This window comes from Phyllobates terribilis, unplaced genomic scaffold (genome assembly GCF_046119375.1).
Source record: "Phyllobates terribilis strain yellow unplaced genomic scaffold, ASM4611937v1 Scaffold_3__8_contigs__length_932513732, whole genome shotgun sequence".
Lineage (NCBI taxonomy): Eukaryota > Metazoa > Chordata > Amphibia > Anura > Dendrobatidae > Phyllobates > Phyllobates terribilis.
This window is the reverse complement of record NW_027362763.1, coordinates 467078030-467199609: the sequence shown is the minus strand read 5'-3', so window position 1 is coordinate 467199609 and position 121580 is coordinate 467078030. Positions and strand designations below refer to the sequence as shown.

General features: G+C 43.7%; 1 protein-coding gene across 1 annotated transcript; it reads left to right on the top strand.

Moving 5' to 3' along the window:
* The first annotated feature begins 34403 nt into the window (after positions 1-34403).
* Positions 34404-119793, top strand: SEC63 (SEC63 homolog, protein translocation regulator). The gene is made up of 21 exons (XM_073675806.1): positions 34404-34691; positions 47129-47228; positions 54163-54277; positions 55535-55647; positions 58000-58061; positions 58253-58311; positions 59084-59134; positions 63455-63563; positions 64437-64531; positions 64629-64761; positions 64847-64939; positions 70912-71066; positions 74579-74726; positions 75540-75622; positions 75796-75855; positions 78511-78681; positions 81280-81429; positions 94666-94767; positions 99030-99128; positions 109861-109965; positions 119373-119793. The coding sequence occupies exons 1-21, from the start codon at positions 34568-34570 to the stop codon at positions 119511-119513; spliced, it is 2268 nt and encodes a 755-aa protein (XP_073531907.1). The 5' UTR covers positions 34404-34567; the 3' UTR covers positions 119514-119793.
* Positions 119794-121580: the final 1787 nt, after the last annotated feature.

Below are 121580 nucleotides of genomic sequence, written 5' to 3'. Positions count from 1 at the left end.
AGACTTCATGCCAGAAGTTTTGAGCGCTGGGGTCCAGGTGATGAGACCCTGACTGCTTGCTATATCACCAAGGAGCAGAAGTGCTTACCTGAGCACAATGCCCCTGTATTTCCATTTGTCTCTCCTTGGGGAGTAGAGAGAGCAGCTTTAGTATTTCATAGAAATCTGAAAACTGTAAAATTCATACAACACTCTCTTAGGGCAGCCAAACAGACATGAGTGCTGTTTTGACATGTAGACCTCCATCTATGACATGCTGAATTGTCAGGAGTTTATTTCCTAAAGATCCGTTTTAGGAAGCCATTAGGTTAATTGTGCAGTATGTGATGATTGAATATGAGCAGAACATATTGCTCGATACACTTCAGAACTCTTCCGACTCTAACTGCAGTCACATCATCAGTAAATATCAATGACCCAGTTCCATTGGTAGCCGTACATGCTCATTCCATATCCTTGCCTCCGGACTGATTTGCTATGCTTCTAATCACGAGCCTTGCTTTCCTTTATGTTCTTCTCTTCCCATCATTAAGGTACAAATTAGTCTTGGTTTCATGTGACCATAGAATCTAGTTCCAGAACTAGGTATCTTTTTTTTTTTTTTAGATATTTTCTACTAAATTTTAATTTGGCTTTTCTATATTAGAGTGGTATTAATTTGCATCTTGAGATAATCCCAGGTCACAAATTACATTTATGAAGACTTCTCATGATTGTATACTTCACAATGTGTCCACCTTCTTGAGCATGTTCTTGAATTGACTTGATGTTGAGGTTTTTTTTCATTACTAGGGGATCCTGCAATCAGCCACTTTAGTTGTCTTCTGTGCCCTTCCAGGCGTTTTGGTGTCGCTGAGCTTTTTATCTTTGAGGTATTAGTCTGTTCACACATGTTGGTTTGAACTCCATTCAAGTATTTGTGGTGCTCAATTTAGAAGTTTTACCAGTGCCTATTGCCATTGGGTGACTTATTGCTGTGATTATCTTATACCCATCAAAATGCCATAATTTTGCATTTCCCATAATGAACAGATCTGATCACATCAATGGATGCAGAAAGTACAAACTCCAAGTTGGCACGCTGTGTAAAATAATATAAAGAAAACAAGAATGCAATGATGTGAAAATCTTACAGCTATATTTTATTCAAAACATAATGTGGAACACAGACCAGAAGTTGTAAGTTAGACATTTTTTCACTTCATTTGAAAAGGTGAACTTAGTCATAGTTACCATGTTCAGTAATCATCAGAACGGATCCAGCGTCAATCCGTTGACACAACTTTTTTGTCCACCTGAAAAAAACTGATTTCAACTGGATCCTTTTTTTTAACATTGTAGTCTGTGGAAAATGGATCCATTAAATAGAAATCTGTTTTTCTCCCATTTAGAAAGGATCAGTTTTTTGCTTACTGGAGGTAGAAAAATAAATATTTAACATATACTACTGGACATGTGAAATTTCAAGTAATCATCTATTTGAAACAGTAAGCGAAAAACGGATCTTTTTCAAATAGGAGAAAAACAGATGGCCAATTAACAGATCTGTTTTCCATAGACTTCAATGTTAAAAAATAGATCCAGTTGAAATCCGTTTTTTTCAGGCATACAACGGATTCCTGCTGGATCCATTCTGATGATTACTGGACATGTGAACATAGTCTTATTTATAAATTGTCAGCAACAAATCTAAAGATAAGATGGGACAGGACCATGTCTACCACTGTGGAGCATCCCCTCTTCTTTTTAAAACAGTCTGTAAACGTCTGGGAAGTGAGATGGCTAATTCCTGGAGTTTTGGGAGAGGAATGTTATTCCATTCTTGTCTGATGTAGAATTCTTGCTGCTCAACAGTTCTGGGTCGTCTTTGCCGGATTTTTCATTTCCTAATGCACCAAATGTTTTCTATTCGTGGCGGCCAGTTCATCACAAACTCTTCTTCTGAGAAGTTATGTTGTTGTGATGGATGCAGTATGTGCAGCTGAAATATGCAAGGTACTTCCCTGAAATAGACATTGTCTGGATGGGAGCATATGTTCCAAAACCTCTATATAATGCTCAGCATTGATGGTGCCTTTCCAGATATGAAAGCTGCCCATGCCCTTGGCACTAATGCACCCCCATACCATCAGAGGTGCAGGCTTTCGCACTGATAATGAGGCTGGATGGTCCCTCTCAAGTCCACAGGACGTGGCGTTTTGTGGTTTTCATAAAAAATGTTAGACTTTTGTTTCGTCTGACCATAGAACAGTTTTTCATTTTGCCTTTACTCATTTTAAATGAGCTTTGGCCCAGAGAAGACTGCAAGGTTTCTAAATTGTGTTGATCTATGGTTTCTTCTGTGCATGATAGAGCTTTCACTTAATTTGCTGTGTAATCCACAAATGCATGTTCACAGACCATGATATCTGAAAGTATTTGAGCCCATTTAGTGATCTGCACGACTGAATCATGCCTGTTTTTAAGCAGTGCCACCTGAGGGCCCGTAAATCACAAGCATCCAATACTGATCGTCGGCCTTGTCCCTTGTGCACATGGATTTCTCCAAAATCTCTGAATCTTTTCATATTATGTGCTGTAAGTGGTAGAATAGTCAGTCTTGGCAATTTTATGTTGTGGAACATTTTTCTGAAATTGTTTCACAACTTTTAGATTCAGTCGTTCAGATTGGTACATTTCTGACCATCTTTGCTCCTGAGAGACTCTGCCTTTCTAAGATGCTCTTTTTATGCACAGTCATGTAACTAACTTGAGTATTGACCCTCCAAGCTGCCGTTAATTTTGTCAACATTCACCTTCTGATGTGTTCTATTTTCTGTTGTAAATAAAATATGGCTATAAAAGATTTCCAAATCATTGTATTCTTGTTTTTTTTTACATTTTATACAGCACCCTACTAACTATAGGGTTTCTGGTTTTCACTTTTTTTTCATGTTCAGTTATAAGATAATACATTTATTCTTCATGCATTTTTATCTTCATCTCATAGTTTAGAAAAGTCAAAAATTCTTCAAAGGTTACTTGTTTGAGAAACCTTTTTATTAAAAATTTAGTTTGAAAAGTAAAAAAAAAATCATACCATTCATCCGTTGGCAAGAGCCTTCTCCTCCAGCTATTGCTGTTTGGCCAGCCCGTCTCTCTATCAGAAGGATATTATGAAAAGTGGGTTTCATAGAGGTTAGATGGAGCATAAGTGCCTTGCTTGTTACTTTGATTAGTACAAGTGATGGCTACCCATGGATTCCAAATTTGATTCATTTTGTACTGTGAGCTCTTTGCCTAGTTAAGCTTGGGCTGATTGACACTGAAGAGCTTTGGCTGGAACAAAGACATAAGTCATGTAGCAAAGGTTTTGACATGTGATCTTAAAGAGTTGATGTCACTAACAGCTGACCTATCATAAGACCAACGAAAGATGCCAGAGAGAGTCTTATTTCTGAGTTTCTAGTAGGCAGCTCGCTGCTATTTTCTGCTTGGAAACAGACTAACTCACATAATGGATTGATTTTGTAATCTCTTATAATACCATAAGCTTCTGATCCAGAGACTTTGACCCCTAACAGGTATAATAACCCTTTTATTTAGTCGTATAGGGTCTTTTGCTATAGTGTAAAGATGGGACTTTTTTCACTTTTGTGATAGTCCCAAGGGTCGCCTTAGAGAACGCCTGCCATGAAAACAGATTTTTGTACCTAGCATTTGAATATGTTATGCCAAATACCTTGTGCATTAGGTGTGCTTTATTACTTAAATAACTATTTTAAGATGGGTGCTCATGGTGAATGTTTACTAGAGGTTACACACTATAATCCCCCCCAAAGTGTATTTTCATACACGGTGCCGCCTCAGTTCTTAAAGTGTGCCTGTCAGCAGAATTGTGCTCAGTAACCCACATACACTGTCAGGGCACCACTACACTGATTAACATGATACCTTGGTTGATGAAATCCATCCTGTGGTTCTTGTGTAATCTTTACTTTCAGTTTGGAGATAGTGATATGCTCGTGCTCCGGGGTGGCCTGTAGGGGGCGCACTATCTGGTGCTCTGATTACATATTCATCTGTATGCTCTAATGCTCACTGATCATTCACTGACACAAAGGAAAGTGCACTGGACTGCGGAGTATCGCCCACAGTGCAGTGAGAATCATATTTGTAGATTTTATCAGTCATTTTTCTAGACAATTGGGGTATGATTATTCTTAGGGCAAGCTGCCCCACATAGCGATGTTCTTAGTTTGGCATGTTATTTTTATCTGACAGACTCCCTTTAAATGCCAAAGTTGCCAACTTATTGGAGAATGCAAGTTGGATTTTTTTTTTAGTGGGTTACTCAGATGACGCCTAGATACATAGAATATTTAGCCAAGGTATAGTTATATGAGAATACACTATTAAAGGATTTTCTTCAATGGAGTAAGAAATGGCATCCATTTGTTCTACATATTGGTTGGATTTTGAGGTTGGACGTCTCTCATGGATCAAAAAATTGTTGTATCCTAGCAGTATACTTCAACAGAATATTATCTGAATACACCTTTTAAGATGTAAAATAAATAGAAAAACAAACTTGGGTAGATATATAAAATACACACACTTGGAATAATTGACATTTATCAACTTAATTATGGGGCTTGGAGAACACTGAAAAAAATTACTTTCCTTCAGTTAAGGCACAATTTCATTTCATAGTCCTTTTACGGGTCGTGATTTCCAGAACAACTGCTGTCTCCTCACCTGAACTCAACAGCCTTGTAGGTATATATGAAGCTGTTGAGTTTGGGCTCCAGTGTATAAGAACGATATAGCTGAACTAGAGCGGGTGCATGAAAGAGCGACCAAGGTTATTAAGGGAATGGATCGACTGCAATAACAAGATAGGTTATCAAACTTGGGGTTATTCAGTTTGGAAAAATTAAGGCTCAGGGGTGATCTTATTACAATGTACAAACATATGAATGGACAGTACAGAGATCTCTCTAATGATCTTTCTTCACTTAGGCCTGCAACGGTGACCAGGAGGCATCCTCTACGGCCAGAGGAAAGAACATTCAATCATAATCACAGATGATTCCTTACTGTAAGAGCAGTGAGACTATAGGACATGATAAAGGGTTTAAATGAAGGCTAAGTCTAAAATACACCTGGTTCTTAATAGTGTAATAACATTTACATGGAATCCTGTAAGCAGATCTTGTTGACAAAATAAGGATAATGGGATCCAATATTCAGGTGACATGGTTAATTAATCCTATTCTCAATGACCCTGAATGGTAATGAAACCCCATAGAAGAACAACCAGAGGCTGGCATGTGTCAAGTACTAGGCTCTTTCATGGAGCAGGTCAACAATTCGGTCTTGCAGGTGTCCCTTTTGCACTACCGAAAAGAATAAAGTGCGTAAACCCAGAACATTATTAACATGCTACAGTACTAGTAACAATAGTATTAACCATGTCACTTAATCGGCTTGGTCACCTAAATACTTCTGGTGCCATTTTTTTTCACAAATTTAAGTGTCTTCTAACTAGTTTTGTACCTTTTTTTTTTATTCCGGTCCATGCTGGACCATAAAGATATTCTGATAACATTTTTTATATGGTGTCTAAAATGGTAAAAAGTGTTAAAAAAATATTCTACATGATGTAAAATTGTGAATGTGTCTGTTGTTATCTATCTGCAACCTATATCATATCAAGTATGACCACAGCCTTTCACGACAACGGACACACTATTCTTAGGACTGGTAATAGTCCCCAATTTATGGCCCTCTATGATCAGTCATTTATGGCACATCCTTTTGGTATGCTACACATGCAAAACCCAAAAAAGGTTTGTTAAGATGTTTTTTTTTTGCTCTGTAACTGATCTAAGCAAATTCAAGAATTGATGGCGACAATTTTCCTAACTTGTTTCAAACTGGTAAACTTCATTCAAATAATAATGAATGAAGAATAATGCAGGCTTATGCACTTTGCCATCTATCCCATAGAAATCAGCCATCGTAATTAAAAAAAAATACAAATTGCAAAATTACAAGTGTAAAGCTAAACCAGAAAGAGATCTATAGGCTCCGAGAAAGGGAAAATAATATAGGCTTGACACAGAAACTGGAAATGTCAATTAAATCAATTGTTTAGTTAGTCCACATTTTCAGTCTACTAGTCAGACTTTCATATAATCTTCTAGTGCCCCCTGCTGTCTACAATGACAAATTGGTTGAAAACACATTAATTTGCAAATAGCTGACATTACTGTGTTTCTTTCTCCCTGCAGTGGCAATTTTCTATGAGGGCACTTTATTATGGGTTGTTTATGTCTATAAGAAACTAGTGTCATTTTTTTGGGAGGGAACGTTATATCTAGCATGTGAATCTGGTTGTTCACCTTTGAGAGCAATTTGTTTTTTTCTTAAATGCATCCAATTGGGGTTAAAAATCATTTCTGCTATTGTGTTTTTGTTGAAAATTTTGTGTAGTTTGCCTCCTTTAGCCGCTGTATTACACTGTCTATTGCTGGCTGCAGAATGAGGTATCCACTTTATCTTTATTTTAACAGATGTTTTTGAGGTCAATTACAATTATACACTGCTCAAAAAAATAAAGGGAACACTCAAATAACACATCCTAGATCTGAATGAATGAAATATTCTCATTGAATACTTTGTTCTGTACAAAGTTGAATGTGCTGACAACAAAATCACACAAAAATCATCAATGGAAATCAAATTTATTAACCAATGGAGGCCTGGATTTGGAGTCACCCCCAAAATTAAAGTGGAAAAACACACTACAGGCTGATCCAACCATGATGTAATGTCCTTAAAACAAGTCAAAATGAGGCTCAGTATTGTGTGTGGCCTCCACGTGCCTGTATGACCTCCCTACAATGCCTGGGCATGCTCCTGATGAGGTTGCGGATTGTCTCCTGTGGGATCATCTCCCAGACCTGGACTAAAGCATCCGCCAACTCCTGGACAGTCTGTGGTGCAACGTTAGGTATTTGGATGGAGCGAGACATGATGTCCCAGATGTGCTCAATCGGAGTCAGGTCTGGGGAACGGGCGGGCCAGTCCATAGCTTCAATCCCTTCATCTTGCAGGAACTGCTGACACACTCCAGCCACATGAGGTCTGGCATTGTCCTGCATTAGGAGGAACCCAGGGCCAACCACACCAGCATATGGTCTCACAAGGGCTCTGAGGATCTCATCTCGGTACCTAATGGCAGTCAGGCTACCTTTGGCGAGCACATGGAGGGCTGTGCGGCCCTCCAAAGAAATGCCACTCCACACCATTACTGACCCACTGCCAAAAACCAGTCATGGTGAAGGATGTTGCAGGCAGCAGATCACTCTCCACGGCGTCTCCAGACTCTGTCACGTCTGTCACATGTGCTCAGTGTGAACTTGTTTTCATCTGGGAAGAGCACAGGGCGCCAGTGACGACTTTGGCAATCCTGGTGTTCTGTGGCAAATGCCAAGCGTCCTGCACGATGTTGGGCTGTGAGCACAACCCCCCATCTGTGGACGTCGGGCCCTCATACCACCCTCATGGAGTCTGTTTCTAACCATTTGTGCAGACACATGCACATTTGTGGCCTGCTGGAGGTCATTTTGCAGGGCTCTGGCAGTGCTCCTCCTTGCACAAAGGCAGAGGTAGCGGTCCTGCTGCTGGGTTGTTGCCCTCCTACGGCCCCCTCCACGTCTCCTGGTGTACTGGCCTGTCTCCTGGTAGCGCCTCCAGCCTCTGGACACTACACTGACAGACACAGCAAACCTTCTTGCCACAGCTCGCATTGATGTGCCATCCTGGATGAGCTGCACTACCTGAGCAACTTATGTGGGTTGTAGAGTCCGTCTCATGCTACCACGAGTGTGAAAGCACAACCAACATTCAAAAGTGACCAAAATATCAGCCAGAAAGCATTGGTACTGAGATGTGGTCTGTGGTCCCCACCAGCAGCACCACTCCTTTATTGAGGGTGTCCTGATAATTGCCAATAATTTCCATCTATTGTCTATTCCATTTGCACAACAGCATGTGAAATTGATTGTCAATCAGTGTTGCTTCCTAAGTGGACAGTTTGATTTCACAGAAGTTTGATTTACTTGGAGTTATATTCTGTTGTTTAAGTGTTCCCTTTATTTTTTTGAGCAGTGTATACTGTAGGTATGACAGGTTCTCCTCCTGCTCTAGTAAGCAGTTTTCCTCGCAGACCTCCAGTCCGTGCAGTGGATGCTAGTGATGGAGGAGCATGTGACTAGACCTGTGCATCAGTCTCCTCCAATAGAAAAGCCTTTTTCTCATGTGAAGTTTTCAATTGGACTAGACTGATGGACAGGTCGGGTCACATGCTCCTCCACCACTAGCAGCCATTGTATGGACTGGAGATCTGTGCTGTGAGGAAAGCTGTGCTAACAAGAGCAGGAGGAGAACCTGTCATACCTATATAATAAGCGCCACAATCATGTCCTCACACACTTACAGACCAAGGTATGTTATCATCCTCAGTGACATCACGCCACTGCTTTCAAAGCCTACCATGATCTAGAACAAGACAATAATGGAAGCTGGAATGGAGTTCTGTTCTCTTCAGCGATGAGTCCTGCTTTTGTCTTGGAAGAAGTGATAACTGGAGATTGGTCTGGAGAATGGATGAGCAACACCATCAAGGGGCCTTCAGTCCTGGGATTATGGTATAAGGTGGTAAAATGTACAGTAGTCAGACCACTCTAGTCTTCATTCCAGGTACACTAACAGCTCAACATTTCACTGATTTGGTCATGAAACCAGTGGTATAGTCATTTATCCAAAGTGTCCCAAGAGTCATTTTTCAACATGACAACACCAGTCTGCAAGTTGCTCTCGCTACTGTAAGCAGTCTGCAGTATCTTCATGTCTCCCATTGAGCACATCGTTACTGGACGGCAATTACTAACGGAGCTGCCAGCAGCGGAGCTTGATGATTTGCCCAAGTGCATTCAATGTGGTAGAACATTCCTCAGACAACCATTAATAATCTTATTTATAGCAGCCAATATGTGCAAGTGCAGGGATTTATGGCAAATTGCGCTCATAATCGATACTGAATAGATCGAGATGTTTTGAAAATTTTGTTTCCATAGTTTGATCAATTGCATATCATTAACATCTCTATCGATCCTGTGATTTTCGGAATTCCAAAACTTCTCCTTATTGGTGGTGCAATTTCAATGTTGAGGAGTGTATACTTATACGTATGAACACATGGACAAAATTGTTGGTACCCTTCGGTTAAGGCTCATTCATAAGACCGTATTTTCTTTTCAAGTTCTGTCCGTAAGAAGAACGGACCGCATATGGACTACACTAAAACCAATGTTATGCAGATAAACAATTTTTTTATTCACTGATCAAATCTGCATGTGAAAAAATTTGCAGCGTGCACTAGTTTCCCCCGTGTGTCGGATGAGACTCACCCATTCAAGCCTATGGGTGTGCAAAAAATTAATTAATTAATGATTAATAGCTACTGCTGTACAAAACGGATTGTGCACGGATGACAAGTGAGAAAAAAATTTTCCGAGTTTTCTGGATGAAACTGATGTTTTTTTACATGGTCATGTCAACCTTATCATGAGAGCCATATAGCTTCCAGGAGTCCTTGTTCTTCTGTATGCTGAAGATAGTTTTTAATGACATTGGTACGTTTGGAATTGTTGTCCTGTTGCAGAATACATTTTGTGTCATAAGCCTCCCTGATGGTATTGTGTAATGGATACCGTAAGTATCTGCCTGTATTTCTTAGCATTTTGGTCACCATTAATAATCAGATATTTGACAATTAGGACATGTAGCCACTATGTACAAAAAATATGCCAACGGCACCACATTTTAATAAAAATAACAATAAGAAACTGTTGATGCTTTTGTGAAATACACTAAAATACACAAAGTATAATCTAGATAATATGTCCAGCCGGTATTGCAAAACAGTTTTGGATGTTCGTAGTAAAAGAAATTGCTAAATGCATGAAATACATTTCTAGTGCAAAACAAATATAATAGAGCAGCTACATACATACCCAAGTACAAAGCCCCCTACCCATCCAGGTGTTACCAATTAAACAGTTTATGAAAGTAAGTTAGGTGGAATGTGGCCTATGGGACCACCATTGCTTCCGGGAATGGTCCTAAATGGTTTCCAGAAACAGCTAGACAAGGGCATCTAATTCCCAAGGTCATCTATAGCACGGACATTCCCAGGTTTTCGATCTGAGTGAGTTACATTCAAATATGACAGGAATTATCAAGTTATTTAATGGGCTGTCTAATCTGGATGAATGAAGCTGCCATAGGCCTACTTCACATGTCAGTGTCTCCAGTATGTGTGGTGACAGTTTTCACACGTATTAGAGATACTTACACACATAGGCCCATTTAAATCCATGAGGCTGCGCACATGTCCGTGTGACCCACACGGTAGCATGGACGTCAATATGTCCCGCACACATGCACACGGATGACATAAAATATGTCATTCGTGTGCAATCCGTGTGACACGTACCATAATAGAATGCAGAATAGAAATGACAGATGTTTAGGTGCTAGATATGCAAAGATAGAGAATAGATAGATATCCGTGAGATATATAATTAGTGAAGTGCGTATGTAGTTTACTGTACTTGTATTTAGCTAAAAAATAAATAAATAATAAATGAAAAAATGGCGTGGGGTCCCCCTTAGTTTTAATAACCATCTAAGGGAAAGCAGAAAGCTGTAAACTGGTCTTATTAGTCTGGGAAGGGCCCAATAACCATGGAGCTTCTCAGCCTATTAACCCCTTAAGGACCAGAGCTTTTTCCGTTTTTGCTTTTTCATTTTTGCTCCCCTTGTTCCCAGAGCCATAGCGTTTTTATTTTTTGGTCAATATGGCCATGTGAGGGCTTATTTTTTGCGGGACGAGTTGTACTTTTCAACGCCATTACTAGTTTTACCATATTGTGTACGGGAAAACGGGAAAAAAATTCCAAGTGAGGTAAAATTGCAAAAAAAGTGCAATACCACAGTTGTTTTTTTTTTTTTTACCACGTTCACTGAATGCTAAAACTGACCTGCCATTCTTATTCTACAGGTCATTACGAGTTCATAGACACCAAACATGTATAGGTTCTTTTATATTTAAGTGGTGAAAAAAAAATCCAAAATTTGGTTAAAAAAAAAAAAAAAAATAGTGCCATTTTCCGAGACCAGTAGCGTCTCCATTTTTCGTGATCTGGGGCTGGGTGAAAGCTTATTTTTTTGCGCGCCGGGCTGACGTTTTTATTGATAACATTTTGGGGTAGATCCGATGTTTTGATCGCCCGTTATTGCATTTTATTGCGGCGACCAAAAAACGTAATTCTGGCGTTTAGAATTTTTTTCTCGTTACGCCGTTTACCAATCGGATTAATTCTTTTTTTATATTGATAGATCGGGCGATTCTGAATGCGGCGATACCAAATATGTCTATGTAGGGTTTTTTTTTTTTATATTTTATTTTGAAAGGGGGGTGATTTAAACTTTTATATTTTTTAAATTTTTTTTATATTTTTAAAAACTTTTTTTTTTCACTTACTGCATGCTTCAATAGTCTGCATAGGAGACTAGAAGCAGCAGTTGTCTGATCGGCTCTGCTACATACAGGGGACCAGCAGATCCCCTGCATGCAGCAGAAATGGTCCTGTGCTATGAGCGCCGACCACTAGGTGGTGCTCATAGCGACCAGATCATGACAACCACAGGCGTCTGCTGCAGACCCTGGGTTGTTATGCCCACCCATTGGTGACCCGCGATCACGTGACGGGGTCGCCGATGGGCGGGGCTTATGACGCGCTACCCGGAAGCGCGTGTTAAATGCCGCTGTCGGAGATTGACAGCGGCATTTAACTGGTTAACAGCTGCGGGTGGATCGCGATTCCACCCGGGGCTGTTGCAGGCACATGTCAGCTGTAAGAATCAGCTGACATGTGCTCGGTTCAGTGCGGGCTCAGCGCAGCAGCCCTCACTGAACGGGGGGAACGCAAATGTGCATACTAATACGGCATGGGTTGTAAAGGGGTTAATATCAGCTCACAGCTGTTTATTAGACTGGTAAGGGGCCAATATCCATAGACCTTCCCAGCCTATTAATATCAACCTCCAGCTGTCTGCTTAGCCTTTGCTGGTTATTAAAAAAAGGGGGGACCCCACGTAATTTTTTTTAGGGTTCCCACCTTTATTGTAATTTTTTTAAATTTCTCTCCTCTTAGAGTCATATTCATAAACTAACAAGAAATCTGGAAAATAAATATGTTTTTGCTCTTTTTTTTTTTTTTTTTTTTACAGATTCCAGATGGCCCAGTACCTTCCATATAAAAGACCACTCTTCAACGCTGATGGTCTTTATTAAGTGACAATAGCCCATCCCATTCTAAAACCATCTATATAAATTACATATATTCACCCAAGGAAACCTGTTTGTTTTGGGTGTACAATAGAAGATATGACCTGGCTAACCCCATTTTGCCAGAAAATAAAATTAACCCCTTCAACCCCGAGCCAGTTTTCACCTCCTTGACACGGCCAAATTTTCCAATTCTAACAATCGTCACTTTATGAGGTCTTGTGTGAATCTGGACAGCAAGTGCACTGCACACTGTTAGGATTCAGCATTCTGCAGTAACATAGAGCGGCAGCAGACTTATCAGAAGACTAGATAACCTCTTTAATATAGTCCTAAAGGCAGCAGAGAGGAGAGAGTGATGGGTGAGCTATCTCCTGCACTGGGACAGTGTGCACATAATGAAGCTATGTCTTCAGACATCGCTAGCTCTGGGCAAGCTAGTGCTGTCAATCAGCAAAGAATGAGGTGATGGCATGCTAGTGGGTGGAACATTGCACTAAGGCAGGGGTGGAGAAACTTTTTTCTGCCAAGGGCCATTTGGATATTTATATCATCCTTCGGAGGCCATACAAATTGTATGCTAACTCCACCTACAAAGTAAGTCCTGGTGCTGGCACTGGTGTCAGGACATAATCTTTCATTGCACGCACCTCAGTGCTCAGTAGTGACCACTGCATGCGAGTGCTCACAGAGCAAGAAGAAATTAATGGGCTGGTGGCCAGCAAAATACAGCTGCCGGCCCAAGCACTACGGTCCCCAGGAATCTGACTGAGGTTCTGCACCCCTACAATAAGGCATTTAGCCATACCAAGAGGGCAGAGAACCCTAATTTACTTATTGGGGGGGAAATGTAAGAATGTACAGTATTTGAAAACTATATAAAAAAATGTTTTTGTTCCTTCATTCCCTATAAAGCTATGTGGTTAGTATGAAGTATAAATTTTAGTTGACACTTTATTTAACCCCTTACTTATTGTCAGTAATAGTACTTCCCTGGGCCCTGGACCTATTGGACCAGGTACGTACTACTACGCACAATGTGATCAAGCCTGCACAGAAGCTGTGCGGGGCGATCGCCGCCGGGTGTCAGCTGATTCTCACAGCTGACACCCGGTACTACTATATGGGCCAGGAGCGGTCCCGCACCGCTCCCGGCACATTAACCCCAGAAATGCTGTGATCGAAGTCGATCGCAGCATTCCGGGAGCAAGAGGAGGTAAGCGCGCCCCTCTTACCTTATTTCCGGGGTCTGGCGCTGTGTCTTTTGGGTCCCGGTCGTTGCTATAGTGACCCGATGTCGTCATGACGACATCCGGGTTAACTGGCATCAGGAAGTTACTTTGATCGAAGTAATTTATGCCTGTGCAGAGCTGACAGGCTGCATAGCATAGAGATACTGCTGCATCTCTATGCTGAGCAAGCGATCAGCCTGCCAAAAATGAAAGTCCCATAGTGGGACAAAGTGTAAAAGTAAAAAAAAGTGTTAGAAAGTGAAAAAAAAAAATAAAAAAAAATAGTAAAAATATAAAAAAACAACAACAAAATAACCCAAAACAAATACAAATATACTGTACCCAGAAATATTATTATTAAAAAAACAAAACAATAAAAGTACACGTACAGTTATATGAAAAAGTTTGGCCACCCCTATTAATCTTAAGCTTAATGTTTTATAAAAATTGGTGTTTTTGCAACAGCTATTTCAGTTTGATATATGTAATAACTGTTGGACACAGTAATGTTTCTGCCTTGAAATGAGGTTTATTGTACTAACAGAAAATGTGCAATCTGCATTCAAACAAAATTTGACAGGTGCATAAGTATGGGCACCCTTATCATTTTCTTGTTTTAAATACTCCTACCTACTTTTTACTGTCTTACTAAAGCACTTTTTTTGGTTTTGTAACCTCATTGAGCTTTGAACTTCATAGCCAGGTGTATGCAATCATGAGAAAAGCTACTTAAAGTGGCCACTTGCAAGTTGTTCTCCTGTTTGAATCTCCTCTGAAGAGTGGCATCATGGGCTCCTCAAAACAACTGTCAAATGATCTGAAAACAAAGATTATTTAACATAGTTGTTCAGGGGAAGGATACAAAAAGCTGTCTCAGAGATTTAACCTGTCAGTTTCCACTGTGAGGAACATAGTAAGGAAATGGAAGAACACAGGGACAGTTCTTGTTAAGGCCAGAAGTGGCAGGCCAAGAAAAACATCAGAAAGGCAGAGAAGAAGAATGGTGAGATCAGTCAAGGACAATCCTCAGACCACCTCCAGAGAGCTGCAGCATCAACTTGTTGCAGATGGTGTCACTGTGCATCGGTCAGCTATACAACGCACTTTGCACAAGGAGAATCTGTATGGGAGAGTGATGTGAAAGAAGCCGTTTCTGCAAGCACGCCACAAACAGAGTCGGCTGAAGTATGCAAAAGCACATTTGGAGAAGCCAATTTCTTTTTGGAAGAAGGTCCTGTGGACTGATGAAACCAAGATTGAGTTGTTTGGTCATACAAAAAGGCGTTATGCATGGCGGCAAAAAAACACAGCATTCCCAGAAAAACACTTGCTACCCACAGTAAAATTTGGTGGAGGTTCCATCATGCTTTGGGGCTGTGTGGCCAATACCGGCACCAGGGATCTTGTTAAAGTTGAGGGACGCATGGATTCCACTCAGTATCAGCAGATTCTTGACAATAATGTTCAAGAATCAGTGACAAAGTTGAAGTTACGCAGGGGATGGATCTTTCAGCAAAACAATGATCCAAAACACCGCTCCAAATCTACTCAGGCATTCATGCAGAGGAACAATTACAATGTTCTGGAATGGCCATCCCAGTCCCCAGACCTGAATATCATTGAACATCTGTGGGATCATTTGAAGAGGGCTGTCCATGCTCAGCGACCATCAAACTTAACTGAACTGGAATTGTTTTGTAAAGAGGAATGGTCAAAAATACCTTCATCCAGGATCCAGAAACTCATTAAAAGCTACAGGAAGCGACTAGAGGCTGTTATTTTTGCAAAAGGAGGATCTACTAAATATTAATGTCACTTTTCTGGTGAGGTGCCCATACTTATGCACCTGTCAAATTTTGTTTGAATGCAGATTGCACATTTTCTGTTAGTACAATAAACCTCATTTCAAGGCAGAAACATTACTGTGTCCAACAGTTATTACATATATCAAACTGAAATAGCTGTTGCAAAAACACCAATTTTTATAAAACATTAAGCTTAAGATTAATAGGGGTGCCCAAACTTTTTCATATAACTGTATTTGGTATCGCCGCGTCCAGAACGACCTGACCTATAAGACTGTACCACTAGTTAAGCCCTTTAGTGAACACGGTAAAAAATAAAAAACAAAGCAAAGAACGATGCTTTATCATCATACCGCCAAATAAAAAATAGAATAAAATGCGATCAAAATGACGAATGTAAATAAAAATGATACCACTGAAAACGTCATCCTGTTCCGCAAAAAAACAAGCCGCCATACAGCTCCATCAGCCGAAAAATAAAAAAGTTATAGCTCTCAGAAAAAAGCGATACAAATTTTTTTTTTTCCTATAAAATAGTTTTTATTGTGTAAAAGTGCCATAAAACAATATAAATGTAGTATCGCTATAATCGTACTGACCCGAAAAATAATTCAATTTTACCACACATGGAACGGCATGAAAAAAAAACAAAAAAAACAATTCCTGAATTGTTGGTTTTTGTTTATTCTGCCACCCAAAAATCAGAATAGAAAGCGATCAAAAAATGTCACGTGCCTGAAAATGTTACCAATAAAAACGTCAACTCGTCCCTCAAAAAACAAGCCTTACATTTTAGTGTGTGACAGCTGCCAAACATAAAAACCCGATATGAATCTGGTATCGCTGTAATTGCACCAACCCGAAGAATAAAGTCGACTAATCACTTATACCGCACAAGGAATGGCGTAAAAAATAAACCCTATGGTTAGGGTTGTGTTAGGGTTAGAGTTGTGCTAGGGTTAGGATTGTGCTAGGGTTAGAGTTGTGCTAGGGTTAGGATTGTGCTAGGGTTAGGGTTGTGCTAGGGTTTGGGTTGTATTAGGGTTTGGGTTGTATTAGGGTAGGGGTTAGGGTTGTGTTGGGGTTGGGATTTTTTCAAAAGTAAAGAAAAAAAAATGATGACGATATGGCGACTAGTGTTGAGCGCAAGTGTTCGCTACTTGAGTTTTTATCGGGTGCTCGGGTATGCACCGAGTATCGCGGGTGCTCGAGTCTTCGCCCCATATGTTTCACGGCTGTTATACAGCCAAAAAAAACTTGCGGGATTGCTTACCATGCATGAGCAATCCCTGCATGTTTTTCTGGGTGTTTAACAACTGTGAAACATGCGGGGCGGGAACATGAGCATGTCACTCGAGCACCTGCAATACATGGTGCATACCCGAGTACCCGATGCAAACTCAAGTAGCGAGGACTTGCGCTCAAGACTAATGATAACATTAGGTCATCATATTGAATAAGTTATCAAATTCTGTGTCCTACCTCTGGGTTCAAAATGTTCACTATACCCCTTGATAAAATCCTTGAGGGGTCTAGTTTCCAAAATGGGGTCACTTGTGGGGGGTTTCCACTGTTTAGGCGCATCAGGGGCTCTCCAAACGCGACATGGCGTCCGCTCTCGTTCCAGCCAGTTATGCGTTCAAAAAGTCACACAGTGCCCCTTCCCTTCTGAACCCTGCCAAACAGTGTATTTCCCCCACATATGGGGTATCGGCGTACTCAGGAGAAATTGCACAACAGTTTTTGGGGTCCATTATTTCTCTCTTACCCTTGTGAAAATAAAAAATTTGTGGCTAAAAGGTAATTTTTGTGGAAAAAGTTTGATTTTTTTATTCTCATGGCTCTATGTTATAAACTTCTGTAAAGCACCTGGGGGTTCATGGTGCTCACCACACATCTAGAGAAGTTCCTTCAGGGGTCTAGTTTCCAAAATGGGGTCATATGTGGGCAGTTTCCACTGTTTAGGCACATCAGGGGCTCCCCAAACGCGACATGGCGTCTGCTAATTATTCAAGAATATTTTACATTCAAAAAGTCAAATGGCACTCCTTCCCTTCCGAACCCTGCCGTGCGCCCAAACAGTGGTTTTCCCCCACATATCAGGTATCGGCCTACTCAGGAGAAATTGCATGATGCACTTTCTCCTGTTACCCTTAGGAAAATGCAAAATTGGGGGCTGAAAAACATTTTTGTGGGAAAAATGTTAAAATTTTATTTTTACGTCTCAATGTTATAAACTTCTGTGAAGCACCTGGCGGTTCAAGGTGCTCACCACACATCTAGATAAGTTCCTTGAGGGTTTAGTTTCCAAAATGGTGTCATTTGTGAGGGGTTTCCACTGTTTAGGAACATCAGGGGCTCCCCAAACGCGGCATGGCGTCCGCAAATTATTTAAGCAAATTTTATATTCAAAAAGTGAAATGGTGCTCTTTCCCTTTCGAACCCTGCCGTGTGCCCAAACAGTGGTTTCCCACCCCCCATATGGGGTATTGGAGTGCTCAGGAGAAATTTCACAACAAATTTTGGGGTCCATTTTTTCCTGTTACCATTGCGAAAAAAAAAAAAAAGGGTCTAAAGTAACATTTTTGTGAAAAAAGTTAAATGTTCATTTTTTTCTTCCATATTTCAAAAATTCCTATGAAGAACCTGACAGGGTTCATAAACTTCTTGAATGTGGTTTTGAGCACCTTAAGGGTACAGTTTTTAGAATGGTGTCACTTTTGGGTATTTTCTGTCATAAAGGCCCCTCAAAGTCACTTCAAATGTGATGTAGTCCCTAAAAAATGGTTTTGTAAATTTAGGTGGAAAAATGAGAAATCGCTGGTCAACTTTTAACCCTTATAGCTCCCTAACAAAAAAAATTTTGGTTCCAAAATTGTTCTGATGTAAAGTACACATGTGGGAAATGTTATTTATTAACTATTTTGTGTGACATATCTCTCTGATTTAAGGGCATGAAAATTCAAATTTTGAAAATTGCAAAATTTTTGCCAAATTTCCAATTTTTTCACAAATAAACGCAAGTCACATCGAAGAAATGTTACCACTATCATGAAGTACAATATGTCACGAAAAAACAATCTCAGAATCAGTGATCCATTGAAGCGCTCCAGAGGTATTACCTCATAAAGTGACAATGGTCAGAATTGAAAAAATTGGCCTGGTAATTAACGTGCAAACCACCTTTGGGGATAAAGGGGTTAAAGGGTTTTCCCACGAACACAAGTTAATTTTATTCACTAGATCTTGGAATAAAAATAAGTTTCACAATTAGATGTAAGTAAAAATAATGTGCCTGTGCTGAGATAATCTTATAAATGTGCCCCTGCTGTGTACTGTGTAATAACTGTGTCTGACTGTGCAGAAACATGGTCTGATCATACCACATCTCCTGGGCAGATGAGAACCCAAAAGAGAATAGACAGACAGTGAGACAGCAGGGGATCACAGCTGATTCTGTGAGGTAAAACATGTTTAAAAACAGGCAGAGAGATGTTTTCCCTCACAAAAAGAATCAGCTGTGATCCCATGCTGTAATGTCTGTATACTCTTTTGCCTCCTATACGGGACCTATACAGAGGTCTAACTGGACCAAAAGTCCAACGTGTTTCAGAAACTATATCGGTTTCCTTCATCAGGGCTCCCTGTGGGAGAGGGATCCCTGATGAAGGAAACTGCAATAGTTTCTGAAACGCGTTGGAATTTTGGTCCAGTTACCCCTCCATATAGGTCCCGTCCATGTGATCATCACGTGTCTCTCAAGCGGACCTGCTTAAAAGCGCGCCAATCATCTGGAGAGCCGCAGGATGTATCAAGTCTCCGGCCGGGACTCCACTCCCGCCCTCTCTCACAGAGCTACACAGCTTACCCTGAGACCCATAAGGTCTTTTTCATCCAGACCGCCTTTTCTAAGCGACCTGCAGCAAAGCACTTTCGCCGAGGATATCGCAAGGCATCACCGCCGAGGATATTGCCAACAGGCAACACCACTGCTGCACGCCCCTCCATAAAGACCTACAGGGGCATATCTACAGAACCGTGAGTGAACACCCACCACCATCATCGAACAACTATATCCACCGCTCTGCTAACCAGTGGCAAAGGGCCTCCTAATACTAGGAAGCTGAGGTGGCTTCTTGTCAGAACAGTCCACTCTAACCCAATATCCCATAGCAACGGGCATCACTCTGCTACAACAGCCCTAATACAGGCAACTAAGTGGGCCTACAAAGCCACCTCACTTAAGAAGCGAAACCAACCTTTCATCTTCCACAAAGGCAGCTATTACCCCAACCTAAGGGTCGTGTCCACTGCCCATCATCCACAACACACTAGGGACACCTACCCCATGTACACAACGGCATAAAACAGCTTTCTAGTACTACTTCTGTCGACTCCTCTATGCTCACATCTATCATCTATTTCTCCTCATTTCAGTACCTGAGGGACAACGGATGAAACCTGCACCCTCACAATTAGGAATACTGGAACACAGGAGATCCCTAAACCTAAGAGCCAATGAATTACAATTAACTCAGCAGGCATGATCTAGTCCCACCACAACTAATACATCAGTTATAACTCTATATCTATATACTTTTTTTTATTTTCACACTCATTTCAACCAGATGCCCTTCTAACTTTTAATATATGCTTCCTCCTTAGTGTGTTGTCTTACTACTCACTTACCTACCTCGCAGGTCCAGACTTCTCATCCCAGGTCTTCCGGACCAGGTAATTGTACCAACCAATAATACACTCTAAGAACTCATTAGTCTAACCTCCCCCTCCTTTTTACTAAATGCTTATCCGTTCCAAAACATGACAATTATCTCCTCAACAGAGAAGAAAGCATATCACCCATCCAACCATACCTCAGATGACGCATCTCCCACCCCCTTTTTTAAATTATTTTACCACTTTTACTGAAAAGACCTACCTTTTACTAATTTGCCTTAATAAATTGTCTTATATTTAATTTACTTGATTGTCATTAACCTTTTTACATGCCTCCGTCCAGCGCAAGTTTTTAAGTATATTACTCTCACATTTCTTGACCATTTGTGGTAAGTCATCTTACTTGCAGCAGGTCCAAACAGGCATACCTACTAGCACCATTGAATACCTAGTACCAAATGTTAGGAAATGTAGGGTATTTGTCTTCAGAAAATGACCTGTTATTTAAATCAGGTTTTAATGTTAAATGTATTTTTTTTACATTATTTTTATTTGTAGTTTTTCATATTACTATCACTTAAAAAAATATATAGCGATTTTCACAGTGACCACTACTTTCTGTTCTTCAAATGGACATTAGCAGCAATAAACTAACTAAGACCCTATTTGTATAGAAGCATTATCTGAGCATGTTCTGATCTGGGCAAAGGTCATTGTTACGGGAGGGGAGGAGGGGAGGTTGTAACATCAACTATTGTCACGCAAGCCCCGGTAGACTGGTGTTGACATTGCTGAAACATTATCGCTGCGGGACTGAAGTATCTGTTCTTATTTTACATTGGGTAATGTGGTATTTATGAAGGAGTTATTCAAGTAGTGGACTACTTAACATGAAAAAAACAGATTTAAACAATAGGTCACTTTCTGGTGATAAACATAGACCAAACAAAGTCAACCATAAAAAAAGTCAAATATACAGTACAGACCAAAAGTTTGGACACACCTTCTCATTTAAAGATTTTTCTGTATTTTCATGACTTTGAAAATTGGACATTCACACTGAAGGCATCAAAACTATGAATTAACACATGTGGAATTATATACTTAACAAAAAAGTGTGAAACAACTGAAAATATGTCTTATATTCTAGGTTCTTCAAAGTAGCCACCTTTTGCTTTGATGACTGCTTTGCACACTCTTAGCATTCTCTTGATGAACTTCAAGAGGTAGTCACCGGAAATGGTTTTCACTGCACAGGTGTGCCCTGTCAGGTTTAATAAGTGGGATTTCTTGCCTTATAAATGGGGTTGGGACCATCAGTTGTGTTGTGCAGAAGTCAGGGGGATACACAGCTGATAGTCCTACTGAATAGACTGTTAGAATTTGTATTATGGCAAGAAAAAAGCAGCTAAGTAAAGAAAAACGAGTGGCCATCATTACTTTAAGAAATGAAGGTCAGTCAGCCCGAAAAATTGGGAAAACTTTGAAAGTGTCCCCAAGTTAAGTTGCAAAAACCATCAAGCGCTACAAAGAAACTGGCTCACATGAGGACCGCCCCAGAAAAAGGAAGACCAAGAGTCACCTCTGCTTCTGAGGATAAGTTTATCCGAGTCACCAGCCTCAGAAATCACAGGTTAACAGCAGCTCAGATTAGAGACTAGGTCAATTCCACACAGAGTTCTAGCAGCAGACACATCTCTACAACAACTGTTAAGAGGATACTTTGAGCAGCAGGCCTTCATGGTAAAATAGCTGCTAGGAAACCACTGCTAAGGACAGGCAACAAGCAGAAGAGACTTGTTTGGGCTAAAGAACGCAAGGAATGGACAACAGACCAGTGGAAATCTGTGCTTTGGTCTGATGAGTCCAAATTTGAGATCTCAGGTTCCAACCACCGTGTCTTTGTGCGACGCAGAAAAGGTGAACGGATGGACTCTACATGCCTGGTTCCCACCGTGAAGCATGGAGGAGGAGGTGTGATGGTGTGGGGGTGCTTTGCTGGTGACACTGTTGGGGATTTATTCAAAATTGAAGGCATACTGAACCAGCATGGCTACCACAGCATCTTGCAGCGGCATGCTATTCCATCCGGTTTGCGTTTAGTTGGACCATCATTTATTTTTCAACAGGACAATGACCCCAAACACACCTCCAGGCTGTGTAAGGGCTATTTGACCATGGAGGAGAGTGATGGGGTGCTACGCCAGATGACCTGGCCTCCACAGTCACCAGACCTGAAACCAATCGAGATGGTTTGGGGTGAGGTGGACCGCAGAGTGAAGGCAAAAGGGCCAACAAGTGCTAAGCATCTCTGGGAACTCCTTCAAGATTGTTGGAAGACCATTTCCGGTGACTGCCTCTTGAAGCTCATAAAGAGAATGCCAAGAGCGTGCAAAGCAGTCATCAAAGCAAAAAGTGGCTACTTTGAAGAACCTAGAATATAAAACATATTTTCAATTGTTTCACACTTTTTAGTTAAGTATATCATTCCACATGTGTTAATTCATAGTTTTGATACCTTCAGTGTGAATGTACAATTTTCATAGTCATGAAAATACAGAAAAATCTTTAAGTGAGAAGGTGTGTCCAAACTTATATATATACACAGGGGCATACCTAAAAATCATGGGGCCCCATAGTAGAGGTTCTAATTGCCCCCTCCAAAAAATGTAATAATTGTCAGGGTCACAATAGAGCATATCCCACAATTTTCCAGCCTTTACTTAGTAATTTTCCTCCTGCTGAAGTCCTAGATTCCTCTTTCCTTAATAGAATATATTGCACCCCCCATGGTTCTCCATACAATATAATGCAATCCCCATGGTCCTCAATCCAATATAATGCTCCCCCATGGTCCTCCATACAATATAATACACTCCTCATGGTCATCCATACAATATAATACACCCCCATGGTCCTCCACACAGTATAATTCACCTCCAATGGCACTCATACAATATAATGCACCTTCGATGGTCCTCCATACAGTATAATGCATCATCCATGGTCCTCCATACAGTATAATGCACCCCATGGTCCTCCACACAATATAATGCACCCCATGGTCCTCCATACAATATAATGCACTCACCATGGTCCTCTATACAATATAATGCACCCCCTATGGTCCTCCATACAATATAATGCACTCCCCATGGGCCTCCATAAAATAAAATGCACCCCCATGGTTCTTAATAGAATATAATGCACCCCCCAGGTCCTCCATACAATATAATGTGTTACGGGTCCTGGTGGTGGAACTTCTGTGCTATGATACAAGGAGGGACCAGAGGGGCGTAACTAAGTGCCTACCCGGACCGACCCTGGCCACATGGCGGCTTAGTCGACTCCGTGAACCAAGGAGGGACATGGAAGGTGAACCAGGTGCCACTCTGGGACTGACCTTGTGTGAGAGCAGGCAACTCCCACGGGACTGATGGCCAAAGCCGACAGGCACAGCAGATGAGCACGGCTGGTAGACAGGCAGGTGATGCGAGTAGACAGACTGGCGAGCAAGGCTGATAGACAGGCTGGCGGGCACGGCTGATAGACAGGCAGGCGGGCACGGCTGACAGACAGGCAGGTGGGCACTGGAACCTGAGGACTGAGGAGAGTGTTAGAACACAAACAACAATCTTGCACAGGCACCTCCATTGGCCGGGGACTCTTTAGGACGGCGTGTGCGGCCCCTTTAAGAGGGAGGGAGCACACGCGCGCACCCTAAGTACAGTGCCTGGGAAACTGCGCGCGGTGCGCGCACCCCGGGCAGACGCAGGTGGGGAGCCGGAGGACGCCGGACCGGGACCGCGGCGGTGAGGGGATTGGCGTCTCTGCCTGGCAGGAGGCAGAGACGCCGACGCTACATAATGCAATCCCCATGGTCCTCAATACAATATAATGCACCCCCCATTGTCCTCTATACAGTATAATGCACCCCCCATGGTCCTCCATACAGTATAATGCACCTCCCATGGACCTCCATACAATATAATGCACCTCCCATGGACCTCCATACAATATAATGCACCCTTGATTGTCCTCCACACAGTATAATGCATCCCCCATGGTCTTCCATAGAGTATAATGCACCCCCATGGTCCGCCATACAGTATAATGCACTCCCAAGGTCCTCCATACAGTATAATGGACCCCCATGGTCCTCCATACAGTATATTGCACCCTCCATGGTCCTCCATACAATATAATACACTCCCCATGGTCCTTCATACAGTATAACGCACCCCCATGGTCCTCCATACAGTATTATACACCCCCATGGTCCTCCATACAGTATACTGCACCCTACATGGCCCTCCATACAGTATATTGCACCCCCCATGGTCCTCCATACAGTATAATGCACCCCATAGTCCTCTATACAATATAATGCACCCCCATGGTCTTCCATACAGTATAATGCACCCCCATGGTCCTCTATACAATATAAGACACTCCCCATGGTCCTTCATACAGTATAATACACCCCCATGGTCCTCCATACAGTATAATGCACCCCACATGGTCCTCCATACAGTATAATGCACCCCCATGGTCCTCCATACAGTATAATGCACCCCCATGATCATCCATACAATACAGTTCATGATCCTCCATACAGTATAATGCACCCCCCATGGTCCTCTATATAGTATAATGCACCCCCCATGGTCCTCCATACAATATAATGAATTCTCATGGTCCTCCATACAGTATATAAGCACCCCCCATGGTCCTCCATGCAATATAATCCACCCCCATGGTCCTCCATACAGTATAATACACCCTCATGGTCCTCCATACAGTATAATCCACTCCCCATGGTCCTTTATACAATATAATGCACAACCCATGGTTGTCCATACAATATAATGCACTTCCCATGGTCCTCCATATAATATAATGCATCCCCCATGGTCCTCCATACAGTATAATGCACCCTCGTGGTCCTCCATACAGTATAATGCACCCCCAATGGTCCTCCTTCCAGCTTAATACACCCCCCATGGTCCTCCATTCAGTATAATGCAACTTCCCATGGTACTCTATATTACTAATGCAGCGCCACCCAGGTCGATGTGTTTCGCCGTGGAACTGCACTCAGACCAATCTTTCATCGGGAACAGAAGTAAGGGAGCTTCTCCCACTATCTACTTCCTATTCGTGCCCAGACCTCTGACTGTAGCACCCGGGCCTATCCAGCACTGGAGCCGTTCCCGCCACCTCTCTTAGAAAGGTTCCTCAAACATCTCTTCCTCACTGTAGGTCCCCCAACTTGCCTGTGTCCGGACAACACTGTCACACTGTAGTTTTGCTGAGAACACTTGTTTCTTTTTTCACTGAACCACACACACACACCCTTCTGTTGTACTTGTACCTGTGTCCTCCTGACACGTCTCCACTCTTCACTGTCCCTGAACAACTACTGAACTAAGATGGCCGAAACTAACCTCCCAGAGATCCCTCGGTTCACCCTTGTCACTGAGCCCGGCCCATCCTAAGTTAACCCTATATGTGCCCCCAACTACCATAAGGGTAAGATAATACAAGTATAAACTCTACTGCCATATAACGGCCATGTCTGAACATAGCACATTTTCAGATAAATAAAACATACATAGAATTACTAAAACAGTACAGTTCTACAGGGGAGTGGAGCAGACATTCTCCACACACCACTCACATGTGTGCTCCTGCTCACCCGCAGAGATGGACATGCGGCGCGTCTTCACAGACCGCAGCATGTTAATTCCTCTTGTGGAGTCGCTAGTCTCCGCAGGAGAAATTATATCACAGTAATGTATAGGCTGCGGTCAATCCGCATGTGTTCATTGGACGCAGCATCAAGACACAGCACCCCCTTCCTCCTGAGCCCCAGTGTATCTAAACCATAATTAGCATCCACATGTTTGGCAGGGTATAATTTCCAAAATGGGGTCACTTGAGGGCGGATTCTGCTCTTCTAGCACTTGGGGGCACTGTATATGGAGTCCGCAAACTATTCTAGGAAAATCTGTACTTCAGGATGCAAAAAGCGCTCCGTCCCTCCCGAGTCTCGCCGTATGGCTAAGTAGCACTGTACAGCCTAATGTGGGGTATTGCCAAGTTAAGATGAAATTTTGTGACAAATTTTGGTGCAATTTTTACCCATTTTCCAGTGTGAAAATGTAAAATCTGGGGCCAAAACAAACTTTTTGTGGTAAAAATGTAATTATTTTTTCTTCACTGCCCAATGGTATAAATAGGGTCACTTATGGGGGGATTCTGCTGTTCTGGCACCACAGGGGCTCTTCCAGTGGCTCATGGCACCCGCAAACCATCTTCTCCTGTTATCATGTGTAAATAAAAAATTTGAAGCTAAAAGAACATTTTTTGTGGGGAATATGTCATTTTTTATTTTCACGGCTCTACATTATAAACTTCTGTGAAGCACCTGGAGGTTCAAGGTGCTCACCACACATCTAGATACATTTCTTGAGAAAGCTAATGACTTGAAATAGCAAAATGTGCGTTGGGGACTGTATTCTTTCTCTGGTAGCAGACTTGGTTGACTTCAGCAATGGGTAAGGTGTCTGGTTCCCTAAACTTTACTATAATTATGTGATGTATACTTTGCGGACCATTGTGTCATTTTACCCTGGAACCTCACCTATGCTCAGCAGCACGTGATCTTATACTTGGATATATTGAACTCACCAGTGTTTGTTATCTGTCAATCTTTTTTGCACAAACTCCTTTCTATTTATTAATAAAAAAAAATTATACTGAATAAAATGTATATCTTAACCTTAAAATTCCAAATAGTTCTCCTTTCTAGATAAGATGTTGTTTTGGAGTGGTTTATACCATTCATGTGGATTTATCTTTTGACCACAATTTGTGACAGTATACACATTCATCATGCATTTTGGTATATAAAGTTTATATCTAATATTCCTTGAAGGGTCTAGTTTCCAAAATGGGGTCACTTGTGGGGAGTTTCCACTGTTTAGGCACATTCAAATGTGATGTGGTCCCCAAAAATATGGTTTTGTAAATTTTTTTGGAAAAATGAGAAATTGCTGATAAATTTTAACCCTTATAACTTCCTACAAAAAAAAAAATATGTTTCAAAAATTGTGCTGATGTAAAGTAGACATGTGTGAAATGTTATTTATTATCTATTTTGTGTGATATATCTCTCTGATTTAAGGGCATAAGAATTAAAAACTGTGAAATTTTTGATAACTTCCGATATTTTTACAAATAAACACAAGTGATATAGAAGAAATTTTAACACTAACATGAAGCACAATATGTCACGAAAAAACAGTCTCAGAATCAGTGAGATCCGTTGAAGCGTTCCAGAGTAATTACCTCATAAAGTGACAGTGATGAGATTTAAAAAATGAGGCTCGGTCATTAACCTTCAAAGTGGCTCGGTCCTTAACCCCTTAAGCCCCGCGGGTGGTTTGCACGTTAATGCAGGGCCAATTTTTACAATTCTGACCACTGTCACTTTATGAGGTAATTACTCTGGAACGCTTCAACGGATCCCCCTGATTCTGAGATTGTTTTTTCGTGACATATTGTACTTCATGATTGTGGAAAAATTTCTTCGATATCACCTGCGTTTATTTGTGAAAAAAACGGAAATTTGGCGAAAATTTTGAAAATTTTGCAATTTTCAAAATTTGAATTTTTAAGCCCTGAAATCAGAGCGATATGTCACACAAAAGAGTTAATAAATAACATTTCCCACATGTCTACTTTACATCAGCACAATTTTGGAACCAAAATTTTTTTTTGTTAGGGAGCTATAAGGGTTAAAAGTTGACCAGCGATTTCTCATTTTTCCAACAAAATTTACAAAACCATTTTTTTAGGGACCACATCACATTTGAAGTCACTTTGAGAGGTCTTTATGACAGAAAATACCCAAAAGTGACACCATTCTAAAAACTGCACCCCTCAAGGTGCTCAAAACCACATTCAAGAACTTTATTAACCCTTCAGGTGCTTCATAGGAATTTTTTGAATGTGGAAGAAAAAAATGAACATTTAACTTTTTTCACAAAAATGTTACTTTAGACCCAATTTTTTTTATTTTCACAGGGGTAACAAGAAAAAATGGACCGCAAAATTTGTTGTGCAATTTCCCCTGGGCACGCAGATACCCAATATTTGGGGAAAAAACACTGTTTGGGCGCACTGTAGGGCTCGGAAGGGAAGGAGCGCCATTTGACTTTTTGATTGTAAAATTTCCTTGAATAATTAGCGGACACCATGTTGCGTTTAGAGAGCCCCTGTGTGCCCAAACATTGGAGCTCCCCCACAAGTGACCCCATTTTGGAAACTAGACCCCACAAGGCACCTATCTAGATGCATAGTGAGCAGTTGCAACCCCCAGGTGCTTCACAAATTGATTCGTAAAAATGAAAAAGTGAAAAAAAAAACACTTTTTCATTTTTACGAATCAATTTGTGAAGCACCTGGGGGTTCCAACTGCTCACTATGCATCTAGATAGGTGCCTTCGGGGGTCTAGTTTCCAAAATGGGGTCACTTGTGGGGGAGCTCCAATGTTTGGGCACACAGGGACTCTCTAAATGCAACATGGTATCCGCTAACAAATTGAATGGAAAATCGGCTCAAATTGTTAGCGGACACCACATTGCGGTTGGAGAGCCCCTCTGTGCCCAAACTTTGGAGCTCCCCCACAAGTGACCCCATTTTGGAAACTAGACCCCCCAAGGCACCTTTCTAGATGCATAGTGAGCACTTGGAACCCCCAGGTGCTTCACAAATTGATTCGTAATAATGAAAAAGTGAAAAAAAAACCACTTTTTCATTTTTACGAATCAATTTGTGAAGCACCTAGGGGTTCCAACTGCTCACTATGCATCTAGATAGGTGCCTTGGGGGGTCTAGTTTCCAAAATGGGGTCACTTGTGGGGGAGCTCCAATGTTTGGGCACACAGGGACTCTCTAAATGCAACATGGTATCCGCTAACAAATTGAATGGAAAATCGGCTCAAATTGTTAGCGGACACCACATTGCGTTTGGAGAGCCCCTCTGTACCCAAACTTTGGAGCTCCACACAAGTGACCCCATTTTGGAAACTAGACCCCCCAAGGCACCTTTCTAGATGCATAGTGAGCACTTGGAACCCCCAGGTGCTTCACAAATTGATTCGTAATAATGAAAAAGTGAAAAAAAAAACACTTTTTCATTATTACGAATCAATTTGTGAAGCACCTAGGGGTTCCAAGTGCTCACTATGCATCTAGATAGGTGCCTTGGGGGGTCTAGTTTCCAAAATGGGGTCACTTGTGGGGGAGCTCCAATGTTTGGGCACACAGGGACTCTCTAAATGCAACATGGTATCCGCTAACAAATTGAATGGAAAATCGGCTCAAATTGTTAGCGGACACCACATTGCGTTTGGAGAGCCCCTCTGTGCCCAAACTTTGGAGCTCCCCCACAAGTGACCCCATTTTGGAAACTAGACCCCCCAAGGCACCTTTCTAGATGCATAGTGAGCACTTGGAACCCCCAGGTGCTTCACAAATTGATTCGTAATAATGAAAAAGTGAAAAAAAAACCACTTTTTCATTTTTACGAATCAATTTGTGAAGCACCTAGGGGTTCCAACTGCTCACTATGCATCTAGATAGGTGCCTTGGGGGGTCTAGTTTCCAAAATGGGGTCACTTGTGGGGGAGCTCCAATGTTTGGGCACACAGGGACTCTCTAAATGCAACATGGTATCCGCTAACAAATTGAATGGAAAATCGGCTCAAATTGTTAGCGGACACCACATTGCGTTTGGAGAGCCCCTCTGTGCCCAAACTTTGGAGCTCCCCCACAAGTGACCCCATTTTGGAAACTAGACCCCCCAAGGCACCTTTTTAGATGCATAGTGAGCACTTGGAACCCCCAGGTGCTTCACAAATTGATTCGTAATAATGAAAAAGTGAAAAAAAAAACACTTTTTCATTTTTACGAATCAATTTGTGAAGCACCTAGGGGTTCCAAGTGCTCACTATGCATCTAGATAGGTGCCTTGGGGGGTCTAGTTTCCAAAATGGGGTCACTTGTGGGGGAGCTCCAATGTTTGGGCACACAGGGACTCTCTAAATGCAACATGATATCCGCTAACAATTTGAGCCGACAATTTGTTAGCGGATATCATGTTGCATTTGGAGAGTCCCTGTGTGCCCAAACATTGGAGCTCCCCCACAAGTGACCCCATTTTGGAAACTAGACCCCCCAAGGCACCTATCTAGATTCATAGTGAGCACTTGGAACCCCAGGTGCTTCACAAATTGATTCATAAAAATGAAAAAGTGTTTTTTTTTTTCACTTTTTCATTATTACGAATCAATTTGTGAAGCACCTGGGGGTTCCAAGTGCTCACTATGCATCTAGAAAGGTGCCTTGGGGGGTCTAGTTTCCAAAATGGGGTCACTTGTGGGGGAGCTCCAAAGTTTGGGCACAGAGGGGCTCTCCAAACGCAATGTGGTGTCCGCTAACAATTTGAGCCGATTTTCCATTTAATTTGTTAGCGGATATCATGTTGCATTTAGAGAGTCCCTGCGTGCCCAAACATTGGAGCTCCCCCACAAGTGACCCCATTTTGGAAACTAGACCCCCCAAGGCACCTATCTAGATTCATAGTGAGCACTTGGAACCCCAGGTGCTTCACAAATTGATTCATAAAAATGAAAAAGTGTTTTTTTTTTCACTTTTTCATTTTTACGAATCAATTTGTGAAGCACCTGGGGATTCCAAGTGCTCACTATGCATCTAGATAGGTGCCTTGGGGGGTCTAGTTTCCAAAATGGGGTCACTTGTGGGGGAGCTCCAATGTTTGGGCACACAGGGGCTCTCCAAACGCAACATGGCGTCCGCTAACAATTTGAGCCGATTTTCCATTCAATTTGTTAGCGGACACCATGTCGCGTTTGGAGAGCCCGTGATGTGCCTAAACAGTGGAGCTCCCCCACAAGTGTCCCCATTTTGGAAACTATACCCCTCAAGGATTTTATTAAGGTGTATAGTGAACATTTTGAACCCAGAGGTACGGCACAGAATTTGTTTACATTAGGTCATCATATTGAATAAGTTGTCATTATTCTTGAGCGCAAGTGCTCGCTACTTGAGTTTGCATCGGGTACTCAGGTATGCACCATGTACAGCGTGTGCTCGAGTGACATGCTCGAGTCCCTGCTCCGCATGTTTCACGGTTATTAGACACCCAAAAAAAAAACATGCGGGGATCGCTCGTGCATGGCAGGCAATCCCCGTAAAGTTTTTTGGCCGCGAAGCATATGGGGCAGAGACTCGAGCATGTCACTCAAATACCCACGATATTCAATGCATACCAGAGCACCCGATGCAAACTCAAGTAGCGAGCACTTGCTCTCAACACTAGTCGCCATATCGTCATCTTTTTTTCTTACTTTTGAAAAAAATCCCAACCCCAGCCCTAACCCTAGCACAACCCTAGCCCCAGCACAACCCTAGCCCCAGCACAACCCTAGCCCCAAACCCAGCCCTAACTCTAGCCCAATCCTAACCCAAGAGTTTATTTTTGACGCCGTTCCTTGTGCGGTATAAGTGATTAGACGACTTTATTCTTCGGGTCGGTGTGATTACAGCAATGCCAGAATCATATGGGGTTTTTATGACTGACAGCTGTCACACACTAAAAGACGCATTTTTTGTAAAATCTAGTTTTTGCATCGCCATATTTTGAGAGCTATAATTTTTCCAGATTTTGGCAGACAGTCATGTGACGGCTCGTTTTTTGCGGGATGACTTGACGTTGTTATTGGTGCCATTTTCAGGCACGTGACATTTTTTGATCGCTTTCTATTCCGATTTTTGGGAGGCAGAATAAACAAAAACCAACAATTCAGGAATTGTTTTTTTTTTTTTTTTTTTTTTATTCTGTTCCGCGTGTGGTAAAATTGATGAGGTAGCTTTATTCTTCGGGTCAGTACGTTTACAGCGGTACCACATTTGTATCATTTTTCTATGTTTTGGCGCTTATACACAATAAAAGCTATTTTATAGAAAAAAATATTTTTTAGTATCGCTTTATTTTGAGAGCTATAACTTTTTTATTTTTCGACTGATGGAGCTGTATGGCGGCTTGTTTTTTGCGGGACGAGATGACGTTTTCAGCGGTATCATTTTTATTTATATGCGTCTTTTTGATCGCGTGTTATTCCACTTTTTATTTGGCGGTATGGTGATAAAGCATTGTTTTTTGCTTCGTTTTTTTTTTTTACCGTGTTCACTGAAGGGGTTAACTAGTGGGACAGTTTTATAGGTCAGGTTTTTCCGGACGCGGCGATACCAAATATGTGTACTTTTATTGTTTTTTTTTTATTTTTTTTATAATAATATTTATTGATGGGTACATTATATTTTTATTTTTGGTGTATTATATTTTTTATTTTTTTATAATATTTTTGCACATTTTTTTTTTTTTTTTCCACTTTCACACAGTTTATACACTTTATTACTTTGTCCCACTCTGGGACTTTCACTTTTTTTTTTCTGATCGCCTGCATGGCACAGGAATGGAGCACCATCCCTATGCCATGAAGGCTGTCAGAAGTGCACAGTGTGAAGATTGCTTGGAGATGCACTGCGCATGTCCAAGCAATCTTCCTGCTCTCTGGTGACCCGGATGTTGTCATGACGACATCGGGTCGTCATGGCAACACCCGGGAAGCCTTTGCAGACTGCGCTGGAAGCCGGAAGAGGAGGTGAGTATCGCCGATCACCTCCCCTTGCCCCCGCAATGCTGCGATCGACTTCGATCGCAGCATCGCGGGGGTTAATGTGCTGGGAGCGGTGCAGGACCGCTCCCTGCACATAGTACCGGGTGTCAGCTGTGACAATCAGCTGACACCTGGCGGCGATCGCGCCCGCACAGCCTGTGTGCGCGCGCGATCGCGATGACGTACTAATACGGGTCTGGCTCTTAAGTCCCAGGGCACAGACGAGTATTAGTACGTCAGATGTTATTAAGGGGTTAAGGGGTTAAAGTTGTCCACTACTTAGGATAGGGCATCAATATTTGATCGACCGGGGTCCGACACCTGGCACCCCTGCCGATCAGCTGTTATTGGTGCCGGCGGCCGCCGGCCGGAAAGGCTTACCGTACTTGCGGTGCTTGGCCGTCTAGTTGTAGTGGCCACCGTGGGGTACTGCACATCCGCCTCCTATTCAATTCAATGGGAGGCGGATGCGTAGTACCCAGACCCGACCACTACAAGACGGCCAAGCTCTGCAAGTAAGTACTTCCGGCCAGCGGCCGCCGGCACCAGTAACAGCTGATCTGCGCCGGGGCTGTGGACTCTGACTCCCTCATACATGGCTCATGTTTAAGTGATAAATTTACTGTAGCACAGAGTAATCTCAGCTAAGAGTCTAGACCCTTAGATCAGGAATAGGACAGACATTTATAGGACATTTCATAACTTTCCCAAATTCTTCTGAAAAAATATTCCCCACAAACTGCATTGAATTACTGTACCCAATTTATTATATATTTTAGGAGTTGGAGTCGGTCCATTTTATACCGACTCCACAAAAATGGGCTCCGACTCCGAAGCCCTGAATTCTGTGGGGGTGCCGGGTGCCGGACGATCCTACGGATAGGGCTTCAATGGAACAACTTCTTATGATCTGCGGACTATATATTGTTTATAGGGAACATTTTGCTTCCACTATTGTTTATGGGAGACACTGACTTGTTATTATTAAGGGGCTCTTTATGGATGTTCTATCATTGTATACATACATACAAAGCAGCTAAGCCTCAGTCTTAATCATATGGGATATATTAATAATTGGCACAATGTGTACATATTAAAAAAAAACCTAATGCTTATGCATTTCGCCTAGAAAAACCCTAAATCATAGCTATGCTTAAGGGCTTCTTTACCTGAAACGCGTGAGCATTATGATTTTTTTAATATGTGCACATTTAATCAGAAATATTAAAGGCTGGGGCTTAGCTGCTTTCCTGGGTGCTGGAGAACACCCCCTATAGTGCTATCACTGTTAGTGGATACATCCAGGCTAGGTTCACTGCTGTACCCGGTGTCCGCACTGTAGCGCTCCAAAGCGGGGATTTGTGCAGATGATGATCAGTCCTGGCCATAACTCCCCATACTTTGTGTTTACTTGTCAGCTCCCAATAAAGCTGATTGAAATACCCTGACGTGTCCACAATGTCATTTGCTAATAAAGTTTGTTGGAGGAAATAACACGTAGTCCATACGCGTGCTCGCGAGACTTGATCAGCGGGTTTCGATGAGTAGGCGTGTCAAGCAGGAGGTGGGCGGGCCCTTCGCCGGGTAACGGCCGTCGGTCGGTCGGTTTTTCTACTCTCGTGAGCAGTAAGGGACCCGTTGACGGGTAGTTTGCCCGGCAAGAGGAGGGGAGGGCAGCCATGGCTGGGCAGCAGTTCCAGTATGACGACAGTGGTAACACGTTCCTGTACTTCCTGACCTCGTTCGTAGGGCTGATTGTCATCCCGTCCACATACTACCTGTGGCCCCGTGGCCAGAACTCAGGTGAGTGCTATGAGAAGTAATACCGGGGATGTCCTCACATCACTCTGCTGCTGGGACACGTCATTGGTGTGGATAGTGATGTCATCTGCTGGGCATAAAGCACCTCCATACTGTGATCGGTGTATGTACGCTCCTCTCCTCATACTGTGATCGGTGGATGTACGCTCCTCTCCTCATACTGTGATCGGTGTATGTACGCTCCTCTCCTCATACTGTGATCGGTGTATGTACGCTCCTCTCCTCATACTGTGATCGGTGTATGTACGCTCCTCTCCTCATACTGTGATCGGTGGATGTACGCTCCTCTCCTCATACTGTGATCGGTGTATGTACGCTCCTCTCCTCATACTGTGATCGGTGTATGTACGCTCCTCTCCTCATACTGTGATCGGTGGATGTACGCTCCTCTCCTCATACTGTGATCGGTGGATGTACGCTCCTCTCCTCATACTGTGATCGGTGGATGTACGCTCCTCTCCTCATACTGTGATCGGTGGATGTACGCTCCTCTCCTCATACTGTGATCGGTGGATGTACGCTCCTCTCCTCATACTGTGATCGGTGGATGTACGCTCCTCTCCTCATACTGTGATCGGTGGATGTACGCTCCTCTCCTCATACTGTGATCGGTGGATGTACGCTCCTCTCCTCATACTGTGATCGGTGGATGTACGCTCCTCTCCTCATACTGTGATCGGTGGATGTACGCTCCTCTCCTCATACTGTGAATGGTGGATGTACGCTCCTCTCCTCATACTGTGATCGGTGTATGTACGCTCCTCTCCTCATACTGTGATCGGTGTATGTACGCTCCTCTCCTCATACTGTGATCGGTGTATGTACGCTCCTCTCCTCATACTGTGATCGGTGTATGTACGCTCCTCTCCTCATACTGTGATCGGTGTATGTACGCTCCTCTCCTCCATACTGTGATCGGTGTATGTACGCTCCTCTCCTCCATACTGTGATCGGTGTATGTACGCTCCTCTCCTCCATACTGTGATCGGTGTATGTACGCTCCTCTCCTCCATACTGTGATCGGTGTATGTACGCTCCTCTCCTCCATACTGTGATCGGTGTATGTACGCTCCTCTCCTCCATACTGTGATCGGTGTATGTACGCTCCTCTCCTCCATACTGTGATCGGTGTATGTACGCTCCTCTCCCCCGGACTGTGATCGGTGTATGTACGCTCCTCTCCTCCATACTGTGATCGGTGTATGTACGCTCCTCTCCTCATACTGTGATCGGTGTATGTACGCTCCTCTCCTCATACTGTGATCGGTGTATGCACGCTCCTCTCCTCATACTGTGATCGGTGTATGTACGCTCCTCTCCTCATACTGTGATCGGTGTATGCACGCTCCTCTCCCCCGGACTGTGATCGGTGTATGCACGCTCCTCTCCCCCGAACTGTGATCGGTGTATGTACGCCCCTCTACCCCGGACTGTGATCGGTGTATGCACGCCCCTCTACCCCGGACTGTGATCGGTGTATGCACGCCCCTCTACCCCGGACTGTGATCGGTGTATGCACGCCCCTCTACCCCGGACTGTGATCGGTGTATGCACGCCCCTCTACCCCGGACTGTGATCGGTGTATGCACGCCCCTCTACCCCGGACTGTGATCGGTGTATGCACGCCCCTCTACCCCGGACTGTGACCGGTGTATGCACGCCCCTCTACCCCGGACTGTGACCGGTGTATGCACTCTCCTCTCCGCCGGACTGTGACCGGTGTATGCACGCTCCTCTCCGCCGGACTGTGACCGGTGTATGTACGCCCCTCTCCCCCGGACTGTGATCGGTGGATGCACGCCCCTCTCCCCCGGACTGTGACCGGTGGATGCACGCCCCTCTCCCCCGGACTGTGACCGGTGGATGCACGCCCCTCTCCCCCGGACTGTGACCGGTGGATGCACGCCCCTCTCCCCCGGACTGTGACCGGTGGATGCACGCCCCTCTCCCCCGGACTGTGACCGGTGGATGCACGCCCCTCTCCCCCGGACTGTGACCGGTGGATGCACGCCCCTCTCCCCCGGACTGTGACCGGTGGATGCACGCCCCTCTCCCCCGGACTGTGACCGGTGGATGCACGCCCCTCTCCCCCGGACTGTGACCGGTGGATGCACGCCCCTCTCCCCCGGACTGTGACCGGTGGATGCACGCCCCTCTCCCCCGGACTGTGACCGGTGGATGCACGCCCCTCTCCCCCGGACTGTGACCGGTGGATGCACGCCCCTCTCCCCCGGACTGTGACCGGTGGATGCACGCCCCTCTCCCCCGGACTGTGACCGGTGGATGCACGCCCCTCTCCCCCGGACTGTGACCGGTGGATGCACGCCCCTCTCCCCCGGACTGTGACCGGTGGATGCACGCCCCTCTCCCCCGGACTGCGATCATTGAAGGAAATAATTATTTGATCCCTTGCTGTTTTTGTTATTTTACCCACTGACAAAAACATGAACAGTTTATAATTTTAAGGGTAGGTTAATTTTAACATTTAGGCTGAGTTCACACGATGCGTTTTTCATGCGTTTCCGCGGCGTTTTTGCAGTTGCGTAAACGCCGCGGAAACGCATGAAAAACGCATGGTAGAAGGGCAGCAATGTTCCCCAATGGAAATCCGCATGTGCTGTGCCCATGATGCGGATTTTTCCGCAGCGTAAACGCTGCGGTCAAAAATCCGCAGCATGTCAATTAATTTTGCGGAAACGCTCTTTTGCCGCCATTGACTTGCATTAGACCGCATGGAATCCGCATCACTGTATATGTTGATGCGCTTTTCATGCGGTCTAATGTGCGGATGGTACCCGGGTGTGGAGGAGAGGACTCTCATCCAGACCCAGGTACCATTAAAAAAAAAATAAAATAAAAAATATATATATTCTCACCTTCTGACGGCCCGCGCTGCGTCCTGCCGGCTTCCCGCGCACTTCGCAGTTGAATGAAGGACCTTCGCTGACGTCAGAGTCATGTGACGGGTCACGTGACGCTGACGTCGGAAGGTCCTACAGTCTTCACTGCCGGCAGCCGGGACCGATGAAGCAGGACACCGGGGGCCATCAGATGGTAACGTATAGATTTATTTTTTATTTTTTGACATCACACACTATATAAATCCATGCCGGTTGCATGGATTTATATAGTGTGAAGTTGACAAGCACTTTCCAAGTGATGCTAAAATCGCTTGGGAAGCGCTTGTCAACCCGCATGCGTAAATGAAAGTGAAGACCGCTTCATTTCCGCATGTCCCTGGCAGGAAACCGCATGTACAATCCGCATGCGTTTTTTCCTGCCAGAGAGATGTAGAAACGCTCAGGAAAAAATCCTGAGCATTTCTGCATCGTGTGCACATACCCTGAGAGATAGAATATCCCCCAAAAAATCAAGAAAATCACATTGGATAAAATTTTTTGCACTTTGCAGTGAGAAATAAGTATTTGATCCCCTACAAACCATTATAAGTTCTGGCTCCTACAGACCAGTTAGACGCTCCTAATCAACTCGTTACCTGCATTAAAGACAGCTGTCTTACATAGTCACCTGTATAAAAGACTCCTGTCCACAGACTCAATTAATCAGCCAGACTCTAACCTCTACAACATGGGCAAGACCAAAGAGCTTTCTAAGGATGTCAGGGACAAGATCATAGACCTGCATAAAGCTGGAATGGGCTACAAAGCCATAAGTAAGGCGCTGGGTGAGAAGGAGACAACTGTTGGTGCAATACTAAGAAAATGGAAGAAATACAAAATGACTTTCAATCGACATCGATCTGGGGCACCATGCAATATCTCACTTCGTGGGGTATCCTTGATCATGAGGAAGGTGAGAGATCTGCCTAAAACTACACGGGGTGAACCTGTTAATGATCTCAAGGCAGCTGGGACCACAGTCCCCAAGAAAACTATTGGCAACACATTGCGCCTTAAAGGTTTAAAATCGTGCAGTGTCAGTGTGCGTCTGCTCCTCTCCCCCGGGCTGTGTGTCAGTGTGCGTCTGCTCCTCTCCCCCGGACTGTGTGTCAGTGTGCGTCTGCTCCTCTCCCCCGGACTGTGTGTCACTGTGCGTCTGCTCCTCTCCTCCGGACTGTGGGTCACTGTGCGTCTGCTCCTCTCCTCCGGACTGTGGGTCACTGTGCGTCTGCTCCTCTCCTCTGGACTGTGTGTCAGTGTGCGTCTGCTCCTCTCCCCCGGACTGTGTGTCAGTGTGCGTCTGCTCCTCTCCTCCGGACTGTGTGTCAGTGTGCGTCTGCTCCTCTCCTCCGGACTGTGGGTCACTGTGCGTCTGCTCCTCTCCTCTCCTCCGGACTGTGGGTCACTGTGCGTCTGCTCCTCTCCTCTCCTCTGGACTGTGGGTCACTGTGCGTCTGCTCCTCTCCTCCGGACTGTGGGTCACTGTGCGTCTGCTCCTCTCCTCTCCTCCGGACTGTGGGTCACTGTGCGTCTGCTCCTCTCCTCTCCTCCGGACTGTGGGTCACTGTGCGTCTGCTCCTCTCCTCTCCTCCGGACTGTGGGTCACTGTGCGTCTGCTCCTCTCCTCTCCTCCGGACTGTGGGTCACTGTGCGTCTGCTCCTCTCCTCTCCTCCGGACTGTGGGTCACTGTGCGTCTGCTCCTCTCCTCTCCTCCGGACTGTGGGTCACTGTGCGTCTGCTCCTCTCCTCCGGACTGTGGGTCACTGTGCGTCTGCTCCTCTCCTCTCCTCCGGACTGTGGGTCACTGTGCGTCTGCTCCTCTCCTCTCCTCCGGACTGTGGGTCACTGTGCGTCTGCTCCTCTCCTCTCCTCCGGACTGTGGGTCACTGTGCGTCTGCTCCTCTCCTCTCCTCCGGACTGTGGGTCACTGTGCGTCTGCTCCTCTCCTCTGGACTGTGGGTCACTGTGCGTCTGCTCCTCTCCTCTCCTCCGGACTGTGGGTCACTGTGCGTCTGCTCCTCTCCTCTCCTCCGGACTGTGGGTCACTGCGCGTCTGCTCCTCTCCTCTCCTCCGGACTGTGGGTCACTGTGCGTCTGCTCCTCTCCTCTCCTCCGGACTGTGGGTCACTGCGCGTCTGCTCCTCTCCTCTCCTCCGGACTGTGGGTCACTGCGCGTCTGCTCCTCTCCTCTCCTCCGGACTGTGGGTCACTGTGCGTCTGCTCCTCTCCTCTCCTCCGGACTGTGGGTCACTGTGCGTCTGCTCCTCTCCTCTCCTCCGGACTGTGGGTCACTGTGCGTCTGCTCCTCTCCTCTCCTCCGGACTGTGGGTCACTGTGCGTCTGCTCCTCTCCTCTCCTCCGGACTGTGGGTCACTGTGCGTCTGCTCCTCTCCTCTCCTCCGGACTGTGGGTCAATCACTATATGACTATATGCTCCTCAATCCGCATTGTCTGTGTACACAGATGTGTTGGGTTAGCCTCTTCATTCAGTAATGTCCAGAGTAGCCATACCCCACCGATCAGCTTTTACCTTCTCTGGCCGCAGCCTCATGTAGGTGCTGTATACGGAGTGAAACAGCCCAGCTCCATACACTGCTTAGTGGTTATTCTTTTCATTAGGAGCAGATCTGCAGTATCTGGCAGTGGCCACATTCCAGTGTATGGCGCTGTTCCTCTCTGAACACTGTTTACATCCAGCCGTTGTAGCCTGTGGATGAGGGATGGCTGTGTCTGGTACCATTAAAGCCGCCATGTAATCTCTGCCACAGGAGCTTTCTCCAGTGCTTATGGTAAATGGAGGCAAACACCGTGAATAGGACATTACCCACTTACTTGTTCTCTGCTTATCATGTCGGTTACCCTATGCAGCCCAGTCGTGACAACAGCATTTGGTGGTCTTGCTTGAATGCTTGTCCATTCATCTTTCCACCTGACCCCTAATGCTCTTTGGTGCACAAACACTGCTGTCATGTTCTCTCTCCTGCTGATATCTAGGCCCATGCATGCTCCATTGGGCAGTCACACCGCGATCAGCAGGACCAGGAGTTCTTACTCCGTATTTTGCACCACATCATGTTATATGGTACACAGGTGTAATGTGTGTGTGCGTTGGTGGAGCCCTTATACAGCAAACTGCATAGTCCTGTAAAACGTCCAGCAGGGGAAACCACAGAGGCTGTGACCGCTCCTGATACAAGTTACATAGTTTATAAGGCTGAAAAAAGACAAGCGTCCATCCAGTTCAGCCTATTTCTTGTGCACTGCAGCTATTCCGCAGCGTTGATCCAGGGGAAGGCAAAAAAAAACCATGCGGTATAGGCCAATTTACATCATTGAGGAAAAATTCACTTCCCGACTCCAATCTGGCAGTCAGATTAAATCCCTGGATTAATTAACTAAGCATAAGATGTAATTTTATTGTTCTCAAGAAAGGCGTCCAGGCCTCTCTTGAACTCATTAAGTGAGTTGGACATCACCACTTCCTCTCCCAGAGAGTTCCAGAGTCTCACGGCTCTGACCGTAAAGAATCCCCTTCTATGCTGGTGCAGGAACCTCCTTTCCTCCAGACCCATAGTGTGCCCCCTCGTCTTTGTCACCATCCTTGGTATAAACAGGTCATGGGAGAGATCTCTGTACTGCCCCCTGATGTATTTATACATGTTTAAGAGGTCTCCCCTAAGCCTTCTCTTTTCCAATGTAAATAGGCCTAATTTTGACAACCTCTCTGGGTATTCTAGTCCCCCCCATTCCCTTTATTACCTTAGTCGCCCTCCTTTGTACCCTCTCTAGCTCCAATATGTCTTTCCTGAGCACCGGAACCCAGAACTGTGCACAATATTCTAAGTGCGGCCTTACCAGCGCTTTATACAGAGGAAGAACAATGTTCTCATCATATGCCCCTATTCCTCTTCTGATGCATGCCATGACTCTATTTGCCTTCGCAGCTGCTGCCTGACACTGGGCACTCCAATTTAATTTGCTATTAACCAAGACGCCCAGGTCCTTCTCCATGTCAGATTTCCCCAACGGTTTCCCATTTAATATGTATGGGTCACTGCTGTTTTTCTTTCCCATGTGCATGACCTTACATTTATCGGCATTGAACCCCATTTGCCATTTTTTGGCCCAACTCCCCAATTTATCTAAATCGTCCTGTAGCTGTGCCCTATCCTCATCTGTATTAACTACTTTACAAAGTTTAGTATCATCTGCAAATATTGCTATTTTACTATGCAACCCTTCCACTAGATCATTAATAAATATACTAAATAATATAGGGCCCAAGACAGACCCTTGAGGCCCCCTGCTAGTAACCCTGACACCCCCTGAGCTTACTCCATTGATAACCACCCTCTGCTTTCTATCACTCAGCCAGCTATTTACCCACTTGCACACATTATCCCCCAGACCAAGCATTCTCATTTTATATACCAACCTTTGGAGAAGTCAAGGTATACAACATCCACTGACTCTTCCCGGTCCAGCTGTGAGCTCACCTCCTCGTAGAAGGCAATCAGGTTTGTTTGGCAGGAGCGATCCCTCATGAATCCATGTTGATATGGAGTTAGACAGTTATTATCATTAAGATATTCTACAATAGCATCTCTGAGAAATCCTTCAAACAATTTACCCACAACAGACGTTAAGCTGACTGGTCTATAGTTCCCAGGGTCACTTTTAGACCCCTTTTTGAATATTGGTACCACATTTGCTTGGCGCCAGTCTAGTGGGACAGTCCCTGTCCATAAAGAGTGCTTGAATATAAGATACAGCGGCCTGTCTATCACATTACTTAATTCTTTTAGTACCCGGGGGTGTATGCCATCTGGGCCTGGTGACTTGTCTATTTTGATATTATTTAGGCGTTTCTGAACTTCCTCCTGGGTTAGGTGGGTGATATTTAGCGGATGGTTTACTTTATCACTCTGCATTTCCTCCGATAAATGATTTCTTTTGTGAAAACAGTGGAGAAGAAGCTATTGAGTAGGTTTGCTTTACCCTCATCGCCCTCTATGATTTTACCCAGGTTATTTTTCAATGGGCCAACTCCATCAGTTTTAATCCTTTTACTGTTTATATAGTTAAAGAACAGTTTGGGATTCGTTTTACTTTCCTTGGCAATTAGTCTCTCTGTCTCCTCTTTTGCTATTCTTATTTGTTTCTTAGTTCAGGCCTATTCTGTAGCAGGGGCTGTGTCACATTGGAGCAAGAACAGTCTGCCCACCATTCTGACAAAGGAATATTATTGGCTACAAAACTGGTTCATTAGGATCAGTCTCAATAAATTGGGTAGTGCACAGATTGTGGCCAAGGGCAGGGTACTAATGGCTGCCAAATCCCCCTACAGGTCATGCCATATGCTGGAATAGATGAACTCATGATGTCTTTCATGCAATCTTGTGCACTCATATTTATTTATTTTACTCGCTTATATAGATCCATTAATTCCACAGTGCTTTACAGACATCCGGTTCCTCCGGATTCTCCGGTTTCCTCCCACACTCCAAAGACATACTGATAGGGAATGTAGATTGTGACTCCAATGGGGACAGTGATGATGATGTCTGTAAATTGTCTGAATTGTAAAGTGCTGCAGAACATGTTGGCACTATATAAATAAAACTATTATTATTATATTACTAGCAGCCCGAGTTCCGAAACAAATAAGTTTCGGAAGCTAGAAAAGTGTGCTTCCCATAATAAAAACTAACTCAAATTACCCATGTCTATTTACTTTCAGTCTTTTTACACAATAAACAACAAAGTTGTCATCTTTACTACATAAAGAGCTTAATGTTGAGGTGAGTCCGAGAAAAACATCAGCTGACGTACAGAAAAAAACATTAACAAAACAACGTCCGCTGATGTTTTCCTCGGACTCGCCTCAACATTAAGCTCATTATGTAGTAAGATTTAAGAGTATATGGTACCGATGTATGTGCGTGTACACATTGTGTATATACCAACCGCCCTGTGTAATATATCTATATCTATCTACAGTACAGACCAAAAGTTTGGACACCTTCTCATTTAAAGATTTTTCTGAATTTTCATGACTTTGAAAATTGTACATTCACACTGAAGGCATCAAAGGTGGCTACTTTGAAGAACCTAGAATATAAGACATATTTTCAGTTATTTCACACTTTTTTGTTAAGTATATAATTCCACATGTGTTAATTCATAGTTTTGATGCCTTCAGTGTGAATGTACAATTTTCATAGTCATGAAAATACAGAAAAAATCTTTAAATGAGAAGGTGTCCAAACTTTTGCTGCTCACAGTGATACGTGCTACTTGCTACACCTGTTGGCTCTTGTGGGTAATATCTCGGACTCACCTCAACATTAAGCTCTTTATGTAGTAAGATATGCTGCAGATTTGAAAAATGCCATTCACTTTGCTGATACTGTAAAACACTACGTTTTTTTTCTGCCTGAAAAACACCCCTTGTGAACACACCCTTATCATTCTAACTTGCGTATGATCCAAGTAAGCTGACTTTTTTGGTGCTGATTCTTATGTTGCCAAGACGTAAATAAGTTTGCCAACTTCTTGGAGACCTATTCTATTGTCTTTGCAAGTAACTTTCCGATACAAATGTCGGGTGAGGTGCGGGTGTATTTCGGATTCGCTTAGCCCACTGTTCTTGCTCCAGCGTGAAGTTTTGTTCTATGTACTCATTAGGTATAATTGTAGCAGCTACTAAAATTCCAGCTATGAAAGTGAACTTCTCATGGTCCTGTGATGACATTAATTCTGGTGTAAAGCTCATGGCCTGTGACTCCAGAGCCTTTGCTTCTGTTGCACATTCGGGTGTGAAGCAGAAAGCGGTCAATCTTTTGGCGTGCTCTCCATTGTAAAGAGTAGGAGCCGCTCTATACACATACATTACGTTCATACAGTTATGGGAACTATACTCTGCTTCTGCCCTGGGACTGTAATGGATTGCTGCGCTATGTCATCTAAAACTATAGTCAGCGGGAAGTAACCTACAACATGGCTTGTAAAGCTTTGCATCCTATTGCTTCAATTCAACTAATGTGAAGCAAATTTGCTATTCTAGTTAAATATGTGTGTCAGAATTCCAAAATATTAGTTAGGAGTCCGACCCTTGACATAAGGGCATGGAAATCCAGATCTGCAGAGCCTCGTCTTAAGGCCCCGTCACACTAAGCGATGCAGCAGCGATCCCGACAACGATACGACCTGTCAGGGATCGTTGCTGCATCGCTAATACATCGCTGGTGAGCTGTCAAACAGGCAGGCTCACCAGCGATCAGGGGAGCAGCGATATCGTGGAAAGAATCGTTCCACGATGTCCTGCTCCCGTTACCAGCCTGCTGCTTAAGCAGGAGCAGGCTGGTAACTATGGTAAACATCGGGTTACTAAGTGCGCGTGTGCCCCTAGTAACCCGCTGTTTACCATGGATACCACTCTGCTACGGTGCGCGGGAGCCTCCGCGCACCGTAGCAGAGTGGTATCCATGGTAAACAGCGGGTTACTAAGTGCGCGCGTGCCCCTAGTAACCCGATGTTTCCCTTGGTTACCAGCCAGATCGTTGGTCCCGCTGGTCACACACAGCGATGTGTGCTGGCCAGCGGGAGGCCAACGACCAAAAAATGGTCCAGGACACTTTGCAGCGATCAGCGACCTCACAGCAGGGGCCTGATCGTTGCAAAGTGTCACACATAGCGACATCGCTGGTGAGTCACCAAAACCGTGACTCAGCAGCGATCTCGCTAGCGATATCGCTATGTGAGACGGGGGCTTTAAATGTAGTAGAGGGGCTCATTCATTGTTTAGGGGACTACTGAAGATTGACAGGGAACTACTTAATAATCTTACTACATAAAGAGCTTAATGTTGAGGTGAGTCCGCGAAAACAGGATTTTAACAGGATCAGCTGAAGGTGAGAAAGTAAATAGACATGGGTAATTTGAGTTAATTTTTATTATGTAGAGCACACTTTTCTAGCTTCTGAAACTTATTTGTTTTGGAACTCGAGCTGCTAGTCTTACTACATAAAGAGCTTAATGTTGAGGTGAGTCCAAGAAAAACATCAGCTGACGTTGGAGCGATGACTATGTTGTTGTAGATGACGATGAAAGGGAACATTTTCCTATTGAATTTTTAAATAGCTTAACCCCATCAGGCCAAGTCATTGCCTTAGACTTAAGGTGGGCAGCATTATTATGTTGAGAAATTTGAATACAAAACGAGGACTCTGCAATTGTACATGATTAGTTGTAACATCATTGAATAGAAATGTTCTTGAGACAGAGATTTTAACAGGATCAGCTGAAGGTGATAAGGCATACAGAGAAATTTCCACGCAATCTGCCCTCAGTAATTCACCTTTTGAATTGGCGAACGTCTCTGTAATCTTCTAAAATGTATTTTTGTTTTCCGTAATGCCATTTGCTAATTTATGAACGATGACCACTTTGTTTTTCGTGTAAAAAGGCTGAAAGTAAATAGACAATTTGAGTTAGTTTTTATTATGTAGAGCACACTTTTCTAGCTTCCGAAACTTATTTGTATCTGAATTCGGGCTGCTAGTTTGTGAATAAACCTTTAAAGGAAACCTGCCCACTGCTGTCAGGGACTTGCCTGCCCCACTAGCCTCCCATGTGGGTCGGTCCTTGGCATCTTTTAAAGTACATCTTTCTCTGAAACATTACAGTGTCTCAGAGTCAAACATACATGGCTATAATCATGCAGGATCTGTGGATCAGGCACCATGTATCAGCAGTCAGGTTCTCTTTAAAGCACCAGTCCAGCAGTTTTTGTTTCTTTTGCAACGCTGGAGTGATGCATCTAATAAAAGGCCCCTGTATTTAGTCTTGTACGTACCCATCACCGTCTTCACCTCTCCTATCGGTCTCCAGCAGGTTATAACCTGCCCTATTGCTCCAGTGTTTGCTGGGCGAGCCGGAGGTCACTTTTCAATGCAAGTGTAATGAGAGCCATGTTCTGGCTCTCGTCAACTTCATTGGGAGCTTGTGACCGCTCCATTCTGACTTCGGGTAGTCAGAAGTATCAGTCACAATGGCACCGCGGGACCGGAGCGGCGCAGATAGAAAGTAAAAGACGGTAGCGGATCAGTATAACACCCGGGGGAGGGACCTTAAAAGCACCAGTCTAGCGCTAAACAAAATGCTGGAGTGCTGCTTTAAGACTCCTGGGCTGTTTTAAACCCTTTCAGCAAGAACTGAGACAAATGTAAGAAAGTACACCAACAGGATCCGACTACATAGGTTTGTTTTTTCAATAAAGAAATTGTCTCAAAAAAGTTGACATTATATTTTAGATTCATTTGAGCTATACAAAAGTTTAAAACCTGTTTCAAATAAGCCATCACTGTGTAATAATGGGGTCCATCCCACAGTGTTCCTGCAATAACTAGAAAGTGTTATCCTGATGAACCATCTGTGGGTTGGAAATATTTCCACTAGGCAGTTTATAATGAGTAGACTTTTTGTTTAAAATGTTTGTCCTTTTTTTTCCCTTTTAGAACACTCTCGACTAAAAAACATCCGTCATGTATATAGAAGCTGTCTGTGGTATCAGCTAAAGGCTATAAGGCCACAGCAGAATGTAATTCCGACTGCCAAGTAAGTAAAAGTGCTTATGTGTTTTCATCAAGTAACTGACTACTATGTACTTGTATACCTTTGTGACAATGAATGGGTTTCATATATACAGTGGTGTGCAAGTGTTTGCCCCCTTCCTGATTTCTTATTCTTTTGCATGTTTGTCACACTTAAATGTTTCAAATCCCAAAACAAATTTACAAAATATTAGACAAAGATAACACAAGTAAATACAAAATGCGGTTTTTAAATGAAGGTCTTTATTATTAAGGGAAAAAGAAATCCAAACCTACAGGGCCCTGTGTGAAAAAGTGATTGTTCCCTAAACCTAGTAGCTGGTTGAGCCATCCTTAGCAGCAACAACTGCAATCAAGCGTTTGCAATAACTGGCAATGAGTCTTTTACAACGCTGTGGAGAAATTTTGGCCCACTCATCTTTGCAAAATTGTTGTAATTCAGTCACATTGAAGAGTTTCCAAGCATGAGCCGCCTTTTTTTAAGGTCATGCCACAGCATCGCAATCTGATGATTAAGGTCAGGACTTTGACTAGGCCATTCTAAAGTCTTAATTTTGTTTTTCTTAAGCCATTCATAGGTGGACTTGCTGGTTTGTTTTGGATCATTGTCCTGCTGCATAACCCAAGTTAGCTTCAGCTTGAGGTCATGAACAGCTGGCCTTACATTCTCCTTCAGGATTTTTTGGTAGATAGCAGAATTCATGGTTCCATTTACCACAACAAGTCTTCCAGGTCTTGAATCAGCAAAACAGCCACAGACCATCACACTACCACCACCATCTTTTACTGTTGGTATGATTTTCCTTTTCTGAAATGCTGCGTAACTTCTACGCCAGATGTAATGGAACATACACCTTCCAAAAAGTTGAACTTTTGTCTCGTCAGTCCAGAGTGTTCTCCCAAAAGTCTTGGCGATCATCAAGATGTTTTCTGGTAAAACTGACACAAATCTTTTATGTTCTTTTTGTTCAGCAGTGGTTTTCGTCTTGGAATTCTGCCATTCATGCCATTTTTGCCCAGTCTCTTCCTTAGGCCACTGCCCCACTATCAGTATTTGGTCAGGAGTGGGAGCCAAAACCAGGACTGGGTGATAAATGCAGAATTGGTGACTTGTTTCTGTTATACCTTTTCTCTGATTGTTCCTCACCTGGTTTTGGCTTCCACTCCTGAGAAAAAATACTGACCAAATACTGATAGTGGGGCCGTGGCCTTATGGTGGAGTCATGAATACTGACCTTAACTGAGGCAAGTGAGGCCTGCGGTTCTTTGGATATTGTTTTGGGGTCTTTTGTGACCTCTTGGATGAGTCATCGCTGTGCTCTTGGGGTAGTTTTGGTTGGTCGGTCGGCCACTCCTGGGAAGATTCAATACTGTTCCATGTTTTCGCCATTTGTGAATAATGGATCTCGTTGTTTGCTGGAGTCCCAAAACTTTAGAAATAGCTTTATAACCTTTTCCATATAGATCTCAATTGCTTTGTTTCTCATTTGTTCCTGAATTTCTTTGGATCACAGCATGATGTCAGGCAGGTCCTATTTAAGTGATTTCTTGATTGAGAACAGGTGTGGCAGTAATCAGGCCTCTGTGTGGCCAGGAGAATTGAACTCCTCTTCCCAAAGTTGTGATAAACCACAGTTAATTTATGTTTTTAAGGGGGAGGAGGGAGTCACTTTTTCACACAGGGCCCTGTAGGTTTGGATTTCTTTTTCCCTTAATAATAAAGACCTTCATTTAAAATCTGCATTTTGTGTTTACTTGTGTTTATTTTGTGTCTAATATTTAAATTTGTTTTGTGATCTGAAACATTTAAATGTGACAAACATGCAAAAGAATAAGAAATCAGGAAGGGGGAAACACTTTTTCACACTACTGTAAAGGAATACTGAGGCCTCATCTTTATCAAGATTAAAGAGGTATTCCCAAAATATTAAGTTATCGCTTACTATAGGAAGCTTACTGATCGATGGGGATCTGACTACTTGGACACCCACGTGATTCCAAGAATCAAGACCAGGAACCCGGTTCTACAAAACCCCTGTCTTGAATGGAGTGGGGGTGTGCAGACTGGAGCTGTGCTCCATCCATTGTCTGTGTGACAGCCTGGTAAAGCTGGGCGTACAGTACAGACCAAAAGTTTGGACGCACCTTCTCATTTAAAGATTTTTGTGTATTTTCATGACTATGAAAATTGTACATTCACACTGAAGGCATCAAAACTATGAATTAACACATGTGGAATTATATACTTAACAAAAAAGTGTGAAACAACTGAAAATATGTCTTATATTCTAGGTTCTTCAAAGTAGCCACCTTTTGCTTTGATGACTGCTTTGCACACTCTTGGCATTCTCTTGATGAGCTTCAAGTAGTAGTCACCGGAAATGGTTTTCACTTCACAAATAATGGGGTTGGGACCATCAGTTGTGTTGTGCAGAAGTCTGGTGGATACACAGCTGATAGTCCTACTGAATAGACTGTTAGCTGCTTTTTTCTTGCCATAATACAAATTCTAAGTAAAGAAAAACGAGTGGCCATCATTACTTTAAGAAATGAAGGTCAGTCAGTCTGAAAAATTGGGAAAACTTTGAAAGTGTCCCCAAGTGCAGTTGCAAAAACCATCAAGCTCTACAAAGAAACTGGCTCACATGAGGACCGCCCCAGGAAAAGAAGACCAAGAGTCACCTCTGCTTCTGAGGATAAGTTTATCCGAGTCACCAGCCTCAGAAATCGCAGGTTAACAGCAGCTCAGATTAGAGACCAGGTCAATGCCACACAGAGTTCTAGCAGCAGACACATCTCTACAACAACTGCTAAGAGGAGACTTTGTGCAGCAGGCCTTCATGGTAAAATAGCTGCTAGGAAACCACTGCTAAGGACAGGCAACAAGCAGAAGAGACAAGTTTGGGCTAAAGAACACAAGGAATGGACATTAGACCAGTGGGAATCTGTGCTTTGGTCTGATGAGTCCAAATATGAGATCTTGGGTTCCAACCACCGTGTCTTTGTGCGACGCAGAAAAGGTGAACGGATGGACTCTACATGCCTGGTTCCCACCGTGGAGCATGGAGGAGGAGGTGTGATGGTGTGGGGGTGCTTTGCTGGTGACACTGTTGGGATTTATTCAAAATTGAAGGCATACTGAACCAGCATGGCTACCACAGCATCTTGCAGCGGCATGCTATTCCATCCGGTTTGCGTTTAGTTGGACCATCATTTATTTTTCAACAGGACAATGACCCCAAACACACCTCCAGGCTGTGTAAGGGCTATTTGACCAAGAAGGAGAGTGATGGGGTGCTACGCCAGATGACCTGGCCTCCACAGTCACCAGACCTGAACCCAATCGAGATGGTTTGGGGTGAGCTGGACCGCAGAGTGAAGGCAAAAGAGCTAACAAGTGCTAAGCGTCTCTGGGAACTCCTTCAAGATTGTTGGAAGACCATTTCCGGTGACTGCCTCTTGAAGCTCATCAAGAGAATGCCAAGAGTGTGCAAAGCAGTCATCAAAGCAAAAGGTGGCTACTTTGAAGAACCTAGAATAGAAGACATATTTTCAGTTGTTTCACACTTTTTTTGTTAAGTATATAATTCCACATTTGTTAATTCATAGTTTTGATGCCTTCAGTGTGAATGTACAATTTTCATAGTCATGAAAATACAGAAAAAATCTTTAAATGAGAAGGTGTGTCCAAACTTTTTGGTCTGTACTGTATACCTCCCCTCTATTCAAGATAGGACTCTGCAGAGTCAGGTTCCAGAGCCCCGATCTCAAGGTCACGTGAGGTCCTAGCGGTTAGACCCTCAGTGATCAGTAAGTCATCCCCTATCCTTGGGAATTAATATTGTGGGAATAAGCCTTTTAATAGTGATCTCAACGTCTTGACATGCCTGAATCCACTTTTAATGTACAAACATTCAAGCTTCAAGTAGCTTGTTCCTCTTCTTGTCAAAAAACTCTAAATAGATTTCACGAAGTCATTGTTGTGGTCTTAAAAGCCTCCGAAGACGAGAGTAAGCTTTAGTTATGTACAGTATATTGCGGAGTTGGGCGAACCAGTAGCCATAAATGAATGCCCTTGATTAACAGTGATTCAGTACTTACTAAGTGCTAGCTGAGTAATTGGTATCAGGGGACCGGATGTCTGCAAGCGTTTTACATAAGGACAGCACAAACATGCCCCTGACTTTTCACACCATAAAGCATGGGGTCATAGGTTCATATTTTTCTGTATTTTCCTTTTTCATTGTTTCTTATGAATGTAGTTGACAGACATTTTTATGCTTCTCAAAGGAGTTTTAGGAAGTGAAACCTTACTGGTATATTCTGAGGATAGGCCTTGAATGTCTGGTGTGTTAGGTTCTGAGAAATCAGCATAATAAAGGGGCCACAAAGCTCTTCTTTTGCTTAAACTATCTGATCAGCAGCATCCTGGGGGTGGATAATCACTGGTTAACTCATTCCCATCCACTTGTAAATTACCAATTGCCTGAAGCACGAGCCTGCTAGTTTTAAAGGGAATCTGTGAGCCGGTTTATAATATTTCATCTGAGAGCAGCATGAGGCAGGCAAAGAGAAGCTGAGTCTAACGATGTATCACTTAGATTACTGGGTGCAGCCGTTCTGACACAATCAGAGCTTTTAGATTTAGAATGAAGCAGAGCTGAGAAGGCTAACCCCACCCACACCAGGCTCTGTATGTACATAGTCCATAGACTGTGAGCTGCTGATCACAGGAGGGGGCATGGGCGGACCAGTCCCTGAGTGATAAATCCTTCAGTTAGTAAACTACAGCACACACTTTGACAAGTGACACATCCCTGAACTCCTGCCGTCTTCAGATTACATAGCAAAAACCTGCTGACAGATTCCCTTTAAGGCTAAGTGCCCACGATGGTGAAATGCTGCATATTTTTTACGCTTCTCCCTGGCAGGAAAAACGCATGCGGATTTTACGTGCGTTTTTCCAGCCAGGTAGAAGCGTTTGTCAAGCGTTTTTCACATGCATTTCTGCCTGCGGGTTATCAAGCTCTTTTCCATCACTTGGAAAAGTGCTTGACAACTTGTTCACACTATATAAATCCATGCAACCGGCATGGATTTATATAGTGTGACCAAGTAATAGTTAAAAAAAAGAATAAGAATGGTAAAAAATAAAAATAAAAAAGTTTATACTTACCTTCCGATGTCCTCCCGGTGTTCTCTCCGCTGCGTCTGGTGTCTTGCAATGCTCGCGCTGTTGTGAAGGACCTGCGGTGACGTCATGGAGTCATGTGACAGGTCACATGACTCAATGACGTCATGGCAGGTCCTTCACAACAGCGCGAGCATTGCAAGACACCGGACGGCGTGGACAAAACACCAGAGGACAACAGAAGGTAAGTATAATCTTTATTTTTTATTTTAAATTCTTTTTTTTTACAGTTTCTATGGTACTCAGGTCTGGATGAGTCTCCTCTTCTCCAGACCTGGGTACCATCCGCACATTGGACCGTGTGATATCCGCTTGTGCAGATGTAGTGATGCGGATGTCACGCGGTCCAATGCAAGTCAATGGCGGCGATTACGCTGCGTGTCCGCAAAATTAATGGACATGCTGCGGATTTTTGAGCGCAGCATAAATGCTGCGGAAAAATCCGCAGCATGGGCACTGACATTGCGGCTTGTCATTAGGGACCATGGGGGGCGGATTACCAAGCGTTTCCCAAGCGTTTATGCTGTGGAAATTCCGCAGCATAAACGCTTGGAAAACGCATAGTGGGCACACAGCCTTAATGCTTCCCATCTGCAGTACAGGGCTTAACCCTGTCAATCAATCAGTTTCCTGCCCCAAAAGTAGAGCCAGTACACATCCCTGATTGGTGTGTTCCTGATTACAGAAGAGCTGGCTGGACGCTCAGCAGATTGCTAGGGAACCATGTGACGTCAGTAATGATGTTGCGGGCTTTCCCATTGCTAAAGAGTCTATATCCATATTGTTCAGCTTTAAGAATTAAAAAATAAAGAAAACTAAAATGAGGAGAAAAAAAAAAACTTGAAAAGTCCCTCTCTTCAAGAATGTGTACTTCTCTCCAGACGTAAACTCACCAATTTTAGACAATTTGAGTGGCATAAATGTATTTGCATGCCAAACTTAAAGGGGCAGATAGATCAAAGTGTTTATGCCGGAAAATTAGCGTAAAACACTTTGAAAAGTCACAACATTTTTTGCACAATGAGAACTTACACAAGGATTATGTGGTGTTTTTCAGTTTCAAGCAGCTCTGCCGAAATGGGCAGAGCTGAGGAGGAGCAGTGACAGGGCATGGCTATGGCCACTCATTACTTTTATGGAAACTGGTGGTGTTTCTTATGCCAGAAATGTTACTCCTTTCCATGACTGGAGTAACAGTTCTGGCACGGTACATGAAGGCACACAGTACTGATGAGATGTGCCAAATTTAATAAGTGGCTTATGATTTCTACTGAATTTAGCGCATCTTATTCCTGCATGCTGCTCATTAAAACTTGTGTAAGAAACACACAGAATCGGGGCCATACGGTTTGTCTACTACCATAAAAGTTAATCTTATGGATCCTAGGGTTGTGGAAGAAACACAAACATCTTCTGATCCCGGATCATCACTCCCCTCTGCAGACCATACAACCGATTTGGAATGGGAAAGGGGTCATCACATGATGGCTGCATAAAACATTGGCCACTGATGGGCTGTAGCCTTCACAGTTTGCTTCTTCTGCTAGGACGGAATGTAAAGGCTGCAGACAACCAGTGGCTGCTGATTGGCTGCAGCAAGTCACGTGATGCTCCTTTCTGAATGTTGATACTAGGGGACATTATTGACATTATTGTGCATGGGAGAATTAGGCTATGTTCCCATGATACTGCTAATTGACATCTAACAAAGAAAGAAAGTTACCTTATTGTTTGTGTGTTTCCACAGGAAAGTAGTGTTGATGTTTGGATGGGCATTGTTTATATTCCTCGCCTACAAAGTTTCCAAAACTGATAAAGAATACCAAGAATACAACCCATATGAAGTTCTGGGTTTAGATCCGGTAAATATAACTGTCATTAGTAATGCAAAAAAGTCTAAATGAAACCCTTAGGCTTTGTTCTCACACGTTGGGTTTTTCAACGTTTTTTGCTGCAGATTTTTGTGCATATTTTCAGCTACGTTTTGCAGCACCAGCAAATTCTTTGAGAAACCAGAATTCTCTGTTCACATATTATGGTTTTTTGTTGTTGCGTATTTTGTGCCTTGGTTGGGTTTTTGGAAAATGAAGCATGTCACTTCTTTCAGCGCTTTTTCACCCATAGGAAGTAATGGGTGGTGGAAAAAAAAATGCTCAAAAAACGCAGGTAAACTTTTTCAGCGTTTTTGATGGCAAAATAGAATGGGGTTCTTTTTTTTTTCACAGAACTTTATGTACATGCATAAATAGAGACAGAAGGACAGTGAAAAAAACACTGCAGAAATGCATCAAAAAGGCATAAAAAAACCGCAGCAAAACCTGTTTTTGATGCAGCTGATTTCCTGCCAGAGATTAGTTTTGCTGCAGATTTCTGACGTAAAAAAACACGTGGGAATATAGCCTTAAGATGTGAGGTACAGTTGTACTAGGAGTTCTTTTAACATTAATATTCAGTGTGCAGATCTATTGTGGTATAATCCCCTTCCCATCACACCACCCATCAGAAGTTTGATTCCTTAAAGGAGTTTTGCATTCTATAAGTATGGTAAGAATCTGTTTTGCATACAGTTTGCATTCTTACCATCTAGAATCATGCTGCTGTGTTTAGCTCCCAGAGGGTTGTCCACCCTGATGTACTGAAACAAGCCTATCTACTGTGCACATAGCAAAGTCCGGAAGATTTCTGGCTCAATTAAACAGCCCTGAACTGATGATTGGAGTAATCGATGAGGCTGGGTCCAGACGTTCAACATAAAACAGGCTATGATGTGAACCAGTCCAAACAACAGTCTAGACTAAACCTACTGCTGATGTTTTAGTCTGTCTGTGACTGAAGCTTGCTAGGACTTACTTTGCACTGTACCTTATTGCTGAATTTCTGGGTGCATCCTAGCCTTTACAGTGAGTTTTCTGCATAAAATCTTGTATGCTGGGCATAAATGGTCCAAGAATGGGTAGGTCCACCGTTAGACATCTACCCATTACTGTGACACTTCCATATGACATGTTCTCTTGTTTTCGTAAGCTGTGTCCTGCCAGAGATTTTTACATAAGGATGTCCTCTCAATCCCAGTAGATCCTGACATTTTGCAAAACTTTTTTTTTTTTTTTTTTTTTAAGGGTGCCACTGTCTTAGAAATTAAGAAACAGTACCGTCTGCTTTCTTTGAAATTCCACCCTGATAAAGGAGGAGATGAAGCTATATTTATGAAAATAGCCAAGGCATATGAAGCGTAAGTTTATCCATGGCTTCTTAATTGACTCATATCAGGTTCCTGCTCTGCAAGAATAAGGCTGGCCTATGGGTTTGTTCTGCCATGAAACCTGGCAAGTTAGTTTATAGCCTCTACCTATAGATTAAAGGGGTTGTCAGGTCTAAAACTATAAATCTGCAGTCACTCTATATGAACCCTCACATCATGTGCACTACGCGCTATGAGGATTCTCCAGTGCCAGGAGCAACTGTCATGTGACAGCAAGTATGGTGATATACATACTGTCAGACACATTCTGACTAGACTTTATCCAGCCATGCCCATCTAGTTGGAATGTGGCCGGGACTATGTGTATCGCATACTTGCGATCACATGATCGCCGCCACCGGAGAATCATCACAAAACACAGTTTGTGCGATGTGAGGATTAACAAGTCTGCAGTCACATAGAGTGACTGCAGATTTGTAGTTTTAGACCAGACAATCCCTTTAACTATTAGATGAATGTTAGCTAAATTTCTGTTTGGAAAAAAAAAAAAAAAAAACTTTTTAATTTTAATAGTGTGATGCTTTAGTATGTTTATAGTGATTTTCTGTCTGGCCTTAATCTATGCAAGTCGTGCTCCTGATTAACAATCTATATACGTATCAACAGCCCTCACCTGTTACCAGAGCTCAACATTTGGTCAAAATCGACAAAACATGGTCATTTTTTTTTAATTTTTTTAAAATTTTTATGTATTCATCTGTTCTTTGTTTTTTCTTTTTCTTCTTAGCTTGCCAGTAGTAAAGTTTCGAGTTTTCCAATGTTTTCACTTGATTTAATCATTTGCGGCTTTTCAAAAAGTCTCAAAATTTGTTGCAAATGTATTACAGTCCCGTTCTGGAGTGATTTTATGTATGGCTGAAATTTTGGCTCAATTATTGCAATATTTTACTGGAACATGCTATTTTTTTCTGCTAAAAAGTTGTGAAAGAAGCAAAAAAATAAAGAGAATTTTTTATTTTGCACAAAAATCATGTATTACTTGACCCATTTTTATGAACTTTTACGCCAAAAAAACAGCAGATACTACAAGACAGAAAAAAACTGATGAATTGAACCCACTGTGTTTCTTTCCCATAGCAAACAGTCACAGGCAGTTTTTAGTATTTAAACTGCTCTGGTTATGAAAGCTCTGCTGTGATTGACTACCAACAACAAAGACTATTCCTTTTAGACTGTTTTGATGAAGGTGCCCAAAAGTCAGAGTTAACATATCCTATTAAATTTTTTTTTTTCATATAGTTTAAAAGATCTGCAGATTCAGTGAGATCTCTGGGTCCTGAACGCACTGATTGCTCAAAAGATGGTTGAGAAGCGCGCAGACCTGGAATACTACAGCGCTGTGAACTGGCGCCATAGAAAGTCATTGGGTGTTCTTAGCAGGCACTCAGGCTGGAGCTGTGCTCTTCTGGGAGACTTTTGAGCAATTGATTGGGTCCTTGGGACACAGCCCCCACCAAATCTGGAGGTAGAGAATAATATATATTAACCTAATAACTACCAAGCACTGTAATTTAACAGAATCTGGGCTTTAACCCCATTCCATTAAAAATGCAGGCTTCCAGATTCTGCTCCTGTAAACTAGCAGGGATAGGTCCGTTCCCTGACCTTCAGACAGGGCCAGCCTGGGAGAAGACAGAAGCGGTTTATATTGCTTCTGTCTTCTCTTTTGCCGATCACATAGCACTCAATAATCTAACAGAAGGAACGGCAGTGCTGACTTCCATAGGACCATCTGATCACATGATTGTTGAATGGCATAGCAAAGCTGCAGGGTCCTAGCGGACAGAGATCAGATACTTATGGATGTTTTATAACCCTTGTTTGTATGTATAAAATAAATTAAAACTAAAATATCTGCATTAAATTAAAAAAGTAATCCCCATCACATAGAATGCCGATAAATATTTATTTTGTTATATAAAATACATTTTATTATATACATATAACAATAAACAAATGACCTATATATATTCGGTATACACATGATTGTAATAACCTGTTAAAGGAACTCTCCAAATTATTTTGTGTGAAAGGTGAACAGAAAAAATATACACAATAAAAGAAATCGAAACCAGAAAATTATTTTTAGTATTTGCTTCTCAATCATTTTGTGGTTCGCAAGGGGGGGATTTATCAATACTGCTGCAGTAAAAGACGGGTAGCCATTTCTCATGACAAAAAAACCATGGGCCCTTTAAACAAAAGCTGCAAATGTACTGGCGCCTGCCCAGCTTTTCTTCTCATACTAGTGTTAGTGAAGCTAATCCTCTGTTACACATTTCTGTTTTGTTTTTTTATTATCTAACCTATTTTCATGTGTAGTTTAACAGATGATGAGTCCAGGAGAAATTGGGAAGAATATGGCAATCCCGATGGACCACAGGGTAAGCAACTATTTACTGTTAGTCGGCTACAGTGTTTTCTGATTGAGTTTACTACATTGCAAAACAATATTTAATTCAATATCCATCAATGCGCCTCTCTTGTTCTGTCCATTTATCAAATTACTTTTGTGCATTACGGTACCAGTACTTTATTAGTATTGCTCTGACTTTTCTCATTCTTCTTTTTAAAGCTACACATTTTGGCATTGCATTGCCAGCATGGATTGTGGACCAGAAAAATTCTATGCTGGTGAGTTAGTCATAAAAGAAGTATTCTAAACAGAGAGACTGCTTACCTGCAAATATAGGGTTAATCTGCAGATAAATGGCATTTAAATCTTACGTAGCCGGCTTACTGGAGCAGCAGCTACAGGGAGAAAAATGAAGTTTTATTCTCTCTGCAGCCTCTCTTCCAGTTATCTGAGCAGTGCAGGGAACAATTAAAATCGCTGCTCACTATACCGTGAGAGTGGCTGTAATCACTTCCCCTGTGCAATGATTGGCAGCCTGCTCTGCATTGTGGGTGTGCAGCACTGGCTGTCAATGAAAGTGAAGGGTTTACAGCCGTACTCGCTGTGTAGTGAGCAGTGACTATCTGCTCCATGTACTGCTCTGATGACTGGAAGGATGCTGCTGTAGGAAGGATAAAACCTAATTTTCTCAATGTAGCCGCTGCTCCTGTAAGCCAGCTACACAGGGTATAACCATTATTTACCTGCAGAATAACCCTAGAACTGCTGGTAAATAGTGTTTCTGGACATGTTAGTTCCCTTTAAGGAACACGCCTGGCACAACTGAGGCAGGTTATGCCCAATGCTTGGTGTGAGAGGCCTAGCAAAGAGAGAATCTCTGTCTCGTGCACCTCTCCCAAAGGCCTTCTGCAACACTTCTTCCTATGGCGTATCAGCTGTACTTGAAGTGTTCCTATATCATTTTCTCTGTAATTTTGTAGCATGTGTCTTGGCTGTAAGGGTGTAAAGATATTACTGTATGTGACTTACCGCTATAATTCTTTTTTTCAGGTGTTGCTGGTTTATGGTTTAGCTTTTATGGTCATTCTTCCAGTTGTTGTGGTACGTACCCCCATAGTTCCTTAAAAGGGTATTCGCTTTATCCATTTGTTTTATAGAATGGGAAATCGTCCACTTTTGTAATAATAACAAATATACTGTACGTATATGTATGTGTGTGTGTGTGTGTGTGTGTGTGTGTGTGTGTGTGTGTGTGTGTGTATATATATATAGATAGAGATATATACAGTTATATGAAAAAGTTTGGGCACCCCTATTAATCTTAAGCTAAATGTTTTATAAAAATTGGTGTTTTTGCAACAGCTATTTCAGTTTGATATATGTAGTAACTGTTGGACACAGTAATGTTTCTGCCTTGAAATGAGGTTTATTGTACGAACAGAAAATGTGCAATCTTCATTCAAACAAAATTTGACAGGTGCATAAGTATGGGCACCCTTATCATTTTCTTGATTTAAATACTCCTACCTACTTTTTACTGACTTACTAAAGCACTTTTTTTGGCTTTGTAACCTCATTGAGCTTTGAACTTCATAGCCAGGTGTATGCAATCATGAGAAAAGCTACTTAAAGTGGCCACTTGCAAGTTGTTCTCCTGTTTGAATCTCCTCTGAAGAGTGGCATCATGGGCTCCTCAAAACAACTGTCAAATGATCTGAAAACAAAGATTATTCAACATAGTTGTTCAGGGGAAGGATACAAAAAGCTGTCTCAGAGATTTCACCTGTCAGTTTCCACTGTGAGGAACATAGTAAGGAAATGGAAGAACACAGGGACAGTTCTTGTTAAGGCCAGAAGTGGCAGGCCAAGAAAAACATCAGAAAGGCAGAGAAGAAGAATGGTGAGATCAGTCAAGGGCAATCCTCAGACCACCTCTAGAGAGCTGCAGCATCAACTTGCTGCAGATGTTGTCACTGTGAATCAGTCAACTATACAACGCACTTTGCACAAGGAGAAGCTGTATGGGAGAGTGATGCGAAAGAAGCCGTTTCTGCAAGCACGCCACAGAGTCGGCTGAGGTATGTAAAAGCACATTTGGAGAAGCCAATATCTTTTTGGAAGAAGATACTGTGGACTGATGAAACCAAGAATGAGTTGTTTGGTCATACAAAAAGGCGTTATGCATGGCGGCAAAAAAAACACAGCATTCCAAGAAAAACACTTGCTACCCACAGTAAAATTTGGTGGAGGTTCCATCATGCTTTGGGGCTGTGTGGCCAATGCCGGCACCGGGAATCATGTTAAAGTTGAGGGACGCATGGATTCCACTCAGTATCAGCAGATTCTTGACAATAATGTTCAAGGATCAGTGACAAAGTTGAAGTTACGCAGGGGATGGATCTTTCAGCAAGACAATGATCCAAAACACCGCTCCAAATCTACTCAGGCATTCATGCAGAGGAACAATTACAATATTCTGGAATGGCCATCCCAGTCCCCAGACCTGAATATCATTGAACATCTGTGGGATCATTTGAAGAGGGCTGTCCATGCTCGGCGACCATCAAACTTAACTGAACTGGAATTGTTTTGTAAAGAGCAATGGTCAAAAATACCTTCATCCAGGAACTCATTAAAAGCTACAGGAAGCGACTAGAGGCTGTTATTTTTGCAAAAGGAGGATCTACTAAATATTAATATCACTTTTCTGGTGAGGTGCCCATACTTATGCATCTGTTAAATTTTGCTTGAATGCAGATTGCACATTTTCTGTTAGTACAATAAACCTCATTTTAAGGCAGAAACATTACTATGTCCAACAGTTATTACATATATCAAACTGAAATAGCTGTTGCAAGAACACCAATTTTTATAAAACATTAAGCTTAAGATTAATAGGGGTGCCCAAACTTTTTCATATAACTGTATATATGTATATATATATATAATATATATATATATATATATATATATTATATAATATATATATATATATTATATTATATAATATAATATAATATATATATATATATATATATATGATATACAGAAGTGTTGAAGAGCTGTGGATAGAAATACTGTAATAAACACAAGACACAAGGAGGAATGCCAGGACTAACGTGTGTAAGCTAAAGATTCGGCACTACCTATGCAGTGTTCCGGCAGCTAAGGTTAATAATGTTGGTGCGGCATACAATAAGTCCACAGTAATATAGATAAGCTTCAGGCAGCAAGAGAAAAAGATAAGAATGTGTAAGGGTCACACAACTGATGCACGAAAACAGACCATTCCACAGACTACATTGCTGTAAAAGAAGTATGTAATCATAACTTTTTTTTTTTTTAGAAAGGTGTAGATCATGCTCTGCACTCAAATAAATGAGAATCCTAAAAACTGGAATACCATGTTAATTGTAAATCTTTAAGGATGGAATGACTGAAAGTGAAATTGTTGCATGTGATGTATCACTTTCCCAGTAGAAAGAGTATGTATTCTTTTTTAATAAGACTTGTGATCTACTAGAAACAGCAGATATAGGGCTGTGGATGTATCCGGACAGATGGCAGACATTCCAGTAGGCAGTTCCATCTGCTTGTTACCGCACCTTGTTGCTCCAGTGCATGTATAAGCCAGTGTGTAAGCGATTGACAACTTCTGCGACTATTCCAGTAATTTGTCCATGCCTGAACAGGGAACATTGAGAGGAACGATCACTTAATCCTCAGTCAGCTTTGCACAGGGAGTGGACAAAATACTGGATGATTCACTTTGCTGTAACTTCTAAAAAGAGACGATCTATCGTACTTCAATTTGGACTGTATATACTTTTAGTTCATGAGAAACTGATGTTTTAAATCAGGTGTTGAAAATATCCACAGTTCGTATCCAAGCACGCCTGCACGCGCCATTCCATATGGTTGAATGTATTCTGTAGGACGTCTGGGGTCATAGTCTGAATTTCTCGCTGTACGTTCTCTCGGAGTGCCTGTAATGTTCGTCGCTTGTTACTGTACACCTGACCCTTCAAATGGCCCCAAAAGAAAAAACCCCGCAATAAAAAATTATTTTCTCTTGAACCGGGCCCTTTCAATTCCTGAGCGACAGGGACTCTGTACAGGTGAACACGACCTTTCCTGGCCGCTCGTTGTCATGTGGAGTACGACATGCCAGTTTCCTGGGAAAGCCTGTCCAACGATTTACGTGGAGATGCCAAAAGTCGCTTGAATTGATGTCCTCCATCATGCCTATCCACTAATGTTCTTGTACATTCCAGCTTATTCACCAATGACAGAATACACGGTTTGGGTGGTGGATTTCGACCTCCAAACTTCTTATAGAAACTCACTTTAGCACTTCTTTAACAACTCAGTTTTCCAATAAGTTTTCACAATGAAAACCTGCCCCTCCACACTGTACATTGTTAACAAATGAAGAAGGAATTTGGCAGGAGTGAAATACAAGCACCACACATGAACTACCGACGGGCGGAAAGGCATACAACAAGTCTATCTCAGTGGAGATAACTGGCGGGGTGACAAGTCGGCAAGACCACTCGGCACAAGGATGTTCCTCATTGCTGAGGTTCATTGCACTCTCACTTCTCATGAACCAAAGTACGTATAGTCCAAGTTTCAGTGTGGTTGACCGTCTCTTTTAGAAGTTACAGGCTACAGCAATTTTTCTGGGTAAAGTAGCAAGTGAATCAGCTTGTATAATGGCCACTTTAGAGTGTGTAGTAGCATGGTAATTATATTTCTTTTAAAGCACCACTCCAGCATTTCTATTTTCACACTGGAGTGGTGCCATTAATTTTAGTTCCCTGCCCCTAGCCTTATACTTACCAGCCGCACTCTTCATCTGTTACCAGTGCCACTCTGGGCCGTTGTGACCTCCTGGATCTCAAAGTCACAACTCAATGTAAGTCTAGGAGAGCAGAACGAGGCTCTCATAGACTTGCATTGATAGGTTTTGACCGTTTCCTCTTACTTTAAGGAGTTGTTCAGGCTTGGGACAAAAGTCTGCAGTCACTGTATGTGAGAGAGGCTGAAAAAACACCATACATTTCTGGCTACTGAGCTCATTGTACTGCCCTGGTGTGATTTACTAAGGTGAGCTCAAAGGTCCTCATACCAGACATTGAGGAGTAATGTTATACAAATCAGTAGCATGCAAAAGCCCAAACCAGTGGTATGTTCATATATCCTCCCTCCTGTGAGATCAGTAGAAACAGCCTGCACATCCAGCAGATATAGAGACTCTACGTGGTGGGGCAGAGGACGCAGCATACATCAAGGGGCACCATTATATATTTTTTGCACAGTAACCTAAATGTCCCTCTAAATTATGTGATATGTTATAGAATACAGCACGGAGTATCCTGTACCTTGATAACCATATACCTTTGCATTGAACTGTTTTAGGGTTCTTGGTGGTATAAATCAATCCGATATAGTGGAGACCAGATCCTTATACGCACTACACAGATCTACACATATTTTGTATATAAGACACGGAACATGGACATGAAGCGTGAGTATATCTATTTTTTTTGTTTTTTGAACTGTCTGTAAAGATGAAAAATGTCTTTGTGCAACTTTTAGACAGCTGCCGTCTTATGTTGCTCAGAAAATTTTCCTTACACTGTGCCCAAGAACTGTACTATAATTGCCTGAAAAAGGTGCATCCTCCATCTGGGATGCTCCCTTTAAAGGAGAATGAGGGTCCTAAACCCCCTCATCCCCTGATCACTAATTCAACATGACTGTTGGTGGCAGCTTTTTCAATTGTGATCAGTGGAGATTTCACCATTGCATTGAATGGAGGGCCGGCCATACTTTCCATGCAAGTCTATGTGAATTACTACAAAGAGACAGCTTCACTTTGAATCGTGATCATGGGTCACCTATGAGGCATTTATGGCATATACTTTAAATATCCATAAATACTTTATTGTACGAATAAAACCATAAGGATTTCCATTAATTAGCAGCTTAATTTGGTTTTCATTTGGTTGGGTCTGCACGATGGCTCAGTGGTTAGCTTTGCAGCTCTGGGGTCTTGGGTTCAAGTCCCACCAAGGACAACATCTGCAAGGAGTTTGTATGTTCTCCCTGTGTTTGCGTGGGTTTCCTCTGGGTTCTCCGGTTTCCTCCTACACTACAAAGACCTACTGATGGGGCTCACAATGTAGATTCCCGAATGGGGACAGTGATGATCATGTCAGTTTTATTTTCAATTCGCATGTCCACATACAAATACTATGACTGGCCAGCACTATTTTTCTTGTCCTCCTCCTCTCTTTCCACTCCATTCTTAAGAAGTTGCTGTATGATGGAGCATTCATGTATGGATAATGTATCCAGGATCTATGGTTGGTTATTCCTTTTGAATCTATTCTTTTAGGTCTCATCATGGTCTTAGCCGGTGCCTCTGAGTTTGACCCACAGTATAATAAAGATGCCTCTAGCAGACCTGCAGATAATGTATTGATTCCTCAGGTAATCTATATTTATAATTCTGGCATTATGAATCTAGTATATGGAAAGTTCTCATTTGTGATAAGGGTGTATTCAGTTTTGTCTTTTCTGCCCTTAGCTGATTAGAGAAATTGGTGGCATCAATCTTAAGAAGAACGAACCTCCGCTGACCTGTCCATACAGTTTAAAATCCAGGGTCCTTCTACTAGCTCACTTGTCACGTATGCAGGTTCCTGAGAATCTAAAAGAAGGTAAAAAAAATAAGATTCCCTAAGATTTTTTTTTCTTTTTGTAATTCCATAGGATTACTCATTTCTGTTGGTTTTCATTTCTTAGATCAGCAGTTTATTCTAAAGAAATGCCCTGCTTTGCTTCAAGAAATGGTTAATGTCATATGCCAGCTGATAATCATGGCCCGTAGTCGAGAAGGTAATACACATGGATCGTTTTTAACAGCTTTCTATTGATGAGGCTGTTCGCGTAAGAGAAAAAAACATTTTCTTTCACATTTTTATTTAAAAAAAAAAAATCTTTGATTCATCAGAAAAAAATGACTTTTCCATTACTGAAACAGGAGATGGCAGTTTCTATGAATACAATTCTATGTAGGAGGGAGGAGCTAGAGGCAGAGCTCCTCCCTACATAGAATCTTATCAGTAGCAGCTGCCATCTCCTGTCTCAGTAATAAGTAATAGTAAGGCATAATAATACGTCCCTGTGCCTTAATTATCAGGTACGTATTATTAAGCCTCGGCGATCGTGCCCGCACAGAGTCTGTGTGGGTGCGATCACCGCCGGGTGTCAGCTGATTTTGACAGCTGACACCCGGTACTCGGTGCCAGGAGTGGTCCTGGCACCGTCACCTCCCATCACATTAACTCCTGAAATGCTACGATCGAAGTCGATCACAGCATTTCGGGAGCAGGCAGAGGTAAGACCACCTCTTTTATCTTAGATCAGAGACCCCGCTCTGTCAGTGCAGGGTCCCGATCTTTGCCATGGTGACCCGATGTCGTCATGACATCATTCGGTTTACCAGGCACCAGAAAGTTAGTTAGATCATGCGCTGACAGCTCACATAGCATAGGGATAAGTCCCATAGTGGGAAAAAGTAAAAAAAAGAAAGTGAAAAAAAAATTGTAAAAATATTTAAAAAGGAAAAGTATATATTTTACCCATAAAAAAATTATGAAAAAAAACCCCAAAAAACAATTAAAGTGCACATATTTGATATCGCCACTTCCAGAATGACCTGACCTATAAAACTGTCACACAAGTTAACCCCTTTAGTGATGACGGTAAAAAAAATAAACAACGAAGCAACAAACGGTGCTTTATCATACCTCCGAACAAAAAGTGGAATAAAACACGATCAAAAAGACGAATGTAAATATAAATGGTATCACTGAAAACATCATCTTGTCCCGAAAAAAACAAGCCGCCATACAGCTCTATCAGCCGAAAAATAAAAAAGTTATAGCTCTCAGAATAAAGCAATGCAAAAAAACATATTTTTTTCTATAAAAGTTTTTGTGTAAAAGCGCCAAAACATAAAAAAAACTATACCAGTGTAGAATCACTGTAAACGTACTGACCCGAAGAATAAAGCTGTAAAGCTGCCTTATCAATTTTACCACACACGGAACGGCATAAAAAACCCTCAAAAAATAATTCCTGAATTGTTGATTACATCGGGGTAAATTTCTGAAATACGTGATTCGGATGGAACCCCCGGCGGAAGATTCCCTGTAATGAGGCAGATGGAGGCATCGTGGACGCCGTCTGACCTGTGATCCCATGGTGTCCGTCTTTTTATTAGGCATGCATAAAGGTTCCGTCGGCCACAGTTTTATGAACCTTGGGGGGAAAAAAAAAACACCGCTAAACGGAGACCAGACGGAGTCCAGAGTAACTCTGCTGCCTCATTATAGTGAATGGATCCCTCGGGATAGGATTAGGGTTAAGGTTGTGGTGGGGTGACGATATGGCTTGAGGTGCTCAAGTGACATGCTTGAGTCTCTGCCCCATATGTTTCACGGCTGTTATACAGCCAAAAGAGCCACATGGGGATTGCCTGCCATACACAAGCAATTCCCACATTAACCCCTTCACCCCCGAGCCTGTTTTCACCTTCATGACCAGGCCAAATTTTACAATTCTGACCACTGTCACTTTGAGGTAATAACTCTGGAACGCTTCAACGGATCCCACTGAATCTAAGACTGATTTTTCGTGACATATTGTACTTCATGATAGTGGTAAAAAATTTTCGATATGACTTGCTTTTATTTGTGAGAAAATCGGAAATTTGGCGAATATTTTGCAATTTTCAATCTTTGAATTTTTATGGTCTTAAATCAGAGAGATATGTCACACAAAATAGTTAATAAATAACATTTCCCACATGTCTACTTTACATCAGCACAATTTTGGAAACCATTTTTTTTTGTTTGTTAGGGAGCTATAAGGGTTAAAAGTTGCCCAGTGATTTCTCATTTTTCCAACAAAATTTACAAAACCAATTTTTTTTAGGGACCACATCACATTTGAAGTCACTTTGAGGGTCCTTTATGACAGAAAATACCCAAAAGTGACACTATTCTAAAAACTGCACCCCTCAAGGTGCTCAAAACCACTTCAAGAAGTTTATTAACCCTTCAGGTGCTTCACAGGAAATTTTGGAATGTGGAAGAAAACAATGAGCATTTAACTTTTTTTCACAAAAATTTAACTTTAGATCCAATTTTTTTTATTTTTGCAAGGGTAACGGAGGAAAATGGACCCCAAAATTTGTTGTGCAATTTCTCCTGAGCATTCAGATACCCCATATGTGAAGGAAAACTATTGTTTGGGCGCACAGCTGGGCTTGGAAGGGAAGGAGCGCCATTTGACTTTTTGAATGTAAAATTTGCTGGAATAATTAATGGACGCCATGTTGCGTTTGTGGAGCCCCTGATGTGCCTAAACAGTGGAAACCCCTCACAAGTGACGCCATTTTCGAAACTAGACCCCTCATGGATCTTATGTAGATGTGTGGTGATCACCTTGAACCCCCAAGTACTTCACAGAAGTTTATAATGTTGAGCCGTGAAAATATTTTCCCACAAAAAAAAGTTTTTAGCTCAAATTTTTTTTATTTTCAAAGGGGTAACAGGAGACAATGGACCCCAAAATTTGTTATGCAATTTCTTCTGAGCACGCAAATACCTCATATGTGAGGGAAAACTATTGTTTGGGCGCACTGCTGGGCTCAGAAAGGAAGGAGTGACGTTTTCGAACACAGACTTTAATGTCTGCGGGTGTCATATCACGTTGGGAGAGCCCCTGATGTGCCTAAACCGTGGAAAAACCCCGAAAGTGACCCCATTTTGTAAACTAGACCCCTCAAGGAATTTATTTAGATGTGTGATGAGCACCTTAAATTCACAGGTGCTTCACAGAAATTTACAACGTGGATCTGTAAACATGAAAAAAATATATTTTTCCCACAAAAATGTTGTTAGCCCCAAATTTTCTCATTTTCACAAGGATAGCAGGAGAAAATTGACCCCAAAACCTATGTACGCCGATACCCCATATGTAGTCGAAAACCACTTTGATGTACAGTGCAAATCTCCGAAGGGAAGAAGCACCATGTTGGAGTTCAGATTTTGCTGGACTGATTTGAGGGTGCCATGTCACATTGGCAGAGCGCCTGAGGTGCCAGAACAGGAGACTCCATTTTACACACTTCACCTCTCAATGAATTCATCTAGGGCTGCAGTGATCATATTGACACCACAGGTGGATCACAGAATTTTATTCTATTGAGCAGTGAAAAAAACAATAATTACATTCTTACTACCAAAATTAGTTTTGGCCCCAGATCTTACATTTTTACACTGGTAAAATGCCACCAAAATTTGTCCCACAATTTCTGCTGAATGTAGAAATACAACATATGTGGCTGTACAGTACTGCTTGGCCACACGGCAAAACGCTGGAGTGACTGAGCACTATTTGCCTCATGGAGCGCAGATTTTTCTAGAATAGTTTATGGACTCCATACACAGAGCCCCTAAGTGCTACAGTAGCAGAATCCCTCCTGAAGTGACCCCATTTTGGAAATTATACCCCTTTGGGAATTTATCTACAGGTGTAGTGACGATTATGACTCCATGAGTCTTTTCCAGAAACAAGCAGCGGCTGTTGCTGAGTGAAAATTGCAAACTGCTGTTGTAGTGTCCAGTACATTGTAGTGCCCGGTACATGATTCTGGAGACATGCTCTCGTAAATTAGGCAGGCTCTTATCGCTACAGAAATGCCAAACACGTGGACGCTAACTGTGGTTTAGGCACACATGAGCTCAGAAGGGAGGGGGCATTTGGATTTGGGAGTGCAGAAGTTGCTGAATTTCTGTTGAGGGGCGAGGAGCCTTGTGCTACCAGTAACTTATATTTATGATAACATGACGGACCTGAGTGGGGATTTGTTTTTGTTTTGTGGATTAAATTGAAGCTTTTATGGGAATATTTTACATAACATTTTGGATCACATTTATCCTGCATTCTACGCTGAGCACTTACATCAGGGTTTCCATCTAAATCTCCGAATGATGTGATTCAAATGAAAACGCGAAGGATCCATTCATTATAATGAGGCAGCAGAGTTACTCTGGACTCGGTCTGGCCTCTGTTCGGCCTCTGTTCAGCAGTGTCCTTTTCATAAGTGCACAAAACTGTGGCCGACTGCGCTTTTATGCACGCCAAATAAGACGGACGGCGCCCGCAGTGCCTCTATTTGCCTTATTGTAGGGAATTTTCCATCGGGGGTTCTCTCTGAATCACGTATTTCAGAGATTTTCACGGAAACCCTGTGTCAGCGCAGAGCCGGTAAATTTGAACCGAGTCTTACTGCGATCTTTGATAGGCAAAATGAATAAATTAACAGCGGGTCAAGAATGGGTTTTATTTATTTTTTACGCCGTTCCTCGTGCGATATAAGTGATTAGACGACTTTATCCTTCGGGTCAGTACGATTACAGCGATGCCAGATTTATATAGTGTTTGGGGTTTTTTTTTGTTTTTTTTTATGTTTGGCAGCTGTCACACACTAAAAGACTTTTTATTGCAAAAGCATCGCCATATTTTGAGAGCTATAATTTTTCCATATTTCGGAGAGTCATGTGATGGCTTGTTTCTTGCAGGACGAGTTGACTTTTTTTATTGGTACTATTTTCGGGCACGTGATATTTTTTAATCGCTTTCTATTCTGATTTCTGGGAGACAGAATGCAAAAAAAACAGCAACTCAGGAATTGTTTTATTTGTTGTTTCGCATGTGGTAAAATTGATAAGGCAACTTTATTCTTCGGGTCAGTACGATTTACAGCGATACCAAATAATTATCACTTTATTCTGAGAGCTATAACTTTATTTTTCGGCTGATGGAGCTGACTGGTGTCTTGTTTTTTGCGGGACAAGATGATGTTTTCAGCGGTACCATTTTTATTTACATTCATCTTTTTGATCGCGTTTTATTCCACTTTTTGTTTGGCAGTATCATGATAAAGCATTATTTTTTTGCCTCATTTTTTATCTTTTTTTTTTTTTACAGTGTTCACTAAAAGGGTTAACTAGTGGGACAGTTTTATAGGGCAGGTCATTCCGCACGCGGCGATACCAAATGTGTACTTTTTTTTTTTTTTTTTTTTTTTTTTACTTTTTATGAAAATATTTATTTATGGGTACAATATATTTTATTTCCTTTATTATTCTGTGAATTTTTTTTTTTTAATATTTTTACAAAAATGTTTTCACTTTTTTATTTTGTCCCACTATGGAACTTTCACTTTTTTCAGCCTGATCGCTTATAAAGCATAGGGATGCAGGAGCATTCCTATGCCTTATAAACTCTTAGTGCTGCACTAATACACAAAGTTGCTAGATCATGCACTGCGCATGATCTAGCAACTTTGCTAGCTCTGTTGACCCAGATGACGACATTGGATCACCATGGCAATGATCGGTCTCCGATCAAAAGGAAAAGGGGCTTTCTTCCCTCTGCCTGCATGCTGAATGCTGCGATTGTAACCCCTGGGGTCCCTAATCAGGAAATTATCCTCTATTCCAGGAAATAGGGGATCATTTTCAAACTTTAGAATACCCCTTTAATGAATGTGCGGTTCCGAAGGCGGAGTGGACTTAATTAATTTTAAATGTGTTTTTTCTGTATTTGTGCATGTCTTTTATTTGTTTTCGTAGAACGCACCCAAAAAGGGCATATATAGATTTTTCTTCCCTTTCGGAGATCGGTTCCTACAAAACAATTTTCATGTAATCATGAAATATTAAATGTTCTCACCACCGACAAAAGTACAATCATTGGTATATTTTTCTTTGTTTTTCTCGCTTTTTCTGAAGAGAGGGAACTCCGGCCACCATCACTTTCTTCTCTGGAGAACTGCATGAAGCTCTGTCAGATGATCGTCCAGGGCCTCCAACAGTTCAAATCGCCCTTTTTGCAGCTGCCATTTATTGAAGAGGATCACTTAAGACGAGTTTTCAACCACAAAAAGGTACATTGGGCTTGCTTCTATCTCATGTTAGTATTTTCTCCTTGAACCATGTCAAACTCTGTATAAGGGCGTCTTTCACACGTCAGGGTGTCCGGTACATGTGGTGACAGTTTCCACACGTACCAGAGACACTGATACACGTAGAACCATTCAAATGAATGGCTCTGTGCACTAGTCAGCGTGTTTCCACGGACCGTGTGTACATGAGCAAAACACGTTGACATGTCCGTTTTTTACCCGCTGCCCGGGCTGCAAAACGTCTCACACTGATGACAGACGGATGACATCAGTGTGACACGTACGGCGTCTGGGAATCTGTGTACCAGTAGCGCTGTTCCCAAGTGCCAGGTGCTGAACGCTGCTCTCATAATTGTCCCCTGCCGGCGCTGCAATAAGCACCAGCAGGGGATAATGATGAGAGTAGTAGTCTGATCCCACTGTCTCCACCTGTAAAAATAAGAATAAAATTTTAAAAAATCCATATACTCACCTGTCCGAAGATGTCCCCCACTGTAATCCATGCGTCTGCTCACGCCGGGGAGAATGACTTCAGCGAGTGGGCCCGGAGCTGCACTGAGCTCCGTGAGTGACAGGACACCACTCGCTGAGCGCAGCTTCGGGGCCCGCTCGCTGGAGCGAGTCATTCTCCCCGGCTCCTTGGCGTGAACGGTCAGATGGTTTACAGTGGGGGACATCTTTGGACAGGTAAGTATGGGGAATTTTTCTATTTTATTCTTATTTTTACAGTTGGAGACAGCATGAGCAGACTACTGCTCTCAACATTGTCCCCTGCTGGTGCTGATCGCAGCGCCGGCAGGGGACAATGATGAGGGCAGCGTTCAGCACCCGGTGCTTGGGAACAGCGCTAACTATACCTCTGATTCACCGGCGCCGATGCATGTGATCCTGATGTGGCACACATGTGCCATACGTATGCCACACAGGTGCACACGGACACTTATATCTCCGGTACTGTTTTTCCAATACTGTAAATATCCAGATGTGAGAAACCGGCCTAAGAAATAATTTTAAATATTATATGAAACCTTTTAGAGTGATATGATGTTGGCATTAAATATAATGTGGATCTATAATGATATAAAAGTGAGGATAGTTGACTCTCCATCTAAAGCACCACTCTGCAGGGTTTCTTTTCAGGGCTGCAGTGTTGCTACTAATCTAAGGTCCGTAGTCTTCTAGTTACCCACCACCATCTTCACATTTTATTAGCGCCGCTCCGGTCCCACGGCTCCATCTTGTGACCGAAACTTCTGACGGACCAGAAGTCAGAGGTGACGGTGACAAACTCTAAATGTAAGTCTATTAGCCAGCGCAAGGCTCTCGTAGACTTTCATTGAAAAGTGACCTCTGGCTCATCCAGCAAGCACTGGAGCGATCCGGCAGGTCACAAACTGCTGGAAACCGTCAAGAGCGACGGCTGTAAAAGGATAAAGACGGCGCCGTATAAGTAGAAGACTGGGGGCAAGGAACTTGGATTAGTAGCAACACTTCAGCTCTGCAATAAAAAAAAAGCACACTGGACTGATTCTTTAACCCTTTAATGACCAGGGAATTTTCCATTTTTGCGCTTGAAATTTTTTCCTTTCCTTGTCTTCTTCCAAGAGCTATAGATTTTATATTTTTCTATAGACTTAGCCATATGAGGACTTATGGAGGGGCAGTTGTAGTTTTGCCATACAATGTACTGAAAAAAAAATTCCAACTGGAATGAAATGGTGAAAAAAAAATGCAAGTTTGCCATTATTTTAGGGGGTTTTGTTTTTACAATGATCATTGTGCTGTAAAAATGACCCAAGTCAGTGTGATTTAGTGATGCTTAACGTGCAGTAATTTTTCCCTTGATGGAGCTTAGTGAGAGCTTGGTTTTTGCTTGTTGAGACAATTTTTTTTTTTTTTTACCAGTATGAGGTACATACAACGTTTTGATCAGATTTTATTGCATTTCTTTAAGGTACGTAATATGACCAAATCAATGAAATTCTGGTGTTTCGACTTTTTTCTCTTTTCGGTATTTACCATACAAGTCGATTCATTTTATATTTTGATCGGATTTTTATGGATGCCTCGATTTTACATTTTTTTATTCTATATTTTATTTATTAGCTCCTTTAGGGCACTTGAACCTCCAATCTTTTGATCACTTGAAAGCGGAAAAATCGGGGTCTCCTATGGCTGAGCTTCACAGGATTACCAAGATAGCAGCCATGGGAGCCATCCATAACCTTCCAGTTGCCTTAGTAACCTATCGGTACCCAGCCGTCACGTCGGGCTAATGGGAGTTTGTGTATGCACACACTGGTGCACGCTCCATTTAAATGCTGCGGTCAGAGATTGACATCGGCATCTAAATGCTTAACAGCTGCAGCCAGAACTCCGGTCACAGCTAATAGAGACAGATGCCGGCTATGTAATATAGCCGGCATCTACTGCGTACGGAGGTAGCTCCTCTCCAGAGCGGAACCCTTTCTAGGACGTTTATTCTCACCCTAATGTGGATAGTGGTTAATGAGCAAGTTATGTGCTAGATTCACTGATCTTTGTACAGTCTATTCTGACTTCTTGATGATGAGCTCCTAAAAAGCTGCTTACATTTTACAGTTTTTATTGAACAAGTGATGACTAAACTGTGCACCAGCCTGAAAACCAGATGGCTCTCCCCTGTGTGAACAGGAATTTATAATGTCACACCCTTTAGTTTAACAACTTTGGTTTTGGGACTCTATTCTGTAGACACTTTGCACTATTACCATGTGTTGTCTATTTTTATATTCCCTCTTATAGTGGAAATCTGTATATAAGATCACACAGAGCTACACGCTCTCCCAGCTCACCCTTCCCAACATCCACAGTACATGTATGGTACCGAGGGAAGTGCATTCATACTGCCATACATATATAGCGCATAATCAGAGCAGAGTAAATCATAGCTGGCTCCCTTCTGTGACGGCCGTGATCTGTTCATGTGGCTGTTCAACTCCTCAGATGCTGCTGTCGATACTGACAGCGGCGTCTACATGTTTATTTGAGGAAGGGGTCACCCTCTATACCCCATCTGCATTCCGAGATTGCAGTGCCGCTGTGGCGATGGTAGCTATGATGATTCCAAGCCAAGTAAGGACCTCTGGGTCTCCAAGCTACGGTGGACTGCTAGGCCCTTGAATAAGCCGGGGTCTGTCATACCTCCTGTCAGTGTAAGTGCAGAATTGATGCATTGCAGAGTATGAGGCTGGTGATCAGACAACAGAGAACTGATGTCCCATACTGGGACCAAGCACTAAAAAAATATAGATATTTTAATATTTTTTTATGTTCTGCACACGTCTCTAAAGGGCCTTTATGTTAAACACTGTCATAAAGTGATCTTGTTGTGAATATGCAGAGAGGAGAAAATTCAAAAGCAGAATTGTCATAAAGATCTTTTCCTTTTCTGTGTCCTTATATAAAATGTTTTGCAAAGCATGAGGATTGACCTAATTTATTTATTGATTCAGTTTAAAATCAAGACCATCCGGGATCTGGTCAGCATGAAGGAGTCAGATCGTCGTCTGCTGTTCAGCTTTCTAGAGGATAGCAGTTATGAGGAGTTGGTGGCCGTCCTTGGTAGTTTTCCACATGTCACAATGGAGGTAAAACCACAAGGTATGTCCTATTTCTTGTATCCTTATATGTATTTGCCTCCAATTTCCTAATTATTTTATTATAATTACTCATTTGATGGGATGCATTCTTTTTCGGTGTATTCTACCAGTGAGTGAGTGCCACATTTCAATATATTTGCTTGTTTTTAATCAGATTTGTTCCATAATTACAACTGATCACCTATCCACAGGCCGTTCATCTCTCGCCTATATCTGTCAGTCCCATAAACTTTGCACATCTCTCCTAAAATGTTTCACAAGGCAAAATGATGATACAGTGACTAAAGGAGTTGTAGCGAGTATAGAAGTCCTTCCCTATCAGTAGGATAGGAGATAACTTATTGAATGCTAGAGATTAGGGATGAGCGAGCATACTCGGATAAGTAGTTATCCGAGCGTGTCTCGGTTTGGATAGAGGAGTCGGTGTGCTCGAGTCAAATGTTCAGGTACCCTGGCTAGTACAAAACCACTGTATCATGTTTAGTGGCTCTGTATCAGCCACAATACATGCAGCCACAGATACCCGAGCATTTGACTCGAGCACGCCAGCTCCTCTATCTGAACCTGAGCATGCTCACTCATCCCTCCTAGAGATCTAACCGTACGCCCACTGATCCTTAGGATTGTGTTCAGCAATCACATTGAGAGTGAATGGAGTGGGAGAGCACATGCTCCACCCCCACTCTATGTAATAGGGGCCCTTCACATCGATGTTACAAGCCCTTTAAGCTTCATTTACATGAGACTAGACAATTTGAACCTACAAGAAAGCCAACATATTATGTGAGTGTAACATCACTTTGTTTTATTACAGTGCTAGACGATGAAGACAGTAACAACATTACGGTGGGCTCCCTCGTCACTGTCCTTGTCACCCTGAAAAGACAAACCATGGCGGTAAGTATGAAAACGAATTGTAATAATTGCATTCGAAGCTACAGATGCACTTGTAGTGATGTAGAGTTTTGGATTATTAGACAGTCTATACCATTGAGTGTTTTTGGAAGAAAGACTTTAGACCAGTCTGTGTAGTTTGTTACTGGTTAATTCCTCTTCCTTTCACATCATAGGAAGTGTTTGAGAAGGAGCAGTCTACTTGTTCTGCCGAGGACCAGCCGGTTGAAGAAGCGGTATGTATAGTGTTTTATGTTGAGAAGTCCATGTGGCCATCTTCCATTACCTGAACCTAGTGACTACATTGTGATTGGCCTAGTATGTTATACCTGTGCCTTTTGGCTCTTTTGGATTTTTCAGCTGTCTCACCTGGTAAAACAGTGTAGCTATAAAAGCTTAGAGTGGTTGCTTTTGGGTCAAGATGGGCCCAACAATTTCAGCAAAGTTCTTTAAATCAAAAATAGGTTTTATTTGCAATCTAAGTACTTATTTTCTGCAAAGGTAAACGAGTTGTTCTCACTTGTGTATGGGTGTTGATAGACGATGCTACATACAGTGGGGGGACGGGGGGCAGTTACCGAGGCTACTGTCTGACTCGCTGCAGGGCATATGCCCTACTACTTAGGATAGAACATGTGCTTGATTACCTGCTGGACGTCCAACAGATTCGTCCTCGGTAACATTCCAGACCATCGGGCTCTATGTGGGAAAAACAGGCTCTACAGTTATTTTATTGGTGAAAAAACATGAAATCTATGCTTTCTGGAAACTGCTATGGGCAAGTTATGTTGGAAGTGTTGCTAGTGTTTGTTTTCTAATATATTTCTAACTCTATCAGTAAATGCCTGTAAGTAAGATACCTAGAACACTGTATACTTGAGCTTTCTAGGGAACCTGTTAGTTGATTCATGCTGCCCAAACCACATGCAGCATGAATCTAAGCCTGACTGCACTATTGGAATGTTTGTTTTTCTCTGAGTTTTCAGAGATAATTATGGTTTAAGGAGGCAAGAATAATCGGGCGCAGCCCAGGCCTACTTTTTCCCCGCTACTCCAAGTGATTGACAGGTCTTTTCCTTGTGTGTACATAAAGATCTGTCAATCAACTAGATTGATTCGGGGGAAAGCTTCCCGGGAGCAGCGCCAGACTAGTCTGGTCTTTGCTTATGGGAAACACGAATAAAATCACACAATTAAAATGCTCTTCAATCTGCAGGCACCATGTTATAGAGCAGGGGGAGCTTAGAAGATTGATATATAGTTTTATGGGAAAAGATTCAGTATAATCTGTGCAGTAATCATTTATACCTCTGCACTTTCTGGGCTTTGCGGTCCAAACAGTGACTGACAGCTACTTCTGTATGCATTCTTATACAAGGAAAGCTGTCAATCACTGGTGGGACCACCCACTGGACTGAAAGAGCAGAGGTATAAATGATTAAAACACAGGTTATATTGAGACTTTGCCCACAGATCTATATATCAATCTGCTCAGCTCCCCCTGCTCTGTAACATGGTGCCTGCAGGTTGGACTGCTTATCCATCATGACAGGTTCCTTTGTTTTATTGAAGTCTTGGTTTATGATCCATTATGGTTTTGTCTTCCCATTGACATACACTGCTCAAAAAAATAAAGGGAACACTCAAATAACACATCCTAGATCTGAATGAATGAAATATTCTCATTGAATACTTTGTTCTGTACAAAGTTGAATGTGCGGACAACAAAATCACACAAAAATAATCAGTGGAAATCAAATTTATTAACCAATGGAGGCCTGGATTTGGAGTCACCCCCAAAATTAAAGTGGAAAAACACACTACAGGCTGATCCAACTTTGATGTAATGTCCTTAAAACAAGTCAAAATGAGGCTCAGTATTGTGTGTGGCCTCCACGTGCCTGTATGACCTCCCTACAACGCCTGGGCTTGCTCCTGATGAGGTTGCGGATGGTCTCCTGTGGGATCTCCTCCCAGACCTGGACTAAAGCATCCGCCAACTCCTGGACAGTCTGTGGTGCAACGTGACGTTGGTGGATGGAGCGAGACATGATGTCCCAGAGGTGTTCAATCAGATTCAGGTCTGGGGAACGGGCGGGCCAGTCCATAGCTTCAATGCCTTCATCTTGCAGGAACTGCTGACACACTCCAGCCACATGAGGTCTGGCATTGTCCTGCATTAGGAGGAACCCAGGGCCAACCGCACCAGCATATGGTCTCACAAGGGGTCTGAGGATCTAATCTCTGTACCTAATGGCAGTCAGGCTACCTCTGGAGAGCACATGAAGGGCTGTGCGGCCCTCCAAAGAAATGCGACGGAACACCATGATTGGCAAAGTTGCCACTGGCGCCCTGTGCTCTTCACAGATGAAAGCAGGTTCACACTGAGCACATGTGACAGAGTCTGGAGACGCTGTGGAGAGCAATCTGCTGCCTGCAACATCCTTCACCATGACCGGTTTGGCAGTGGGTCAGTAATGGTGTGGGGTGGCATTTCTTTGGAGGGCCGCACAGGCGTTGTTGGAAGCCACACACAATACTGAGCCTCATTTTGAAATTTGATTTCCATTGATGATTTTTGTGTGATTTTGTTGTCAGCACATTCAACTTTGTACAGGACAAAGTATTCAATAAGTATTTCATTCATTCAGATCTAGGATGTGTTATTTGAGTGTTCCCTTTATTTTTTTGAGCAGTGTATAATGGGTCCATCAGGTTTCTGTTGCTTTATTGGGGTGAAAAGCACAGCATGCAGTGCCTTTCTGACATGCAGAAATAACCTGGTGAACATAGAGTAGCCCTATGAACAATCGTCTACTCTAGGTAGACTTCTCTGGACATGAGAAGTCTATTGCATTGGGACTATGTTTTGTTTTTGTTTTTTGTTACAGCAAGGAGAAAATGGCAAAATAAAGAACAAAGGCTGGCAGCAGAAAAATAAAACTGCAAAGAAGTCTTCCAAATCAAAGAAGAAGAAACCAGTGAAAAAGAAGGCAGCACCACCCATTTTACCACCGCAGAAGCAAGGAAAGCTGAAGCAAGCCAATGACACGACTGCAAACGTGAGCATTTTCTCCTCTGTAATGTATTGCTAGAACATAAGTAGCCAGCGATGTCTTTATAGCAATTTAATGCTTTCTAGCGTGTACTGAGCATATCCACCCACACAGTGTTCAAATATCGATGCTGCCATACTAGACAAATCAAAGGGGTTTTCTGGCTTTTTTTTTTTTATTTTTTACATGAAGAAAAAGACTTTGCATTATAGGAACCAAAAACTATCCTTCCTATATATTGCACAGATAATGAATGAGGGGAGCAATGTACAGACATGAGCACTTCTGCAGAGTTTCCATGTAGCAGCACTCTGGTTATTGGGGCCGTAGGGAGAGAATAAAACTCAAAGCAATTTGATCATTTCACCTACACAAATAAAGAAAACTTAAATGATTTAAAAAACAAACATATTATACCAATCTATTTACTCAAGCCACACATAATGTGAAAATGTCACCATTATACACTCATTGTGCATAATAGGTGTAAGAATGTGTAAAAAAAAAAAAAAAAAAAAAAAAAAAAAAATTGTAAATATTAAGTGTGACCAATGAGAGCTTAAAATGCACAACACCTCCAAAAAGTAATAGTACAAGCCATATATGCAACTTATAGTATCCGTAATGGTAGTTCCCTTTGCACCACTCCACAGGCTCCGTGCTTTCTTAGGGCAACTTCCCACCAAGTCACCAGCAAATTCAGAGACAAATCGTTTCCAAGGCACCAGAGAGATAGTTCTATTCCTTTTATTCTTCCTAAATGCATCATAAAAGCAATTTTTCGGCCAGCAAGTGGCCTTTTCCAAGGTTGAAACAGGCTGCTTGTTTGCCGGAACATTGCTTTTATGATGCATTTAGGAAGAATAAAAGGAATAGAACTATCGCTCTGGTGCCTTGGAAATGATTTGTCTCTATATATGCAACTTATGTCTATGTCAGCATGCACATATGTTTGTGAAAAAAAAAATGCCGACTATCCAACTTCAAATACGCATCTGATTCACAGTGAAAAAATAGTGTGATGAGAGGCAGGAGGTGATCGGGTGCGCAGCTGTTCATAGACCCCCTCTCCCTAAGGGTATGTGCACATGACTTCTTTTTCAGGTGTATTCGACCTGAAAAAGCGCTTAAAAATGCTAAAAGGAATTAATATATTCACTGCAATGTGGAAACGACTTGCTGGGCATATGTTCCGTCTTTTTGATCTTCATTTAACCTACTCGACTTCGAAAGCCTTGATGCGGCTAAAAGATGTGACCTGACCATTCTTCAGACTGCTTCTGCTTGGAAGCTGTTCACCTTTTTATAGATCAAAAAAAATGCTGCAAAAATGTCAAAGAAGATGCCAAGAAAGACACTTTAGGAAAAACACCACGTAAAAGATGTTGTGTTCACCTACCCGAAGTGTGGTGCCACTATTGGAAGGTCCCTGATTCTAGTAATATACTTACCAGCCGCTGTTTTCAGCTGCTCCAGGCCCCACTCCGGTCCCGCGCTGCCATCTTGTGATCGCAACTTCTAACTGACCAGAAGTCAAAGGTAATGGTCACAAGCCCTCAATGTAAGTGTATGAGAGCCTCTCTCTGCCTTGTCCTGCCTCTCATAGACTTACATAGAGTATTGACTTCAGGATCACCCAGCAAACACTGGAGCAATCTAGCAGGTCACAAACTGCTGGAGACCGGCAGGAGCGGCGCCAATAACAGATGAAGACGGCGGCTGGTAAGTATAAGACTAGGGCCAGGGTACTTAGATTAATGACACCACTCCAGCACTAAAATAAAAAAAGAAAACCGCTGGAGTGGTGCTTCAAATATGGCTGTTTTAGAGTAGGGCTACTCAAGGCAGCCATCAGGGCAGGAGTGTGGGCAAGAATCAAACCGAACAGCATGTTAGGGCATTTTTTTAAGCCAAAACTGCTGTATACTGGCAAAATATTGGGACCAAAAATGAATAGATCCTTAAAGGGGTTTTCCCACAAACGAAAGTTGATTTTAATCAATAAATCTTGGAATAATAATAATTTCCACAATTGGATGTGTTTAAATAAAATGTTCCTGTGCTGAGATAATCTTATAAATGTGCCCCTGTGTAATGGCTGTGTCTGACCATGTACAGGAACATGGTCTGTTCATACCACATCTCCTGGGCAGGGGCAGAAGCAAAAGAGTATACAGACATTACAGCAGGGGATCACAGCTGATTCTTTCTGTGAGGTAAAACATTTCCCTGCCTGTTTTTACCTCACAGAAAGAATCAGATGCGATCCCATACTGTCCTGTCTGTATACTCTTTTGCTTCCTCCCCTGCCCAGGAGCTGTGGTATGTTCTGTACACGGTCAGACGCAGCCATTGATTAAAATGAACTTTTGTTCGTGGGAAAACCCCTTTAACGGCAGCCTGACTTATGCAAGTGAACAGCGGCCTTACCTTTTAAGGAAGTTACACCGCTCCAATTTTTGCATCAGAGCTCTGACCCCGTAAAAGTATATATCATAAAATTGCTAGACTGGTAGTTTTTTCTGGATTCTCTGTTATTCAACCGAAAAACTAAGAATTTAATCAAGATGAACGTACAAATCTGTGATCTTTTTATTTCATTAGGATGTTGCATCAAAAGAGGAAGACGATGAAGTTTCCGATAAAGGTAGCGATTCTGAAGATGAAGATACTAATAGGGATTCCCAGAGTGATGGCAGTGACAAGGATTCTGACAGGGAGAACGATGAGAAGCACGGAAAAGATGATGAAGCGGTAAGATTGTACTGTATTGTCTGAATCACGTACCATTAGCTGAAGTCCAGGTCAGCTCTTGTCTTTGGAGGCCAGATAGGAAGCGGCTGCAGAATGGAGGACACCTGGTATGATGACTACACATGGGAAATGTATACTCACATTTAGGTTTAGAGATGGAAGGTCGTTTTAATGATGCTGGTTGACGCATGCACAATATGCTGTTAGTCAGTTAGCTACATGTCGCTTAGTAGTAAAATACATGTACATTGCATATACACCAAATCATATGACAAAGCCGAAATACCAGCTATACACTCATGGCCATTATGTCAGTGGATTAACCCCTTCACGTTTCAAGATGGATTTACATGTCATGGAGCGTGTCAGGGACTTTGGTGCGGGCTCAGAAGCAGAGCCCGCTCCACAGAGCAGATACCGGCTATATTATACAACTAGCATCTGCCTTTAACAGAAGCAGCGCACCCGCCAATTGCTGCTGCTAAGTTTATAAAAGCCACTGTCAAATACAGACAGCGACATATAAGTGCCGCAATATGGTCCAGACTTTAGTTCAGGGGGCCATTGGCCCCGTTAAACGATCGCAGAGAGCCAATAGGTTACAATGACTGTTATGTGATCTCTTCAGTGACGTCCAGTCTGGATGTCATAGGGGACTGTCAGTTTCACAATCTAATACTGTGAGATTGCTGTACATACAGTACCTTGAAAAAGTATTCATACCCCATGAATTTTTCCACATTTTTTCATGTTACACTCACAAACTTAAATGTATTTTATTGGGAGAGAATGTGATATACCAACACAAAAGTAGCAAGCATTTGTGAAGTGTAAAGGAAATGATACATGGTTTTCTAATAATTTTAAAAATATTAATCTGAAAATTGTGATGAGCATTTGTATTCAGCCTCCTGTCGGCTGATACCCCTAAATAAAATTCTGAGTAACCAATTTCCTCCAGAATTTACATAATTAGTAAATTGACTAAACTTCTGTGTAATTTATTCTCAGTATAACTACAGCTGTTCTGTGAAGGCCTCAGAGGTTTGTCTGAGAACATTAGGGATTAAACAGCATCATGAAAACCAATGAACATACCAGAAAGGTCAAGGATAAAGTTGTGAAGAGTAAACCAGCTTTAGGTTATATATAAAAAAAAATAATAAATGGCATGAACTCTGAACATCTCGCAGAACACTATTCAGTCCATCATCCAAAAACTGAAGGAGTATGGCACAACTGCAAACCTACCAAGACATGGTCATCTACCTAAACTGACATCCCAAGCAAGGAGAACACGAATTAGAGAAGCAGTCAAAAGGTCCATGGTCACTCTGGAGGAGCTGCAGAGATTCACATCTCAGGTGGGAGAATCTGTCCACAGGACAACTATTAGTCATATACTCCATAAATCTGGCCTTTATGAAAGAGTGGCAAGTAGAAAGTAATTTTTGAAAGGAAGCCATAAGAAGCCCCGTTAGCAGTTTGCAAAAAGCCATGTAGGGGACACAGCTAGCATGTGGACTAAGATTCTCTGATCAGATGAGGCCAAAGTAGAACTTTTTTGGGCTAAACACAATGTGCTATGTATGGTGGAAAACTAACAACGCACATCACCCTGAAAACACCATCCCCAACATCAAACATGGTGGTGGCAGCATCATGCTGTGGCAATGCTTTTCTTCAGCAGGAACAGGGAAGATGATCAGAGTTGATGGGAAGATGGCGCTAAATACAGGACAATCCTGGAGGTAAACCTGATGGGGGCTGCAAAAGACTTGAGACTTGGGCGTAGGTTCACTTTCCAGCAGGACACCGACCCTAAACATACTGCCAAAGCTACAGTGGAATGGTGTTAATCAAAGCATATTCATGTGTGTGTGAACGGCCCATTCACAGTCCAGACCTAAATCCCACTGAGAGTCTGTGAAAAGACTTGAAAATTGCTTTTCACAAACTCTCTCCATCCAATCTCACTGAGCTGGAGGTAGTTTACAAAGAAGAATGTGCAAAAATTTCAGCCTCTAGATGTGTAAAGCTGGAGGATACAGACCCCCAAAAGACTTGCTGCAGTAATTGTAGTGAAAGTTGGTCCTACAAAGTATTGACTAAATACAAATGCACGTCACAATTTTCAGATCTATAGTTTTAAAATATTTAAAAAAAACATGTATCATTTCCTTTACACTTCACAAATAATTGCTACTTTATGTTGGGATATCACATAAAATCCAAATGACATGCTTTTAAGTTTGTGGGTGTAATGTGAAAAAATGTGGAAAAGTTTATTGGATATGAATCCTTTATCAAGGAACTGTAGTATAAGCGATCATACAATTGCCGGTTCAAGATGTTTAAGGGGACTTACAAAGCAGAAAGTGGAAAAAAGAGTTGTATAAAACTTTGAATCGCCCCCTTTTCCCCAGTTATCAATGCAGAAATGTAAAGAGAGAAAAAATAATAAAAAAAAAAATAGAGAAAGATAGATAGGATCACAAGGAAATGGACAGCATGTGACTTAAATATGAGTGTCTGGGCAAAGGGTCTGAATACTTATGACCATGTGATATTTCAGTTTTTTTTTTAATAAATTTGCAAAAATATCTACATTTCTGTTTTTTTTTTAGTGAAGATGGGGTGCAGAGTGTACATTAATGAGAAAAAAAATGAACTTTTTAGAATTTACCCAATGGCTGCAATGAAACAGAGTGAACAATTTAAAGGGGTCTGAATACTTTCCGTACCCACTATATTATATTATATAGATATATACAGTATATACACACACACGTGTGTGTTTGTATAACGCATGCACATATTTGGCATCACTGCATCCAGAAAAGATTTATTTCGCCACACTTGGGATATTTTTTTACCATTTTCACTTCCACTATTTGGTAAAATGAATGGCAGCATTTAAAACTGCAACCTGTCATGCAAAACAGCCATCGTACAGCTTTGTCGATGCAAAAAAAATAATTTCAAGCTGTTTGAAATAAGGTGAGGAAAAAATTGAAAAGGCAAAAATGAAAATTGGCTGTGTCCTTAAAGGGGGGGAGGTGAAAGAGTACCGATCAACTGTCACGGTCATTTTTATTACAAAAATCGCTACCTAGTAGTGTTGAGCCACCCCCGTAGTGTTCGAGTTCGGTTCGGTTTGTCGAACACCCGTGTGTTCGCCGAACTGTTCGTCGAACACCTTCGAACACCGTTAAAACCAATGGCAGGCAAACAAAAACACATAGAAACACATAGAAAACACCTTCAAAGGTGTCCAAAAGCTGACAAACTGCTCTGAAGACACAACTAACACATGGAAAAGTGACAAGTACATATAGTCATGCGAAAAGAAAAGAGGTGGAGGAGTAAAAGGAGGGGGAGACACAGATATAGGCATGTCATGCCCTTCTAAAATCCAAAAAGTGAGAAGCCGACACGTTCAGTCCGCTCCTGCCCGTGCCACCTCCGTGTCGCCGGGTTTGTGCCAGAGCCGCGGTGAACCCTGACGGCCAGCCCCCCTCTCCCAATACTGGTGCCTGTCTGCTGGTGGGTCGAGCGAGCCCCCCTGTGGTGGAGGCAGCTCTAAGCTTTTTAATTTAAATTGTCTCTCTAATTTGAATGAATACACTTTAAATCCATTTACAAGGATCTATTGGAGGGCAAGTCTCATGCCAGCAGCCGCGTAATTCCAGCTCCAGTAGCGTCCACTAAAGCTGCTGCAGTTAAAAAGCTTTTATAAGGATCGAGCTCGGCTGTCCACCGCAAGGCATCCTACTGCCAGTCCCAGCCCCTATGCCTTGGGGTGCCTCCTGATGCTCTTCACTGAGTATCCCGTGGTCCCGAAGCATTTCCTTTGAAAAAATTAAGTGTCAAAACTACAGGTGGTGTAGCTTGCTTAACAGCCGGGATAATCCGCTGACTAGCAGACACTGCTACTAGGCACAAAGTATTTCCTGGACTAGATGCAGTTAAAAATTTGTAATTAGATACTCTCTTTGGATGCTGAGAAAGCATTCCATAGAGTCTCCTGGCACGCCATATATGATTCTCTTAAAAAGCTTGGGGTAGGGGTCTAGGGGACCCTTTTACAGCCAAAATCACGGCCCTGTATCGCAATACGTCACCTAGGCTGAAGATAAATGGAACTGTATTACCCTGAGGGCTCGGTTGCTACAGAGGTATTGCACCTCACCCAGAGGTGTGATATCTCACTCTCAGGTAAGGATGGAGTGTGGATCAGGACCCGACACCTGCATGCATTACACCACATTGCCGTGGGGCAGGGCGACCAATATGCCCCTGAGATGGGCACGACAGTCCCTGTCCCTGGCTGGAGTGGGGGGAGGGAACACTGAGGAAGGGGAACCCTGTAGTGCAGGAGCAGGGAGGAAGCAGTTCCTGGGTGCATTGAGAAGGGAGTATAAAAGGTGGGCACCATCTTAGTTCAGTGCAGAGAAGTCTGAGCAGAAGTGGCAGGGAGCAGGGGCTCTGCTCCGCAGGCGGGCCTAGTAACAGAGGCCCAGGCCTGGAAGAGGGAGAAGGAAGGAAGAGGAGCGGAGAAGGCTCCAGGAACAAGGAACGAAGGGATCCCAGGGGTGCGGACGGGCGAGTCGCCACCGCACGCCCGAATCCACCTGCGTGGAGGGGTCAGGCCAAAGGGGGAGACCGGTCCCCGAAACTAGTGGAGGCAGGAAACGACCCTCAGCTAGAAACAGGAGGCTGTGACATTTTATGTGGCGCAGCCCCTCGCTACACCCGCTAGGAAGGCACCACATGGGGTCAGGGAAACTGGCGCCAAGTTTACCAAGAGGAGGCCCGAGGCAGCCGGACAGAAGGGTTGGTAAGAAAGGCCAGACAAAGGACACACAAAGGGGGTCCTGTGAAGCGCTCCAAAGTTATCTGGGAGTTGTCTGAGCCCCTCACCTGGTGAGCACAGTACGACGTGGGCAGCCGTTACCTGCAGACGTGGTCTGGATAATAAGAACTGTGAGTAAAGGCCCTGGACTGCATCACTGACTCCGTGTCGTTACTGCTGCTGCCCTGCACCATCACCCCCATCCTCCGCATACACTGCCCTGAGGCTATACTCCTCCCGTGGGGAGTTATGCTACGCTCTGATGCACCCACAACACCAGCCTCAGCGGTCTGCCCTGGAGCGGCGGTTCACTCTGACCGCAATCCACGGGTGGCGTAGTCGGACATTTAAACATCAAAACCACATAAATAGTTCCGCCACTGGTTTGACCGCCCTGAGCCACGGAACCGGGTTGCCGCCACGGAGACTACAACCACCAGCATCCACCAAAAAGGGTCCGGCTCCGGGTGTCCCAAGACCCAGGGGGCGCGTCAGAACATTTTCATCACCTTTCACAATCACCAATGGGACAAGGCAGGGATGTTCTCTGTCCCCTCTCTTATACATCCTAGTGACGGAGCACCTGCTCTCATCAATTCGCCATAACCCCAATATTAGGTGGATTGAGGTGGGAGGCACCGAGTACAAGTGCTCTCTATTTGCTGATGATGTCCTAGTATATATCACTCAATCACATATATCCATCCATGCTGTTATGGCTGAAATAGATCACTTTGTTACATGGTCAAATTTTAAAATCAATGCAGCGAAGTCTGAGGCCCTCGATGTCTCCCTCCCCAAATCCATATAGGATTCCATCCAGTCCAACTTTCCCTTTGCCTGGCCCTCACAGGGTATCAAATACTTAGGAATTCCTATTCATAGAGACCTCTCCCATCTATGTTATCTTAATTTTGGGCCCTTTATTGAACAACTCCATACAGACCACGGTTGGCAAGTTAGAACTGTAAGATTCACTACGTGAACCACTGGTGTTTTGTGGAAAAGCACATGTACACTGTGTTCCAAATTATTATGCAAAAAGTGTTTAGGAGTGATAAGGGAAGAATTTGTTTGTTTGTCAGTTAAACTCATTGATGGTGATGTGTGTCAGGGCTCTTTATATCACTGTAAGCAATTGCAGACACCTGTGCTAATTAGTTTGGCAGGTGTGTCCAATGAAAGACAAGACTACTTAAGAAGGCTGTCTCACATTATTAAACAGCCTACATTTTCTGCCAAAATGGGAAATAAAAAGGATGTGTCGGCTGCTGAGAAGCAACAAATTGTGGAGTGTTTAGGTCAAGGCATGACTACAATCAACATTGTGCGATGATCAGGATGAAGTGTCTTGGCAATCAAGAAGTATGTAGCTGATTCACAGTACACACGTGTTGCTGCTGATAAGGGCAAATTGAGGACTCTTTCCTACAGGCAATTACGTCAGGTTAAAAGAGCAGCGGCAAAAAGCCTTGTCATAGCAGCAGACAAGTTTTTGAAGCTGCTGGTGCCTCCAACGTCCCCCGAACAACAAGATGCAGGGTCCTTCAGAGGTTTGCAGCTGTGCATACGCCATCCTGTCGACCTCCTCTATCCACTTCACACAAGCAGAAACGGCTCCAGTGGGCCAAACATTACATGACTGATTTCAAAACTGTTTTGTTCACGGATGAGTGCCGTGCAGCGCTCGATGGTCCAGATGGATGGAGTGGAGGATGGCTGGTTGATGGACACCCCACGCAAACACGGCTACAGCGCCAACAAGGAGGAGGTGGAGTAATGTTTTGGGCTGGAATCATGGGGAGAGAGATTGTCGGCCCCTTTAGGATCCCTGAAGGCGCTAAAGATGAACTCCATAATGTATGTGGATTTTCTCAAACAGCACTTCCTGCCATGGTTCAAGAAGAAGAACCGTGTATTTCACAGCAAGATCATTTTTTTGCATGATAATGCACCATCTCATGCTGCACATAAAACCTCTGCATCTCTGGCTGATATGGGCATAAAAGGGGACAAACTTATGGTGTGACCCCCAAGCTCCCCTGACCTCTACCCCATTCAGAACCTCTGGAGCATCATCAAAAGGAGTGTCTATGATGGCGGGAGGCAGTTCACATCTAAGCAACAGCTCTGGGAGGGTATTCTGTCCTCATGCAAAACAATTGAAGCAGAAACCATCCAAAACCTGACAAATTCAATGGACGAGAGAGTTCAGAAGCTCCTTTCGAACAAGGGGTCCTATGTGAAAATGTAACATCACCTAGAATAAAGTTTTGAGTTGAAAACTGTTTGATTTCAGTTTCTAATAACCTGCTAATGCTTATAATTTCAAAAATGACCATTTTTTTGGTCTTTATTAAAATGAAAAGGTTGATCGAAAAGTTTTGGGGGATCTAAGAGTGTGGCAACTCAGTAGTCATGATTACTTCGAATTCTGACAATATGAGGGTCATGTTGCAGGTAGTGCAGCAAGAAGGCACTTATGTGTCTTGCGCATCTCGGAGCCCCAAAATTATTTTCCGGGCTAGATGCAGCTAAAAATTATTATTAATTTTAAATCTGGTGGAGCTTAGTATAGATGGCCTAATAGGATCAGTGCTGCACACTGCTACAAAGCCCAAATTATTTTCCAGCCAAGATACAGATAAACATGATTAGTAATTTTAAATCTGGTGGAGCTTATTATAGATGGCCTAATAGAATCAGTGCTGCACACTGCTACAAAGCCCAAATTATTTTCCAGCCAAGATACAGTTAAACATGATTAGTAATTTGAAAGCTTAAAACGGTTGGTAGGGTGATTTTAACCAATCATCCATCTTTTACTCTCCCCAGGATGACACAGGGGTAGAAAAGTCGTTTCGGATCCATGATTTGTTCATCTTTATGAACGTGAGTCTGTCTACATTCTCAGTGGAGAGCCGCGTGCGCTTATCTGTCAGCACACCACCAGCAGCGCTGAACACACGTTCAGACAGAACGCTGGCTGCGGGGCATGACAAGATCTCCAAGGCGTAAGTGGCTAGCTCCGGCCATTTATCCAGATTGGAAGCCCAAAAAGAGCAAGGGTCCAGTGACACAGTCATGGCTTCAATGTTTACTTGGAGATACTCCTGTACCATCGTCTCTAGGCGTTGACTATGTGTCAGACTTCTTGTCTCCTGTGGCCTTGCAAAGGATGGGCTAAAAAAGTGGTGAAATGATTGCGCAAAATTGATGTTACCAGCAGATACTGTGGTTCTGTTATGGTTTGAGTGCTGAACACTTGACGGTCCCACGGTTGGCAAGTTGGAACTGTGAGATTCACTACGTGCACCACTGGTGTTTTGTGGAAAAGCACATGTAAGATTCTGCAACAGTCTCTGCTGATACTCCTGCATGCGTGCATCCCTTTCTATGGCAGGAATAATTTCTGCAAATTTACTTTTGTACCGGGGATCTAACAGTGTGGCAACCCAGTAGTCAGGATTATTTCTAATTCTCACAATTCGAGGGTCATGTTGCAGGTAGTGCAGCAAGAAGGCACTCATGTGTGTTGCGCATCCAGGAGCACCAAGTCCCTGTTGTGTTGGTGGCGAGGTAACAATCATGCTTCCTTCCTCTGTCCTCTCCCCCCAACCTCGCACAACAGAAATGTGATCAAGGTCTCCCTCATCTGATGAGTCTTCCATCAGTTCGTCCTCCACTTCTTCCTGGGCTCCTGCACCTTCCTCACTAGTTTGGCTGCTACCATGCGCCCTGGTAAAACCATCTCCCCCACCCTCACATGCCTGCCGCCTTGGTGCTGCCGACCGTCTGGACCTTGCAGATGTTAGCCCTTCCGCATACAACTCCTCCTCCTCTACTTCCTCCACCTCCTCTTGTGCCACCACCTGACTCCGAATTCTGTTTAACATGTGCTCCAGCATGTAAATCACCGGAATAGTCATGCTGATAATGGCATCGTCAGCACTAAACATCTTCGTCGCCATTTCAAAACTGTGCAGAAGGGTGCATAGGTCCCTGATCTGAGACCACTCCTCCAGCGTGATTTGCCCCACCTCTGAATCTCGTTGGCCCAGGCTATACGTCAGAACGTATTGCACCAGGGCTTGTCGGTGCTGCCACAGTCGCTGCAACATGTGCAGAGTTGAATTCCACCGGGTAGGCACATCGCATTTTAGCCGGTGAAGTGGCAGGCCCAACGACTTCTGTAGAGATGTAAGTCGCTGAGCTGCGGGATGCGAACGGCGGAAGTGAGCACACAGCGACCGTGCCCTCTGCAGAAGGCCATCTAGTCTGGGATAGTGGGCTAAAAATTGCTGGACAACCAGGTTCAACACGTGAGCCATACAAGGCACGTGTGTGACATTGCCCCGGCGAAGGGCCGCACCCAGGTTTGCAGCATTGTCGCACACGGCCTTCCCTGGTTTCAGGTCCAGTGGAGACAACCATTCATGAAATTGGTTCTCCAGAGCTGACCACAACTCCTCAGCTGTGTGACTTACATTTCCCAGACATTTCAAAGTAAAAACCGCCTGATGACGTTGAGCCCTACTGCCAGCATAGTAAGGAGGTGTGCAGGATCCCTTCTGCGCAGTTAGAAAGCTTGTGGCATGACCAGACAGGCTTTGGGTGCAGGTGGAAGACCGAGAGGAGGTTGAGGAGGCAGAAGCAGTGGAGGAACTTTGACATAAAGAGGATTGACGCACAACTGACGGGGACGGCAAGACTTGGACAGCAGCCCCTTGTCCTGCTGTCACCATAGTTACCCAGTGCCCAGTCAGCGACATGTAACGCCCCTGTCCATGCCTACTCGTCCAAGTGTCTGTGGTGAAATGCACCCTGTCACACACAGAGTTTCTCAAAGAAGCGGTGATATTGTGTGCGACATGCTGGTGGAGCGCAGGCACACCTTTCTTTGAGAAGTAGTGCCGACTGGGCATCTGGTACTGGGGCACTGCGACGGACATAAGGTCTCGAAAATCCTCTGTGTCCACCAGGCGGAAAGGCAGCATTTCTGTAGCCAAGAGCTTGCAGATGGTGAAATTCAACCTCTTAGCTTTCTCATGGCTAGGAGGAAATGGTCTTTTACTTGTCCACATCTGAGGGACCGAGGGCTGGCTATTGTGCTTAGACGGGGTTGATAAGGGTGTCCCCGGCAAACTGCCGGTCTGTGAGGAAGATGCAGGCGGACATGTTAGGTTGCCTTGATCCAAAGGTGGTGCTATCGATGTCGGACAGCGCTCAACACCAGCTGGTGTTACCACCTCCAAAGAAAATGATGACCTGCCAATCACGCTGGCTGTTGCGGGTAAAGAGGTGGCAGGTCTGCGCCCCAAAACAGGTGTGACTGCTATCCCCCCCCAGTCACAGAGGATGAAGAGGCCGCGGATGCACAAGATATGGCAGACGGTGGTTGGCCCGGCCGGCTAGGCCGCATTGTAGCACACTGAGCTTCCCACTGCAACTTATGCTTCATGTCCATGTGCCGGTTCATGCATGAAGTACTCAAACTATGTATTTTTTGGCCTCTACTTAGCTTTTGCTGACAAATGTTACAGATAACACGAGTTGGGTCATCTTTATCGATCTGAAAAAATACCCAGGCTATGCAAGGCTTAGCACCCATGCGACCTGAAGAGCCACCACGACTTGTGGTGAGAGGCAGAGTTGTGTTTGAGGATGCAGTTGTTGACGTGCTTCCAGTACTACGTCTCTGTCCAGGAAGGCGCAACCTGACCTCGTCGTCACTAGCATCTTCCTCCACCTCCTCTGCTGACCTCATCTCTTGGATGACTGTGGGTTGACAGTAAGTGGGATCTCCAACCTCATCATCATCACCCTGTGCGTTATCACACCCGTCGTCCTCAGAGCCAACCTGTTCCTGCCCTGACAAAAAACTAAAGTTGTCGCTCCAATCAGGTATTTGAGTCTCATCATCGTCTTCCTCATTGTCTCCACCAACAGGAGTTACAGTTTGGGAATGAGGGTCTACATTATGGTCAGAACCTTCTGCGTCTGGTCCTGGATCCGACTCATAAAGATTCTGGGCATCAGTGCAGATCATTTCCTCGTCTGGATTCACAGAAGCGCTGGAGTCGACCTCTGATTCCCAGGCTATAGTATGAGTAAACAGCTCTGCAGACTCAACCATCTGTTCTACCTCATACTCAGACGGGCAGCTGGAGATTTGGGAGCTGTGAGGAAGCAAGTGCGATTGGGGTGACACCTTTGAGGACTGGAGTATTTGTGATGTTGAAGTTGATGTGGAGGAGAGCCCACTTAAAGGAGCACTTGATATCCGCTGAAGCACCTGCTGTTTTTGTGCCTCATCTGGAATTTGTAGCGATTGGCGTGGCCGTAAGAAAGGGATCTTATCACATTGTCCGCTAAAAGAAGTAGACATTTTAGTTTGGCTGGAAGATGGTCTTTCTTCTGCAGATGTTACTGTTGCTTTAACACCTACCCCACGGACACAACCTTTTTTCCCCTTCCCAACACGCCTATTCCCCTTTCCACCAGCAGCAGGCCTTTTTCCACTCATTTTGGTGGTTAACTAATTCATAATTCTGGAGTTGTTTGCACAAAAAAACAATGGATGGGAACCGAGCAGAGCTGAGTGGCCAAACTGTGGTATTAGGCCAAAACTATTGGCTGGGTTAGATGCAGAAAAAAATTATATTCAATTTGCAACCTGATGGAGGTCTGTATAGATGGATTAATAGAACAAGTCCCACACACAGCTAGAAGCCCAATATTTTTTCAGAGCTAGATGCAGAAAAAAATTATATTCAGTTTGCAACCTGATGGAGGTCAGTATAGATGGACTAATAGAGAAAGTCCCACACACTGCTAGAAGGCCAAATATTTTTTCAGAGCTAGATGCAGACAAAAAATTATTTTGAATTTGCAACCTGATGGAGGTCTGTATAGATGGACTAATAGAGAAAGTCCCACACACAGCTAGAAGCCCAATATTTTTTCAGAGCTAGATGCAGAAAAAAATTATATTCAATTTGCAACCTGATGGAGGTCAGTATAGATGGACTAATAGAATGATGCTATGCCCAAAAGATTTTACTTCTCTAGGTGCAGTAAAAAAATTGGTATTCTATACACAGGTGGTATATCTTGCAACACAGATAGGCTACTCCACTGACTAACACACTCTGCAATAGGCCAAAAAGGATTAGCTTTGCTAGATTCAGCCAAATGCTGTGAAAAAAACTTGCACAGCACTGGCACAGACCTGCCTGGCAAAAACTGATAGGAACTGATGTAACCTAGTCCTGAAAAGGACTCCAATTATAATTAGTCTTTACTCCCACAATCTATCTGTTTAAGAGCACAGACCTGCCTGATAAAAGTCGTAGGAAATGCTGTAACCTAGTCCTTAAAAGGACTGCAATCACAACTATTCCCTACTCCCAAGCTATCTGTAGATTTGTGCGAAAATTGGCTTGAAATTAACAAGGTATAGCGCACACAGCAACAGCGGTGCCGTCTAACACGCAGCTGCAGCAGTGAGAAAATGGTGGCGACGGGGAAAATGGCTTGGTCTTATAGGGCAAGGACATGTGACATACACTGCCAATGACACATGCCCTTGCTTGTGTGAAAAAAAGCACTTCGCTCCGTGTGTGCGCTGCTGATAGGCTGACAGATTGCACCTCCCCACTGCAAATGCTGGAAAGAGAAAAAAAAAAAGGAGATCTTCATTATTCCTGCAGAGATCCATCCCCTGCCCCTCCCCCCACCCCGCTGTACACTCAAACTGCGTATTAACATTAATTTTCATCATTACTGAGAAAAAATCCAGTTATGATTTTGGTGCACGAACAGTTATCGAACATAACCTCGAACAGCCGAATTTTTCTCAAATCGTTCGTGTTCGCCGAACGGCTCGAACACCGCCCAAAACAGCTCGAATTTGAGATTGGCGAACAGTTCGAGTAGAACAACGCTCATCTCTACTACCTAGCCCTAGGTTAAATGTGTTTATATGTATTTTTGATTAAATAAAATGTAATGAAACTGTCAGTTTACAGGCTCTAAAGGATCTGACCATCCAGTAGGAGATGGATCCAAATTTCTTGGTTGTGGGATCCCAGCCGGCATCCCATTACCATCCATGGTAGTCAGTAGTCTGAGAACGCCAGATCTTGCGCGTTTGACTAAGGCCTCATTGCATTATGGATCTGCAGAGAGCGCGCTTTAAGTCAGAAGGACTAAATCTTGCGATAACATGAGACAAATGGATGAGACACAATAAAAACGGACTCGCGCATCATTGAAGGAGGAAAAATGAATTCACTCTTGTTTTTTTGCACACGAGGAGCATTATTGTCATGTGATTAAGGCTTTGCAAATTTAACATGTTTGTACATTATTTTTTTTAGGAGTGGCAAGAATTGCAGCAAAGCATTCAACGTAAAGATCGAGCTCTTCTAGAAACCAAATCTAAAGTAACACATCCTGTATATAGTTTATATTTCCCAGAGGTAATGTACATTCATTTCACAAATTCATTGTTAATTTTTCTTATCTTAAAGGATAATATAAAAAGTTTTTGTTGCAACTCGGGGATTTTAACACTTTTTAAGGGAACACTAATCTTAGAGAAAAAAAAAAAGAACAATCCTGGTCATTTCTTCTTTTGTTAGATCCTATTTTGTCTAATGTTAAAAGGAAAAAAGACAAGTTGGTTCTCCCATCACAAGATCCATCGTACGGAAGGCTTGTGGTGCCACAAGGATTAGTAGGGAGATGCGAATAATATCCAGCATTGGATTGTTCTGTTCAAAGCCATAACATAATTCATAACATTCTTCTGTTAAAAGCCATGAATGCAGAGAGTAAAGACCAACGTCTGAATTGTGTTTGCATCTATTGATTTTTTTTTTTTTGTATGTTTTTTGTTGTTTGAATAAAATATATGGCTTTTAACAGAACAATCCAATGCTGGATATTATTTGTATTTTCCTATTTTGTCTAATATTACAAGAAAGAGGTTGTCCACTACTTTTTCATTGATGAACGATCCTTAGGATAGGTTATCAATGTCTGATCGGCCGGGGTCCGACACCTGCTACCCCCGCCGATCAGCTGTTCTCGGTGTTGGAAGCGGATAGGTCATCAGTGAAAAAGTAGCTTACAACCTCTTTAATATTAAGGAATATACATTCTTGTATTGTGTATCTCAGGAGATCAGCTATTCCTCCCCTAGTTACAGGACTGTGTTTGGCAGTTCTACAACTGGCTGCAGAAGGAGCCTCCCCCCATTGCCCTGATCTGCCTGCAGAACGGTTTGCTTCAGGAACACACTGAAACTCGTGTAGATTGGTGGCGTGGGATACTTTTTTCTATTATACCAGATGAGTGAAGTCCTCTTTAAGTAGAGACTAGTGTTGAGCGAGTATGTTCTGTCCGAGTATGCTTGGGCCGAGCTCCGAGTATTTACAGCTGCTCGGTGATATGGTTGAATCGCTCCCGTGTGCATGATTTGTGACTGTTTGACAGCTGTATTACATGTGAGAAATGTGTAAGAAATAGACATTACTCACATGTAATAAAGCTGTCAAACAATCGCAAATCATGCACACGGGAGCGATTCAACCATATCACCGAGCAGCTGTAACTACTCAGTGCTCGGCCTGAGCATACTCGCCGAAACGGTTAACAGAACATACTCGCTCAACACTAGAAGACGATCCAGTCTGTGTTCTGATATCACCATTCTCATTATTAAATGCTTTTTTTTATATCAATTTATAACCGGCTCCTGTCATAGGGGACATCAACTAATTGGACATCTGTGGTTTCAGGCAAATTTAAAATTGAAAAGCTAGTAGTCTTCTACTCATATGGGAAATAAAAGCATTTGCCATATGATGAAAGAAACAGAGAGCCAGATTACAGCTTTTCCTGTTTTCTCCGTCCTAAATCTTTTCTGCCAAAACTGTTTGTTATTTTAGTGGAACTCGCTGGGGTTTAAATTCAGAACATGTGTTTCCATTACATAATTGTACACGTCCTATTTCTAAGGTATCTTGTGTAGAATACAATATCTAGCAGATCGTGGTATTCCACATGGTGCCCGGTTTGCACTTTTTTTTTTTTTTTGTTTAGTTCTTTAAAGTCATTGTGTTAGATTGTTTTCTCTCTTGTAATGTTTGTCATTGTGGGCGAGGTTTGTGGTTTCGAGTAATTCATTAATTGTGATTTATTTATTTTATTTATTTTTTTATAAAGTTGTTACATTGTTACACAAGTGTACTCCAGTCCTCTCTCGCTCCTCCCCCCAGGTTAAAGACAAAAAAAAAGCTTTTTTTTTTTTTTTTTTTGTGCAAAATTCATGAGTCACATGTGCCATTTAGAAGAATTTGTTGTATTTGTCTTTTTTACACCAAAGAAAAATGAGTTAAAAAAAACCCCGCAAATAATGATGAATCTGGCTGATGGTGCTTTAAAATGCTAACTAAATGCCCTCTGCAAAGTATACACATCTAGGCATTGCTGGCATGTTGTCTAGCCGCTGCATGGAATGGCAGCGGTGACCACACAGGGTTTGCACAACCTTATACAGCTTTTTACATCAGTGCTGGTACCCACATTTTCCCACACACTGATGTACATGGGAGTGGAGTCTGAATCATCTGCAGATATCATCAGCTATAACATACAACTGACCATGTGCTGACATGGACGGGATCACAGCTAGGTCAACTCCTGGCCTTTTAACCCCTAAGAGGCACAATCTATATAATTCTTCCTGCCCCCCACAGCACAATTTTGGAGTGCCAATTGGCTGCAATCACAGCCGCAGGCCTGGCAATGAAAAAAGTTGATTTTTATTGTGCAAAAGTAGTAAAACCTAAAAAAGCAAAGGCAATATTCAAATATAATTATCATATTTTTTTTTTTTTTTTTGTTCTCAGCAATTTTTGGCGCTTTTATAGATATTAATGGAGAGAGCCTCCTTTTCATTGCTGTCAGCACATAATGCAGCCCCATTCCATAGATAAATGTGGTTTTTAATGGTAAGACCTGCATGTATCAAACTTTTATGGCATATCCTGTCAGTATGCCATAAATGTCACAGATGGGTCAACCCCTTTAAGGGGTTAATATTAGCTACAAGGTACCAGACAACATCCTCACATCGTATGCACTGCGTACTGGCGCTGCGAGTGGAATCATATTGTGAGGGTTCTCCGGTGCTGGCGCTGCGAGTGGAATCATATTGTGAGGGTTCTCCGGTGCTGGCGCTGCGAGTGGAATCATATTGCGAGGGTTCTCCGGTGCTGGCGCTGCGAGTGGAATCATATTGCGAGGGTTCTCCGGTGCTGGCGCTGTGAGTGGAATCATATTGTGAGGGTTCTCCGGTGCTGGCGCTGCGAGTGGAATCATATTGTGAGGGTTCTCTGGTGCCGGCGCTGCGAGTGGAATCATATTGTGAGGGTTCTCCGGTGCCGGCGCTGCGAGTGGAATCATATTGTGAGGGTTCTCCGGTGCTGGCACTGGGAGTGGAATCATATTGTGAGGGTTCTCCGGTGCTGGCGCTGCGAGTGGAATCATATTGTGAGGGTTCTCCGGTGCCGGCGCTGCGAGTGGAATCATATTGTGAGGGTTCTCCGGTGCCGGCGCTGCGAGTGGAATCATATTGTGAGGGTTCTCCGGTGCTGGCGCTGCGAGTGGAATCATATTGTGAGGGTTCTCCGGTGCCGGCGCTGTGAGTGGAATCATATTGTGAGGGTTCTCCGCTGCTGGAGCTGGGAGTGGAATCATATTGTGAGGATTCTCCGGTGCCGGCGCTGGGAGTGGAATCATATTGTGAGGGTTCTCCGGTGCCGGCGCTGCAAGTGGAATCATATTGTGAGGTTTCTCCGGTGCTGGCGCTGCGAGTGGAATCATATTGTGAGGGTTCTCCGGTGCCGGCGCTGCGAGTGGAATCATATTGTGAGGTTTCTCCGGTGCTGGCGCTGCGAGTGGAATCATATTGTCAGGTTTCTCCGGTGCTGGCACTGCGAGTGGAATCATAGTGTGAGGATTCGCTGGTGCCGGTGCTGGGAGTGGCTTCATATTGTGAGGATTCTCCGGTGCAGGCGCATGACTGCAAGTATGTGATTTGCACATAAGCGGTCACATGTCGACTAGACGTGCACGGCCTCGCTCAATGCCATTGTATTGAGTGAGGCCAGACTAGTGTAGTTGGGATGTGGCCGGAAGTATACAGAGTGCCTAATTGCCGTCTGGTACCAGAGAATCCTTACAGCACCTTAGTGTGCGCAATGTGAGGATTCACAAGTCTGCAGTCACATTGGCTAATAGATTGTGGGGTAACTGCAGACTATTTCAATGGGTAACAATGTGAATTAATATCTTACATTTGATCGGTCTTTCTGCACCTCAAAAAGTGATGGCATATTACGGCATGGCTTTCTGTAATGAATTAATAGTATAACCTGTGGGACCTTCGCTGCTCCCAAGCACTGATTTCCCTGTATGGTGTCTTCCCTGAGCTGCCCCATTCTGTGCAGTCCGGAGCGCTGTTCTTTAGGTAAATATTAGTGGAGGATGTAGCAGTGCACAAGTACTGTCGTCTCTTCATTCTCAAGTCTGGTGGAAGTCCCTGAGGTCAGACCCCCCTCATCGATTATAAATGAAGGCATATCATAGCTTTCTGAGATAGCAAAACAATTTTAATGAAGAAAAATCAGATTTTGTTCTTTTGGGTTATTTACATGTGCATTTACTACTATAGGAAAAGCAAGAATGGTGGTGGATTTACATTGCAGACAGAAAGGATCAGACATTAATATCTATGCCCTATCATGTGTGTACACTACGGGATCAAGAAGAGGTAAGGTCAATGATGGTTATGTTTGCTGAATACTTGATAAAACCTAAGCTTTCAATATGTGGTACAAGTACCCCTGGGTGGTAGTCATCATGTCTCTAGGGGGCACTTGCAATGTTCCCATGTAGGACTTTTATCAGGTGCTGGTAGCCTGGGATTACTGTGATTTAACTTATTGGAGTAGGGTCTGCTTGGCTTTCACACTTTGAGAATGCAGGTTTTGAAGCATATGTTCATGGATCCAGATGGAATGTCTATGTTTAAAGGGGTATTCCCATCTCCAAGATCCTATCCCAATATGTAGTAGGTGTAGTAGTAATAATAATAATAGCAGATATCTCCAATTAGAAATGTAGTGTAGTTTTTCTGATTCGCTTTATCACCTTCCACATATGCAGGCATTGCAGGACCTAAGGTATCCATGGTTATGACCACTAGCAACTAGCTAACTGTCACTATATCAGTGGTCGTAACCATAGATGCCTAAGGTCCTGCAATGCCTGCACATTCCTGCCCCTTTAATGTACCTTGATGTGTACATTTAAATTTCTTATTAATGTGCAAGATTTTTTATTTATTAGCTTTATTCATGTGCAGATTGCACTTTCCACTCATTTCAATAAGCGACAGAGAAGAATTACTGCAGCCCTTTACTTTTTTTTTTTTTTTCTGGAATCTCTCTCGCTGTCTCAAGGCAGCTGTCTTTTAGTGATAGTCTCCTGCTGATAAAAAAACTGACTGTATTTAAACAGCAAAACACAGCCCAGTAAGTGACACATCAGTGGAATAGGATCTCTGGCCCTACATCATGGTGCGCTCAGATAGCAAAAACCTGGTGATAGATTACCTTTAAATTGAAAGCCTTCACAAATGAGGATATAATAGCACTGTGTGAAGTTTTATATTTTACCAGACTTGTGCTTTAGAGTAAGGAGCAGATAAGCTGCAAATGTATCATCCATGTTTTTCGGGCTTCAGCATGTTGTATGGCACCAGCAAACAGGATATGATTAGTGTTGAGCGATACCTTCCGATATCGGGAAATATCGGATTGGATCGGACCGATACCGAAAAAGTATCGGATATCGCCGATTCCGATACCGGAAACCAATGCAAGTCAATGGGACAGAAATATCGGAATGAAAATAAACCCTTTCTTTCCTTGTAGGTTAATTTTACATGAAGGAAAACAACTAAGAATAATGTAGAATGTATTGGGGGAGGTGGGGGAGACAATAAAGGCATAGAGGTTTAGCCCAATCAAATGGAATAGCAGGAATTAATATTATTTTAAGACGTTCTGAGTTACGGAAATATTGACTATGTTAAGTATTTTTATATTTTGTCAGATATTTGTTTCACTACTTCCATGCTCTTCACCTTCTTTTTTACTTCTCCCACACTTTCTCCTTCATCATCCTCAGCATCTTTTTCATCCACTTCTTCTTCACCTTCTTCATCTTCTTCTTCACCTTCTTCGTATTATTCTTTTTTTTTCATTCTTCATATTCTACTTCTTCATATTCTTCTTCTTCTTCATATTCTTATTTGTGACAGGCATTCCTGTAGTTGTTATCTATAAAAGGTTGGACATTACACCTTTCGTTCTGCCCGTCACAAAAGATTTACAACAGGATTTGTCCGCGTTCAGTTTGGCCTGCAGCAGCAGGTCTTTTCCAGGGGCACCACGAGGAGGAACGGACTCACCCCCATACACTGCTTAGTCATCTTCTTCTTATAATTTAGATATTATCTTTTGCTCTGATTTTTAGTCTCATGCTTAATGTTCTTCCGCTTTTTGTTCTGCAGCTTCTTGTATTTCTGCTTCTTGGTTTTCTGTCTCTTGTTCTTCTGTATCTTGGTGCTTGTCTTCTCTTCTTTGTCCTCTTGGTCAACTTCTTCAGGGTCATCTTCTTGGTCTTCTTCGGGGTGGTCTTCGGGGGTCCTCGTCTTCGGGGTCCTCGTCTTCTTCGGGTTGGTCTTCTGGGTCCTCGTCTTCGGGGTGGTCTTCGGGGTCTTCGTCTTCTTCGGGGTGGTCTTCGGGGTCCTCGTCTTCTTCGGGGTGGTCTTCGGGGTCCTCGTCTTCTTCGGGGTGGTCTTCGGGGTCCTCGTCTTCTTCGGGGTGGTCTTCGGGGTCCTCGTCAGGGAGATCCAGAGTGATTACCAAGAACCATTTCAAAAAGCTTGAACTTGGAAATGTAGCAGAAGGTACAAGAAAGCTGAGGAACTACCGAGGACCAGCTGACGGTACTGGAACCCGGATGGGTAGCAGAAGGTACAAGAGCCAATGGAACTGCCGAAGACCAGCTGACGGTACTGGAACTCGGTTACTAAGCAGGAGGTACCTGTGCCAGAAAGCACTACCAAGGACCAGCAGACGTTGGTGGAACTTGGATACCGAGAAGGAGGCACCTAATCCAAAGGCACTGCCGAGAACCAGCTGACGGTACTGGAACCCGGATGGGTAGCAGAAGGTACCCATGTAAAAAAAAGTTCAAGGCCGCGAGCCGGCCGCAGTTACCAAAACCCACAGTCCTACAGGGGGTGCTTGTCCTATTGGCACTATGGAACCAGCCTTCATTGCCAGATCCCGCAGCCCACATAGGAGTCACCTAAACTGCAGGCACCATAGAGTCGGCTAACCCGAACGCAACACGACAGGACAACGCATTGGAGGCAAAGTGACGTTGACACTACCCGGAAACAGCTGGCGTGCTGGAACCAGGCTGGGCAGGAGGGAGTACCCGTGCCAAAGACACTGCCGAGAACCAGCTGACTGTACTGGAACCCGGATGGGTAGTAGAAGGTACAAGAGCCAATGGAACTGCCGAGGACCAGCTGACGGTACTGGAACTCTGTTACTAAGCAGGAGGTACCTGTGCCAGAAAGCACTACCAAGGACCAGCAGACGTTGGTGGAACTTGGATACCGAGAAGGAGGCACCTAATCCAAAGGCACTGCCGAGAACCAGCTGACGGTACTGGAACCCGGATGGGTAGTAGAAGGTACAAGAGCAAATGGAACTACCGAGAACCAGCTGGTGGTGCTGGAACCCAGGGTAAATACTAAAAACAGAGTGGAGCCAGAGGTGTAATTGGAGCAAGTTTTAAATCAGTAGTACAGTGGATGTGGACAAAGCAGGAGAATTTGCCGGACACACAGAAGGGGAACAGCTGACGTTACTGAACCCCAATAACACTGAAGCAAGCGTTGACTGTGCAGACGGCACTTCTGAGCAGCAACTAGCGGTATTGGAGCCCAGGGTAAATACTAAAAACAGAGGAGCCAGGTGTGTAAGTGGAGCAACTTTAAAATCTGTAGTAGTGAGAATGTGGACAGAGCAGGAGAAATTGCCGTCCGCACAGCAGGGGAACAGCTGACGTTACTGAACCCCAATAACATGGCAGCAAGTGTTGACTGTGCAGACGGCACTTCCGAGCGCCAACTGGCAGTGTTGGAGCTCAGGGATAATACTGAAAACAGAGGAGCCAGAGGTGTATTTGGAGGAGGTTTTAAATCAGTAGTACAGTGGATGTGGACAGAGCAGGAGAAATTTCCGTCCGCACAGCAGGGGAACAGCTGACGTTACTGAACCCCAATAACATGGCAGCAAGTGTTGACTGTGCAGACGGCACTTCCGAGCGCCAACTGGCGGTGTTGGAGCTCAGGGATAATACTGAAAACAGAGGAACCAGAGGTGTAATTGGAGCAACTTTAAAATCTGTAGTAGTGAGAATGTGGACAGAGCAGGAGAAATTGCCGTCCGCACAGCAGGGGATCAGCTGACGTTACTCAACCCCAATAACATGGCAGCAAGTGTTGACTGTGCAGACGGCACTTCCGAGCGCCAACTGGCAGTGTTGGAGCTCAGGGATAATACTGAAAACAGAGGAGCCAGAGGTGTATTTGGAGGAGGTTTTAAATCAGTAGTACAGTGGATGTGGACAGAGCAGGAGAAATTGCCGTCCGCACAGCCGGGGAACAGCTGACGTTACTGAACCCCAATGACACGGCAGCAAGTGTTGACTGTGCAGACGGCACTTCCGAGCGCCAACTGGCGGTGTTGGAGCTCAGGGATTACAGTTCAGGTGGTAGAAACATGAACAGAACAGGAGACCTGGATACTGTTGCGAACCAATTATTTATTCTGGAAGAGGACTGGCAAATTCATGAGAGATCCAGGCCTTGTTCATTTTGAGAAAAGTAAGCCGGTCAACGTTATCGGAGGATAGTCGCATGCGACGGTCTGTTAGTACACCACCTGCAGCACTAAAGACGCGTTCCGATAATACACTAGCAGCAGGGCAAGCTAGCACCTCCAATGCATACTGACTAAGCTCTGGCCATGTATCCAGCTTACAGACCCAAAACTTGAAGGGAGAAGAGCCGTCTGGGAGTACACTAAGAGGGCAAGACATGTAGTCTGTCACCATCTGACGGAAACGTTGCCTCCTGCTGACTGGAGCCGTCTGTGATGGTGTAGACATTTGTGGCGGCGGGGACACAAAACTTTGCCACATTTCGGCCATACTGGTCTTGCCTTGTGCTGAGGCGCTGCTTCTGCTCCCTCCTTTGTGCAGAGCTTCCTCCACTGCCTCGACGCACTGAGCTGCTTTGTAAAGCACTAGCAGCACTGCTCTCGGTTGGAATGGAGAACATGATGGAATGCACCAGTGCGTCTTGGTACTCCCGCATTTTACGCTCCCGGTTCAACGGTGTTATGAGGCTTTGTAAGTTGTCCCGGTAGCGAGGATCTAGGAGGTTGGACACCCAATAATCAGCCGTGTTGAGAATGTGGGCGATGCGGCGGTCGTTTCTCAGGCACTGCAGCATGAAATCAACCATGTGCTGCAGACTGCCAACTGGCCAAGAAACACTGTCCCCTGCTTGAGGCGTGATCTCTGCCTGCTCTGCATCACCCCACCCTCGCTCTAGATACGGACTACTAGAGCATTGTGTACCTCCCTCCTCTGGACAGATGTCTTCCTCATCCATTGACTCCTCCTCATCCTCCTCACAAAGTGTCCCCTGCCTAGGCCTTTGTGAGGAACCACGTTGCGCAGACTGTAGAGAAGCAGATGGCATTTGTGACTCCTCATCCTCCACCTCTTCCAAAACCTCGTCCCTTAGTGCTTGCAGTGTTTTTTCAAGCATGCAGATAAGGGGGATAGTCATGCTGACTAGTGCATCATCTGCACTCGCCATCCGCGTGGAATAATCGAAGGCACGCAAAACGTGGCAAATGTCCTTCATAGAGGCCCACTCAGTGGTGGTGAAGTGTGAACGGCGCGCACTGCGACTTGTTTGCACCTGCTGCTGCTGGTACTCCATTACTGCTGTCTGCTGCTCACACAACCTCTCCAACATATGTAACGTTGAATTCCACCTGGTGGGTAGGTCACATATGATGCGATGTTCCGGAAGACGTAATCGGCGCTGCAGAGCTGCAATGCGTGATCTTGCATTGCTGGAACGCCGCAAGTGAGCAAACTCTATGCGGACCTTGTGAAGCAGTGCATCAAGATCCGGATAGTCCCTCAAAAAACTCTGCACGACCAAGTTGAGCACATGTGCCAGACATGGGATGTGAGTGAGGTTGCCTAGGCCCAGAGCTGCCACCAGATTTCGGCCATTGTCACACACTACCATGCCTGGCTGGAGATTCGCTGGCACAAACCATACGTCGCTCTGCTGCTTGATGGCATTCCAGAGCTCCTGCGCTGTGTGGCTTCGATTCCCCAAAGAAATTAATTTTAATACGGCCTGTTGACGTTTGGCCACGGCTGTGCTCATATTGGTCACCATAACAGGTAACCAACCGTTCACGGGTCGATGTGGAGGTAGACCGTGACGGCTCCTGCAGCGCTGATTCAGAGGAACTGGAGTATGAGGAGGAGTCAATGTGTACAGACTGGATTCCTGCAATCCTTGGAGTTGGCAGAACACGTACAGCGCCACTCTCAAGATCTGTACCCGGCTCCACAACATTTACCCAATGGGCAGTGAGGGAAAGGTATCGTCCCTGTCCATGCTTACTGGTCCACGCATCGGTGGTCAGGTGGACCTTGCTACTGACGGCGTTTTGTAGCGCATGTTTAATTTTTCCCTCCACATGATGTTGCAGGGCAGGGACTGCTTGCCTGCTGAAATAAAAGCGGCTGGGCACGTTGTATTGTGGGACTGCCAATGCCATAAAGTTACGGAATGTGTCAGTCTCCACCAGCCTGAATGATAGCATTTCAAGGGCCAATAGTTTAGCAATGCTAGCATTCAGAGCCTGTGCTCGGGGGTGGTTTGCCGAGTATGGGCGCCTTTTCTCCCATGCCTGTGCTAACGATGGCTGTAGACTGGCCTGGGAGTGTGAGGATGACTGGGAAAGTGGTGCTGTGGGTGGAATTACACTGTGTCTCTGTACAACAGTGCCAGAGATTCTTCCATGGCGATCCTGTGAGGAAGCCGAACCAGCTGTGTGTGAGCTGGAGGAAGAGGCTACAACACGAGCTGAAGAGGTGGTAGGTGGCTCTGTAGGTTGGCCTAGGTCTTCAGTGTGTTTTTGTAACTCCACCACGTGCTTGGTCCGCACATGTTTCCACATATTTGTGGTATTGAGGTTGCTGACACTTTTCCCTCTTTTCACCTTCTGATTACACAGCTTGCATTTGACAAAGCAAATGTCATCTGCAACTGTGTCAAAAAAGGACCAGGCACTGCAAGCCTTGGGAGCGCCCGCTTTGGATTTTGGAAGAGCCATGCTCCTAATGGGTGCCGAAGTGGAGGCTACAGGCAACCAAGTCTGCCCCCTCCCTCTCCCTCCTTTTTGGGCTGTTCGGGGAATCTCTTCCTCAGAGCTGCTCCCACCACCTTCCTGTCCCTCACGCCATGATGGGTCAAGGACCTCATCATCTACACCACCCTCTTCAAACAACTGCTTCTCCTGGGTAGTCTCGACAGCACAGTACGCACCAGAAAGTGGCACCTGAGTCTCATCATCAGATGCGTACTGAGGTGTGCTGCTGACCATAGGCACTGGCCCACCCGCCTCTTCAGATTCAGAGAGACAAAACGGTTGCGCATAACTGCATACTACCTCTTCTTCAAATTCTCGAATTCTGATTGGCTGGCCCCCTCTTTCCAAGCCAAGAGATTCAGAGAACAGAAGTAGAGATGGCTCCTGTCCAGGGCTCTCTGACTGCCTGGGCAATTTGGCAGGTGGTGAAGAGACAGATGGGTGCTCTTCAGTGCTCAGGACCTGAGAGGATCTGGAACTAATTGAAGTCGATGCGTTAGCTGCCATCCATCCGACAACGGCTTCAATTTGGTCCTCCTGCAGCAGTGGGGTACGGCTAGCTCCTACAAAGCTGCGCATAAAGGACTGTTCCCTGGTAAAACTGGGGGATGCTGAGTCACTGGTGCCCGCAGCAGGCACAGAATCCCCACGTCCTCTCCCTGCAGAAACTCCACGCCCACGACCACATGCCTTACTCCCTGCCTTCTTCATCTTGGTAGACTGATAAAGATAGGCAGAAAAGTACTAAGGGCTTAGTGTGCTTATTCCTGAACAGCTGCTAACATGTATAAAAAACACTAATTTTATAAAGTGTGGACTAGACTTTAATATGAGCTAATGTGGCCTACACAACTGTAAAGTGGAGTGTTTGGTGAACTTTATTTAGGTTTTTTTTGTCACAAAAAGACACTGGATGTGCCTAAAGATGTAATAACGATAGTATCACAAACTTTTTGTAGCTATTACAATGTAGGAAGGTAACCTACAATGCAATAGATGAGGCTACAAAAAATAGGCTAATACTAATCTGGCTGGGGCTGCAGGGCCCAATGCTGCAGAAAGGCTCCTCTATCTACTCCTATATAGTGTGTTTGGAACCAATTTAGCTGAATACGGATGGAACCACCACACTAATAGGAGATATCAGGAAAAATTATGAATTGGCAAAAAAGGACAATGTATGAGGCAGTGACACACACTGAGTGCACTACAACCAGACGTGGTTGAAGCACACACTACAGGGTGAGCTGCACTCACACACCAGACCTTGCAGACAGCGGTGAACAGTACAGATGCAGAGCACTGTGCACTAGCGCTGCAAGACCAAAAAAAATTTCTCTATCTACTCCTATATAGTGTTTGGAACCAATTTAGCTGAATACGGATGGAACCACCACACTAATAGGAGATATCAGGAAAAATTATGAATTGGCAAAAAAGGACAATGTATGAGGCAGTGACACACACTGAGCGCACTATAACCAGACGTGGCTGAAGCACACACTGCAGGGTGAGCTGCACTCACACACCAGACCTTGCAGACAGCGGTGAACAGCACAGAGAACTGTGCACTAGCGCTGCAAGACACAGCGATTTATAAAGTAGCTTGTGTAAAGCTGAATAGACCAAATAGGTAGCTAAAACTGTCCCTCAGAACAACAGCGTCCTATCCCTAACTGAATTCACAGCAGAGTGAGCTCAAAATGGCGGCGGCGGCTTTTATAGTGCATCATGACATCATTTCAGCAGCCAATCACAGCCATGCCATTAGTTAAGATGCCTACATGCCTAACAGGATGTGCCCACACTTCTTAGGATCCTCATTGGCTGAATAAAATGAAAATGGCTCATTGCATTATGGGAACTTCCGATTCCGGTATACGATATTGCAAAAGTATCGGAATTCCGATACCGCGAATATCGGCCGATACCCGATATTTCAGCATCGGAATGCTCAACACTAGATATGATTCTTCAAAATCTGCCAGACTTGATGTATTGTGGTGAAGATGATCCCTCAGGAGAACAGAGAAGCCCCTGGGTCCTGAGTTGTCTTGACAGATTTGGCTGTGAACCGCATTCTGCAGCTTGCTATGTACTATACTATATACAGTGGTGGCCAAAAGTATTGGCACCCCTGCAATTCTGTCAGATAATACTCAGTTTCTTCCTGAAAATGATTGCAATCACAAATTCTTTGGTATTATTATCTTCATTTAATTTGTCTTCAATGAAAAAACACAAAAAGAATTGTCCTAAAGCCAAATTGGATACAATTCCACACCAAACCTAAAAAAGGGGGTGAACAAAAGTATTGGCACTGTTTGAAAAATCATGCGATGCTTCTATAATTCGTGTAATTAACAGCACCTGTAACTTACCTGTGGCCCCTAACAGGTGTTGGCAATAACTAAATCACACTTGCAGCCAGTAAAGATGGATTAAAGTTGACTCAACCTCTGTCCTGTGTCCTTGTGTGTACCACATTGAGCATGGAGAAAAGAAAGAAGACCAAAGAACTGTCTGAGGACTTGAGAAACCAAAAACCAAATTGTGAGGAAGCATGAGCAATCTCAAGGCTACAAGTCCATCTCCAAAGACCTGAATGTTCCTGTGTCTTCCGTGCGCAGTGTCATCAAGAAGTTTAAAGCCCATGGCACTGTGGCTAACCTCCCTAGATGTGGACGGAAACGAAAAATTGACGAGAGATTTCAACGCAAGATTGTGCGGATGGTGGATAAAGAACCTCGACTAACATCCAAAGAAGTTCAAGCTGCCCTGCAGTCCGAGGGTACAACAGTGTCAACCCGTACCATCCGTCGGCGTCTGAATGAAAAGGGACTGTATGGTAGGATACCCAGGAAGACCCCACTTCTTACCCCGAGACATTAAAAAAGCCAGGCTGGAGTTTGCCAAAACTTACCTGAGAAAGCCTAAAACATTTTGGAAGAATGTTCTCTGGTCAGATGAGACAAAAGTAGAGCTTTTTGGGAAAAAGCATCAACATAGAGTGTACAGGAAAAAAAAGAGGCATTCAAAGAAAAGAACACGGTCCCCACAGTCAAACATGGTGGAGGTTCCCTGATGTTTTGGGGTTGCTTTGCTACTGGACTGCTTGACCGTGTGCATGGCATTATGAAGTCTGAAGACTACCAACAAATTTTGCATAATGTAGGGCCCAGTGTGAGAAAGCTGGGTCTCCCTCAGAGGTCATGGGTCTTCCAGCAGGACAATGACCCAAAACACACTTCCAAAAGCACTATAAAATGGTTTGAGAGAAAGCACTGGAGACTTCTAAGGTGGCCAGCAATGAGTCCAGACCTGAATCCCATAGAACACCTGTGGAGAGATCTCAAAATGGCAGTTTGGAGAAGGCACCCTTCAAATATCAGGGACCTGGAGCAGTTTGCCAAAGAAGAATTGTCTACAATTCCAGCAGAGCATTGTAAGAAACTCATTGATGGTTACCGGAAGCAGTTGTTCGCAGTTATTTTGGCTAAAGGTTGTGCAACCAAGTATTAGGCTGAGGGTGCCAATACTTTTGTCTGGCCCATTTTTGGAGTTTTGTGTGAAATGATCAATGATTTGATTTTTGCTTCATTCTCTTTTTGTGATTTTTCCTTGCAAGCAAATTAAATGAAGATAATAATACCAAAGAATTTGTGATTGCAATCATTTTCAGGAAGAAACTGAGTATTATCTGACAGAATTGCAGGGGTGCCAATACTTTTGGCCACCACTGTAGAAGCTGAGAAAGCGAAACCTTGCAAATTACAAATGGAGATTTTAGGTAACAAGCATGTATTTCATAATGAAGGAAGAAAATCCTCGATTGGTGTACATTGCCTTTAAAACAAGTCAAAGACTATTTACACACTTACATGAATATTCAATGTAGTTTTACATTATTTTTTCATTAATTTTCCATAATATTTTTTTCTTTTTAAGGTGGAGCTAAAATTTCCAGCACCAAGTAAACCTGGAAATTATCAATACACTGTGTTCTTAAGGTCCGATTCTTACATGGGTCTAGATCAGGTTAAACCTTTGAAGGTAAGATGACCGAAGCACAGAAAAAAAGTGATAAATCATTGTAAAATTATAGAATATGAATCGGTAGTTATTAAGCATGATAACTGTTAGCGGTTTTCAATTGTTGGCTGAGTGTTCTTTCTTTCACCTTTCCTATATACATGCGCACTCCAGCTTTCAGTAGGGAGAGGGGAATAAGACGCTACACGCCTATCTAGCAACAGGTTATCTATCCTCCAGATTCTCCAGTTTCCTTCCACACTCCTAAAACCTACTGATAGGGAGTCTAGATTGTGAGCCCCAATGGGGACAGCGATGACAATGTGACGTGCTCTGGAATATGATGTCGCTATATTAGTAAACATAATAAATGGACGTTCCTATTAGCACTTATTGGGAAGTACTATGTACTTGTTCCTACCAAGGACTTGTTATAGACACAATGCATGTATCAGACTTTTATTTATTTCTCTAAATTTACTAGTCCCCAAAATCCGCTTTCTATTTAACACAGAAGCCAAAGCATCACTTTTTCCATTACCTCTATAACACAACTAATGTAAGAACCTGTGATATTTCGTTGCAGTATGTCCACAATAAGAAATAGATAATAATGTGGGCAATTATAACTTACTTTCTAATCCGTAATATTCATACTACAATTTAATACGAACAAGGGATGGTATATCATAAAGCAACTGGCATATAAGAAGTTCAGTGCTCAAAACTTTCTGCACTCTTCCAGAAGTTTGCAACCCATGTGGAAGCAAGAGCTTAGATGCAATTACACCCCAGTTTTAAAGGGAATCTGTTTCCCTTTTTGAGTTATTAATCTGGGCATACAGGTTGTATACAGCTAAAATTAGTCATACCTGTATGCCTCCTGGATGATGCCTTGTTCAGTAAAAATCATCTTTTATAGCTTTGATCTTATAGACTATGGGGCGTACGGTGCCTGGAATATAAGACTGTCTCCGGTCTTCATTATACAAGATTTCTCCTCCGCTTCTCTTCAGTTTCCCTTTGACGTCATGTGCGCAGCCGTAAATTTCCCGCGCCTGCTCATTCTGCGTGCCGTCGCTCCTCTGCACTGTGGGGAATTCACCTTTACTGTGTGCCGGAGATCACTGGGACTGGAAGTTACAGCAACTCTCTGGCGCCTATGCACATCAAAATTGAAGACCGTGCCCATAGTAGGGCGGAACTGTGCAGAAGAAAGATGGAGGCAGAATGGGCAGGCACTGGATTTCCGTCCGTGCATATGATGTCAAATGGAAACTGAAGAGAAATGGAGGAGAAATCTTGTATAATGAAGACCGAAGGCAGTCTTATCTTCCGGGCAGCGTACGCCCCATAGCCTGGAAGACTGGAGGGATAAAAGATGATTTTTCTAGACAAGACATCATACAGGTATGACAGATTCCCTTTAACAATAACTATTCCTTATTTTCCGTTACAACTAATAGAAACCCCAGTTACTAATTTCAAACCTGTTTTCCTGTCCCCGGGTAACCTTGACGGGTCATCAAAGGATCATATAAGTTTAAAGGCGTATTTCCATTTCCAAGATCTCATTCCTGTATGTCGCAGGTGAAATAATATTAGCAAATAACTCCAATTAGAAATGTAGTATAGTTTTTACGATTCGCTAGGTCTCTTACCCCATGTGCAGGGCAAATAGTGACAGTTAGCTAGTTGCTAGTGGTCGTAACCATGGATACCTTCCTAAGCTACTGCAATGCCCTGCACATGGGGTAAGTGACATAGTGAATCAGAAGAACTATGCTACATCTCTAATTGGAGGTAATTGCTAATAATCATATTATTGCACCTACTACAAATTGGGATAGGATCTTGGAAATTGGAATATCCCTTAAAGGTAGCATGACCTAGATATTATTGCTGCATTAGTCAAATATTTATTTGTGGCACCAGGTTGAAATGGAATATTGGACATATGGTAGAAATATTATCTAAGTTACACTACCTGAACTAATTTACAGGGTCTCGTGATGAACTGTCAAAGATAGCTATAGTTGATGTAGCAGAACTGTGCATGTGCATTGATGTAGCAGAGCAGTATTTTATGTATCAGCAGTGTGTTGTGTAGCGGGGTGTGTGAGCACACGCATGGATGAGGCAGAGTGGTGTGTGCTCGCTCATTGATGCAGCAGAGGTGTGTGTGTGTGTGTGTGTGTGTGTGTGTGTGTGCGCTTGTCAATTGTAGCATATATATATAATTGTGTATATGTATATATATATATATATATATATAGTACAGACCAAAAGTTTGGACACACCTTCTCATTTAAAGATTTTTCTGTATTTTCATGACTATGAAAATTGTACATTCACACTGAAGGCATCAAAACTATGAATTAACGCATGTGGAATTATATACTTAACAAAAAAGTGTGAAACAACTGAAAATATGTCTTATATTCTGTAATGCACATGCCCGGGCTGAGCGGTGTGTGCGTGTGATTCCACTGGACCGTGCCGGAGAGTGAATGCCTGGAGGGGCGTAACTAGGTATTCACCCGATCCGACCAGGGTCGCACGACGGCATACGACGCCAGTGAACCAAGGAGGAACCGAGCAGAGGGACCAGGTGCTACTCCAGGACAGACCCCGGACACGGCTGTTGACCCACACAGGGGAATACAGGAACAGACTGGTTAGGCTGGCACACAGACTGGTGGGAATAGGCAGGCACGACTGGTATGCAGGCAGGTGGGTATGCAGGCAGGGGGGGTACAGGCAAGCACGGCTAGAGTGCAGACAGGAAGGCACTAGCAGGTAGGAACACAGGCGGGATAGGACCCAGTACACACTGGGACTCAGGAACAGAACCACAGATGTGGTGGACAAACACAGCAGAGTGAGGCCGCCCAGAGAGGTGAGCGAGAGCAGGGCAGGACGAGACCGCCTGGAACGGTGAGCGAGAGCAGAGCAGGACGAGGCTGCCTGGAGCGGTGAGCAAGGGCAGAGCAGGACGAGACCGCCTAGAGCGGTGAGCAAGAGCAGAGCAGGACGAGACCGCCTGGAGCGGTGAGCAAGAGCAGAGCAGGACGAGACCGCCTGGAGCGGTGAGCAAGAGCAGAGCAGGACGAGACCGCCTGGAGCGGTGAGCAAGAGCAGAGCAGGACGAGACCGCCTGGAGCGGTGAGCAAGAGCAGAGCAGGATGAGACCGCCTCGAGCGGTGAGCAAGAGCAGAGCAGGACGAGACCGCCTGGAGCGGTGAGCAAGAGCAGAGCAGGACGAGACAGGGCTCTGTTAACACGGAACAGACAGGAAGGGAAAGGCAGAGCCAGATACCCACAGGGTACTTGCAGTGAAGTAGCGAGTGGACCACAAACGGGAGTACAGAGACACCAAGCAGGAGTTAGGTACGAGTTCAGACTCTGCAGAAAAAGGAAAGGAACGGACATAGAGGCAAAACAGGTAAAGGATAGGAGAGAGTTCAGACTGGAACTGAGCGTACGGAAGAGACCGACACTGCAGCGGGATACAGGAGCGGGTCTGGGAATACGGCCCCCAGAGAGGCGGGACGAACAGGCAAGGAGCGTGTTCAGACAGGACAGACAAGATACAGGAGCGGGTCTAGGTAATCGGCTCCTAGAAGGCGGGAGGAACAGGCTAGGAGCGTGTTCAGACAGGGCAGACAAGATTTTGGAGCGGTTCTAGGTAATCGGCCCCTAGAAGGCGGGAGGAACAGGCTAGGAGCGTGTTCAGACAGGCCTGGAAATACAGCCTCCAGGATAGGCAGACAAGAGAAACACAGAACGGGACCTGGCACCTTCAGAGTGCAAGCACACACTGAATGAAACACAATGCTCAGGGATTGATTGGAGCAGCTGGGTTATATACCAGGTGACAGACAGCAATAGGCTGAGGACGCACAAGGGGTGTGACCCACAGCGGGTACAAAAAGCAGGAAGTGATCGGGCGCCGCCCTTAAGCAGCAGAAACAGACACAAACAGACAGCATGGAGGGAAGCCAGAGAGACATTCTGGACTGGAGATCAAGTGCGCGCTCTTGCACAGTGGGAGATGGACCACCATGCAAGGGCGCCGCCAGGTATGTTACAGTACCCCCCCCCCCCCCTTACGCCCCCTCTTCTTCAGGCCTGCCAGAATCTTCCGCAGGGAATTCGAGGGCCAATCCTTCACTTCAAGGAGATCACTCCCACTGTCCACAGGAAAAACTGGTCTCATCTGGTTAGCTAGGATGCTACCTCCTATCCAGCCATCCTCAGCAACAGACGAAACGGGTGGAGTACCAGGAACAGCACACAAGGAAGTCTCTCTCCACATATTTTCAGGTGGCACCCCAGAGGGTACAGGAGACAACTGGAAGTCCTCCACCGGGTTGGAGGGGAGCAGAGACTTGGGGGTAAACTCTGCTTCGAGGTACATCTTGTCAAGCTCACAGGAAGAAATAGACGGGTTATCAGGTACAGGATGAGGAAAAATCACTGTCTCTTTGTTATCTGGTGGTACCCCGGAGGATTCAGGAAACAACTGGAGGTCCTCCGCCGGGTCAGAAGAGTGCAGAGGCTCGGAGAAAACATCTGCTTCAGAGTACACTAGGTCGGACTCACTGGACGAAGCAGGCGAGGTATCGGGTACCGAGTATAGGAAAGTCTCTGTCCATTCACCACCAGGTAGCACCCCGAAGGGTTCTGGAGACAACTGGAGGTCCTCCGCCTGGTCGGAGGGGTGTAGAGACTCGGGGGTAACTACCACTTTGGGGTACCCATTGTCAGGCTCACAGGACGGAGCGGACAAAGTATCGAGTACCAGGTGTAGAGAAGTCTCTCTCCATTTGTCATCGAGTGGTATCCCGGAGGATTCAGGAGGCAACTGGGGGTCCTCCGCCAGGTAGTAGAGGTGCACAGACTCTGAGGTAATCACAGCTTCGGAGCATCCTTGGACATGCACACCGGTTAAAGTGGGTGAAGAATCTGATGCCGGGTGCAGGAAGTTCTCCTGTGTGGAGTCTGGATGGGCAGTAGTCTCTTCGGGCAGGAGAACTGGTGCACTACCCACGCACATTACCCGTTGGGGCTTCTCCGGGATACAGGGAGATGAAGCTTCAGTAGGGACTTCAAGGTTGGGGTCAGGAGGTCTCAGGGAGGACAGACCCTGGCGTGACGGCTTGCCTCTACGTCTAGCACGTCTGGACTGCCTCTTGAGGTTGGGAGAAGTATTCCGGAGAGCGTAGTCACCCTGTGAGGATTCTGGGTGGGCAGTAGTCTCATTGGGCTGGAGGACTATTGCGCTACCCACACACATTACCCATCGGGGCTGCTCCGGGATATTGGGAAGTGAAGCTTCAGCAGGAGCCTCCGGGTTAGGATCATCGAAGACCATTAGAAAGGCCACCAGGAAGGCCATTATGTCCAGGACGATAGGATCCTGTGTTTCCCATAGGGGGTTGATCCATTCCAAGGCATCACCCGCTAGGTTAGACATAATGAATGCCACCTTAACCCGATCGGTGGGAAAACATAGAGGGTAGAACTTGAAGTGTAGCATGCATTGCTCCACAAATGCACGACTTTGTCTTGGATCCCCATAGTAACGTGGCGGATCCGCAGGAACGAGAGCAGATAGATCCATCTGGACGGGTGCGTAATTAGCCAGGAACTCAGCTAGAGAAAAAAAAATTGTATTTATTTATTTTTAATGCATGTATTCGCTGGAAAACGTCTCAGAGAACGAAGGCCGTGGGGCTCAACGGGAACCATGGCCTGAGCATGCTGTAATGCACACGCCCGGGCTGAGCGGCGTGTGCGTGTGATTCCACTGGACCGTGCCGGAGAGTGAATGCCTGGAGGGGCGTAACTAGGTATTCACCTGATCCGACCAGGGTCGCACGACGGCATACGACGCCAGTGCACCAAGGAGGAACCGAGCAGAGGGACCAGGTGCTACTCCAGGACAGACCCCGGACACGGCTGTTGACCCACACAGGGGAATACAGGAACAGACTGGTTAGGCTGGCACACAGACTGGTGGGAATAGGCAGGCACGACTGGTATGCAGGCAGGTGGGTATGCAGGCAGGGGGGGGTACAGGCAAGCACGGCTAGAGTGCAGACAGGAAGGCACTAGCAGGTAGGAACACAGGCGAGATAGGACCCAGTACACACTGGGACTCAGGAACAGAACCACAGATGTGGCGGACAAACACAGCAGAGTGAGGCCGCCCAGAGAGGTGAGCGAGAGCAGGGCAGGACGAGGCCGCCTGGAGCGGTGAGCAAGAGCAGAGTAGGACGAGGCCGCCTGGAGCGGTGAGCAAGGGCAGAGCAGGACGAGACCGCCTGGAGCGGTGAGCAAGAGCAGAGCAGGACGAGACCGCCTGGAGCGGTGAGCAAGAGCAGAGCAGGACGAGACCGCCTGGAGCGGTGAGCAAGAGCAGAGCAGGACGAGACCGCCTGGAGCGGTGAGCAAGAGCAGAGCAGGACGAGACCGCCTGGAGCGGTGAGCAAGAGCAGAGCAGGACGAGACAGCGCTCTGTTAACACGGAACAGACAGGAAGGGAAAGGCAGAGCCAGATACCCACAGGGTACTTGCAGTGAAGTAGCGAGTGGACCACAAACTCACAAACGGGAGTACAGAGACACCAAGCAGGAGTTAGGTACGAGTTCAGACTCTGCAGAAAAAGGAAAGGAACGGACATAGAGGCAAAACAGGTAAAGGATAGGAGAGAGTTCAGACTGGAACTGAGCGTACGGAAGAGACCGACACTGCAGCGGGATACAGGAGCGGGTCTGGGAATACGGCCCCCAGAGAGGCGGGACGAACAGGCAAGGAGCGTGTTCAGACAGGACAGACAAGATACAGGAGCGGGTCTAGGTAATCGGCCCCTAGAAGGTGGGAGGAACAGGCTAGGAGCGTGTTCAGACAGGCCTGGAAATACAGCCTCCAGGATAGGCAGACAAGAGAAACACAGAACGGGACCTGGCACCTTCAGAGTGCAAGCACACACTGAATGAAACACAATGCTCAGGCAGGGATTGATTGGAGCAGCTGGGTTATATACCAGGTGACAGACAGCAATAGGCTGAGGACGCACAAGGGGTGTGACCCACAGCAGGTACAAAAAGCAGGAAGTGATCGGGCGCCGCCCTTAAGCAGCAGAAACAGACACAAACAGACAGCATGGAGGGAAGCCAGAGAGACATTCTGGACTGGAGATCAAATGCGCGCTCTTGCACAGTGGGAGATGGACCACCATGCAAGGGCGCCGCCAGGTATGTTACTTATTCTAGGTTCTTCAAAGTAGCCACCTTTTCCTTTAATGACTGCTTTGCACACTCTTGGCATTCTCTTGATGAGCTTCAAGAGGTAGTCACCAGAAATGGTCTTCCAACAATCTTGAAGGAGTTCCCAGAGATGCTTAGCACTTGTTGGCCCTTTTGCCTTCACTCTGCGGTCCAGCTCACCCCAAACCATCTCGATTGGGTTCAGGTCTGGTGACTGTGGAGGCCAGGTCATCTGGCGTAGCACCCCATCACTCTCTTTCTTGGTCAAATAGCCCTTACACAGCCTGGAGGTGTGTTTGGGGTCATTGTCCTGTTGAAAAATAAATGATGGTCCAACTAAACGCAAACTGGATGGAATAGCATGCCGCTGCAAGATGTTGTGGTAGCCATGCTGATTCAGTATGCCCTCAATTTTGAATAAATCCCCAACAGAGTCACCAGCAAAGCACCCCCACACCATCACACCTCCTCCTCCTCCATGCGTCACGGTGGGAACCAGGCATGTAGAGTCCATCCATTCACCTTTTCTGCATCGCACAAAGACACGGTGGATGGAACCAAAGATCTCAAATTTGGACTCATCAGACCAAAGCACCGGTAGCCACCGGAAATGGTTTTCACTTCACAGGTGTGCCCTATCAGGTTTAATAAGTGGGATTTCTTGCCTTATAAATGGGGTTGGGACCATCAGTTGTGTTGTGCAGAAGTCTGGTGGATACACAGCTGATAGTCCTACTGAATAGACTGTTAGAATTTGTATTATGGCAAGAAAAAAGCAGCCAAGTAAAGAAAAACGAGTGGCCATCATTACTTTAAGAAATGAAGGTCAGTCAGTCTGAAAAATTGGGAAAACTTTGAATTGTCCTCAAGTGCAGTTGCAAAAACCATCAAGCACTACAAAGAAACTGGCTCACATGAGGACCGCCCCAGGAAAGGAAGACCAAGAGTCACCTCTGCTTCTGAGGATAAGTTTATCTGAGTCGCCAGCCTCAGAAATCGCAGGTTAACAGCAGCTCAGATTAGAGACCAGGTCAATGACACACAGAGTTCTAGCAGAAGACACATCTCTACAACAACTGTTAAGAGGAGACTTTGTGCAGCAGGCCTTCATGGTAAAATAGCTGCTAGGAAACCACTGCTAAGGACAGGCAACAATCAGAATAGACTTGTTTGGGCTAAAGAACACAAGGAATGGACATGAGACCAGTGGAAATCTGTGCTTTGGTCTGATGAGTCCAAATTTGATATCTTTGGTTCCAACCACCGTGTCTTTGTGCGACGCAGTAAAGGTGAACGGATGGACTCTACATGCCTGGTTCCCACCGTGAAGCATGGAGGAGGAGGTGTGATGGTGTGGGGGTGCTTTGCTGGTGGCACTGTCGGGGATTTTTTCAAAATTGAGGGCATACTGAATCAGCATGGCTACCACAACATCTTGCAGCGGCATGCTATTCCTTCCGGTTTGCGTTTAGTTGGGCCTTCAGTTATTTTTCAACAGGACAATGACTCCAAACACACCTCCAGACTGTGCAAGGGCTATTTGACCAAGAAAGAGAGTGATGGGGTGCTACGCCAGATGACTTGGCCTCCACAGTCACCAGACCTGAACCCAATCGAGATGGTTTGGGGTGAGCTGGACCGCAGAGTGAAGACAAAAGGTCCAACAAGTGCTAAGCATCTCTGGGAACTCCTTCAAGATTGTTGGAAGACCATTTCCGGTGACTACCTCTTGAAGCTCATCAAGAGAATGCCAAGAGTGTGCAAAGCAGTCATCAAAGGAAAAGGTGGCTACTTTGAAGAACCTAGAATATAAGACATATTTTCAGTTGTTTCACACTTTTTTGTTAAGTATATAATTCTACATGTGTTAATTCATAGTTTTGATGCCTTCAGTGTGAATGTACAATTTTCATAGTCATGAAGATACAGAAAAATCTTTAAATGAGGTGTGTCCAAACTTTTGATCTGTACTGTGTGTATATATGTGTGTATATATATCTGTGTGTATATGTATATGTATGTATGTGTATATATATATATATATATTAATTAATTAATTAATTAATTTCCTACTATGTAAAGCATGACTTTTACTTCCACCTTCTCTACTTAAATATTTCTATTGAAATGTCACTTTTTCTTTTCTGTCCCTAGCTGGAAGTTCATGAAGCTAAACCAATACCTGATAACCATCCACAGTGGGATACTACCATGGAGGGTGATGATGACCAAGGAGACAGTGAGGGCTTTGAAGAAAGCTATGATGAGGAGGAGGAAGAAGAGGAAGATGATTAAGTTAAATTAATTAAATGGACTTAAAAGATTTGCACATGGTCATCTATCTGATATCGGAGCTATTCCAATCACCAGAGCCAGTGTAGAAGTTTGTTCTTTTTTGGGGGGAAATTAATAAAGTTGAAGTTACTCTTCCTAATCCTGACTTTTGTGACCATTGGCTTTCAAGGTCACATAATCCCTTGCCATGTGCAAAGACCTAGTGAGTTGGTAAGGCCAAACGGTTTAAAGTGAAGCATTTACTCCATCGAAAATAAAATAAAGGTTTTTATGGAAATAATTATGTCTTCAATTTAGAAAGTGCTTATCTTTGTACTACAGGAGATACGTCTGTCGCTAATAATTTCTACCACTCACCCAGGACTTTCAATACTATGGTTTTGGTTGGGTTTGTTTCCTCACACACGGCCACGTATAGCTTAAGTACACAACTTTCTTTCCATTTATTTAATGTAATTTCCACATATTATTCATTGTTGTACTTCAACTTTTTTTATTAGTTAAAACATTCCTCCAAAAGTTATTTTTACCGGGGTGTAACGTCCCCTATAGAATACAAATCCTACCAATTAATAATTGTCATGATTACCACTAGCCTACCAATGCAAACATGGGTTTGGTTAAGGAATGGCTCTGTGAATCATGGGACCACAAGTTGCAGAATGTTTGTGTGGTTTTTATGCAAAGATGCCTTTTTTTTGTAGAAGATGCATTTTAAGAGGCTGTGAAGTCACTTCTGAAAAGTCTTAAATGTCAGGATGAGTAGTGATGTTCTCTGTGACCGTACCAAGACGAGAACGTACCAGCCGTCTGTGGTCTTCAGAGCAGTGCCAAGCTTCACTCTGTGTCCTGACGCTGTGGTATCCCCATGGGGAATATGTGTGCGGTTCTTTCTGTGTCGGCTCACTTGGCTTTCCAACCTTGAGAATGAATTAAGGGTTACATGCACATAACTGTGTAACGCTCGGTATACTACTACACCATTGATGACTGTTTTGCATTTGTAATGTGTACTTCCACCCCCCACAGATAAATAATAGTGGAGAAAATTCGTAATTTTCTGAATATTTGCTATTATACTGTAAATAAATAGCATTTCACATAGTAAGTGGTTCTGTATAGTATATACCTGTTTCTCCCAGGTGGATCTTTCATACTACAGAAATGGATATTGCTCAGTTATTATTGCAGAATGTGAAAATAACAGGGTGAGGTAGTCATGTCAGGGATTTTTAATGGTTTGTGTAACACTAAGATATGAAACGTGGCAAATCACTTTTCTGCACTTTTTACCCATTCTGCAATTTCTGTGGCCAATTGGTTAACACAAAAAAAAATTGCCATTTTCTGAAAACGGGTTGTTCTTTAAATGCAAACTGATATTGAAAAAAAAAACTCTTTGTAATGCAATAGTTGCAAATAAAATTCAGAGGTTAAATGGTATTTGTATATGGTGTTGTGTCTTAATAGGCCAAAAAGAATATGCTATATTGGCAAGCTCTTAATTCAGTTGACTCTGAAACTAATAAATCAGGGCAATGAAGCTCATGGTATTTATGCAGTTCATTTGCACTTTCCAGGGCAATTACCTGTGACGTGCATGCAGTTTAAAGTACCGACTTTCCACTGCACCAAGTGAACCTAGCCTGAAGCCCCTCCATACAAATAAGATTAAAACTGATCAATGAATAACGCTCGTCGCTTGTTTGAAAGTTCATTAGTACAAGCTCACCATACGCACTGCAGAGTATATGTAATCGGAAAATACCTGGCTGACAGTCTGTACAAACTTTTGTAAGGTTTGCCTTTTCAATGGTGTTTTTTTTTTTTTTAAAGCAATCTTTCATTGTTCAAGCGATTAACACATACACCTTTTGCCATCGACAAAAATATCCAACATGCCCAATCAATAATTAGAACCAACATACAGGAGCTATTTAATGAAAATCATTATCCCCTGAGACACACCAATACAATTAATACCAACAACAGAAAGATGGTATACAAGGTCTCATAAAACGAAATTTTTATTAGAATAATTAAAAATAAAGAAAATATTTAAAAAGC

Excerpts from the sequence above, each read along its gene's own strand:
- SEC63 (XM_073675806.1), top strand. The coding sequence starts at position 34,568 with ATGGCTGGGCAGCAGTTCCAGTATGACGACAGTGGTAACACGTTCCTG. Across the intron at positions 64,940-70,911 it reads CATGGCCCGTAGTCGAGAAG|AGAGGGAACTCCGGCCACCA; the intron begins GTAATACACATG and ends CTTTTTCTGAAG. Across the intron at positions 71,067-74,578 it reads GAGTTTTCAACCACAAAAAG|TTTAAAATCAAGACCATCCG; the intron begins GTACATTGGGCT and ends TTATTGATTCAG.